Source organism: Dipodomys merriami, unplaced genomic scaffold (assembly GCF_024711535.1).
Source record: "Dipodomys merriami isolate MVZ:Mamm:240054 unplaced genomic scaffold, mDipMer1.0.p SCAF_160, whole genome shotgun sequence".
In the NCBI taxonomy this organism is placed as follows: Eukaryota; Metazoa; Chordata; class Mammalia; order Rodentia; family Heteromyidae; genus Dipodomys; species Dipodomys merriami.
The window spans coordinates 2,103,475-2,247,653 of record NW_027202938.1 but is presented as its reverse complement, the minus strand read 5'-3'; the positions used below and the strand labels follow the sequence as shown (position 1 = coordinate 2,247,653).

General features: G+C 37.9%; 2 protein-coding genes and 1 long non-coding RNA gene across 4 annotated transcripts; 2 read left to right on the top strand and 1 right to left on the bottom strand.

Moving 5' to 3' along the window:
- Positions 1–44,106: 44,106 nt before the first annotated feature.
- Positions 44,107–99,926, bottom strand: LOC138828678 (uncharacterized). The gene is made up of 6 exons (XR_011372301.1): positions 99,759–99,926; positions 99,387–99,590; positions 53,098–53,282; positions 46,879–46,914; positions 44,738–45,815; positions 44,107–44,392 (listed from the first exon to the last, which is right to left on the bottom strand). It is a non-coding gene; the product is annotated as an uncharacterized lncRNA (long non-coding RNA).
- Hs3st5 (heparan sulfate-glucosamine 3-sulfotransferase 5) lies at positions 44,912–51,180 on the top strand. The gene is made up of 2 exons (XM_070024777.1): positions 44,912–45,018; positions 49,470–51,180. The coding sequence occupies exons 1-2, from the start codon at positions 44,912–44,914 to the stop codon at positions 50,401–50,403; spliced, it is 1,041 nt and encodes a 346-aa protein (XP_069880878.1). The 3' UTR covers positions 50,404–51,180.
- A 550-nt stretch (positions 99,927–100,476) lies between the features above and the next one.
- Hdac2 (histone deacetylase 2) lies at positions 100,477–131,026 on the top strand. 2 transcript variants are annotated; one of them, XM_070024775.1, is made up of 14 exons: positions 100,477–100,639; positions 112,184–112,296; positions 112,675–112,792; positions 115,114–115,188; positions 116,925–117,063; positions 119,203–119,344; positions 122,433–122,525; positions 122,603–122,711; positions 124,852–124,992; positions 125,162–125,270; positions 125,920–126,050; positions 127,084–127,239; positions 130,221–130,278; positions 130,653–131,026. In XM_070024775.1, the coding sequence occupies exons 1-14, from the start codon at positions 100,588–100,590 to the stop codon at positions 130,681–130,683; spliced, it is 1,467 nt and encodes a 488-aa protein (XP_069880876.1). In that variant the 5' UTR covers positions 100,477–100,587; the 3' UTR covers positions 130,684–131,026. The 2 variants fall into 2 exon arrangements, with proteins under 2 accessions (XP_069880876.1, XP_069880877.1); XM_070024776.1 differs by lacking the exon at positions 100,477–100,639 and adding an exon at positions 108,411–108,474.
- Positions 131,027–144,179: the final 13,153 nt, after the last annotated feature.

The window sequence follows — 144,179 nt, the reverse complement described above, 5'->3', positions numbered from 1 at the left end:
AAGTTAGAGCCTGGAAGACTTAGATGACCTAATACTCTCTTTTTGGTTTGTCATGGGGCTTGAACATGGGGCTTAAGCACTGTTCCTGAGCTCTATTGCTCAAGGCTAGTGTTCTACCACTTTAGCCAAAATGCCACTACTGGTTTGTGAGGAGTTAATTGGAGATAATAATCTCACAGGACTTTTCTGCCCAGTCTGGCTTCTTCAAACCCTAATCTTCAGATCTCAACCTCCTGAGTAGCTAGGATTACAGGCGTGAGCCACCAGCACCCAGCTAGAACTTTACTCTTAATGCTGCTAGATCAGCTGATATAGCTGACCAAATTCCAAAGATCTATGGAGTAGATGGGCATGTGAATCTGGTAGGCCTTTTGGCTGTCTCTAGACATTTCAGAAAGTTATTAATGAAATACAAAGAAGAAAAGAGCAGGTAAGGGAAACTTGTGGTCTTTTCTGTTCACCATTTAGCTTATACCTCAGTGAGTTGGAGCTCAGCTCTCCTAGATCCTATGCTTCTGTTGTACTTCCATCCCTCAGTGTCTTCCCATATCTTTGGACTTCTCTTTCTTTTATGAGTTCTGTTTCTTTTGAAATGATTTCTGAGACACCAAAACATTTTCAGAGATAACCTCATTGTCTACCAGAACCAAATATTTATCATGATGTTGCTAGCACTTGGACACATCTCCTCTGTATTCCCAGCCCTGTGATCTCATCTGGTTTTCTTCTAGAAAATACAGAAGCTCCTTTTCTTCTCTGGATTAAAAATAAAGATGCTGTAATTTTTCCAGCTAAATACTTTGAACTTTTATAAAGTTTGACTTTCCTTTTCATTGCAGTTTGGAGAAATAAAGCAAAAAAAAGTTATTTTATTTTATATTTTAGTATCAAAACATAGCAGCTCGTTGATAATGAGAATTATAGACCCAGTTCAAGTGCAGTGGTAAATGTGGAGCATTAAAGATCATATATCAACATGACCTCACAAACCTTCCCTGTACTAAATGACAGACTGCTAGAAATAGCCTTTGGATCAGGTCACAGAGACACTAAAATACTGCCCCTTCACCACAGACCTCTATTGAACCCTATCTATCATTTCCCACCTTCAATCACAGAAGCCTGCTTCAATGCATAACAGAATTTCAAGCCAAAAAGCAATGGAGAGAGAACTTCCTTTGAAGAGTTCAACTTCTGGTTTGATTTAGCTTTTCTTTTGAAATAAGGTGGGGTAAGATCACAGCACATTACAGCAGGATTTTTTGCATATGTAGAGGGACTGTGTGCTAAGGGAAAGTGCAGGGCCAGTGCATTCTAGTCTGTCACTGTACAATGCCTTACTTCCTGTCCGAAAGAGGTGAATATCATACCATTACTATAATGATAGGGTAGACATTACCCTTTTATTTATAACAAAACTAGACCAAGCTAATAGAAATTTGCTTAGCTTTAATAAGAGGAATAGTGTGATTCAACCAAGGTCTGCAAAAATTTCCCAAACTTCAGCTAAGTAATCATTATTTCTGGTTTGTAATGTGTATATAAGAAACATTTTTCTAGTCTACTTAGAAGATCTAGTTTAAAAAAATAGTTTAGCAGGGTGCTAATGGCTCATACCTATATAAGCTACTAAGGAAGCTAAGATCTGAGAATCAAAGTTTAGAGATAGTTCTGGCACACAAATCTGTGAGACTTGTCACCAAACAACACCCACAAAGTGCCAAAAGTAGAGGCTCAAAGAGTAGAGCTCCAACCAAGAAAGGAAAAGCCAAATGAGAGCATGAAGTCTTGAGTTCAAACTCTGTACTGTCAAGAAAAGAGAAATAGCTTTAAGGAAATGAATATCCCCTTCAACAGCCACAAACTATACTAACACTGGTAGATTATTTTATGCCCTTTTCAAATGAGATTAAAATATTTGGGAAGGCAAAAGCATAAAATACATCCTTGTTGTCGAACTTTTTTGTGTACGAACTGATAAACACTAAGATTTGATACTGTATAGAGTATTGATGCATTGGTCTTTGGGCTAGGCATGGTGCCTCACTGGTTTAACAGGAAAGAAACCCTTCTTGGATTTTTAATTTGCAAGATTATTCAGTAAAACAATGGCCTGTGCCTTTACATACTCTTCTGAACACAGAAGGTGTATATTTTCCTATGGCTGATCAGTATGATCTTTTCATAAATATTTGCATTCTTTCTTTTTTTAATTTTATTTTATTGTAAAGATAATATAGAGAGGGGTTATAGTTACATGAATAAGGCAATTAATACATTTCTTGTCAAACATTGCTGCCCACTCCTTTGTTTTTCTCCCACTATACCTTCCATTCCCCACTCCTCTCCCCAAACCCTCCCCCTGTCCCCAAGATTGTAAAGTTCATTTCCAACATAGTGTCTTGTGAGTTTCATTGTTGCATTGGGTCATCCTTTGTCCTTGTTTCAGCATTTTATTATTCACCTTTCCTTCCCCACATAAGACAAATGTATATACAAGACACACAGTATCATAATCAAAGACAGTGATTGCAAGGGACAGACCTATGGCAAAAGCAAAATGAAATAAAATAAAAAGAAAGAACTAGAAGGTTAGAACAAAGAACACAAGGTCAACCCCCCCCCAAAAAAGACCTGTTGTTTCCATGTCTTGGACTTCAATTAGCATCACTCTGTATGGTCATATGTACATAGCTATTGAGCTAATGCAATACTTTGCTAGGACTATCCTAGACATATACTAATTTTTACAAATGAGGGAAATCATGGAGCCTATGTTTCTTTGGGTCTGGCTTACTTTAGTTAATATGATTTTTTCCCAAGTCTTTCCATTGCCTTACAAAAGGGGCAATATCATTCTTTCTGATAGAAGTATAGAATTCCATTGTGTATATATACCACATTTTCTTGATCCATTCATCTATTGAGGTGCATCTGGGTTGGTTCTATATCTTAACTATGATAAATAATGCTGCAGTGAGCATAGTTGTGTTGGTAGCTTTAGTGTGGCTTTGCTTGTGATCATTTGGATAAATACCCAGGAGTGGGATTACTGTATCATAGGAGAGTTTACTCTTCCCCACCCCACATGGCGCTTGGCTTCTGGGCCTGGGTGCTGTCCCTGTCCCTGAGCTCTTCAGCTCAAGGCAAGCACTCTACCACTTGAGCCACAGTGTCACTTATGGTTTTCTGGTAGGTAATTAGAGAGAAGAGTCTCAGGGACTTTCCTTCCCAGGCTGGCTTTGAACCGTGATCCTCAGATCTCAGCCTCCTGAGTAGCTAGGATTATAGGCGTGAGCCACCAGCACCAGCTTTATATTTAGTCTTTTGAGGAACCTCCATACTGCTTTCCAGAGTGGGTGAAAAGCTTATATTCCTAACAACAGTGTAGTAGTGTTCCATTTTGACTACATACCACCAGCATCTGTCGTTATTTGTTTTCTTGATAATGGCCATTCTAACTGTAGTAAAGGAGAATTCATTGTGGCTTGGATTTGCATTTCTTTTTTTTTTTTTGGGTCCGGTCGTGGGGCCTGAACTCTGGGCCTGGGCGCTGTCCCTCAGCTCTTCAGCTCAAGGCTAGCGCTCTACCACTTGAACCACAGCGCCACTTCCGGCTTTTTTCTTTTTGCTTATGTGGTGCTGAGGAATCGAACCCAGGGCCTTGAGCATGCAAGGCAAGCGCTCTACCACTGAGCCACCTTCCCAGCCCGGATTTGCATTTCTTTTATGGCCAACGATGTTGAACATTTTTTATCTGTTGGCCGTTCTTATATCCTCTCCAGAGCAGTCTCTTTTTAATTCTTTAGCCCACTTATTAATGGGGTAGTTGTTTCTTTGGGGATTTGTTGTTGGGGGTTTAATTTTTTGAACTCTAGGTATTTTTTATATATTTTTATTGTAAAGATACTATACAGAGAGGTTACAGTTACATGAGCAAAGTAATGATATGAGGCCCTTGTCTGTTGTATAGCTAATGAAAATCTTCCCCCGGTCTGTGAGCTTTCTATTGATCTCTCTAGCTATGTCCTTTGCCATGGAGAAACTCTGCAACTTAACTGCATTCCTTCTTATAGCCCTACGTCAGTCTGTTTCAGCCCTTCCGTCTTTGAGAGCTCATTTCTTCTCTTGTTGCTCTCTTTGACCCTTAAAGCTAGCAATAGTGGCCATGTGTCAGCTTATCCCTGAAACTTCTGCCTCCTGAGACTATACTGGGCCTTTTTTCATTATGCAAGATAGTTTCTCCTTCTCAAGGCCAGCTTATTGACCAAAGTAAATTTCATCTTCAACTTGAGTCATAACCTAACATATTCATCCAGGGATTAGGCAGTAGACATCTCTGGAGAGCCATAATTCTGTCTGCTACACCTTGGCTGGAGTTTTGATAAATAAAATAGTGAAGAGAATGAGAAGAATTGGGGGATTTAAGAATGTTTTCAAGGAATTATCCCTACACTCCAAGATGTGAGGAGACAGGAGAGCATGAAAAGGATGCTTAGTGGAGGACAAACTAGCCACCAATGAGTTAAGGTTTCAGTGGACATATTTTGGGTAGTGATTATTGGAACATGTCACCTAGAAGAAAAGGAGGTGATGGTAGAAGGGCAAAAATTTAACAATGCAATTTCAAGTCGGGAATAGTGATTCATACTGATAATCCCAGCTATTTGAGAAGCAGAGGCAAGAAGATGATTGAAGTTAAAGAGACCCTTTCTCAAAGCAAAACAAAAACAAATAGCTGGGGTATAATTTAAGTGGCCCTGGCCTCATCTGCCCATGTACCCACAGACACAGAGAGACAGAGAGACAAACAGACACAGAGAGAGAGAGAGAGAGAGAGAGAGAGAGAGAGAGAGAGAGAGAGAGAGAGAGAGAGAGAGAGAGAGAGAGAGAGCTGGGAAGCTGAAAGATCCAAAAAAGTGAATAATAAGTCATTTTATAGCATAATTAAGGGGCACAGAAATGGAAGAACAAAGGGTGAACAAATGCAGCAGTAATACTTCTTAGACACAATGTTGAAAATATAATTTTCCAGTGTGATGGGAGGGAAAACCTGGAAAAGAGCAAGGGAAGAGCTGCCATTGTCCAAAAAGAAATGTACTCTTTACCTGGCTTCTGTAACTGTACATCACCTTTATAATAACAATTTTAAAAATGAAAAAATAAGTCATTTTATTCTAAAAAGTGTCCAGAGGCTGGAAACTGGCCCTGTGGGCATAGTACATTTCCAGGGTACTTATTTTTTAAGAGAGTTATTGCAGGTTGTCAGTTTGGGAAAGGACTCTCCTTTTAGTTTCTGCCCCTCACTGGGTAGAAAGCATAGGCTGGTGAGGGCTTGGCAGATCAGTGCTTGGGAGCCATCTTTGTCATTCACACAGAGAGGCCAGAGGAGATATACAGGGGACTAGTGCTTGGGGCCAGGAGGATGCACCATTTTTGTTTGGGGACTAATAAATTACTTAGAAATGTATGCATAACTGCTTCCACTAAGGTGTGGCAAAACTACCTGGAATATCTTTGTAGTGCCTAGGGAACTTTGCACATCTAATTGGCTAAGGATGCTTCTATTTTGAACTTTAAACCATTTCACACTTTATTTCCCAAATCAAATATGAGTCATCTCATTTGTAGTGTTCATTGAAATTTTTTCTGTAGTATACTCTGTCCAGAAAGCATAGAATCTGGTGTCTCTAAGCCAGTACAAAATTGAGAAGTGCATAGTTTTTGTGCCACGTTATTGAACCATCATTATTTTCTTCCACGTCTTGTGTATATAGTTTTTTTCCCCAAGGTATTACAAAATGACAGCTTACTAAAAACAAGAAACCAGGTTTGCATGCTCTCTACAATTTGGGGGTGAATAAGGGCTAGATGATGAATCTATTGGGTTAAATTAGAGAAGAAACAAAATGATACACTGTGTGTTCCAAGCTCAATAGTCCATAGCAATGATATTATTACAAAAACAGCCTGATGCCTTTTTAACAGGTCTGCCTTCTCCCTGTTGGAATTTTGAGGCCATCAATGATTTAAGCCATTGATTAAGTTAAACCCCTCATGATCTCATTATTGCTGGAAATGCAAATGCCTTCACGGGCACACCTAGAGGTATGCTTTATTACTGGCTGTCAATCACATCAAGCTGACAATTAAGACCATCACACACACGTGATCAAGTTATATCACTCCATTTATTTGGGCATCTTGTTTGGTTACTCGGCAATATTTTACTACTTTGGTGTATGGTGAATATTTTGTCAAATTCTTTTCCTAGATAGTCTATACTCATGATATTTTTCATGGCTTTGAATTTCATACTGATCATTACTAGAAATTTATAGAAAAGTACAGGGAGTTTGTTGTTCTGAATGTGTATTTAGAAACTTCACCAAAGACTGATTCTAGAGCATTTGTGTAGGTCCCATAATCATGTCAGCCAAAACAAAGATAATTTTACTTCCGCTTTTCCAATTTGGCTTTTCTTTTTCTTGCCTCCCTATTGGCTAGAACTTCCAATACAGTGTTCAGCAGACATGATAAACCAGACATCCTTGTTTTGTTCTTGATTTTAGAAGAAAAGCATTACCTTTATTAGCATTGTGTATGATGGTTAGCTATTGGTTTCTGTAGATGAAGCACATCAGATCAAGAAAATTTCCTTCAGTTCTTCATTTGCATATAGTTTTCATCAGGAGAAGATGGATTTTATCAGATGTATTTTAGTATCTATTTAAGGTGATCATGTCACTTTAACCTGTAAACTGGTCAGTTACATTATTTGATTTTAAATTATTTAAAAGACATTCTTGGGATAAACCTTACTTGCTCATGGCATATTATCATTTTTCTTCCTATTTTTCCTTATTTAAAGACTCAATTTGAAACTCACAAGGGAGAAAATACTAGGAAAATGTGGTGGTACTTTCCTAACTTGTTATTTCATTTTAGTAAGCAATTTGGGCTTTTAGGGAGTAATCGAGCCTATGTTTACTTCCCATTTCTTTCACTATCATTTCCACATCAAGTTTTTTGTGCAGTTTCTGAGATGGGCTTAATAAAATTAGTTTAATTCCATTATTTGAATATACCATCAACTGGGCTTCTAATTTTAGCAATAACAAAGGCTGAAATTTGGTAGGATGCGTAATAAACTATAGCCTGATGACTTTTCTCTAACCAAGACAGTGTTCAAGTACTTTGTCCTCATGAATTATTTTATAGGAACAGATTTTTGTAAACTTTCTCGGAAACTTATCTTGATTTTCAAATTTTACATTATACTTGACTCTCTGTAATTGCCATAAACAAGAAATTTAAGTAATAATATAAGTTATGCTTGTACACCAGAGGGGAATTTTTTTTCCAAAATGCAAGTTTCAAGTCCATTTTAAATACTATCTCATATTCTTGAGCTACTCACTTCTGGCCAGTCCTTTTACTGTAGTTTACACAATTCCATGCATAATTTTGATGTGCTGCATAAAAGAGATAAACATAGATTTATGTAGAACATATGGACATATATGACCATCATATATACTTATTACTCATTGTCAAGTGTAGAAAAGTACAAATAAAGCATATTGTGACTGGAGATGGGAGAGTGTCTTTTATGTAGGTCTTTCTATTCTTTTAAATTCAAATAACATTTATGGAAAGCCACATGGTTCTTTCACAAATAGTGTTTCCTAATTTGTTGTCCCTCTCCTCAACCATGGTATTTTATCAGTTCATTTGATAGGTCCCTATTTTAACAGAGATAGCCACTCATAGATTAGTCATATGATAGATGATAATATAATTTATTTCATTCAAGTAGGGTTAGTTCTTGTATTTCAGGGAACCCCATTATCTTGAAAACTTCACCCAATTCTCTTCTCTCTTTCATGAAATTACTACCTTAGTTTAATTACAAGTGTAGTGTTTTCCCACAGGCAATATAATATCTACTTCCCCTAAACTCCTCAAAGTCGAGAAAACTTAGAGTGTTAAGTAAAATTGATTAGTTCAGACCAGATCGAAAACAACATTACAGCTTACTGGTTAATCAATGTAAATTTTACTAATGCCATAAGCAGTTAGGTCCATTTGTGAAAGAATACCTATTTCATGAGTCTTCTAGTTTCCTGTCACTAAATTAGTTTTGGAATATAAGCAATATTTTTCAACATCTTTTAATTCTACAGCATGACTTACATTTTAAAGAACAATGAACGTATATAGAATTTCATGTAAGTGTTCATATAGAAAATGATTGGGACTATTTATAAATTTAAAACAGATTAGTTAATTTCAATACATTCATCCTAAAGAAAGCCTATTAGGTAGTAGCCAAGGATAAGTCCCCATTTTTCCTGATTTACTTCTTTAAGATTATTTTTAAATGACAGACATATCCCTCTATAGGGAGAACACATATTTACTTTTCTCTTTCCTGATCAAAAAACTTAACAAAAACATTCATATACTCAGTATTATATCACAATGGCAAAGATACAAAAAAAAAAACCTCATGAGATGAATTAAGTAGTAGAATCATGCTGTTAGACATATAACATACCATAGCCTAATTACACACTATACCTATCTTCTGTTATGTGGTAACTTAAAAGAGTGTATTAGCTAAAACATGTTTCCATTACAGTCTTATTGACCCTTCTTTGCCTGAAATATTAGGAGGACTTTTATCTGGCTATGTTATTTTCCAGCATTCTTGAAGTTGTCCATAAATATTTGAGTTGCTGTCTACTTTTCCCTGATGTGTTATTCCCCTCTAGCAAGCAAAATTTTCACTCATAATTATTCTGTTCACTTCAAAGTTGCCTCAAAATTGTCTAGCTACTGATGACTCAGGGCTGCTATCGACAGCCCTGGGAAGGCATAGAGAAACAAAGAATCATCATTAACATCAACATTTTTTTTTCTTCCATGGAGCTTTGGATGTGCCCTTGGGAATTATGAATGTGAGTCAAATCCCAGAATTGTTGATCTAAAATCTACTCCAGTTTTACACCAGTGGATGAAGGATGATAAAGATTGAGGTTTAGGTACAAAGGAAGCCTGAACTAAGGAAGGATTCTGTAGCTGTTATTTTTAGAAATGTGCCACTCAATGTGAATCAGATGGCGTCAGTTCAAATCCAAGCCTATCTCATGTGACTTTTTAAAAGTTTTTATTTACTTTATTGTTAATTTAAAGGGGATGTACAGGGGGGCTGCAACTACATGAGTCAGGTAATGAATATATCATATTATTTTCATAGTTCATAAAAATTGATATTGCTAAAATATGTTAAAGCATAAATCAATTATTCCCTTGCCTTTGGACATTAAATCAGAGATAATTTCAGAGATATTAATATCAGAGATAATATTAGAGCTATTAATATCAGAGATAATTAAATAACAAAGAATACTTTGGTAATCAGAGCAGTAGATAAAACAAGAAATTAATTGCTGGCTTAAGAGAATGGCACAGATTTGAGACTGAACAGATGGAATAAACCTTGGAAACAATCCAACGTTTGGTAAATGGCATCAAAAAAGATACTACCATTCTTCCAAAAAAATAGAGCATTTTAATTGTTAGTTTAAGATGAAGGGGGAAGGTTTTTTTTGAAAATCCTTTAGAATAACTAAACTCATTTTCTTTGTTGGTGGTGGTGGTGGTCGTGGGGCTTACTCTGGGCCTGGGCTCTGTCCCTGAGCTATTTAGCTCAAGGTATGTGCTCTCCCACTTGACCAAGTGCCACTTGCAGTTTTCTGGTAGTTAATTGGAGTCTCATGGATGTCCCTGCCCAGGCTGGCTTTGAACCTCAATCCTCAGCTCTCAGCCTCCTGAGTAGCTAGGATTACAGGCGTGAGCCACCATCGCCCAGCCTAAAATCATTTTTAAAGCAAAAGTCCCACGGAAATTTTTATTTTGGATTTTTTTAATCGATCTTGGTTTTGGGTTGGTTGGTTGTTCTGTTGTTTGTTTGTTGAGCCTGGGGCTTGAGTTCAAGGGCCTGCTATTACTGAACTTTTTTGCTCAAGGCTAGTGTTCTACCATTTTGAGCCACAGCTTTACTTCCAGTTAGGTGGTTAATTGGAGATAAGAGTCTCACAGACTTTCCTACTCAGACTGGCTTTGAACCATGATCCTCAGATCTCAGCCTTTACCAGCCTTGACCTGTTTGTTATATTGGTCGGGCAACTTGAACTCAGGCCCTGGACGATGTCCCAAGTATTTTTGCTCATAGCTAGTACTCTACCACTTTAGCCGTAGCTCCACTTCTGACTTTTTGGTGGTTAATTGGAAATAAGAATCTCATGGACTTTCCTGCCCAGGCTGGCTTTGAATCTCTATCCTCAGAACTCAGCCTCCTGAGTTGCTAGGATTAGAGGTGTGAGTCACTGGTTCCCAGCCAAAATCTATCTTAATGTACCAAGTATGGTGTCCTGTGCTTATAATCCTAGCACTTGGGAGGCTGAGGCAGAAGGATGTCATGTTGAGGGTCAACCTGTGCTAAACATAGGGAGATTGTATTTCAGGCAAAGGTTTTGTTTTGTTTTGTTTTTTGGGTCCAGTCGTGGGGCCTGAACTCTGGGCCTGGGTGCTGTCCCTCAGCTCTTCAGCTCAAGGCTAGCGCTCTACCACTTGAGCCACAGTGCCACTTCTGGCATTTTTTTCTGCTTATGTGGTGCTCAGGAATCGAACCCAGGGCCTCAAGCATGCAAGGCAAGCACTCTACCACTGAGCCACCTTCCCAGCCCCGGGAAGTTCTAACTCATTTCCTAGGATATACTTGCTGTGGTTAAGACTTCTTAATTTCAATACTTATCTGTGCCCTCCGTCATAGTGATAACATTCTTCTTAAGCATATAAGGCAGAGGGGTCCCCATCATAGTCACATGCAAATCCTTCTGTTCTGGTGTGGAGGGATATAAACAGCAGCAAACACCCCCATATATGCTCCATTTTGGTGTCCAAGGTCAGAGATTTGAGAACCAGCCTATACCTAAGGGTAGAATAAATTATAGGCAACTATTCCAAAGCAAGAAGTTCAATAACATATTCAGGAATGGGTAAGGAGGGGAGCTACAGTTACTGAAGGTATTTCTGGAGCTTTTGATGTACTTACTGGCCCATAAATCATCACTTCATGGGCATTGTTCTTCAAACTGTATGTTGTTGTTTGTTAATCACATAATGCTTCCTTGGGAGCCACCTGAGGAGAGCAGCATCCCAGGGGAACATTCTCTCTAGAAAGGAAATGTTACTGCTTGGGGATAATATAAACATAATGCAGTAAAATAGAAGAAGTTTCAGTTTCCTGTATTAACAAAATCTGTTGCCTTTTTCTACTTTGAAACTCCTAGATAAATATGCTGTAAATCTTTGCAACTCTCTGCTTATTCCACTTAATAACCCTGTTGTAGGTTTCTGAATAATGTGAACATTTGATTAATTGCTTATAAATATGAGTTGCTGCAATAATGAACTAGATATTACATTTAATCAAGACTGCCAATACTACCAAAGTGGCCAATCTTATGCGGCATCAGATTTTAAATGGAATTTCCATGCTAGCTTCGAAAAAATCAAAAGAAGAGGAAGAAAAACAAGTTCACTTTCAAAAATTAGAGAACACTTTAGTAGTCACTAGTGCCCTTGGATGTGACTTGTGGTTTTTATAGAAGGACACATATCAATTGCTTTCAACATGGAGCTATGACTCTTAGCTAACACTTTCATTTTAGCCATATCTCATTCTCCCACATCTTGTCTGGGAGAACCTACCTACAAAGTGATAAGATTTGTAATAACTATCACATAGGGTCAGCTTTAGGAGCTGTGTACTTTGTATGTTTGGGAACTAAATGTTTCTTTTCCCCATTGACTCTTGACCCCTTAGAACAACTGTCACCTTCTTCAAATGTTTTCACTAAGTAAAAAGTCAATTGGCTGTAAGTGGTGATGAGGAAAATGTCATGTGATTAATGCTATAGTTAAGGCTGTCGTGATTAGTCACAGGAAAAACAGTTAAACTTCCTCCCCAAGACACATGGTACGTTAACAGCAAATGGCCTGCCTGAAGCCCAATAGGAAGAAATAGTTGGGCAGTGTTAAAAGCAGCCTATTGATTTGTGCCCTGACTGAAAGCCATGTGCTGATGTAAATGAAAATGTGTCAAGAGTTGATATCGATTTTTTTTCAAATCAGACCATCTCTGGGGAAATACTGCTAGCCATACTCCTGCTCTTTTCTATGAGTGAAATAAGGTTCCTTTCCACAAGACTACACATGTCCAGACATCAAATTTTTCTCTGCAGCTGAGGGGTGGTAGGATGCCAGTCTATCATCTGCAATCTCTGCTTGGAGAAAATGACCCAGGATGCCTATTTTCAGGGACACAATAGGAAAGAGGATGAGGGATGCCCATTGGTAAGGGAAGATGAGTCTGTCCACCTCCTACAAATTGGCCAGTTTGTACATGGCTCATCATAGCCATGAAAGCCTAAGCTGGAAACTCTCTTCTCACGTGTCCCAAAATAATCACTTATAGAAGAATAAATGTATTTTTAGGAAGATGCACTGTGGCTCAAAGTAGTAGAGCACCAGCCTTAAGTGGAAAAGCTCAGGGAAAGTACCTAGGCCCTGAGTTCAAAAGAAACGATAAACATTTTTTAAGTAATTTATGTTTAGAAGACCCTATTCTCAGATAACCATGAAATAAGATACAAAGCAAAATACATTAAGAAACAAATCATAATGTGGGCGCTTTCTTCTCCTTCTGCCTATTTTTTTTTTCAGAGCTGGATCTTATTCCTAGAATGCAGTACTTGTAAATATTGACTAACAATATAAGAAAAGGCCAACAGTCATGATAATCAAGACACCTTGGGTCAAATCTGTGGGGATTCCTACTGCATAGGCAAGGCTGCAATTCATGACTCAGCTGTGATAAGTGGTGGCCTCTAATATTATGCAATTAGAATGGAGAATTAGTGCGGGGGAGAGAGGTTATCGCCTGCCAATACATGAGGATTATATGGCATCAACTACTGGGATTAGAGAAAACCCTAATAAACTGATAAAGGAACCGATCATTCCCTCCATGGTAGCTTAGAGACCTAAATCCACTTAGCTTGATTCATTGGCCTTAGGCACAGACACAAGATGAAATTTCCCTTTGCAAATTGATTTGGTTTTTTGTTGTTGTTGATAATTATGCAACACCACTGTGGTCCTTAGAATTTATGATCTGAATGTGTTAGGCTTGGATTTAAAGGAGAACTAGTGATCTGAAATAGAATTTAGAGCAAGGACTATAATGATGAGATAATTCTACACTGAATGTCTTGTCTTTAAATTCAGGAATGTGTAACAAAAGCTTTCAGGAGTTGGTTCTGAAGACAAATGAAGCAACAAATGGTATAAGTAACTGAAACTTCTAGACCAGCTCTTGATGGCTGTTTTTTTCTATATTTTTATATTGAGGGTGCGTGTGCCTGTGCAGGCACTTTTGGTTGTTTTGTTTTGTTTTGTTTTTGCTGGTACTGATGCTTGAACTCTGGGTCTGAGCACTGTCCCTGAGATTTTTCTGTTCAAAGCTAACATCTACTACTTGAGCCACAGCTCCACTTTCAGCTTTTATGTGTGTGTGTGTGTGTGTGTGTGTGTGTGTGTGTGTGTTTGTGTGCGTGTGTGTGTGTGTGTGTGTGTGTGTGTGTGTGTGTGTGTGTTTAATTGTAGATAAGAGTCTCATGGACTTTCCTACCCAGGCTGGCTTTAAATCACAATCCTCAGATTGCAATTTCTTGAGTAGCTAGGATAATAAGTGGGAGCCACCAGCACACGACTGTATTGCAGTTTAATATTGGTGTGTATGTGAGAGGGAGAGACAGAGACAGAAAGACAGAGACAGAGAGACAGACGGAGAGAGAGAGAAAGAGAGAGACTAGCCCCAGCTGGTCTTGAACTCACTAACACAACTATCCTGTATCAGCCTCTTGAATGTTAAGATTATAAGTGTTTACCACCACATCAAAAATAAATATAGATTTATTAAGTATCACCAGCAGAACAGTAAACAGTATGCTTCATTGTATTGCCAGAAGTGCACAATTTTGTAAATATTAAATAAAATACAAATATATGCACATTTATGTGTTTATATGTATACAGATATATGAATTTATGTGAGTATACTTATGTAAATGATCTAACTTCTCCATGATATTAAATTATTTATTCACTTATAATGTCCTTATGGTTACTCATTCTTGGGTAAGATCAAACTACTTCAGAAAATATTATTCAAGAGTAACAATAAATATTTTTCATTTCTTAAGATTTATATAGCTACTAAATAGTCCTATTAACCAAGTAATTCTTAGTTGCTTTTTTCTCATGCTCTGACCTATAAGTATCCTTTTTCAATATATATACATAATCTGCACATACCTGGGACAATAAATGTAGTAAATTCATTATACTAACTACCTACCTTAAATATTTTAATATGGTTCCTTACTTGCTTTATTAGAAAGTCTAGTTTTAAAGCACATATTTAACACTTAATCTTTCCTTCCAGAGGGTTTACTTTCTGAAGCAAATGTTTGTACATTTCCCTCCTTGTAGGGAAGTGCAAAATATGTCCCATGTTTTAACCTTAAAAACAAGGATAAGCTATTTTCCAGCCCACAAAATTTGTGAGTACTCTTTTTCATTCACAAGGAGTAAAGACTCCATTTTAAATTTTTTATTTGGGAATTAACAATCTCATAACGAACAAGAATGCATAGTATACCCTGATAAGAAAGAAAATGGAAAAAGTAAGGAAGAAAATCTAAAGGAAATTTCTTTCCCTTTATCATCTCTCATGCCTTCTGCCCCAAAAGTAATTCTGTTACCTTCAATTCAAAAGATGTATATTTTTCAGAGTGAAAAATAAACTTCAAATATAGTTCTTTATGCAATTTTAACATATTTATGCTACAGTGTTTAATAAGAATAAGAATTTATGCTGGACAGAATTGTTATAATTTGAACATATCTAAAATTCTGTGGAAAAAAACGTCAATCACAATATTGTATACAAAGGATACTGAATACTCCTAACTTTCTTCCCTAATAATCAAGTTTTTGTTATACAAGATCCCATTACAGGATCAAAAGTGTACAGGAAAATTTATTTACACCATTTAAAATAACAAATGAAAACTATCTTAATAATATGTTACTTTTTTTCTTAATTTTATCTTCATGGAACCAAACTTTACATGCCTTTAACTGATAATATGTTAGTGTTCACTAATTAAATTTATCTTCTATATATTCTGTGAGATAGAGTTTAATAATCTAATATCCAATTATAATGTATAAAGATCCATTGATTTGATAAAATTTTAAACATTTTTGCTTTGTATTACCCAGAATGTAATGTAATCATGAAATTTAATAAAGTTCTCTTTTCCCTCTTCTATTACACCAAAGAAATTGAATGCCATGAAGCACATTTTGCCTTTCTCTATCAGGTACATATTTACATTTGCATTGCTAAATTATTTACCATAGATACCTTTTAACGCTAGTGAACCTTACTATAATAAAGTTATATTTTCACCCAAATGCTAATGCAACAAAGGCATATACTTTAAATTACACAGTTTTAATTCATTGGTCTATTACTCCTGCTGTTAGTCTGGCTTCTCAACAATGTGAAATATTAGGGAGCCCCCTAGTGGTAAATATGGTTCTACTAAATGTCCAAACTAGAAAAAAGTTGGTTCTAATTGCTTAGACCGAGTCTGGTAACATTTTACTGTTTATTTTCTAGTTATTCATCCCAAGTTAATTTCCATTGATAATCCATAGATATTGTCAGAGTTGGGGCATCAAAAATGTAATGATGGTCAGGTGGTGCCTCACACCTGAAATCCTACCCACTCAGGAGACTGAAATCTTAGGATGCCCTTTCAAAGCCAACCCAGCAAGAAAATCCACAAGACTACCTCCAAAAAACCAGCAAAAGCCAGAAGTGGAGCTGTGACTCAAGTGGTAGAGTACCAGCCTTGAGCAAAAAAGCTACAAGACAGCACCTAGATCCTGAGTTTTAAGAATAAGTAATAATGATCATCACCATTTATCCAACTGCTGAAACTTCTTTTTTATGTTATCGCATCTTGCAACATTCCCAGTCATTTCAGAAACAATTAGAATTTTTGTCTAAAAAAAATACATTTCAGGGCTGGGAAGGTGGCTCAGTGGTAGAGTGCTTGCCTTGCATGTGTGAGGTTCTGGGTTCGATTCCTTAGCACCACATAAGCAGAAAAAGCCAGAAGTGGTGCTGTGGCTCAAGTGGTAGAGTGCTAGCCTTAAGCTGAAGAGCTGAGGGACAGCGCCCAGGCCCAGAGTTCAGGCCCCACAACCGGGAAAAAAAATACATTTCATGGAAATAAAATTCCCATATTAATTGTAAAATCACACATTTATTTATATAGATATTTGTTTTACTATTATTGTAGTAAAGAGCAATATTTTTATTATACTTTTATCTAGCCAAAAAGAGATACATAACATGACAGCTAAAGCAGATCATCGCTGAGGTAGTCAGGTGGCATAGGTAGAGCTTTCTGACAGTACTGTTGGTTGTGGACAAAAGCTGATGAGATAGGGAAGAATTATGCTCCCTTTGATCACAAAGGGGTGATTTTGGTAGCACTGAGACCTTCCCAACTAGATCCCCACAAAGCCTACAAGCTGCTTCTGAAACAGGTGAGTGGGATTTACAGTACACCTGGAATCTTGAAGACGGAGGTGAAATTAATTTTAAAAAAATAGTGGAGAAAGGCATTCCTCAAGGGACCACAGAGAGAAAATGGCATTTTGCCCTGGAAACAATGCAATAAACTCTCAGCCTTCCTGAAGCTCATGTGGATAAGTGGGGTGTGTATGGTGAGAGAGAAATGCAGCCATTAGTGTAACGAGAGCCAGCCAGTCTCAGAAAGGCTTCCGCTGCTACACTGTGGAGTTTTAATTAATCCTGAACCCCAGTGAAAAAAATATTGTGAGATCAATCAGATTTGGGAGCTCGGAAATCACTCTGAGAATGAGGTAGAGGATAAATTTGAAAGGAAATAATACCCAGGCCAGAGCGAGCATTCAGTTGGCGCTGGAAATGATGAGAGCTGGTAGGAAAGTCAGAAAATTGCCTCTGCTCCACCGTGAGGTCATTCCTGGGCCACAGATGCCCTGCGCTGCTGCAGCAGGATTAACTGGGGTCTGAGCACAGGGGCACTGCCCTGCCTCGGCTTGGCAGTTGTGCTTTTTTGTTATTTTCCCTTGGCCCTTCTCCACATTACTGTCTCCCAGCTCCTCCCCTCCCCCCAGCATGAGCTCCTGTGAGCTTGCCTTAGCCTTCAACCCCATGAAAGGTGTATGTTAAGGTGTCTGAATGCACTTCTCTGGAGGGCCACAAGACCTGGAAATGAAGAGTTGGAACAAGGTAGGATCTGGGAGCATGAAGCACGTTCAGGTGCTACACATAGGTCATAGGGGAAGGAGAATCCCAGGATGACTACCAGGCCTGTGGCCTGAGGACTAGGAAGATGGATGCGAGCAGTAATTGTTCTTTATCTAGCCAATAAAAGAGAAGGAACAAAACTGAACAGAGCTAGCTTCGGATTCCCACAGATTTACCCCCTTAGAACAATGCTCAGTGAGTATCTCCCCGTTTTCTAGGGGTGGCAAGTCTCCACCTGGCTGAGCTGGGTGCCCTGATTCACAAGGTCAAAAGGCAGCCAGCCAGCAGGCAGCCACAGGGCTTGGTTCTTATCCTGAGGTTCAGCAAAAGGCAAGAGGCACTTCCTACCCACCCCACCCCCACCCCCAAGGCTGTTGACAGCATGCAGCTTGTAGCAACTGAGGGCTGCTTGAAGCTTTCTTCTTCAAAACCTACTAGAAAGGAAATTTATATACCGTCATCAAAATCACAGAGTAACATCTCATCACCTTCACTATTTTTAAATTTATCAGCATACACCTACTGCACTAAATATGGGGTGTAATTGAGACATTTTCAGGCATGTATGGAAGGCACTTGAATCATATCCAACACCACCATTACCCTTCCTGTTCATCTTTCCTACCTCTTTCTGGTCTCCTTCCTCTTCCCAAATAGTTCCATTCTGCTTTCATATATAGATATAGATAGAGATATAAATATCTAAAGTCTAGATAACACATATGAAAGAAAACATGGAATATGTGTCTTTTTGAGTCTGATTTATTTCAGTGCACATAATGATCTGCAGTTCTGTTCATTTACTTGCAACAATATTATTTTACTCTATGGCTGAATAACATTCTGATGTTCTAATATATATTCTATATAATGAAATATATAATATACATAACACAATTTATATTATACATTATTTTATTATATGTAATACTATCTATATGTATTATATAATGTATTTATATTATAGATTCTATTTATATTCTATTATATAATATCTATATGATAAGTATTTTTATATATTTATATATGCATTATCTTATATACAACATATTATATGTAATATATTATTTTTATATATGATATATTCAAATATAAAGTAATACATATTAGAATAATATCATTTCCTTTGTCCATTCATCATCTGATGGGCAGATTTCATAACTTGCCTATTGTGAATAGTACCACAGTAAGCATGATTGTGAAAATACATATATTGTTTGCTGATATGTAATCTCGATGAATGGTACAGCTGGATCAAATGGTAGCTCTACTTTTAGGTTTTTGAGGAACTTCCATATTAAGTTCAATAGTGGTTGTAGTAATTTATATTCCCACCAATACTGTGTAAATTCCTCCTTACTTGCAACCTCACCAACGTTTGTTTTCTTATTCATAACATTCTCACTAAGGTGAAATGGAGTGTCAAAGTAGACCTGGTTTGTATTTCTGTGCTGAGTAAATATGTTGAATATTTTTTGTATGTTTATTGGCCATTTATACTTCTTTTGAAGACTGTGTTCAGTGTATGTACCTATTTATTGATTGAATTATTGTTCTTTTGATGCCTATTGTTTTAAGCTCTTTCTATATTTTGGTATAAGCCCCCCTTTAACTAACAAATGTTTAACAAATATTTCATTGGTTATCTCTTCACTTAGGTAGTTTCTCCCTTTGCTGGGAAGATACTTTCTAATTTGATGTATTTCATTTTGCAATTGTTTCTATTACTTCCTGAGTCATTAGGGTCCCATTCAGAAGGTTATTATTTGTGTGTGCATATATATATATATATATATGCAAAATATATAGATACAGATATTGAAGTGTTCCCCCTATGTTTCTCTAGTTATTTCAGTGTTTCAGGTCTTACATAAAGATTGAATTCACTTTTGTACAGGGGGAGAGATAAGGATGTTGTTTCAGTCTTATACATGTGAGTATTCTATTTTCCCAGCATCACTGTTAAGAGTCTGTGTTTTCTCCAATGTATATTTTGGCACTATTGTTGAGAGTTACAAAAAAAATTAGTTATTTGTAGACCTTTTATTCTATGAGTAGTATGTATTTCTGCACCAGTGCCATGTTGTTTTCTTAGGGCTCTGTAGAATAAATTATAACCAGGTACCTCCTACATTATTCTTTTTGTTCAAGCTTGTTTTGGTTATTCAAAGACTTTGGGGCTTCCATATAAGTTTCATGTAAGGTTGTTTTGCGAGTTCTGTGAAGACTAACAGGAATTTTTTCAGGGGTGGGGAGAGGTGTGTTCAATCTGTAGGTTGCTTTTGGTAGTATAGTCATTTTCATAGTATTCATTTTCTCAATCCATGAACACGAGACATCTTTCTGTTCTCCAGAATCTCCTTGAATTTCTTTCTTCAGTGTTTAATAATTTCTATTACAAGGTCTTTCCTTTCTTCAATCTAGTCTATTCTTATTGCCTTTTGTTGTTATTCTATTGTGATAAGATTGTTTTCTAGGTTTTTTTTCCTCAGCATATGTGTTGTTGCATAATAAAGATGCTGGGATTTTTTGTATGTTAATTTTGTATCCTGCTACTGTGATAAAAGGGTCTGTAAGATTTAAGAGTTTTATAGCAGAGTCCTTAGGAAGTTTTAAGTATGGGATCATAAAAGGAATACTTTGACTTCTTCCTTTCTTGATTGTATTTATTCTTTCCTTTGCCTTGATGCTAAGATTTCAAGCACAATATTGAATAAAAATAGAATGGATGCCCTTGTTTCATTCCTAAATTTAGAGAACACGCTACCAGTTTTTTCCTATCAGGCAAAGTTGTAATGCCTTTATTATGCTGAGGAACATTTCTTCTGTTCCCAATTTTCTCAGGGCCTTTATCATGAAATACTATTGGATTTTGTCAAAAGCTTTTTCTTCATCTGTTTAGATGATTGCTACATCTGTCCTTAGTTCTATGTATATGGTATATTAAGCTCATTTATTTGTGTGTGCTGAGCCACTCTTGCCATTCTCAACATGAAACCAATTTGATCATACTGTACAGTCTTTTACATGTGTTCTTTGTAAGCTATGTCTCTGTCAATTAAGGAAATGGGTCTGTAATTTTTATTTTTTGTTGAATCCCTATCCAGTTTTGGTATTAGAGTAATGTTAGCTTTATAATTTTAATTATTTTTAAATATATATTTTATTGTAAAGATACTGTACAGTTATATGAGTAAGATAATGAGTACATTTCCTATCAAGCATTGTTACCCCCTCCTGTTTTTCCCCTACCACCCCTTCCCTCCCCACTTCCCCCATTTCTCCCTCCCTCCCCGCCCCCAAATTGTAAAGTTCATTTTCAACATAGTGTCTTGTACATCTCATTGCTACAATGGGTCAACCTGTATCTTATTTCAGCATTTCATTATTTCCCTTCCCCTCCCCAAATTAGAAAAATGTATATACAAGATGCAGGGTGTGGGAATCAAATACTGTGAAAACAGGTTATACCATAGGGGAAGAATATACAAAAGAAGCAAAAAAAATCACATAGTACATTATAAATACATTTAAAACAACAGCAAGAAAGATAAAACCTCTTGTGTCCCTATCTTGAGGTTCATTTCACTTAGCATCATCTTATGTGGTCATGTGTACATAGCTTTTGACCTTTTCCACTTGTCCAAGACATATACTAAGGGAAACCATGGGACCTATGTTTCTTTGGGCCTGGCTTACTTCACTTAATATAATTTTTTCCAAGTCTTTCCATTTCCTAACAAATGGGGCGATATCATTCTTTCTGATAGAGGCATAGAATTTCATTGTACACACATACACACACACACACACACACACACACACACACACACACACACACACACACACATATCATATTTTCCTGATCCATTCATCTACTGAGGGGCATCTCGTTGGTTCCATATCTTAGCTATGGTGAAAATGCTGCAATAAACATAGTTGTACTGGTAGCTTTAGTATAAATACTAGTTTTACTGACTGGTTTTCTCCTCTCTTTCAATTTTCTGGAAGAGTTGGGAGAGTGATAGTGTTAGTTTTTCTGTAAAGATCTTCTAGAACTCAGCAGTGAAATACTACATATATATAGAGAGAGAGATACTATATATAAATATAACTATAAAGATGATATAGATATATCAGAAAATTACTCTATACATTTTTGTTAGAATATATTAGCATATTATCGTTACAAAGAGTGAAATAATATCATTGTGAGAAAATGGGAAGAACCTCACATTATTTTGTCAAGTGAAATAAGCCAAACTCAGAGAAACATTCCCTGTTTTGTCCATATATGGAATCCAGATTTTAGATATATAAAAAATTCATGAAAATAGGAGCTATTGGGGAAGGAGGAGGAGGCCAGGGAGAGGTGGGAAAGATTATTTAAAAACTAGTAATGGTGGTGTTGATTATGATTCAAGTACCTTATGTCCATGCCTGACAATGTCAACAGTGAATTCATCAATCCCTGAGGGTGTGGGGGTGAGTTGGGAGATTTTATTATTACTGTTGACATCTTTTTTTTTGATCAGTTACAGCCTTGAACTTGAGGCCTGGATGTTGCCCTAAAGCTCCTTTTGCTATCAGTCTACCACTTTGAGCCACAGAACCACTTCCAGTTTTCTGGTGGTTAATTGGAGTTAAGAGCCTCAGGGACTTTCCTATGAGGGCTGCCTTTAAACCACCGTCCTCAGATCTCAGCCTTCTGAGTAGCTAGGATTACACGCATGAGCCACAAGCTCCTGGCTTATTGTTGAAATCTTCTTGCTTATTCATGGTCTGCTTTGGTTATTTGTATGCATGTGTGTGTGTGTGTGTGTGTGTGTGTGTGTGTGTGTGTGTGTGTATGTGTGTGTATGTGCGCGTGCGCGGGTGCACACGCACGCCCCAGTCCATCTTTAAACTCAGGACCTGGGCTCTGTCCTTGAGCTTTTATGATCTACCACTCAAGCCACAGCCCCACTTCTGGCTTTTTTGGGTACTTAATTAGAAATCAAAGTCTTACCAACTTTCCTGCTCAGGATGGCTTTGAACCATGATCCTCAGATCTTAGCTTCCTTAGTAGCCACAACTATAGGAATGAGCCACAGGTGTCCATCCACTCTCATTTTTTTTAACTATTATTGTCAAGGTGATGTACAGAGGGGTTACAGTTATGTAAGTAAAGTAGTAAGTACATCTCTTGTCAAACTTATTTCCCCTTCCCTCATTTTTCTCCTACTTTCCCTTCCCCCATTTCCCTCCCACACAAGTTGTACAGATCATGTCCAACATATTGTCTTATGTATATTGCTGTTGCATTGGTTCACATTATTTTTATCCTCTGTAAATTTTGGTAGGTTTTTTTTTCTTATGTGGTGCTGAGGAATCGAACCCAGGGCCTCTGGCATGCAAGGCAAGCGCTCTACCACTGAGCCACCTTCCCAGCCCCAATTTTGGTAGGTTTTATGCAGCTAGAAATATGTTCTTTTTTTTTCCCTTTTTCCTTTTTGTTGCAATCCTGACTTAGTGTCATGAATTGACTTGATTTATGCATAATATGGAAGATTTTTAATTCTTCCATTTTAAGGAATAGCTTTGCTAGGTATGGACATCTTGACTGGTAGTTTTTTTCAGATCAAAATATATATTAGTTCATGTACTTCTGGCCTTTTGAGCTTTGGCTCAGAAAGCTGCTGTGATTCTGACAGGTTTGCTTGCCTGTTCAATCACGATTTTTCTTCAATATAAACAGCTTTTAACGGGCAGCTTCTTTTGTCAGTCACTTGTGCTTAAGCTCCATTTCCTACCCTGTCATCTTCATATCCCTGTCTGCCTTGTCAGAAAGTCTATTATCTGATTTGCTTGCTCATTCAATCTTATTTCCAAACTTTACTACACCAAGCCATCTTTTCTCCTTCTACATAATCATCTCATAGTGAGACAAATTTATTTGTTTCCTTCTCTTAACTCAAGATTGTAGCTCCTGCTTGGGTCATCACACATGGCTGAAGTCACAATGAATAAATATTGCTGAATGGAAAGCCCAAGTGAAGTGTGAGGCAAAAGCAAATGTAAAAAAAGAGAAAGAGAGGGCTGGGATGTAGCTCAGTGGCAACGCGCTTGCCTAGCAAGTGCAACGTCCTGGGTTCGATCTCCAGTACCAAAAAAGAAAAGACAAAAAATAAATACAGTTTAAAAAAAACCCAAGCAAAAAGAGAGAGAGAGAGAGAGAGAGAGAGAGAGAGAGAGAGAGAGAGAGAGAGAGAGAGAGAGAGAGAGAGAGAGAGAGAGATGGAATAAACACATAGAACTCAGAAAGTAGACATCAAGGAAGAAATTGAAGTTTGGAAGAATATCAGCATTTTGCTCGTTTTACTCAATAAGTATCACATTCTAGAACCCCTAACCAATCTATGCCAGGTAGATGAGTTGGGATAATTATAAGTATGAAAGGCCTCATAAAGCACAGAATCAGATGGATAGCATGCACATAAATAAAGCTCCAGAGGATAAAGGAGGCCCCAGGCGAGAGGTGAGGATGTTTTACAGACTCTATAAGGATGCACAAAGAGGACAAATGCGTGCGTATTTACCAGGAGCAGATTGATCAGAAGGGCAACATTCTACATAAAGCCCAGGCTCTCCAATGATGCAGTATATTTTCTATTCAGACAGTATGATACATGTGGAGGATCACGTTTTTTGACACCAATCAGATGAGAGTTCAATTTCTTCTGTTGTGTGAGCTTAGACTTACTACTGCGCTTCCTCAGGCCCCAATTCTCTTAATTGTAAAATGAGGATACTCATGTCAATAATAGGTTAATAAGAATGTTACATATTTTATACAAAATGCCTGGCAAGTGTACAATAGATAGCCCTCTTTGATGAGGTCCATATTACCTGCTTTACGTATTTATGGCCTTCAAGGAAATATGCCTATATTTTGTGCATTTACCATGGAATGTTGTATAGGCATGCCACGTCTGGAATATTTGTGTTAGTTTCCCCAATGATGTTATGAGCTCCTGGAGGAGAAGATTCTCATTGCTCAGCTCATCACAAAGACTCAGCTGGAATTGCAATTTCAAAGCATTTCAGGACCTCCTTCATTCTTTTATCCAACAAGGACTTAATGAGCACCCACCATGTGCAATGCTTGTGGATGTAACAACTGAGCTTGGCCTCTTGGGGTGAGGCGTGAATTATCTCACTAAAGTAAGAACGTGAATTATTAGAAAAATAAATGAAAGGAAGGAAGGAACCCAAGATTATATGGCCCAGTTTTACAAGGACGTGATTGAGGATCAAAGAAATAACACTAGCTTTTGGGTTCTTCATTGCCTAATTTTGGGCCTTTTAAATAAGTGTCATTTTGAAACGCAAAGGGAGAAAAAGTCTCAGATGTTTGCAGCTGAATAAAAGTTTGGCGGTAAACTGTTTTTGGCTTCTGTCATGTGACTGTGGGTCCACTTCTTTCAGAGAAGTTTCCAGAAAATGTGCATGGCACAGATTCCTGCTAGGCTCCATCATAAAACTAACAAGACTTTCTGTATAGCAGCAGTCCTGTGGCTATTTTGCATGTTCCCCAGTGTGAGGAAGGAAACCCATCACAAGAAGAAACACAGGTCATTTCAAAAAGAATGCAAGGATGCCCCCTGCTGTCTTTGGGAATGCAAGAAGTGGGCTTCCTCTTATGGCCATTACAGACCAGTGCTTAATACATTTTTAAAAAAACACATGTAAGCGTGGATGGATAGAAATGTATTTGAATCAATAATATGAGGCTGAATCAAATTGTTTATTTAACACCCTTCAATACCTGTTTCCAGATTAGCCTGCCAACAGGAAGATTAATTCCTCTAGTTCAGTGGGGCTAATGAGACTTGACTTATTAATCCTACAAGAAAATCCTAATTAGACACAGGAACACTGCTTGTTTCATTGTTAAATACTATCCAATCCCTGAAGCATTTGAAAATAAAGAGGGACTAAAATAGAAAGTGGTATTATAATTAGGACCCCTGAAATGAGAGCACTATTTTCCCCTTTGTGGAAAGTATTTGTCACTTTATTTTCCCTAAATAACCAAGTATTAGCATTTGTAATAACAGTTAGGTACAAACATTCTCAAAATAGTTGGTCATGTGGACAGTGGAGAAGTAGGAGAAGTCGGAGAGTGTGATTCACGGAACCACTGCTAAGAAAGCAGGTTTATCCCAGGTACCAGCTGTGGCAATGTTAGTCCTGGTCCAGTTTAATAGAATAATGACATTGTTGTTTACATGTTGTTTATTGGATAGGTGCTTCTTATGAAGATATATTTTCAACCTTTACTCATTTCATAATGAAAGTCTAAATGTTTCAAATTCTATTTTCTTATTTCCTTGGCACTTTTGTCTGTCTGCCCATCCTTTCCAAAGGAAAAAGAATAGGAAGATAACTACATCACAAGGAGATGGAGACTAACAGGGTAGAATATAGCATAATCACAGAAATATGCATTATCAATAGATATTCCCACAGTATTTGATGTTCCAAATTTTGTTTTCATGAGTAGGTTAATGGTAAGTAGAGAGAGAACGGAATAAGGAAATCATTTGTATGATATTCATTTACTATTTGGCAATAAGTCCCTTTGCTAAATCACAGCTTGGAAAAATATAAAAAGTATATTAATTGAAAACATTGTCAAATTATCTCAATCTCATCCAGCTAACAAGAATTTTGCTTTATCCATATGGGAAATATGTACAATGCATAGATCTCCTATATAAGCAACTTGGACTGAGATTGATTTATGTATTCTGTTTAACATCATAGACTGCATTTTTTGCAACTTTCTCTTTTTATAAGCAGAAAGTCATTAAGGTCTAATTAAGCCTCACATTTCAAAACTACCAAGCTTTTGAATTCTCTTAATCTATGATGAAGGAGGAATTTCACATCGTCCAGGGTTCACAAAGCCTATGAGTTCTTGGCCTATCCTTTGATTTTTATCAATGCATCAAGAGTATCTCAATATAAAGTTTAGCGGAGCTACTTTAACAATCTTCTGGTTATTCTAGATTGGAAAAAATTATTACTAAACTCTAAAAATTTGGTAATCATTCCATAGAATAAGAAGTTTGTGACATTAATATCATACCATTGACCAATGACTCCCCATCATTTAGTGGCCACATTTTAAAGTCATTGCCTCTGCTATAATAAAAAAGTCTTCTTACAAGTAATAATGGACAATCAATCATAATATTTGAAAATAATACAGAAGACCACAACAGCTCCAGTACTTCACCATATTATATTAGATCCATTTATGCTTACTTCTTAAAGTTTCTGTTTATCTCAAAGCAATAATAAAACTGATAAAACTGAAGAACATTTCATTGAGAATTTTATATATGTAGCAATAGTGCTGTATAAAATCTCAAGCAACAAATAAATACACAAGAGGACCAACCCATGGAAGAATGAGGGAATCCAAGCAATGAAATGAGAGTGTTTTTTTTAGTGTATTGTTTGCAGTTATTATTTTTCCTTTCTATTTTTTCCTTTGGTTTATTCCCTATTGACACTGTTTTTGATTTCTGTATCCTTTGTCTTCTTTTTTTTTTTAATTTTATTTTATTTTATTTGAGTGTATCCTTTGTCTTCTATGTAAGTTTATCTAATGGTGGGGGAGGGCAGTGTGTGAAAGGGAACACAAAAACCATGGGACAAAGGGTAAACCAATGCAGCTGTGATACTCACTAGATATTATGTTGGAAATAATATATACAACTTGCAGGGGGCGGTGGACAGGAGGAATAAACTGGGAGAAGGAGAAGGTGACATTGTTCAAAAGAAATGTACTCATTACCTGACTTAGGTAACTGTAACCCCTCTGTACATCACCTTTACAATAAAATTTAAACTATAAAAAAAATGAATGAGGGAATTGGTAAAAACCCATAATTCCTATGAGGAAAGCTACTGAAAGCACATTTTTCACAAAGAGGCACAAAGACATCAAAGATAGATAGGAAGCCACTTGCAGAGGGCCATCTGAACAGGGAGGAAAGGTGTGATGCAGTCTTTTATTTTGTAAAAAATTATTATATTTCAGTAGTTATACAAAGGAAGTACCATTTAACAAAGCAGAATATGACTACAATGTATCTTGATCAGTGTTACCCCCTTCAACATTGTTTTTTATTTGGGGGGGGGGTCCGGTCGTGGGGTTTGAACTCTGGGCCTGGGTGCTGTCCCTCAGCTCTTCAGCTCAACACTAGCGCACTACCACTTGAGCCACAGCGCCACTTCCAGCTTTTTTCTTTTTGCTTATGTGGTGCTGAGGAATCAAACCCAGGGCCTCATGCATGCAAGGCAAACACTCTACCTCCTTCCCAGCCCTCAACATTCTTTTATAAAGCCACAAGTGCCTAGATATCGCTTCTGGAAAAATGGTTAAATGGATAATATGATGATAATATGATAATATGATGCTTGTCTAGTTGTTCTAAATATAGCTCCAAACTGCTTCCCAGAGGAATTAGGAAGTAGCAGGAAAATTAGGCTTATCTGGAAAATAATTTGCCACATTGAGGGTATGTGAGGACATAGCATAAGAAATGAAGATTGAAAGGCAATTAAGGGAAATTAAAGGTGAGGAGAGATCCTTGTCTATCTAGTACACTCTGGCTCCACTCAGCTCGGAGTCGTGGAGCATCACCAAGCAGAGAAGACACAGGTGAGCTCTGGCTACTGGCTTTGGCTTAAGACAAGACACAAAGGAGTTAGCCTCAGAGAGAATAACAATGAAAACAATGGCTTGCAGATGATAACTCAGAAATCTGACCTGGTGTCAGATATAACGATTTGCCTTTACACTGAAAAGTATTTGACATTTCACTGAATCAACCTTTGCTAGCCAATAGCACTCTCGAGTGCATTATCCTCTCTGTTCAAAGTTTAAGCATATTATGATGGGTACAATGTATCCCTTGAAGGTGAGCTTTTGCTCTTTGACACTTAGTGTTCTGAGAGAGTGAAAAAAGAAAGCTTCACAGAAAAAATCACTATTTTTCTATAGGTGATGGAGAAATGTGCCTGTATTCATTTTAACCACAAGTAAAGCAATCTAAAGCGGTACCCACACTTCTGTGGGTCAGAAATTCAGGCAAGCTCAACTGAATTCTCAGCTGAGAGTTTTAGACAGCTTAAGACAAGCTCCAGACAGAGTAAGCTCTTTTCTGGAGACACAAGGGAAGAATCTGATTCTAAGTTCATTCTTCTTAGTGACAGAATTTAGTTCCTGTAGCTATAGAAGTGTGGCCCTGGGTTGCTTGCTGCCTGGTGGACAGTAGTGCTCTCAGCTCCTCAAGGCTACTTCCAGCTCCTTGCATCTTTAAGCTAACAGCAAGAATATCCATCATTTACTTGATTCAAATCTCTCTAACCAGCCCAGCTATCAGCTAGAGGAAATACCCCATGGTTAAAGGCTCGCCTGATTAGACTAGTACCACCTGGATGATCTCATCATTATAAGGTCAAATGATTGATAACCTAATTGCAATGTATAAAATCCTTTTGCCTTGTGATATAATCATAGTAGTTACCGAAAGGGTAAAGATGGTAGAAAGCATAGAATTCTTCAATTGCCCATGAAACCCTTTATTTTCATGTCAGAGTACATTTGATTTTTCCTTATAAATTGAAAAAAAGCAGATGCCACTCTATGAGATGAAACGATATGAGACAAAGACACAAAATGTCTTTGATATCTATAAAAGGAGGAATTTTCTCCCAGCCAACTGGCTAGTTAAATAGGGCATCAAGAAATTTTTTATGAGTTTAAGGGGAAAAGGAATAAGTAAAAGAGATTCTTTTTTGCCAGTGTAGTAGAATGGTTACCCAGTGTTACCCCCTCTGCTGAAATAACTAAAATATTTGGAAAAAATAATTAGAATATACCACAGAACTAGATCTACAAAGCTGCTTAAAAATAAGGAACCAAGCTGGGCACTGTTGGCTCATGTCTGTAATCCAACTACTGAGGAGGCTGAGATCTAAGGATCCTGGTTTGAAGCCAGCCCAGGCAGGAAAGTCCATGAAACTCTTCCAAACTCGCCACTTAAAAACCAGAAGTGGAGTTATGGCTGAAAGTGGTAAGAGTGCTAACCTTGAGCACAAAAGCTCAGTGACAGTGACCAGGCTCTGAGTTCAAGCCCCCCAACTGACAAAATAAATAAATAAATATAGAACTAGCAAAGTCTCAAATGAAATCAAATCAGGAAACGCAGCTAATAAGCAGATTCCAAAGTGACTTACTGTTCTGAGAAGTTTTTTCAAACCCTAAAATGTGATATAAACCTTAAAATCCTCTTGATGGTTAGCTGAGGCTATGCTAACAAATAAAGCCTGAGACCTGATCAGAGCCATAAATCTAATAGAAGGGAACTCATAGACCAATACTAGAGAGCTATATTGTCAGGGCAAGAATGAATTAGAAGTAGGCCCTGATATTTCACAACAACGTCAATTTTGGCCAGAATGAGTAGACAAAAAATCCCCAGAGGATTAGTAACCACAAATTGGCCCTTACTTCAGTTTGAGGTTCTAATTCATGCTACACGTGTTGTCCCAACAACCTGAAGCATGATCTCAGACATGCCCTAAGGCAACTATCAGAAGAAAGCTTTCACTCAACTTATAACTCAGTTTTAGACTGGGCTTCCCAGAATGCCAACAAAAAAAATTCCTTACAAAATGACTCAGCCAGACTGGCAGATCACGAAACAAACAAGAGAGCATGAGTAAAATAACAGGCCACAAAACAAAAAAACTCTCAAACCTCAAAGTTTTCAAATACAGAAACTTGTTTCCTGTATAATTAGGTTTATTTTTTGTCAATTGTTTTATATGTTTAACCAATAGTTGTTTTGTGTATTGATTGTATTACCTTTTCAGGCTGTCATGCAAACTACTACCGATGGCTTATTTGAATTTATACTCAATGCTCATTGTTCACATGCTCTACCATTGCACAGACGTTCTACCACTTGGGTCATAATGCTAAAACTTTTTGTTTCTTCTTTTCTGTTTTCTTTTCAATTTTTTTTCTTTTGGTCCATAACTGGGACTCAAATCCAGTACTTGACACTTTTGCTCATTGGCTAGTGCTCTACCAACTGAGCTATAGCTCCAGCCCCTGTTTGTGAGGGGCTTGTAAGGGTTTAGTGAGTCACAAGCTCACTAAATATTTTTTCTCAGACTCCTCCCTCTTCCTTCTAAGTAGTATACCACATACTTGTCTCAGAATAGCTATTTTAAGCAACTGAAACTTATTTACTCAAAGGTATGACTGTTATAAGCCCAGAGTCGAGCTGATCATGGTATTGGTTTCTTCTGAGCCAGTGTCTCTGTGGCGTGTAAATAGCTCTCTTCCTCCAGTGTCTTCACACTGTTTTCCTTCATTGTATTCTTATCATAAACCAATAGTTTCAGATCGTTGTTGTTTAGCCCGAGAAGCTTGGGCCAAACATCCTGGTGGTGAAAGTGTGTGGCAAAGGAGGGTCCTTCATGTCACCATAGACCAAATATAGAATAAAGCCAATATATGGAAAGCCTTTTGGGGGCCAGTACTTGAGAGTAAATTCAGAGCCTCATTCTTCCTAGGCCAGTGCTTTACCACTTGAGCCATGCTCCCCGAAGCTCTTGTTTTCATTTGATTTTCGGATAGGGTGTGCTTTTCTCCAGATTGGGTTCAGACAATAATCCTGTCCACTTACACTTCCCACATAGCTGGGATTACAGGCATTTGCCTTCTCACTCAGCTAATAATTTTAAATTATGAACAAGAAGGAAATCTGAGACCATAAACAATAACCAAGTATATCAGTACCATATTAGATACTGAAATAACATAATTATTGGAAATTAAAGTGCAATGATAATACTATTCAGCATATTAGATATGATAGATAGGGAGTGAAAAATTAAACCTAGAAACATACTAGGATTCAGTCCAGATAGACAACATAAGACATGGGCTGGAAATGTGGCTAAGTAGTAGAGTGCTGGCCTAGCATGCATGAAACCCTGGGTTTGATTCCTTGGTACCACATAAGCAGAAAAAGTCAGAAGTGGTGCTGTGGCTCAAGCAGTTGTCCCTTGAGCAAAAGAATTTCAAGGACAGTACCCAGGCCCTGAGTTCAAGTCCCAGGACTGGCAAAACAAAAATAAACATAAGACATAATTAAGAGTCATAGGGAATATATAAGGCCATAGAGACCTGAGAAATCATTTGGTACTTTATGAAATAGTACATGCTTCTGTCAGAACTGGCTCCTGACAGTCTGCCAGTATTGTTCATTTGTATGGCCCAAGAATGCGGTTACAAATATCCATGTCCACTCACAGAGAAAAGATATACTACCAATGATAAAGTTTTAGCTTCAGTCTAACCAGTGTCAAAAAGAAATAGTGAAAGACCCAATGAGATGGTAATTTCCACAAATTGTTAGAAGTTTCTGATCTTAGGATCAAGAAAACTAATAAATCATAAGCTACCTGAAGAGATACACAGCAAAACCAATTATAGAAAAGCTACAGAAAACCAAGGTAAAGGAAAGGATTTTAAAAGCAAAAAGATGAAAAGCAATTTTTTCTTTCAAAGTTTAATAGTTAGTTTGAGTGTCAACTTCTATTCAGCAAAATTAGAAGCCCAAAGACAAAAGTGAAATATGGCTAATACAACATGGTGAAAAAAATCATTTTTTCTGAATTCCAATCCCAAATTATCAAATAAGAAGAAAAGAGATTCTTGTTTAAATGCACATTACCTCATTCTATACCCAAAGACTTTAGTGAAGTTTATTCTGTGCTTAAGTAAATGATAAAGGATCCAAATATTAATTATGCCAAATAACCTCAGTAATGTCTAATCAGTTTTCCTACTAGTTTGGGAAGATCTCACTGAATACTAAGCTTCTTAAATCTAATCTGTGTTTAAGACACACAGAGTAAGACTAAATCTCTGAGGAGAATGGTTTAGCCACCTTTTCTTTTAAACCAAGTTTCAATTCACTAAGAATCTCAGCAACTAACCAATCCTTCAGCAGTTGAATCACCTATTGAAGAAAACAGCTCAAAGAAGGCCTACAGATGTTTCCCTTTAGGAAAAGAAATTAAGTTAGAAAAAATTTTCTGCACTTGGTTTGAAATGGCAAAAATTTGGTGTGCTGAATTAGAGCAGAAGGTCTGAGACAGAAACTAATGGCAGAATGACTGAGATGCAAGGAGGACTAATAAGATAGACAGTAGATTAATTAGAGGTTTTTCCAGGGCTGGGAGGGAGCAATAGAGAGGTGAGGTAGACCTCTAGAGGGTTCAGTGTTTCTTTGGGGATGAAAAAAATGTTCTGAAATAGATGGTGATGGCTGCTCCACTCTGTGACTATATTAAAAATCGATTGAATTATACATTTTAAATGGGTGAGTTCCTTATAGTTTATATCTCAATAAAGCTAAAACCATAAAATAAAAAGCAACAGTAGAATAGTTGGCAATACTGACATGTGTAAAATTCTGAACTGATAATATCATAAATAATAAAAACAATAACAATAATGTCTAGTTTATGAGAGTTCAGAAAATCAGTCTAGAATGAAAGTCCATACCAAAAAATGTACAAATTAGTTGAGAAAGGATATTAGAAATGTTATTCAAACTTTACAGCTTTCATCATGATTCTTATTCTCATAAATTGTTCAGTTAAATGTTATTTTTCCTCCCTTGACCTCACTGTTTAGTCTAATATAAACTTTATCATGCTACCAGGGTATTTTCAGAGAAGTGATGATCCAGTCAGAGAGATAAACATACTAACACTTGTTAATTCCAAATTAATTTTATAAATTATTTTTATACCTCTTTTATCTCTTCCAAGTCCTATAGTTGAACATTTATTACTTTAATATTCTTCCAAAAATTAGCTCTGCACTAATGACTACTTACGATTCCTAGCAGTAAAAATAATGCAAAATCTTTAAACAAAAAGGATACATTTTCCCAGAACAAACACTGAGGGTAAAACCAGCCAGATTCTTTTCTGAACTCTACCCATCATTAGCTGGGTGGATGTGGGCACCACCCCCAAATATACCTTAGCAGCCTCCCCTACTGAAGAAAGAATAAACTGTATCTTGCATTTTCATATGTGTGTTATGAAAGTTGAGTACAATGTTTAAACAAGCTTGAAACCGGCAAAGTGCCACACAAATGGAGATGGTGTCGTGGAAGTTGTGTGTTATGATTATTAGGTAGGAATGAAATACCTTTCTTCAGAGTTTTCAGGAGGTTGTACCTAAACCGATTTGCCTGAATTTTATATTGTACATACTGACTTTGGAGGGCGGGGTTCTACCATGGAATTTTGAACATGATTCATCTACCTTTCCATGAAGGCAGTCTACTAGTGATTTATTGATTCACTTAAAGTGTTTAATATTTAAATCAGCACTGATTTTAATGCTTAAATCAGCCTCATCATCAGTCACTATAAAGGAAATAGATGACTTAGTGTCGACTATATTAAAATGGAGAAAGGATAATGAGAACAGCAATCAAATAAAGTTTAATGATAAAAGTGCCTCTATTTTTTCATCTTATTTGTGGTGCTAATAAACATTTTACACATATCTTTTTCTTCCAGCCCCACCAAAAAAAATCTATTATAAGATAGAAAATAAGGTGAAAAAGTTAACTTTCTTGCTGAGAGTGAATGTGGGAGGTGATTTTAAAGTACATACAGACACTGGTACTGGATGTGACAGATAGAATCCATACTACTATACCATTGATTTTTAACTGTGCAGAAAAACAGGCAGAGCTTCTGCATTTCACTTGATCTCTTTCACTACAGGAGCCGAAATTGCTGCAGTGATCTGCTGGATCACATTCATTGGCTTACTTAGATGTATAATTGCTATGGTTCCTACTACTTTCTATGTAGACACAAGTTTAGGGGAAGAAAAATTCTGCTTCTGAACTCACCAGCAAAGATGAATTTACTGAACTCCAACAACTATCTAATGAAATGAAAAGAAATACTGAATAGAGCTGAGAAGATCACCCTGTTATAAACAGTTATGTATAGCAATGAGGTATTAAGATGAAGAATAATTGGGATACCAGGCCAAGACAGAATTCAGTTCCCATCTCTTCCTTAAGACATTATTCTACTAAATGAGAGTCCTGAACAGAAACAGAATTAACTGGCTCCTTTTAAACTTGCTAATTGCCAATGCAAAATGAGTACCTTCCTGCAGACAGAGCCAGCGGACTGCTCAAGCTAAAGCAATAATGGGCGCTGTGATAAATAATGGATGTACAATATCAAAAGCTGAATGGAGGGGAAAAAATAGAGAACCATTTGAAAATTTGGAAATGGCTCCAAGCTGTTCCTTCAATAACTCCCAGGCGGATCAAGCACAGAGCAAGCCTAAGCAGTTCTGGATAACAGACCAGCCTTTTGCTTTTTCATTTCTAACATTGATCCTTCATGGTTAACTGAAGAAACAAGGCACTAAATAGCTTCTTCAGTTGCTTGATGGATCAATTATGAGCATCCTGCTTGACATGTTTTCTGCTAAAACCCACTAACAAACAGCCACCATTTTGCTTTTAATCTTCACCAATCTACACATGGCCTTGATGCACACAGAACCCCACCTTCCTGCCTGCTCTTATGCTACTTAGCACTTATTTCTTCCTTGTCCCAGCTCTCTCCTGCAATCATTATAACAGAAGAAAAGCAAATTCTTTATGACAATGTTCTTTTCTTTATAAAAAAATTTCCCCAGATGCCCTTGTTAATTTTTTTTGAATGTGCTTCCAATGGGTTCCCTGACAGCAGGGCAAATTGAAAGCTAATCAGCAGAATCTTTCTCGAGTGTCCATATCTTTTCAAAGAAATTTCCTGTCTTAGGAAGACAGGGTTGTTTTTCACAGTAATAGGCACTATAATGTGCTACAGCCATCTTTACAAGAGACCAGAATTGTTTAAAACTGAGGGATAATAAGATATTAAAATTTAAATTGACTTCAGGCACTAATTTTCTCACTAGTACAGTTGTCCTTTCTTCCTTATGCATCAGTCTCTCATTATAAGAGCATTCTGTTAGTGCTAATCTGGTAGAATCGCTGAAAATGAGAGAATTTTAGATGCAGAAGGACCTGTTGGTTGCCTTTCCAATGCCTTTGATTCTCAGGCGAAAAACTAGAAGATCAGAAGGGTTAAGTGACTAGCACAAAATCACACATCAGGTAAATAATAGAGTCTGAGCTGCCTCTTTTTTTTTTCTTGAAAGAAACAAAGTATGAGGAAGAGAATTTCTACTCCAGAGTATGAACAGATAGATACCCTATTGTCTTCAGATCTTTTTGTTTTTATTTGCCTATTAGAAATATGTCCCTCTTCACCTCACAGGAGCACCTGCATACACACACGCGCGTGCGCGCGCGCACGCGCGCGCACACACACACACACACACAAATCTATGGTAATGAAATTTATTCTGCAGTTCTGTTTGCTGCCACCCTTAATACCACGTGGCACATACTTCTACTCTGGATATTGTGCTTAGGAATCTGAAGGCTTTGTGGATAACTACTGGATGGATTCCTGAGGGGAGACACCACTACCCAAGTTGAGTACCCAAGGAAGAAATGCGCCTCTGAAGACCACAGAGCTGAGAGAGAATTCAAAGAGGCATGAAATTGCCTTCTCTGTGAAAGGACATTATGGGTATTTTGCGATGTGATAGAGATAAGACAGTATGTGTTTCTTAAAGCCACATGTCTGGAAAAAGCATTAGTTACCACTGTGAGGAGCCACAGCCCACACCCAAGTATCCTGTTCTCTCTCAAAGCCAAAATGTCTAGCCACAGGAATGTGTACATCATTTGTGTATGGGAGGAAACATTGAAAATGTACAGGCCCTTGTTCTGGAATAATTCAGAGTTTCAAGATCTTGTTCATAAAGCATGAAATCAAAAGCAAGGACTCCCTGTGAATGTACAGATTCCAGATCAGGTTTGGCCATTGTGGTGACTTCTTTCAACATGTTCAGCATGGGCTTCACTTTGCAGAGGCTTTTGAAGAAAAGAGTAGCATATTCTGGTGAGTAGTTTGTGGCTACTTCCATTGGAGGCCAGGACTCTTGGGAAATGAAATGGATCTCAGAGTCACAAAGTAAAGTGAGCAGATCTTGCTCCTGTAGAGCATCTTCCTTCACTGCCCATCTACCAGGGCCTGAATCTATGCTCCACAGAGCTTGCTGCTTCTCCACACTTCTACCGAGAGTCAGCCGTGAAAAATAGAAGATCCATGTGTCATGGAAAAGAATCTGTGTCTGTTGCTCTTCATACTCTTTCTGGAATCTACAGTGCCTGATACATGGAGGTACTTAGTCAATATTTGCTGAGGACTGGTAACACAGGAGGGAAGCACAGTGCTGGAATTTGGTGCAGCCATTCTGCCCAAAAAGAAGATCTAAACTTCTGACACAGCTATCCCTGGTAATAAGGAGAGAAAAGTTTTGAAGTATCTTAATAATACTAACTTTAATACTATCAGAAAATGTTAGCATACCCTGGGAGGAATGAGAGAGTTGCATACCAACTAAGTACAAGATTATTTTGTAGATTTATTAAATATTGACATTTTCTAAGCCATCAATACGATTTAAGAATAATAATTCTCCTTTCTTCCTTTTAAGTCAATGACCAGAGTATAGGAAGAAACTATAGGTGGGCAGAATGTACTCTTTTCCATTTTCTTTTGTTTAAATAAGTTTTTTATTGTGAAAATACTGTACAGAGGGTTACAGTTACACGAGCAAGGTACTGAGTACATTTCTTATCCAGCATTGTTGTCTCCTCCTTTGTTTTTCCCCTACCATCTCTCCTATCTCCACAACTACACTCTCCCCGGCTCCCCCACCCCCTCACCCCCACCTAAATTGTAAAGTTCGTTTTTTTCAACATAGCGTCTTGTACATCTCATTGTTGTAATGGGTCAACCTGTATCCCTGTTTAAACAATATGTTTTTTCCCTTCCCTTCCACAAATTATACCAACATCAAATACAGTTAAAACAGGGGTTATACCATGGGGAAGGGACATACAAAGCAACAAAGAAATCCAGATTTAGTAGTGTGAAGCTTTGAATAGGACATCTCATCTCCCTAGATCTCCAGGGCAAGAATGAAATGCCTACTGACCCCTCTTCCACTACAGAGTTGTGTAGGCAACAGCTGCGGCCTTCTAACATGTTGCAATGTTGAAGTCTGCCTCTTGTTTTCGAATGGTTCAGTGAAAATAATGCATGCTTATGCTTACCTGGAGATAAAGAGAGATAAATATGGCAAAACATAATTGGTGAATGTATGTGAAGGATATATGGAAGTATTCAACTTTTTAAAGATCAGTAGATGGACAAAATGAGATCCATTATAGACATATTCCTATCAATCTGTCTGTCCCTGGGCAAACCTACCAATGTACTACTGTGCAAAGATAAAGCACCGGTATTCAGTTAAAGAGGTGTGGTGTTCAGGTGCAATGGCTATTGAGATATTCATAGATCATCCTGGTAACTAATTTTATTATTCAGAAATGAGCACTGAGCATTTGTGCCCCTAAGAGCTAGTGATAATTCAAACATGAAATGACAAGTTCTTTAATCTCAGGGAACTTCCACTCTAGTTAGAAAGGCCCACAAGTTCACAGGCAATCACATTTTGCTTTAAGTAGAATTAAATAGAGGATGTTGGAGGAACAGAGAGGAAGGACATATAAGCCAGCCCTTGGTGATCAAGAGAAAGTCTTAAGGAATCTAAGATGACAACCTGAAACCTATCAGATTTGAATTAAATTAAGGCCTGGCAGGAGGAGGAGGAGGAGGCAGGAGGCAGAGGGTGTGGGTAGCATTTATTCAGTATTTTATGCCTAGCAGTACATGATCATTCATTTCTCCTAAGAGTGTTATGGAGCAGGCTATCTGTCTCATTTTACAGACCTAATAAGACACCTGGTGTTTCCAGGCTGTAGGAATTTTATGAAGAAAAGGGTTTTTTTAAAGGTAAAATGACCATGGCCGATTCAAATTGTTCTGAGTACTGAAGTTATATGTCTAGATATTGGAAGAGAGACAATATTTCAAGTTGCAATACAAAAGGGGTAAAAGGTCTTTTGAATCCATACGACTGATGGGAATCTACTAGAGGGTACTGAGATTGGGAGCAGTGTGATCAATGTGGAAAGATCAGTCTAGCATCAACACAGAGGTAAACAAAACTTAACAGTGGAGCCCATTGTAGTTCATCTAAAAGAATCATGGAACTGAATCATGGCAGTCACACATGACACGGCAGAACAGCAGGTAGATCTTCTTGGACTTGGAAGAGAGACTCTACCAGCAGATTAGGCATAAAACTCAAGATGATGAAGTCCAAAGTTGGTGGATAACAAAAGCTCTTGTCCAGGTGGGGAGCCGCTTACTGGGATACTGAGCAGAAGAGCTATGGAGTCGGGGAAGGATGGTGGTGATAGAATGGTCATGGAAATGCAACAAAATTAACCAAGGTCTTAAAGAGATCAGCACGTAAGAATCTGTGTCAGTGATGGATGGCAGTCAAAACCAGTGTCGTTTTGATCATCTACTATAAAACTTTTCCACAAGAAAGCCAGTTCTTGCTCTGTGGAGAGAATATATGGGGTTCTGATTATTCTGGACAGTGTTAATTCTAAATGGTATGGTGAATATGAAAATCACCTGGCCAACTATAAAAATCTTACTCTTTACTCTGTTATTACTACTATTTATTAGTATCTTCTTTCTGCTTTGTGCAGGTTGAAATCACCCAAATAGCCCCTTTTTCCTACCCATACATGAAAATTTTTCCCTCACCTCTCCATGTTCTACCTCAAAGTTCAACAGCAGATGAGTTGGGCAGAGTGAAGTAGGCTTTGCCTGCTCTCCTCCACTAGGGAACAAGTGTTCATTAAGAATCTTGCAGGTGAAAATCCATAGCTCTTTGAATGTCATTGCAATCAACAGGCCATGTTCTCTGAGGTCAGATCATTCTGAATTTAAATCCTCCTTCTACATCCGCCTGTCACATGCCTTTGAGTAAAAAGTCTACTCATCTCTCCGCTCTTCAGTTTCCATCAGAAAAAAAAATAGAATAGATCATACTTTATGAGTCTGTTCAATTACAACAGAAAAATAAACATGAAAGAAACAGAGACTAGTGCCCAGGAAATATAGTTCTTTTCCTCCTCATAAAGCTGGTGCCTGGGAGCAAGGAGCTAATACTCAAAAGAGAGTTACGATTGCCTCAGAATAATTCTGCCACATCCATTCAGTCATTTTTTAATGAGCTGTGTTGCTGCTATTGTGTTATTCTTTTTGCTGGTATCAGGGGCTTATAGTAACCATGTCCACAAGTCTTTGAGCAGTACTTGGACATATCTTTATTATTAATCATTGTTCAGGAGTTCCCTATTTCTTTGTTGCAGTTTGGGAATCATTTCTTTCTTTGCTTAGTGTTGTTTTACAAAAGCAGCCAGATGTTTCTACAGTTCACCATTTCTGGCCACATACTCTATCATTTAGGTACTCAGCTTTGTTCGGCTAAGATACCACATCTGCTGGAACTTTCCTAGTCTAGATAAACTCTAATTGTGCTGTTGTTGGCACAGAAAATGAAAGACACTGAGAGATTGAACGCTGGAGAGAGGGGGCCTTAAATGTCACAGTAGGTCTTTCACCTCTTTATATAAAAGAATAAATTATGAACTTTAAAAAATAACTTCAACCAACCCAGATGCCCCTCAGTAGATGAATGGATCAAGAAAATGTGATATATATACACAATGGAATTCTATGCCTCCATCAGAAAGAATGACATTGCCCCCATTTGTTAGGAAATGGAAAGGCTTGGAAAAAATTATATTAAGTGAAATAAGCCAAGCCCAAAGAAACATAGGTCTCATGGTTTCCTTATTTGCAATATCTAGTATATGTATGAGTTAAGCAGAAAAGGTCAGATAAGGTGATGTTAGGAAAATGAACCCTTAGATATGTATTTAAATGTTTTTTTTCTTTCATGCATTTGTTTCTAAAGCATTTATAAGATTATTTCTTTGTTGCTTTGTATGTCCCTCCCCCACAGTATAACCCCTGCTTTCACTATATTTGATGTCGGTATAATTTGTGGAGGAGAAGGGGAAAAACAAGTCGTTTAAGGATACAGGTGGACCCGTTGCAACAATGAGAAGTACAAGTTGTCAAAAACGGACTTTACAACTTTGGTGCGGGGGGGGGGGGGGGGGGGGGGCTTGGGGGGGAGCTTGGGGGGGGGCGGGGGGGGAGGCTGGGAAGGGATGTGAAGGGTAAACAAAGGAGGAGGCTGCAATGCTTGATAAGAAATGTACTCATTATCTTGCCCATGTAATTGTAACCCCTCTGTACAGTATGTTCACAAAAATTAAAATTAAAAAAAATAAAAAATAACTTCATATAAATTTCTTACTATCAGTACGTCTTTTCTGATGGAAAAGTTATTAAAATACCCATGGAAAGTAGGCTCAGTTAAAGGGAAAGGCTGGAGACCAGTTCACCAATTTAAAGGCATTGCCCACAAAGATTGAATTGTTTGTCTTCTCCTAGACCAAGAGTAACAGCTTCCAATTTTTAAGTCTCCATTCTGAGATATGGTAGAAAAACCAATTTCCAATTAGCCAGTTTCTTTGATTTGCTCTAAGGAATGTTAAAAACTCAGGGACTGCTCTGATATTGTCTCTTGCTACCTAGTTTGAGATGAGTTAAAAACAGAATTAAATTTTACTTTCAGTCTCCTAAAGAAACTCAGAAGAAACTTTGGGAATGGGCTTATTTTTGATGAGATTTTCCTTTGATGAGATTTCCTCTCATCAAGGAACAAAGGAGGAGGCAACAGTGTTCAATAGGAAATGTACTCACTACCTTGCTCGTGTAACTGTAACCCCTCTGTACAGCGTTTTTACAGTAAAAATGTACAAAAAAGAAAAAAGGAAGTACTGTGTATGCAGTTTTTGTTTTGTGTGTATGTGTATGTGTGTGTGTATGTATGTGTGTGTGTGTGTATATGGGGGGTTGTCTACATGAGTGCCTGCCATCTTGTTTTAAACTGAAACTGTAGTATTTCATTTGATTATTTAACAAGATCTTTTTATTGAAAGATATTTATACTTAAAATGGACTTATTTTATTAAATTGATTTTATTTACAATGATACTGCTCATAAGAACCACATTTATTTTATTTTTTCCTTTAAAAACCATTGCAAGAATCGGGCACTAGTGACACATACCTATAATCCTAGCTACTCATGAGGCTGATAGCTGAGAATTGTGGTTCAAAGCCAACTTGACCAGGAAAGTCTGTGAAGCTCTTATATCCAATTAATGACCAAAAAGCTAGAGGTGGAGCTGTGGCTCAAGTGGTAGAGTGCCACCTTGAGCAGTTAAGCTAAGGGATAGTGCACAGGCCCTGAGTTCAAGCCCTAATCCTGGCACACACAAAAGAAAGAATGCATCATAAGTATTATTTCAATAACTATACTTCTCTGGTATAGAGTCTGAATCAGATGTTCACAGAACTATACCCTATAGATACCTACTCAGTGTTTATGCCCTGACAAGCTGTTACAGCTCCCACTGTCTGCATAATTCAGAAGAGTTCCATGACAAAATTAACCCACAAGGAGACAGCTTGTGATGCTGGATATTGTGGTCTTTTCACTTCCCTAACAGCAACTCATTCAAAGTAGTTGCGATTTCATACATAAAGATTAGGTCTCCTCAATGCCACAGCAGACATGGATGCACTTTGAAAGGTATAATGGACCAGATACAATGTAAGGGCGAGCATTGCAAGGATGTAGGCTAGCATGATAAAAGGCTGGAGAAATTAGATTTTCCAGAGAGAAAGCACCAATGGGTACATTTAAGGCCCCTCAGGCACAGGTAACTTGGCCTAGAAGTAGTAGTTTATCCCACAGAACAAAGCCTTCATAGGCACAACTGGGCTTGTCCAAAAAGAGAATCTATAGGTGGAGTATTGGATTCCTGGAGTGTTTGGTGTTGGATGCTCCCTTCTGTGTGTCTTATAACCATCTGCTCGCAATGAGCTAAACCTACAGACTAACTCAGAAGTACTAGAAAGCTAACAACAGGTCCTGAGCATGAATCAGTCCACCTTGCTATGGACACCAGTGGTACTCTATGGCAAACTTGTAGAGCCTGTAGAAAATACACACTTGCCACCATCCTCAGAAATTCCAACTTGATGAGTATGCACTAATCTTAACCTTACAATTTCAGAAGAAAGTCAGAAAACAGAGTATCTTTTTTTCTCTTTGGTCATCAGTGCTAGTAAATTATTTCCCTGTAATATGCCTTGTTCTGCCCAGGAACTTAGTATCTCACTCTCATTTCTTAACACTGGGGTTTATTCTGTGTTCTTTTCCTATGAGACTATACATTCTGATTTATCTTCCTAATTGATACTGTCTCTCATGTATTTTCGCTGTTCACTGGACCAAATCCAATCTCTTCTCCTTGAAAGGCCAAGATGTCCCAGAGTGAGTAGTCAGCCTTTTTTATCCTTATGAATCATCCATTCTGGCTCTGTATCTACCAAGTTTGCCTCTTTACTGCTCCCCACCCCACCTTCAGATACTTTCAGTTTTCTCAGTGGGCTAGAATGTTGTTCCTCTGTCTCTTTCTTGAACACCCCAGTTTCTACTGATCTTCCTGGGAGGGAAGATCCTTACAGAAAAACCCCAACACCGTTCCCATTGGCAGAGAGAAATGAATCAGGTCCACACATAGATAATTAAAAACCAAAAGGTAATAGCAAAGTGTTGGAAGGAAACTTGGAAGACATTTACATGTAGAAGGCGAATGAAGTTTTAAAGTGACTTCATGGTTGAACCCTGTTTCTGGTTAGCAGGTTAAAAAAAGTAGAAAATAGCATCAAGAAATAGCAGGACTGCTGAGAAGTGAGTCTATGATTTGAAGGACTGTCACAATCAGTCTATCAGCTTTCTGGCAAATGCTCCTGTCGTATGGGAAGCAAACACTGGGCAGTGTGCCTGAGTGAAGATGAGATCATTATTTTCTGCCCCCACTGAGGAAGTTCCAGTCTTAAAAGGTAGGGAGACCAGGGGCTGTGCCATCCCACTGAATCTTTTTAGGAATCACCCTAGACCTTATGCGAGTGGTTGAAAATGTTCCCAGTGCTCAGCAGTTTCTTGATGAACAAACAATAGATTAGTCAGTGAATCCTCTTACACAGAGCAGATCTGCACATAGTAAACACAGAGATTGGATTGCACCAACAAAAAAGAGAGAGAAAGAAAAGAAAAGAAAACAATTTCCTAACCACAATTCAGCTTTTTCCTTCCTGGGTTATGATTTTGAGTTTCAATAAGAAGCAAACCATCTTATCTTGGAAGGGAGATTGGATTTAGTTTTAATAATAAAAATATGAATTGGGAGCTCGCATTTTTCCCTAAAATTTAATAACAGCACTAGTAAAGACCTCTACTTCTCCACTGGCATTATTTCAGATAGAAGAGAATGGAGCTTCGGGTAAAGCTTTTCTGTAATGCAAGAACAAGCCTGGTAGCACAAAATTCACTGAGAGGCAGGGGAGGGAGATGACACAGAAGGAGCACCAAGGGTAAGCATGTTCCAGAGTCCAGGGTTGAACGAGGGACATGAAAGTTCCTTAGAGATAGTTCACAGTGGAAATTTCAGCAATGATGCCATCACTTGTGATATTGCTCCCTTCTTCCATCCACAACTAAACAAAATGAAACAAAAAGGTGTATGTAAAATAACTCATCGTTATGCCCAAAATGGTTATTTACTGAACAGAAATTTCAACATTTGCCATTATTTTTTAAGGAAAACTTGCTTTGCTGCTCAGCTTCAAGTAGCTTTTTCTCTGTGTTCTTTGATTTACAAAAGCATACATATGAATGTGCACACACACATAATTATTAAATGTATGCATCTTAATTTACCTTAACAGTTGCCCAGAAGTTCCTCTCTGGTTGATATTCTCCATCTAGATTTAGTAGTTGACCATACAGCATAAGATGGAAAAAGAAAGGGCGGGGGGGGGGGGGTAAGTCTTGCTAAATACCTGTTAAACCATGAAAATTGTGAAGGTTCCTATAGAGGTCTGTTCTTCATGCAGAGTCACTTAATCCCTGTTTATGCCTTCTGGTTGGCTTTGTTTCGGTCAGCAGATTCTATTGATGAGTGTCTTGTCTCCCGTCTCTCAGGCTTCGGCAGTCCTGAAGGTTGATGGAGGGCCATGCTATTCAAACAGCAGGCGTGGCTGAGACAGAAGCTTCTGGTCCTGGGAAGCCTCGCCATTGGGAGTCTCCTGTATCTTGTTGCCAGAGTTGGGAGCTTGGATAGGTGGGTGATTAGACACTTGCTATGCCTGTAGGACTTTAAGTGTTATGTGATGTAAACATCCTTAGGATGTTGAAAGCTCTCTCCATTTGTTTTTATCTCTCGAAATCCCCAAGAAACATGCTTTTCTGCAGTATTGATTTTGATTTATTGAGACTTTAAAAGAAAGAGATTCACGCCGCTCAAGGTATTCCATAAAGATCCATTTGTATTCTGTGTACGTTGACACTTGTTTTTAGAGAAGGGATAAAGCTGTGTACAATAAAAGATGTCATTTGCTCGAGCAGAGTGTGGTCTGCATACATCTGGTGCTGACCTCTAGTCATAACAAAACACTGGTGATAGGACTGCGAATCTTCCTTTTGAAATCTGTGAGTGGACAATTAATGTGCTCTTGGGAGCATTAAAATTATGTATGCTCCTGTAAAGATGCTCATCAACTTTGCAATCCATTGCCCTGGAAAGAGGGCTGCAGGCATGGATTTTTAACTATGTTAATTAGGTCTGGTTTTTCAGGAGCTGAACATACCAGAGAAGGAGGCTGTCACAGGGACTAATTGCCCAGAAGGCAATGGAAAATCCACAGAGAGGAAATTGAAGAGCGAGGGTCTGAGTCTAAATAGGCAGACTGTTGAGAGATGCTGGACCTGCAAAAGTCTCAGCAATAATCAGCTGAATCTCCGCTAAATGTTCCTGACTGTTCCACATCCAGTATGATTGGAGTGAACTTCCTTTAAAATTAGTTCTTGTCCTGGGAGGACTGAAATATGCACTCTCCCCGACTTCAATTCCCATTGACACTGAAAATGAAAACACACTTTCATGAAATTAACTTCTTTTCAGTTTTCTTTCCAAAATTTAATTTGCTGATCTTATTGTTCAGATTTAGAAATAGTATGGTAGTGCTTGTTTTCCTGTAGTCATTGTTGACTTTAACTGATAAAATGAACACCCTTCAAGATTTTTTAGCATGAGTAAACCTCCTTCTCTCTTGTGGTTACTTGTGGGCAAACTATAACTGAGTGCTTATCACTTGAGGTCAACACTTGGAGTAATTCCCTAAATTAGCATTTAGTGAAAAGCCTCAGGTGAGACCATTGTCCTATGTCTGTGAGGGAACCTTTGATATCAAGTTCTTCCCAATACTTACACTTAGTTTCCACTTTTTACTTTTTATTGAGTCATTGATCTAGTGATTCATTCGTTATTTGATGTTTCTTTTTTATTTTGGTATCTTAATTATAGCACCTTAATAATACATTGTCTTAAAGATGAAAAAAGTTGAAATAAGAGAAATCAGGCTCAGAGAAATAAATATTTTCAGGATAGTTGCTAATAAAAGCTAATAAAAAACTAATAAGTGGTATGAAAACTTCATCTCTGTACTTTTTCAGGTCACTTCATGAAAAGAATAAATTCATCTTGTAATTTAAAAAACAAATATAATAATTACTCAAAGGCACTAATGTTATCAGTGTAACAACAGATCACATCAAATTGTTAAAAAATACTTCTGCGTAGAGTTGCAAGGACATGTTTCCTTTTACCATTTGAGTTACTGTACACCTGAATATGGTTGATTTGGTCATTTGGGGAATTATTTATTATCTCAATCACATAATAAGTACATGTGATCATATCCCTGAATATTCAATGATTAACTCTCTATTTTGCCCATATAGAAAGTTTTGATTCAGTAACTCAATTGTTTCTTTACTTTTCAACTTCTTCTCTAGCCTCTAATGGGATGACTTTTACAAGGAATTGAACTGCTTGGGGAGGGTAGGGGGTCCTTCTCAAAATTCATCTTGGAAACTATTATGTCTGAAATGGTATGTGAAATTCTGTTTGATTCATACTTACTTGAGCTTATCTGTTAGGAAGTAGAGACTCTGCTGTCTGGGGAAAAAAAAAAAGGTATGGTTACTCTTACTGTGACTTCCAACCTTAAAACCTCTGTGTTTTTCTTGGTCCGGGATTCATGATCAGAAATACTCTTCAAGAAGTGAGGTGGGAGGGGGGTGTGAATAGTTCTCCTCTTTACATTCTTTCTTTGCATTGGAAAGTTCAACCACAATTGTTCTGGAAGGTATTATCTCCCAGGGTTGAAAGTTTAAAACAAAAACAAAAAGAAAGTAAAGGCAGAAGTAGAAATATCACCATCCCATCTCAGTTAGGATGGAGATATCTATGTCAGACTCTTCAGTCAAGATTCTGTGAAAGAACTGGATCCTATAAAAAAATGGATTTGAGTGTCTATTTCCTCTATTCTCCCAAGAGCAGAACTAACATTGTTCTAGAGGCTTAGGAGAAAAGTCTTATCAATGGATGTCTTAGTGAATTTAAGCTTAATTAGAAACTAGAAATTAGAAGAGCTAAAAGACAATCTTACGATAGGCCCAATCAATGTCACAATTAAAAGTGTTTTCCTGCCGGGCGCTGGTGGCTCACACCTGTAATCCTAGCTACTCAGGAGGCTGAGATCTGAGGATCGCCATTCAAAGCCAGCCCGGGCAGGAGAGACTGTGAGACTCCTTTCTCTAATAAACCACCAGAAAACCGGAAGTAGCGCTGTAGCTCAAGTGGTAGAGCGCTCGCCTTGAGCTGAAGAGCTGAGGGACAACGCCCAGGCCCAGAGTTCAAGCCCCACTACCGACAAAAAGAAAAGTATTTTCCTATGTATAGTCTTTGACTATGTAGAGTTTTTGATTATGTAACTTTTCTATATTCCATATAGAGCCCTAGTATATTAATCCCATTAAATATATAAAAAGCTAAATTCATGTTTCTCTATTGACTGTAGTAAACCCCATGCCTCTAACTTCCATAATGAGCATCAATTGCGTTAAAATTATTTTCCAAATACTATTAAAAATATTGCATTTACGTTCTTCCTTAAGCATTATCCTAAAGGATGATTTATATAGAGCACAAACCAGGAACATTCCACAAGTTCAGCAGAATAGGCAGAGTGTGGCTTACAGATGCAGTAGCTTCTCTTGGGAAAGAGAGGTGCCTGACTCATTGCTGCAGAGGTACAGACTAAGACTTCAAATGACTGGGGTAACTAGAAGCCTGAACATGGATAAACTGGTTTCACTGACACTATGACTAATATTGCCTTACTTTCTCAAAAAGGCTAAAATGCTTTCCCAGGTCAACTTAGAAAAAATACAATTAATTTCAGTTGAGCTTCACACTGTGTAAAAATAAGCTCAATTTGCTAATCATGTATTAACGTTCCAAATAAACCTGTCACACTAGGAATGTATTGTGACTATAACCACACCATTCTCTGTGAGAAAAGCAAAGATGTTGAATTATTACCCCAGGTCATAGTGAAGTGGAAATCCTCTTTTCTACTTCTATCCATTGCATTCTTTTTCTTATGAACTCTCTCTCTGACTTAAATATTGTTGCCATGAGGAGCCAAGGTCTCTGGCCCCATGGAGGTCTTGTTGCTTTGTGGTCTCAGGTCTAGTAGGTTATATACAATACTTGCTGACAGTAATTGGGTTTGTTCCTACATACAACAAAATGAAAATATAATCTTGACCTCTTTAGAAAGAGGAGAGACAGAAGAAATATAATGCTCTTCTAGCTTTCCCTAAGGTTAAGGACAGAAAGTCTCATAGGATCAAAAGCTCAGCTAGTGCCAAAATTGGAATTTTACAGACTGATGATGCAAATAGTCAAGGGAAGATATCGGACCTGTTTTAAGATTACATATCAAAAGATGTTTTAAGGGCCAGGTGAGTGCTACTGAGCTACAAGGAAATAGTACCACATGAAACCCAAAACGAATGGCCTTTCTCTGCCCTTCTGCCTCTCAGCTGAAGATTATAATCTTGTGCCTCTCATGTTTTCTAAATGATCTTAACTGGTGAAAGGCTAAAAAGCTATTCGTTTGCCAGGTACTGGCACAGGCTCACACCTGTAATCCTAGCTACTCAGGAGGCTGAGATCTGAGGATCATGGTTGGAAGCCAGCCAGGGCAGGAAAGTCCATGAGACTCTTATCTCCAATAAACTACTCAGAAAAAGCTGGAAGTGGTACTGTGGTTCAAGTGGTAGAGCGCTAGCCTTGAGCACAAAGAGGCCCAGGAACAGTGTCCAGGCCAAGTTCAAGCCCCAGAACCTGGGGGGGAAAAAAGCTATTAGTTTGGTTGGTGTCACTTGTCTATCCTGTGCTGGAGCATAAGTACATGTCATAGTCAATTAACTACTAGGCAAATAAAAAAATTTTTAAGTACTGATGTAAAAAATTCCACAAATTATATGTTCCCCATTGAAAACACAGTGGTTTAAAATAAAATTTCCCAAACATGTTCATTAGGGATTGTAGCATGTTGGGAACTAATCCCTTTTTTATGCATTTAAAGTCAGTCTAGGAAGCAGAACAATGAGAAGTTAATGGCAATGAGCTTGTTACAGTGGTCTCTCTGTTGTTTGCAGGTTACAGCCCATTTGTCCCATTGAAGGCCGATTTGGAGGAGCCCGCAGTCAGGCTGAATTCCCACTCCGTGCCCTACAGTTTAAGCGTGGCCTCCTGCACGAGTTCCGGAAAGGCAACTCTTCCAAGGAGCAGATTCACCTCCATGACCTGGTCCAGCAGCTCCCTAAGGCCATCATTATTGGAGTGAGGAAAGGGGGCACAAGGGCCCTGCTAGAGATGCTGAACCTCCACCCAGCAGTGGTCAAAGCATCTCAAGAAATCCACTTCTTCGACAATGATGAGAATTATGCCAAGGGCATTGAGTGGTATAGGAAAAAGATGCCTTTTTCCTACCCCCAACAAATTACAATTGAAAAGAGCCCTGCATATTTTATCACGGAGGAGGTTCCGGAAAGGATTTACAAGATGAACTCATCCATCAAGTTGTTGATCATTGTCAGGGAACCAACCACAAGAGCTATTTCTGATTACACTCAGGTGCTAGAAGGGAAGGAGAGGAAGAATAAAACGTATTACAAGTTTGAGAAGCTGGCCATAGACCCTAATACCTGTGAAGTAAACACAAAATACAAGGCAGTAAGAACCAGCATCTACACCAAACATCTGGAAAGGTGGTTGAAATATTTTCCAATTGAACAATTTCACATTGTCGATGGAGACCGCCTCATCACAGAACCTCTGCCAGAACTTCAGCTCGTGGAGAAGTTCCTAAATCTTCCTCCAAGGATAAGTCAATACAATTTATATTTCAATGCTACCAGAGGGTTTTACTGCTTGCGTTTTAACATTATCTTTAATAAGTGCCTGGCGGGCAGCAAGGGGCGCATTCATCCAGAGGTGGACCCCTCTGTCATTACCAAATTACGCAAATTCTTTCACCCTTTTAATCAAAAATTTTACCAGATCACTGGGAGGACATTAAACTGGCCCTAAAGAAAAATATAGATATGTCATACAACACTATGTGTTGTGCCTGGAGACACTTAATATCTCCTCTAGATTAAGATATGCACTTTCCCTAGATACACCTATCCACATCATTTTTTCCATGCATACTTGTACATGTGACCAAATATAAGATCAGTTCTTTTTTCTACTGAAAATTTACAAAAAAAGAAAAAGAAGATACTAAATCGCTGTCTGCATAGTCGCATCTTTTATGCTATTTATGAAAATGAAGAGGTGGTGGTATTGGGGAAATGTGACTTCAGCTATTCTCAAAGAGTTAGTCTTCCTTTGATTCAAAATTTGTCACCAGCCATTCATATAGATTTAAGCCAAAAGATGAGTGTGTGAAAATGTACCAATGGCTGTAAGGCTTCAGGAAATAGAGGGTTCAGTTATGCATTTTGTTTTTCCTAAGGGAAAACTGGCTCTTTAATTCAGATGATGCATTGGTGCCATGAAGGGGGGGGAAAGGAAAGAAAATACTATTTTCTTATTATTTAAAAGAATGTCTTATCTCATAAAATTTGACATTGTTCCAAAGTTTCTGTGGTGATTTTGCACTATTGTTTTCTTGTAAGAATCATAGTGTCACTTGTAGCATGTCAATCACATGTTGGAAAGTCAAGTCCTTTTACTTCCATGTTGAATGTCAACAGAGAAATGTCATGTATATAGTGTATATTGTTGTAAATACTTGTTTCACACCAAGTAATTCTATTTTGTAAACTGAATATGGCTATTTAATTTATTGTGAAAATTAAATTTATTGTGGTATTTAAAAATGGAATGGATTAAAGTTACTCTATGTGCAACTACTTTTTAAACTCATTTTGTTTTGTGAGCCTCCCAACTGGCTTCCAGTATAGAAGATGTTTATGTGTATCTGAGAGCATTTGGGAAGATTCATTTCTCCATTTGATTCCTGTGTCCTGGTAGAAGTATATTTACAAAAGGAATTTTATTAATATATATGCATATATATGTGTATATATATACAATTTTGTGACTATTATTTTACTTGCAGTTACTGCTGCTTCAGGGGGAGATGAGGAATACACTAATAGAATCAAGGCATAGCTGCATCATAATTTTATGTGAACCTCTAATCAGTCAGGCCAGCAGGAAAATAAATAAATCAGATTTGGAAATTCGTGTGGCCTCTGTACAGATAGCTTCTAATGCTTCAAAAATGAAAACAAGTGCTCAGAGTTTTCTCTTTTAGATGAAAATATATCTGCTCAGAAATGATCCAATTGCCTAGTGTTACTATGACTAGCAAAAAACATATGGCTCATTTTTCCACCCAGAGAAATGAATGCTACATTGAGTGCCTCACTAACATCAAATACTCTATTATGCTTAAATAAAATTCTGGAGGAAAAATTGTGGCAAGGAGTTAATATCCACAACCAAAACTATGGGGTTTTTCAACATCATAGTTGCTTCTCCAGGGAGAAATATTTGAGACGATTTTGTTGAGTGCCTAGAGTAAAATCAGCAAATAAAACCAGATTCCCCCTTACTGTAGGAAGTGTTCTTTTTTTTCTGTGAGTTGTTTATCCTGTTCAGTGATTCCATGGTGAATTGTACTAAACAAATAGCACTTTCGTCCTACCCCAGGGTTGGGATATATTGCTTCTCAAGCCACAGCCTTGGCCATCATCATCTCTTCAATTTAGAGGTATGCTGTGTGCTCTCAGCATTACATGTCCAGGACACCAGCACATTCTGCAGGCTGATCCTCGCTCACTGTGCCACAGCTCTGGAGGGAGAGTCTCAGGTCTAAATGCCATTCACTTCTCCCCTGGACAAGGAAAAAAGTCAATATACAGAGCCTGGTTCCTATGATCCTGTGCCTCATCTCTCAGCTAACAGAATAAACACTGTATTCCAGCACATGATAACTGGATCTGCCTTAATCTTAAAAAGTATTCCAAGAGCATAGCAGATAGCTAACAGTTTTGTACCAATGACTGACAAATGATGCCCAACTGGAACACTGGGGTTTCAAAACTTCACCCTCTATTAATGAATTGTAATTGTTCAGTAATTGTTTGTATTACACGCTTTTCTTTTTAACCATAGCTCCTGATATATCGACAAATTATAGTTGATCATATTCATGGAGCACAAAGTGACATGCTAACTTTGTAATACAATGTTGAGTAAATTAAGCTAATTAACATATCCATCACCTCCCACACTTAACATTTTCACAATGAGAAAAGAAATTAACCTTCAATAATACTGACATGCATAGCCCTGAACACTGAACTGTGTTCAGCATGATGTGCTTGATCGAAAAAAAAGGAAAAGGAAAAACCAGACATACTTATTTTATCTAATGGAGGCTCTGTACTGCTTACAGGTAGTACATATCACATTTTATTCTAAGGTTCTATTTAACTTATGCCAACTTATCTAATTTTTATTTCTAGGTCAATATGTCAATCATATTCAGAGAAACAGAAAGCACCATAGTTGTCCCATTTTCTAAATGAGTTGGAGAATGTCCTAAATTTTGAAGGCTTCACCCACCCCCACTTCCCAAAGACCCAGAGCAAGAGGCCTAGCATGACAGAAAATCTTGGGTGGTACACTTCATGTCACTGAAAAGTACAACCACTGATGATTAAGTCAGGTAGAGAGAAATAAAAATCTTAGGACTTAATAACATACCACCACTGGAGATGTGAAAGTTCCTGTTGTCTTCAGACAGGCAACAGGCCTCCAGAGAAATCCTCAGCTCATTACCGAAACTCCACGAGGGCTCTCTGTAATGAGTTCCTCCCTTCACATTATGAACACCTTGCATTTCTTCCTGAGGCTTGGTGGCTCCATACAGCTTTGTCAAATAGCTCCAACTGCAACAAGAAAAACTGTTTAAGCAATGGTGAAATTCCTGATGAATCACGTAGCTGAAACAACACCATTTTGGAACTCAAGGAGTTCCAGTTATAAAAAACTGCCCATGATGAGGAGAGAAACTAGGAAGCCGAGATTTAAGGGATATTCCAACTTATTGAATGGGCAACCTCAAGTTCCAAACCATCACCTTACTTATCTGAAACCACCATACACAATTCCTGAGGGACTTCTACTAATTGAGGTATAGTATAAGAAATATAAGACATTTTGGTCTTTTGTGAACATATGGAGAAGCGGACTTGGAAATCTCTCACAAGTGCTTTTAATTTTAGATTTGGTAGTTTTTATGTTGATGGACCAGCAAAAATAGTTGTCGGGCCAAGGGCTGTTCACAAGGCTAGTGAGGCCTGGATGGAGCTTTTTCCAAATATTGGTGCAATAGCCCCCTAGAGGGCAAGCTGATGGACAAACTGGAGAAGATCATCTGGGACACTGAAGACATGCTCTAAGGGAGCCCAGTAGAAGTACAATCCAAATTCCAGGATACTAGATAAGCATTTATTTTGTCCAGTTAGCTGGGGTTTTTTTTTGGGGGGAAGGTTGTTTTTTTTATTTTGATAAGTTTATTCTTTTTTTCTTTTTTAAAATTTGAAAATACCATACAGAGGGGTTACAATTACATGGGCAAGATAATGAGAACATTTCTTATTAAGCATTATTGCTTCCTCCTTTGTTTCCCCTTCCTATCCCTTCCCATATCCTGCCCCCCTACCCATATCCCCTTCTTCCCCCCCCCAAGGTTGAAAAGTTTGTTTTTAGACATAACAACGTGTACATCTCATTGTTGTAATGGGTCCATCTGTATCCTTATTTAAACGATTTGTTTTTTCCCTTCCCCTCCCCCATGATATAACTCCTGCTTTCAATTAGCTGTTTTTTAAAATCGTATTGACTTCATGAACTTTATTGGAAGATTTAACAGGGATGGAGAATTCCACTTCCTTGCTGAAATTTCTGGTGTCTTTTTGTACCTCAGTCCCCTCAAAAATGACTACATTCAAAATCTTACAAATTCGAACCAAAAGGGTACAAATTATACTATTTAAAATAAATTCATTGCAACCAGAGCCAAAAAGACAATATGTCAAACAAAAGTATAATTTCATTGAAAAACAAATACCCAATTTTACCTGCTTTGCTAAATAAATACCTCTTAATTGTCATTTTAAGATTTTGTCCCCAATTGTTATTATTTCTGAATAGTATGTCATCTTAAATAGGTTATTCAGATCACTTAGTGAGGCTGGGAAGGTGGCTCAGTGGTAGAATGCTTGCCTTGCATACATGAGGCCCTGGGTTCGATTCCTCAGCACCACATAAGCAAAAAGAATAAAAGCCAGAAGTGGCACTGTGGCTCAAGTGGTAGAATGCTGAAGAGCTGAGGGACAGCGCCCAGGCCCAGAGTTCAGGCCCCACAACCGGACCCCCCCCCAAAAAAAAAGATCACTTAGTATCTTTTATCAATAGTAAGTAAGCCATTCTTCTATGGAAATTTTAAGAGTGGAATTTAGGCCCAAATATGATTATGTAGGTACCTTACCTATATATCTTAGAGAAATCATTTTTTTTATGTTTTGAGCTTTTAAAGATTTCTCTCAAGTTACATTTGATTTCACCTGCTATGCATATGAGTAAGAGTACTAATTTTGTAATAATGAAGAAATGGATTGGGGAGTTGAAAAGGCAAAATGAAAATGATAGCAACATGCACTTCCATAAAAAAGCAACTAAGCAGTATTACAAGGACAAGTGTCATCTGTTGTTTAAAGGCACAGCTCTTCCGATCATGCCAAGTAGAAAGTAGCATGCTGAGTACCTCATCAGGCTAGTTCTATCATGAATTTGTGGAATCATATTGTCTACTAGATATTGATAGCTGCTGGTGAAAGGTTTATTGTTTCTAAATGTATGTGCCCACCATCTTCAAAATGGCCTACCAAAAAATAAAAATGAATTGCTCTCAATAGATAGGTAACACCATTTCAAAGAAATGGCCTGTCTTGCTCATTTCTAAATGCATATGCCTTTCCATTAATGATACCAGAGTACCACTTTATAGTCAGCTACAAAACTATTTGTTTCTTTGGTAAAGTCACACTAAAAGTCGCCCACAGGTTTAAACATAAATATAAAGGCCAGCAGCACATGGCCTGAAATCCTAGCTATTCAGGAGGCTGTGAGTTAGAAGCCAATTTGGGCAGGATTCGTTCGTAAGACACTTAACCTCCAATTAGACATTACTAATATTTTAAAAAGTAGAAGTAAAGCTGTTGCTCAAGTGGTAAAACACTAGCCTTGAGCACAAAAGCTCAGAGACAGCATCCAGGCCCTGAGTTCAAGCTTTAGGAACAGCACCACAAAAAAAAGGGGGAAAAAAGGCTTTCTGGTAATGCCAGATGACTTTGGCCACTCCAAGCAGAATTATTAGTGTGAACAGGTAAGTCAAAATTCAGAAGCTACAGGATAAAACAAGTCATTTGAGAAGTGATGGAAAGCCTCCCTGCATCAGGCAGTCAAGCAGGAAAACTGCACTGCAAGCTGCTTGAATGGCTAAGCAAACACATAAGGTGTGAAAGAAAATGCCTAAGCAAGCCTAAGAAAGCTGGAAAGTAGGTCATACACAAGAAGTGGATATTAAGGAAGGAAATCCGATCAGAGCTCCATAGGCCCTACACAAATGCAGTCACTATACCACTGAGAGGCCCTGCCACATCCTCAGACCCTTTGGGTCTCCAACTATCTGATACTTACAGATGAAGGGCTTAAAATGGAAAAGAAATGAGAAAATAAGTATCTCAAAGAAGAATATCGCCAAAAATCAGTGCCCCACAGCTTCATCACTTCCCTTCACAAATCTTACTTTGTTTCTCTTTTTATATATTTTTTCTCCTCCTCTGTACTCCTCCTTCTCCTCCTTCTTTTGTTCATGCCCAGTAGCTTTATTGAAGCTGATGAGGTGCATCTCCATAAATCAAAGGAAAAGGTCTTTGAAAGCTATCCTGCCCATGGAAGGGTCATATCATCTCTTTGCCACCAAGCTTCTTGCTATGGTTTCATTCATATTAATCTGAGCAACACATGGTATCTTGTAAGTCAAAAAGAACCTTGAATATATGATGCAGTTAAGGACTTAGGAATGGAGAGAGTCTCCCGATTATATGAGCATTTTTTATATAATCACAGAGTCCTTAAAAGTAGAAAAAAGAAAGCAGGAAAAGATGGTAGAAAGGGTAGTGACAATGGAAGAAAAATGCAATACTGCTAGCATTAAAGATGGAGTAAAGAATACATTAGTCAAGGAATGTATGTGGCCTTTAGAAGCAGGAAAGGATAGAAAATGAATTTCCCTAGAGTCTCCATAAGACAGTTTTGCCAACAACCTGATTTTAGCCTAGCAACATCTGTATCTAACTTAAAAACCTACAGAAATGTAAAATAACAAGTCCTTGTTATTCCAAGTCACTTAATTATAGTACTTTGATACAATTGCCATAGAAATAAAAATCTGATACAAGACATGGAAGAAATGGAGCAATCACAAAGTCCTGCCATGTTCAATTAGCTTGTGCTCCTTCAGCATGAATAAATGAGGAGGAAACAGACATCAGTCACAAAGCGCATTTCCCCAGGGTAGGGGCACACTGCAGTCCTGAAGGGGGAGGAACATGCACATTCTCAAAGATGGAAGAGGCCAACTATACTCAGAGCATTATTCTCCAAGATAAATAGCCTAATGGTATGGGCATGGGATGCCTGGGCATCCATGGAGGCTCAAAGCTCCAATAAAAAGTTGTGCTATGTTTGGGGATTGTAGGAACTGGCTTGGTTTGGGGAATATTGTTTATTGTTTGGGGTCTTTTTGTTTGTTTTACTTGTTGGTTTTTTTTTTTTGAAGAGAGGGTCTCACTATGTAGCCCAGGCTGCCTTGAGCTCATGATCCTCCCGTTTCAGTCTGTGTGAAGTAATGCAGAATAGTATAGATTACATGATTTTTTGCATATCACTATCATTATTTTTTATACTGAAAAGACAACCAAAACTTGTTTTCTTACAATTCCATAGACTCTACCCTTGATCTAGAAAAATCTGAAATCCTCAAAAACCAGTAGCCTAAACTTGTCCCAGGATTTCCTACAAAGGCTTCAAAACAGTCCTGTAGGGAATCAAAGACCACAAATTTCTTTTCCTAAGCTTAATGGAATTCAAAAGATCTCACTGAGCATTTAATATGTTCCTAGTTGCTACAGAATCTATAAAACGATTTCTAAAGGTCACTAGAAAGGTCAGGGTTGAGAGTGTGACCAGAATATAGTCTTCCAGGTTTCTAGCCCAGGACTCCTTGTCAAGAAAAACTTCTAAGTATGTCTAAATGTTATTTATATCTGCCTGCTTCTCTGAAAATATTTTAACGTGGCAATTTTCTAATTAAAATTTGTTCTTAATCTTGTATCAGATGCATTTCAACCCTAGTACTTAGTAAAGTTTGAATCATAATGTATATTGCATCTTTACAAAACTGAATTAATAGTGAAATTGAGAATATACATACATTGAATACATGTGCAATATGCATTAACAGGTACTTGTGTTTATAAGCCTATGAAAAATAAGTAGAGACAAATTCATTATGAGATAATCTAAATCATTCTTCCACTAGTGATGACCTGTCAAACTAGTACTGCTGCCTCACAAAAATTACATTTAACACCTGTCACAGTCCAGCCAAACAAGGTAAGTATATACAAAAGAAAAACTTCAATAAATTAGTATTTTTAAATCACATCATCTATTCTGAAAGTGAATATTTGAGAAAAGAAGACAGCTTACCTTGTTTCATTCCATATAGTATAGGAAATTTCAGTGACACATAGACAAGTGTCTTCTAACTCAAGGGTATTGAAGCCACTTGTACAAAAACAACCACTTGTGCAGGTACACGTGGACATGTGATCTCATGTGTGTGAGACTGTCAGAAATCTCTAATAGCCATTTTTTCCTGGTGATTTCTATACTACCTGCATTTTGACTATTGCCACAAATCCCCCACAATGAATTGCATGTGTATAAATGTATATCTCAAATTATAATTCAATTTAAAGATAAACTGAGAAAACAAAGTTATCTATGTGACATTACCTGATTCTAGTGTGTCTGAGACCTTCTTCATTGATGTTAAAACAGTGCTAAATTGGCAAGTATTTAAACCCAAATCTAAAATCCTGACATCTTGGAATTGAAAATGCTCTTAAAACCTGAAATGACCTTGGAAATTCTAACTCAACCCCAACACAGATACCCACTGACCATTACATATCTACAAACTGGCCAGCCAATTCAGTCATGTGGCCATTATTTTGGGAGTGTAGAGTTTGTTGAAGTTGGTCAAATGATTGTTTATTAGCTGATCAACCTCAAAGAAATTACTGTATTTTGTTTCCAATTTCTTCCTGAAATAACAACTTTAAGCAACAGCTGGAGAAATGATTTAGAATTTTTTATTTTTTTAATTTTTAAATTTTTTATTGTGAAAATACTGTACAGAGGGGTTAGAGTTACATGAGCAAGGTAATGAGTACATTTCTTTTTTTTTTTTTTTTTTGGTGGGGTCTGGTAGTGGGGCCTGAACTCTGGGCCTGGGCGCTGTCCCTCAGCTCTTCAGCTCAAGGCTAGCAGTCTATCACTTGAGCCACAGTGCCACTTCCGGCTTTTTTCTTTTTGCTTATGTGGTGCTGTGGAATCGAACCCAGGGTCTCATGCTTGCAAGGCAAGCGCTCTACCACTGAGCCACCTTCCCAACCCATGAGTACATTTCTTATCAAGCATTGTTGCCTCCTTCTTTGTTTTTCCCCTACCATCCCTTCCCTCCCACCTCCTCAACTACATTCTCCCCACCTCCTAAATTGTAAAGTTCATTTTTCCACATTGTGTCTTGTACATCTCATTGTTGCAATGGGTCAACCTGTATCCCTGTTTAAACAATTTGTTTTTTCCCTTCCCCTCCACAAATTATACGAACATCAAATACAGTGAAAACGGGTTAAACCGTGGGGGAGGGACATACAAAGCAACAAAAAATCACATGGTACCTTATAAGTATGTTAGAAACAATAGCAAGAAAGAAAAAACCACTTGTGTCCCTATCTTGGGGTTCATTTCGTTTAACATGATCTTAGCTCACATTTTCTGCTTGTCCCAGACATATACTAGTTATTGCAAATAAGGGAAGCCAGGGGACCTATGTTTCTTTGGGCCTGGCTTACTTCACTTAATATAATTTTTTCCAAGTCTTTCCATTTCCTACCAAATGGGGGGATGTCATTCTTTCTGATGGAGGTATAGACTGGAATTTTTTATTTGAAATTCTTTTTCAATCTTTTTGTCTGACTCATGCTCATATTTGTCCAACCCCTGTAATATATTCCTATATCAGATCCTGAGGACCTCCTTAGCTCTGCTGACACTGAAATCGCCATGTCCCCACAAAACTATGATGACATGGAGTAGAAGAAGGGGGGGCACACACTGGAGGAAGAGAGCTAGTGACACTTCTCTCCTCCCTAGAAAGTACCAACTCCGTCCAAAGCTGCTCTTTCCATTCTTATATTCAGAATACACCCTCTCCATAGACTCAGGCTAGAGCAGATGAATCAGAGTAATATACACCATGCTAAACTTAGAGACTTGTCATAGATGTTCAACAAATGTTTATTGATTGATGAATGAATTATACATTTATCATGATGATTAAGGTTTTTCTGCCGGGTTAAACTTCCTGTCTCTTCTCCTGTAATGTGTTATTTCCAGGAGATCTAAGATTACTTCCCAAATACACCTTTGGTGGTCAACTCACCAGACAGACAGACATGTCCTAAAGCTGAAGACACAGGGTAAAATTCTTCTGGGCTCTTAAATATTCCTCATCTTTTAATGCAATGTAAAATGCTAATTTTAAAAACCAAGAGGAAAACATGCAATTTTTATTGTCAAGGTAATGTACAGAGGGGTTACAGGTACATAAGGGAGTAAGTACATTTCTTGCCGAACATTGTTATCCTTTCCCTTATTTTCTCCCACTTTCCCTCTCCCCGACTCCCCCAAGTTGTAAAGTTTATTTCCAACCTAGTATCTTGTGAGTCTTACTTTTGCATTAGTTCACCCTTTGTCCTTTTCCCACCATTTCTGTGAATCCCTTTCCATCCCCAAATCAGATAAACATATATAAGACAAAGGGTACAGAAATCAAAAACAGTAAGAACAAGGGACAAACCAAAAGGAGGGGGGAAAGCAAAAGAAAAAAAGAAATAACTGCATACAATCCATCCTTGTCCTCTTGTTTCTATGTCTTATCACTCATTTTGATTACCATTGTTTTATAATTTTATAAGGTCATATGTACATGTACATATGTGTGAGCTATGGTGCTCCCCTACTGGAACCATCCTAGACATATATTAGTTATTACAAATGAGGGAAACCATGGAGCCTATGTTGCTTTGGGTCGGGTTTACTTATTATGATTTTCTCCAAGTCTTTCCATTTCCTTACAAATGGGACTGTGTCATTCTCTCTGATAGAAGCATAGAATTTCATTGTGCATATATACCACATTTTCTTGATCCATTCATCTACTGAGGGGCATCTGGGTTGGTTCCATATCTTGGCTATGGTAAATAACATAGTTGTGCTGGTAACTTTAATGTAGCTTTGTTTGTGATTATTTGGATAAATGCATAGGAGTGGGATTAGTGGGTCATAGGGGAGCTTTTTGTTTAGCCTTTTGAGGAACCTCCATACTGCTTTCCAGAGTGGTTGAACAAGTTTACACTCCCAACAACAGTGTAGTAGAGTTCCCTATTGGCCACATCCCCACCAGCATCTGTTATTATTTGTTTTCTTGACATTGGCCATTCTAACTGGGGTGAGGTAGAATCTTAATGTTGTTCTGATTTGCATTTCCTTTATGGCTAGACATGTTGAACATTTCTTCACATGTCTTATTGGCTGGTCTTATTTCCTCTTCAGAGAAGCTTCTAAGTCTTTAGCCCACTTATTAATGGGGCATTGTTTCTCTGAGGATTCTGTCTTCTGGGAAGGTTAATTTTCTAGCTCAAAGTATGTTTTAGATATGAGGCCCTTGTCTCTTGTGTAAGTAGTGGAGATCTTCCAATCCGTGGGTTTCTATTTATCTTGCTAGCTATGTCCTTTGCCTAAAGCTCAGCAGTTTCATGCAATCTCATTTATCCAACCTTCCTTTGATTTCTTGTGTTTCTGGGTCTTTTTAAGAAAAGTGCAGCCTGTGCCAAGGAGCACTGGAGTTTCTCCTATTCCTTCCTATAATGTTTTCAGGGTGTCTGTTTTTACTTCGAGGTCTTTGATCCATTTGGAGTTGATTCTGGTGCAGGGTGATATATAAGTATCTAACTTTAGTTTTCTGCAGATGTTTAACCAATTTTGCCAGCACCATTTACTGAAGAGGCTGTCTTTTTCCATCCTATTTTTTGACTCCCATATCGAAGATTAGGTGGCTATAGATCTGCGAGTTCATTTCTGAGTCTTCAGTTCTATTCCATTGGTCCTCAGGTCTGTTCTTGTGCCAGTACCAAGCTGCTTTGATTACCATGGCTTTGTGATAGAGTTTGAAGTTCAGTATTGATATTCTGTTCATTCTGCTAAGGATCATTTTTGCTGTTCTGGGTCTTCTATTATTCCATACAATTTTGAATTGTTTCTTCTATTTCATTAAAGAATGCTGTTGGGATATTGATGTGCATTGCATTGAATTTGTAGATAGCTTCTGGCAGTATTGCCAGAATCCTATGCTTCCAATCAAGGAGCATAGGGTATTTTTTTCCATTTCCTTAATCTACCTTAATTTCCTTAATTTAAAAACCTATCAGGTTTTTAAAGTGCTCATTATAGAGGTACTTCACATCTTTGGTTAAGTTAACTCCTCGTGGTTTTTTTATTCTTTTGAGGTTGTTACAAATGGAGTTGCTTTCCTGATTTCAGCCTCGCTCTTCTCATTGTTGGTATACAGAAATGCTATTGATTTTTGTGGGTTAATTTTGTACCCTGCTACTTTGCCAAAAGACCGTGCAATTTTTGTCCTTCTGAAACTGACTTACTTCACTTTATATGATGATGTCTGGTTCCATCAATTTACCGGCAAATGCTGTAACTTACCTACACACACCATAATTTATTTCTTATTTATGGCTGAATAATATTCACTGTGTTTGTATACCACATTTTCTTTATGTACCAGTTAAAATGCTAATGAGCATCCAGCTTAAAAATATAATAAGCCAGGTGCCGGTGGCTCACACCTGTAATCCTAGCTACTCAGAAAGCTGAGATCTGAGGATCACAGTTCAAAGCCAGCCCAGGCAAGAAAGTCCATGAGACTCTTACCTCCAATAAAGCACAAGAAAACCAGAAGTGGTGCTGTGGCTCAAGCAGTAGAGCGCTTGCCTTGAGCTGAAGAGCACAGGGACAGCGCCCAGGCCCAAAGTTCAAGAACCATGACCAACAACAACAACAAAAAAATGCAATTAACAGCCAACCCTGTACATGTTGGTTAAGATATAAATTAGTATAGCTACTATAGAAAGCAGCATGGAAACTCGTCAGAAAGCAGGACTACCATGTGATCCAACAATCCCTCTCAAGCATATAGCCCAAGGAATACAATTTAGAGCATATCCAAAACTATTGCACACCCATGTTTGTTGTTGTTGTTGTTAATTATACTTAAATTTATCTCTTTTGTATTTTAATGCATTTCAGATTGTAAAAGTAAGAGACACAAAAATGAGAGACTCCCAAAGAAGCAAATAAAGAAAATAAAGAAAATCTAAATATATGCAATTCTCCATCACAGAGTAGGAGAAATATTTTATTTGCTTTGACACATTCAGGAAATAATTACTAGATATTAATGAAAGAATGATTAAAGCTAATTATTTGGGTAGGTCTCTAAATGAACAGATGAAACAAGCAGAATAAGGATGATCCATTTGTTTTTGCTCTCTAGTGGTGGAAAGAGCTGCAAATTGGAATTGCCATTGTATGAACTGATTGTTCGATTGTTGGGTCTCAGATGATTTATCTTGACATAACTCTGACTTATTCACAAATCCACAAGCTTTTTGGCCCATAGATTGGAAGCTCTACCATATTATAAATATCCTTTTTGTCTTTTCCTTTTCTTTTGTGGGCACTGAGCCTCATACTTTTGAGATAAGCACTCTGCCACTTGAGATATATCTCAAGTCTTTTTGCTTTGGTTTGTTTTTCAGAAAGGGCCTTGGGATTTGCCTAGGTTTAACTTGGACCCCACCCACCTACCCCCTATTGTGTAGCTGAGACCACAGGCGTATACCACCAAGCTCAGCTTATTTTTTTAAGATAAGGGTCTCAAAAAAGGTCAGCTGGGCTGACCTTAAACCACAATATGACCCCTATACATAGACCATAAATACCTTTGGATCATTAGAAGTAAATGTGAAAATGAAAGTATTATGATTTTTTTTAACTTTTGTTCTTCTTTACTAAAGAGGATATCAAGAAGGAAAATGCAAATATTGAAAAGATATAAAAAACTAAGAAATAAGAGCTTTAAGTTATTTGATTAAGGGTATTTTTTCTTTCAACCCTTGCTGATTAAAATAGTGCTTAAACTGTGGCTCTCAATCATGGCCAGAGACAAGAATCACCTGTGCAGTGTTGAAAATTGATGTCTTGATCCTAATACAATGGATATGGGAGTAGTCTACACATTTGCTGTTTATTTTCTTAAAGTTCCCAAAGTTGTTCTGATTTGCAGCATAGATTAGGAACTGATATTTTAAAATATAGATGTTGACTTTATTTCTTTTGTAAGCATGGCACAATTTAGGGAGTAGGGAGTAATCTCCTTGCCATGTCTTCTGTATTACAAGCAACTTTAAGTTGAACAGGTCATCTGTGTCTCCCTATCCCTTCTAGACAATAGGAAATGAATTTAAAACTACAAATGATGCAATAATTAATATATGTCTAGGATAATCATAGCAGATAAGCAGAATAGCTCAATAGCTAAGTACATATGACCATGTAAGAACTACAAGACACAAAAGGTTTTTCTTTGTCGTTGTTAATTTTAATTTACAATGTAATTTTTTTTGTTTCCTTTGTATGTTCTTCCTCCTATGGTATATTTCCTCTTGTCCCTGTATTTGATTCTGGTGCCCTGGTATTGTATTTAAGTTTATTTGAATTAGGGAAGGGGAACAACAGAATGGTGAGACAAAGGACAAGGGTGAACCACAGCAACAGCGATACACACAAGACAATATGTTGGAAACGATCTTACAGCTTGCAGGGGAGAGGGGGGAGGAAAAGTATGAGAAAACTGAGGAAAGGTGTAACAAGATTGAGAAGAAATGTACTCATTACCTTACTTATGTAACTGTAACCCCTCTGTACATCACCTTGACAATAATAATAATAATAATAATAATAATAATAATAATAATAATAATAATAATAATAATAAATCTACAAATGAAAAATCTTTACTTATTGAACCATATCAGGAATCTCTAATGTTCGTTATTTGTTTAAAAATCACTTCTAATGCATAATAATATTCAAAGGCCATCAAAGGCCATTATTAGATATATGCATTTAGTAAACAGGTCCATCATAGGGATATAAGAAGTATTTGCTCCAAACCACAAATATGAAAGGGCCATAGTAGATAACTGACCTTACCTCCAAGTGAGGTAAGATTGCTATTCATAAACATATTTTGACAAGTATCATATATTTTTGCAACACTTCTTTAAAACTAAAATAGAACACATGGGGGTGAGCCCCTTTGACCTCTGAGAACCAACAAGCTCACATTGAGATCTAAACTCACTCACGACAGGATTTCCAACATGGTGGTGTTGCCCTTTTGATGTATTCATTTTGCTCATCCTTGTCAGTTGTATTGAGAAGAAAAAACTGGGAAATCAGAGATTTGAAAGAGAAATGTGGTTTTGAAGGAAGCAAATGCAAAAGAGAAAATACAAGACTATAATCCACATTCCTATGGAGATGCTCTGGTTGCAATATTCCCTCTTTAAAAAAATAAAATTGAAGCTTCTCTAGTAAGTTGGTCACACTCCAAGAGGAATTAAGCTTGAAAGATAATAAAACTTCAAAAGCTAAATTGAAGAGAGTAGACCTGAGGCTGTGAAGGGCATTCAGAAGAGAGAAGAGTTTTTAACTTGGCTTTCAAGGCATGTTCTCCTTCCTCTTTGAAAGTTTCTAACATTTTTGGAGGTGCTGAAGATTCCCCCATCCGTGACATCTTTCATCAAAAAACCATGAAATAACAAAAAATTTCTCTTCAGGTAGAACAGGGGAAAAATGTGAAAGTCAATGTAAGTTGATTACACATACTGCTGCCTGTTGAGCCTAACAAGTCATCTCCTCTGAAAGTTCCCTGAGTTTTTTCTAAAGGCACATTAGCAAGATGTACATCCTACTGTGAGCAGAACAGAGCTCCTGCTATAATTTAGATACAGTTTGTCCCTCAAGGGTGTTGATTTGAGGTTAGAGCCTATGAAATACTTCCAAGTGTTACGCCCTTAAAAGGTGGGGCCTAGTACGATGTCTTTAGATCATTGAGTAGCTGCCCTAAGGAGGAATTAAGGTAGTTCTAGTGGGACCCTGTAATTTTGCAAGAGCCAGTTGGTTCTTCTCTGTCAATGTGATCTCTCCCTCCCACATGCTCTCCTACTACTGTGATATCACCAGAATTGAGCTGATATTTCAGTGCCTTGAACCTACAGGACTGTGGATTAATAAATCTCTTTTCTTTATAAAGTACTTAGGCTGTTCATTATATAACAAAATCCAATATGCCTCCTAAGCAACTGACCCCCCAAAAGGAAACAGAACCCTCACTAGTAGCAATGTATTTTCATGACCCATTTGCCAGGAATGGCCAAAAAGCCATAAAGGAAAACTGAGAGATAAGAACAAAAAGTATAAGCCAAAAGCCAGTGGCTCATGCCTATAATCCTACCTATTCTGGAAACTGAGATCTGAGGGTCACAGATTGAAGCCAGCCCAAGGAGGAAAACTCTAAGGCATTCATCTTCAATTAATCATCAAAAAGGAGGAAGTAGAGCTATGACTCAAGTGGTAGGACACTAACTAACCTGGAGCACAAAAGCTCAAGGATAATACCTAGGCCTTGAGTTCAAGCCCCAGGACTGGCACAAAAACAAAAACAAAAAAACATCCACCCCTTTTTCAAGATACTTCCTTTACCTATAATCCCTCATCCTGGATTTACCCAGATAAAAATAAACCTGATTACCCTTCAGGAGGCAACTGACATTCATTACACTTAATACTGTGTGCCTAGCCCAGTTCTGAGGATACGGAGCATGAAGTTCATAATGTATGTCACCCATCTTCGAGGAGTTGTTAAGACTCAATGCTGCTGAGGTAGGGAACAAGATGGCTACTTCCAAGTGGCTGAGAATAGGTTTACTGGCAGTGACAGTTCACAATACAACATTCCTACTCATAAGTGGATAAGTGGATTTGTATCAGGTAAAATGATGCATCATGAAAGAGACTCATCCTCAATGAGCTTCTTGGCTTAACATTTGCTTCCAGAATCCCTATTGGTACCCTGATACACACCACTTAGGTGCTGGGCTATTTTCAATGTCTCCTTCTCCATTGGTTATATGCATTTTGGCATATAACCAATGTGTTGTTTTGTAGTTGTATCTCTCACCACAAGTGACTTCAAAACATCAAACCTACTGCCACTGATATTAACAAAGATGTCTGTGGCACTGAAACAAATATTAAGTTCCTGTTCAAAACCATGTCAGTGAAGTTTTAGGGAAACCTTTTTTTTGTTAGCATCCTATATAATGCATTTGTATCAATATTCATGAATGATTCTGGCCTGAGATTTTCTCTTGTTTTGGCTCTTACATCAGTGTTACACTTGTTTCATAAAAGGACCTATGAAGTTTTCCTTTCTTTCCCTTGCTCCAAAGCAGATATCACATTTTTCTTTCCTGTAGTGGATCAGATGGCAAATATTTTAGACATCATAGTCCACATGGACTGTGTTGCTACTACTCCGTCTGAAAGCAGTCACAGTTGTTGAAGAGGCAAGTGGGCAGGGCTGTGATTCAACTTGGCATTATGCAAGAAAAAAAAACAGGTGTCTGGAGCTGATCTTGGCCTTTAGGCTTTGGTTTGCTACCACCTGCTCTGGCATAACTTATAGAGCATGTAAATCGTGAAGAGCTGATAAAGCTATACAGTCAATTTATAAGTTCACCTGAAATTCATCTGTCAAAACCTCATCCCTAATGTGGTTGTGTTACAAGGTATGTCACAAGGAGTTAGTGCATATATGCATGCATACACACACACACACACACACACACACACACACACACACACACACACACACACACACACACACATGCTCTAGAGAGTTCCCTTGTCTGCATCTATGTGAGGACCCGACACGGAGCCACCTTATATGAGTGGTGAGATGGGTGGTCTTAGAGTTAGCCTACATAACTAGAAATTTTCGTTGCTTGTAAACCACTGCCCAGGGTGGACTAAATTAGAATAATTCCTCTATGGCCAATCTTAATAGACAACTGATATTTCCCCACTCACTAAGACTTCAAGGTAAAGCAGGTTGATTTTTGTATTTCCCTTGCCCTAGTTCTAAAGGGAATCATGTCTCCAGGGGCCCTTAACCACTACCACACTGTCTTAGTTATAAGGCATTTATGGCATGTTTTAACATTTGGTAGATACAGCTCCTTTTGTAATCTAATTTTTTTCATATCTTGTGACAAAATGTTACTTGGCCAAGCACCAAAAGAGAGAAAAGAACAAGACTATGTGACCCAGAGTCAGACTTGCTCAGAAAGATGGAGCTAGAAGGAAGAAGATGAATTCATCAAGGCCAAATACGGAAAGCTAACAGCTTGTGTGTAACACATGGATGCTCATTTTGGTGGGAGAAGCTGAGTCTAACAACAGTAATACATTATCACTCAGCAGCGGTAGTCCAGGTGCAGGGTGTAGAAGTCCTGAGATCTACTCATCCTAATTGATAACTGATAGCAAGGATGCTCATAGGAGATGGTTGGCATGGTGAGATCAAGGCAAATCCCAAATTGTAACCAGTAACCAGTGACAGTAACCAGTAACCCCAGGGGAAAAAATCAAGGGAGAACCCTTTGATATAACTGCGAAATATCTAAAGAGGAGATAAGGATGCCAGAATAAGGCCCAAGATGAGTAACCAGACCTGGAATGCAGGACAGAGCTGGACATGGATTAATGAGGCTACAGATTTATATCCAGATGTTACACTGCTACTCATAAATCTATCCTGACTAATGGCCCAATTAGTCTTAGAACCTCTAAGTGAAGACGACTATTGTTGTTTCAAAGAAGAGGTGAGATTCCTTCAAAATCTCAAGGTCAGATACTGGGCTCTAAGTCTTTGAGGTTATCACTCATCAGTCAAAATGACATTGAGCAGGTTGCTTATCTCTTTGGACCACAAAGTGAACTGAATCTGAGGCTTATTCTACTCATGTCTGTTGACCCCATTTAAGACCAAAGGGGACTTACATATGTCACCAGGACATTCTGTGTGCCATGCACTTTAACACTGAAGGGAAGGAATCTAATGTTTTATTTTATCAGTGACATTAGGGTAAATGTTTAACGACCAGATCTCTCAAACTGGTGAAAGGATTTGATTTGCTGAGATCTGCCATGAAATACTACCTCCATCGTTTCCAGCTTAGCACCATATAACCATCGAAGGCAGAAGGTAGAAGTGGGACAAGTTTGCAGGGGTATATCATTATACAGTATTTTTGTCACCCAGAACTACAGATATAAATAACCTTCAAGAGTATGTACAGCAGAATGCAATAAAACTATTCTAGTACTTACTAAATATTTAATATACATTTCTAACAGCATGTCAGTATAATTTCATTTTTAGTAATGCCTATATTTAACAACTGGGTCTCAAATTTTCCAATTTTATCAGCTAGTTCTTAAGAGCTTGTGTGGGCCAGCTATAATACACCACTGATTGTCACCTATTGTCTGGCCAGGTGCCACTATTGAGAGTCATTATTTTACTGATGAATAAAAGGATCTCAAAAAGGTTAAATAACTTAGTTGGAATCACATAGCTAAGCTATGTCTATGTGACTTCCATTCTTTAAATTTCTATATTCTATTATACCACACAGAAATTTGGTTTTAAATTGCTTTATTCTTTATCTGAAGGAATAGATTGTGTTTCATGCAGACTGGAGCCCTCTGAACTCATTGAGTCTGTGACCATCAGTGTGTGATTGAGTTCACTGACACTGAGATAATTTGGCTGCTGAAAGTACTGCTAAGCTGGATAAGATGCCAGTGCTGGGCAGGACATAGGCTATGTGGGCATGTAGAAGACCAAAAAGGACTGATTACCCCACATTGAGCCTTCCACTCACAAGCAGGAGGAATCACATTAGTCTCCCCTCTCAGTGTGCTTTCTTTTCCTTAAACTAATTCCAACTCAAAACAACTGTTTTAGTAAGCAATTCCATTTTTTTGAACAATGAATCTAAAAGCATTCACTTAATAACATTTCAGCCACTGTTTTCAATGAATTCATAATACTTACTATGGTTCAGTTGTCATTTTTTCTTATATCATAACATGGTGGTGGGTTTTTTTCTTTCTAATAAGGGATATCACTAAAAGGAAGAATAGAAGCTACTAAGAAAATAACCTTACAAATTAATAACACCGTATGCACAAAATAGAAAGAGCATAGAAAATGAATATATTTTGTAATTCAAGTGTTTAGTACATATTTATTAGGTAATATTTCATCCTTTACATATTTGTCCAAAGGTTCAAAGGCAATTGTTTGCAATCATGAGTGACCAGTGTTACCAGAGGATACTAAAATTAACTACTGTCATCTCTTTTCACCAATAGTACATTTTGTGTGTGTGTGTGTGAATTGTTGTGAAAACTCATTTTCTCTATCACTGGTTAAATTATTTTCATATGCATTTTGTATAGTGATCATAGGGTTTGGAAAAATGTGTACATAACTTTTAGTTATGTCACCAATTTATAGTATTATTTTTCCCCTTTTTGCCTTGGGGACTTTACAAGAAGGTATAAAGAACCTTGTGCGGCCTGGAAGCCTGATCTGATATTGGATGTGGTTTTTCTGCTTATCTTCACGATTCTGCTTCTCTGTCTCCTGCCCTCAGTTATTCTCTTGTTTTCTTGTGGATTCTCTCATTTCCTCCTTGTCTTCGCCTTTTCACTCCTGACATTCAGTAATGAAGCATGCGGGAAGGCAGAGAGGAAATTGGCTATGTGTCTTTAATTTCAGTGTAACCGAAGCCTGGCAACTGTACCTAACACATCTTTGGAGCCTAGAAGAAAAATGAGTAAAGGGTTAGAAAGAGTACATGAAGCAGAGGTCCCTTATTCTATATTTACATCTTTTGTGCTAATCTTTTATATATGAGAGTTTTATTTTGCATTGAAATACAGAACATACTGAAAAGATAGAGTGAGGAAAGAAATGAAATATAAATAATCAAAAAGTTTGGGGCAAGAATAGCTAAACAACTAAATACACTTTTTTCTTCTGTTTTTGTTCTCAGCACGAAGCCAAATGTTTCTACCATTTTGATGTGATGAGGCAAAGCTATTCTATACTGACACTATTTAGAAGCAGGGGAGATTTACTAACTAAACTCACAGGACAAAAGGGGATGATTCATGGATGATGAATGATAAAATGAAACATTCCATTGTAGTTAATATACTTGTTTTCTTGAAAAAGTCCACCAAAAAAAAGTATTTGGCAACTTAAAATGTACCTGCTGGATACTCTGCTCAGAGCAATGGTTGCCTTTCAGCATCTTTGTAATATTCCTTCTTCAGTAACTATAGTAGTAATAATTATTTTTTAGATACTAATCACTAATATTGATCAAGTGCTCTGTGACAAACACAGTTCTAGTTAATTAATGTTTCACAATAACACTATGTAATTGGAACTATTATTATTCTAACAATAGTAAATTGAAATACAAAAAGATGATTCTGCTTCTTAACTGCATATTATTCTAAAGATAAATTCCAGATTCATTAAGATTTTAAGCAAGACCTTCCATGATCTAATTCCAAAAGACTTTTCAAAGTTAGGTACTGTTCTTAGGCTGAGAGGTGTGACTGTCATTCTCTCCACTGTCCCTTCCAACCAGCCCTCTTCCTTGTTTTCTGTCTACTTGGATCTGCTTTATCACTCAAAACTGGTAGCACCAACTCATAGTGTCAACTCTTTGACCACAGTCCCACAATGACTTCATACTCCTCTGAACTCACAACCGACACTTGCTAATACGGCCTAGTAACTTTACCGGACTTGTCTCATATTATTTAAATCACCATTTTGAAATCATGTTCTTCCAACTAGGATGCTAACGTGGTATAAATCATGTCCCCATAATATATCTACAATGCTTGGCACAGTTCTGCATAAAGTTATGTTCAATGCCTTTTTTATTAAGTTAATGTATTCTATAGTTTATGTAGATATTATTCATGTCATCAGAATGCACATTAGTCTTCTTGGAGCCACACTGCACCAGTGTTCAGTATGAAAAATACTCCACGGGCCAAAGGCTACACTTATTCTGGTAAAAACAATTAATGAGATTTATCTATTAATCAGAATACTTCTTACTCCATACCCAAATTCTTTAGTGCATTTTCATATTCCAAAAAATTAGAACATTAAAGATAAATCTAGTTGAAATAACATTGGGAAATATATATACTTGTAATCCCAGCACTCAGGAGGCAGAATTAGGAGAATCACCAGGTTCAGGTGAGCTGTGATGCATAGTGAGGAATAATCAATCTATCTATCTATCTATCTATCTATTTATCTATCTGATATAATTATATAATGTATAGTATAATATGAATATTATATATTATGTATTATAATATTATATATTATGTAGTATGTATGTATTATATATTAGTTATATATACATTTATATATGTCTATATATATCATTGAGAAAAGTCATAACAGAAGCAAGAAATAAGAAGTTAAATAACTTTTCGTGGACTAGTGTAGAAAATCAAAAGTCAGATAGCTTTCAGGGAGGCAGAGTTACTTTTAAGAACTTCAAAGATCTTTGAAGATGGAAAAGTTACAAGTATTTAGATAAGGAAGAAAAAATGTTAATGTTAGGTGAATTAGAAACTTTGGAAACATTTCAGGTTCCTAGTTTACAGCTTTCTACCTCATTTTAAATGAGGTAGAAACTGACAGTATTGACTTGTTTGGGAGAATAAACAAGCCCAGCACTGACGAGGAGTAGATGTGGGGGGATTGTACCAGGGAGGAAACACATTGAATGCTGCTTACCTCAGGTTGGGGATGGATCATTAGGCTAAAGATGAGAAAGAAAACGAGAACGGAAAATAGCACTTCACTTAAAATGGAAGTAATAAACACCCTAGCTGCTTTGAATCTTCTTTGCCTGGTATGATGCTCCTTTGGCATCAGCTATCCATCATCTCCTTCAAGAGGGCAGCAGGAACTGTATTTGTGTCCCCTAGTGATCCCTGTTTGCTCAGGAAACGAGAATGAACGAGAGTGCAGGGTCAGCATTTACTGACCACACCATCAAAACTAGTCAAATGTATTTTTAAAAGTCTTGAAGGGATAAATCTTCAGCCCAACATTTAATTATCTGGGTGATTTCACTGGAGTAACATCAGCCAAGGATTCCTGAGAAATTCGTGAGATATTGAAATTAGATAACCATAAGAGCCCAGTAATGTGCTAGATTCAGACATTTGTAGGTTTAAATTCTGTCCTCAAGAAAGTCTTAGACTTTGTACTTAGAAGCAAGTAGGGTTTCTAATAGACAAACCTTCCCTTCATTACAAGGATCTAGCCCACATACATGCAGGATAATATGCTTGATCTCACTAACAGAGGTAATAGCAATTGTCATATGAAGATGATTAGAGCTGAGGCACCTAAAAAGGAAAAGTCAATATCATGATTAGATTTCCACAAAGGACATGAGAGCATTTCATATTCGGGCTCTGAGGTATAGAGAACAGGGTGAGGGAGGGGCTGGTAATGCCCTTCCAAAGGCTCACTGTTAACACTCACATGCCAGAAACAAGCTGTAACCTTGGAATGTTAGAAGGTCTCAGGGGTAGTGCCCTAAGTATGAAATTGTTATGTACCGAGGAGCTGCTTTTATTAAATATAAATAATAGATTACAGATTGTCTAAATATATGTCTCAATATGGGGGACAATATGATATTAAGAACCATTACTGAGTAAGAAAAATTCAATCCAACACAAAACTTGATCAATCAAAGCTATACTTCTCACCTGTTCTGATTTCTGGGGAGCGGGGGAAGGTACAAGTAGACAAAAGAACTTATCTAGAAGTTTCTAGACAAAAGTATATGTCTCATATTTCTTATCACAAACTTTCACTCTAAAAATATACATTTGGCATTGGTCAGAACAGCTGGCTGATTCAGTCCAGTTCCACCAATCATAGGAAGGCTCTCAGGCAGCTGTTACTGACAAACTTTCTTAGGTATTGACTCTCCATTTTGGTGACGTAAGATTATTCAAAGACGTAAGTGATTTCTTAAGAAACAAGATTTTCCCCCATGGGTGTGCTAACTTGTTCAGTGCCTAGACATTTAAGCAGTAAATGCTACCCATCACCATCACCAAAAATGTATTGAGACAAAACTGGTGGCTAAGCAGAGGCCCAGAGATTGGAGTTCATCTGCTTTATCTAATTTCAATGTAATTCAAGATTACTATTGCAAATGTAATGGAAAATAAACGTAGAAAGGTAATTAAGATGCCCATAAACTGATGTTATTTCTTGAATATCAGATTTAGAGATTCTGCTGATATCTAGAAAGGTAATGAGATGCTATGAACAGAATGGGCTTAAAGAGTGAAGATGGAGAAACCATCAAGAAAACTATCTCAATTATCCAAACCAATCCAATCAAACTCATGTACTAGTGGGCCAAAGTACAAATCAGGCCCACAGCTGATTTAAGTTGGCCTACCTATTTCTGACAAACTCAAAACAAAGCACCAACATTTTAAATGGAAGATTTTATACTACACCCTAAATTTCCTACTTTTTTTGTCTATGTTGGGACCTGGGAGCTGTCCCTCAGCTCTTCAACTCAAGCTTAGTGCTCTACCACTTGAGCTACAGCTCCACTTCTGGTTTTCTAGTGGTTAACTGGAGATCAGAGTCTCACGGACTTTCCTTGCCTGGGCTGACTGAATGGCAATCCTCAGATCTCAGCCTCCTAAGTAACTAGGATTACAGGCTTGAGCAACCAGCACCCGGCCAAATTACCTACTTTCTCAGCAAGATTGTTTCTTTACCATCATAGTCCCAGTCCTTAGTATTCCTATGAAGAGTCTGGAAACCCTACCCTATAAAACACCAACATGAATACAAAACCTACATTAAGCATGATCACTACACAACTTTTAGAAGTTGCTTTGTATGCAATGAGTTTTGGATGTTACTGAGACTAAAAGATTTATTAAAAATAAAATAAATGATTTATTTTAACTTGCAGTTTGTTTTGAAGGCCAAAACATTTTTTTTCATTCTAAGTTAGGTATATTTTATCAGCTCTTAAAAAGCTCTAGACTAGGATATGCTTTTGTGTAGTACATAAGACTAAATTAGAAGATCTGGGAATAGGAGCCAGCAATCTATTTGTAGAAACCTTTCAGATGAAAGTCCTCCAGTCTGAAAACCAATATACTTTAATTATTTCCTAAATCTGCTAAATTTGACGATTTGACGGTCATCATTGCCAGTTGAGAATGAAGGTTTTGAGACAGTTTGGAGGAAAGAATGAACTGCTGAGGGCAAAGGAAAGAGAATTAGTAAGAAAACATGTATGTGAGAAAGTATGAACAATTCCACTTCGTTGGCTTTTAGTAGAGTCCTGATTTGAGCTCCAGAAAAATAACCCTTATAAGTGTAACTATAGCTGATTTTTTCCCTAACTTTCTTTACTATTGTTTTAGAGGTGATATATATACCACAGGGTTACCTTTACACACATCAGGTAATAAGTACATTTCCTTTCACATAGTGTGATTTCTTGGTTATGGTTATGAAAATAACAAACTTTAACAAGGCCTGCTTTTATTTGGTGCAAACTAATGTTCACCTAGAACAGAGCCTAGAACATATTCATTCTCTTGGTCCAGCTCTCAGAGATATATAGTCCAGAAATAAAGCAATTTAAATAAAGCAATCTATAGTATTCCACCTCTCCACCACCATGATGTTGTAACCCAGTCAGGGTCACAATATTCGTAGAATGTTTAACAAACAAAGCCTCTTCAGAGAAGTTCCGTTCACACTAACATTTAATATACAGATTATTCCAAGACTGTCTCCTTGTATGCTATTTGTCCCAATGGGTATGTGGAGAAAGTTCTATGAGGTAGAACAATCATAATGGCACTTCTCATCTCATACGCTTAGGAGTGTGTATTTCAGCAAGACATACTCAGTTAAGTGAATTTATGATCTATATTATGTATGATAAACTAGCCTACATACAATGAATACATGATTTCTGAAAGTTTCCTGCTGGGACATTAAGTTGTAGATAATATGAATAATTCAAGGAGCTGGCAGAGCTGAAGCTTCTCCTTCTCTCTACACGGTATGTTCTTCAAGTATGCTATGAGTTAGAAGCAATGACCATATCAACTATACAAAAAGGTGGCCAAACAGTCTAAGACTTCTAGACACCTATTGAAATACTGCCTTACATCCATAAAGGTGAGTTTTATCCAATTTGTATGTTTGAGATATTTTCTATTGTTAGTATAAGATTATCAACATTAATAAAATATTCAGGCAATGAACAAATGTACACATACATATATAAACATACATGCATGCATATATAAATATGTGTGTACATATGCATATATTTATTCACAACAAGAATGAATATCAAAAATTTCACACTGAACAAAAGAAATGTAAGGAGGATTTGGTTATTTGGATGAATTTATGTAAAGCTTATACCAAGTAAAATTCATCCATAGTGTCAGAGGTCAGGCTAGTAATTATCCCTGTGTGGTGAGATAATTATTGGGAACAGGCACAATGATGCTTCTGGGTACTGGTAATCTTCTCTTTCCTGGTCCTAAAATAAACCACATGGTTGTAGAGCTTTGTTCAATTTGTGACTTTGAATTTAGAAATCATAATTTGGGGAATGAGAGCTAATCAATTTGCTGAAGAGAATATGCTAAAAAAAAAAAAAAAGAAGAAGAAGAAGAAGAAAGAAAGAAAAGAAAAGAAAAAAGAAATCCCACCAGTCTGGGCAAGAGTTGATGAGTCAATAGAAGTAGGGATGGAAGAGGGTATGAAGGAAAGAGAGGATAGGATGAAAGAGTCTACTGGTCCTGACAATGAGCTAAGCAATAAAGAAGAATCTCTGGAGTCCCCAGTGGCTCCCTATTTCCACGTGTCCTCTGAGAGGCAAGTAATTCCCTTCATCAGGACATGAAACCTGAGGACACGATGGGTTTGGGAAATTGTAGATATTGGGAACTTAGAAGTCACTCATCTTTTGTCCTTTCCTTTCCTTTCTTCCTTTTTTTTTGAGACAGGTCTTTCCATGTTGCCAAAATGAACTCACAATCTTCCAGCCTCAGCCTTCCATACTAGGATTACAGGTGTGTAAGATGCCACCCAACTACACATCCTTATTTCAGTCTGTAACAACAGCCATGTCATATGATTATTGTTATTTCCTAAAGCCACAGAAAGTGGCTTTAGAAAAACTCTAACAATCACTGTGTGCTGATATTGTGTACTTCACTAGAAGGATAAGGCAGAACTGGTGATGAGCCACACTTGGTTCTGAAGGAAGGTCTAGGAAAATTTATTCTAAAATCAAGTGCTGGGTTATTTTTATAAGTATAGAAAAATGTCGTGTAGTGCAATTAATCATCAATTATATTCTTAAAATGTAAAAGTCAGAGAAATGCAGTTATTTTTAATTGAGGCTCTAAGAAAATGTTTTGAAATCAGCATCACGAACATGTTATTAGGACAAAAAACATTTGCATCTCCCACAAAAGACCCCATTTTCAGTAATGTGCATTGAGTGTATCGACTTTAATAAGACTTTCTCCTTGCTTGGCTATTTTTTTAATCTAAAAAGCTTTAATTTCTTGACAAATATTTATCTACCTTCCATATGTCTCATGAGGATAATTGTCTGGTAAATTAAACCACAAAATGATGCCTGCCTATCCATTCAAGCCCACAGTGGCTGCTTGAACTCAGACAGGAATTCTGTGCACTCCATCCAGCTCTCTTTACTACAATAAAAATCACACTAGAAAGCTGGCAATTCAGATGGGATCCCCCCAGACGTGACAGAGGACAAGAAGCACCACAGGAAGGAAAGAGACACACAGGAGGAAGAAAACAGATTCCGCTGCTGCCATCTCTTACTCTCCTCTGAAGTGTTGCTTTTCTGGCACTTTATATTCATTTTCTGCAAGAGAAAGAAGTTTCCTTTTCTTTCCTTTTTCTTCTTTTGTCCTTCTTCTTCCTTTCCTCCATAGTTGTGGATTGCTGCACAAAGGCCTTTAGTGTCTTAGGAATCAGAGATGTCAATGGAATTGGCATACAAGTCCCCACATTCAAGGATTTAGAGGACATATATATGTATATATGTATACATATATATGTCTATATGAGTATATATATAAACATTTATATGTATGCATGTGTGTATATATGGATATAAGTATACACACATATAAATACATGTATATGTTTTATATGCACATATATACATGCATGTATTTGTGTATATATTTATGTATGTGTGTATACATATATTCTGAAAATAGTGATAGGTTTACACCTTAAAATTAAATGTTTCCCTAGACTGGTCTTTTCTTAAATAAATCCTGGTTACAAAGGACTAAAAGGAAAGTCTACTTTGCCTGTGGCTAATGCTTGTGTGTCTTCTGAATGTAGAGATTTCTGAATGAAGATTCCTGGCTTCTTGGTGATGCTGATACAGTGTATATTGAGTATACAGTGTATATAGAGTCCCTAATACACTATATTGATGATGTTGGTATAATGTAAACACCTCTTAGAACTATCCTAATCACATTATAAGATTATACTTTCAAAAAGTCTGGTTATGACTAAGTATAGTGGCTCACACCTATAATCCTAGCAACTTAAAAGGTGTAGACTTGGGGGTACTGTGATTTGAGGTCAATCAAAGCGAAAATTTTATAATATTCCATCTCAATCAATAAGCTGAGCCTTGTTCACCCCTGTCATCCCAGCTCCATGACAGAGATAGGTTAAGAAAATCAAGGCCTAAGGCTGGCCCTGGACAAAAACATCTGAGGCCCTTTCTGAATAAGCTTAAAAAAAAAGCAGGGGTGAGAGGGAAGGTGGGGTAAGAGGTGTGGCCCAAGTGGTAGAGTACTTGCTTAATAAGTGCAAAGCTGTAAGTTCAAATCCAAGTACAACACACAAACAAAGAAAAACAGAAAGAATGTGTTAGTTGTTTTTCTCCCTGATCACACATTATGGGGTTCATTCTAAGATTATTTCATATAATAACTCACAGACCCAGTGAAATGGTCCTGAGCTATAATTTACTTTCTTATTCCTCTACTAGGTATGGAAGTTTGAAGACGGAGGATTTTCCCACAGGAAAAAGAGGTTTCCTAGAGATTTCTTCTCCTAGACAGAAGCCTTTCCCTATCCCCACCCCATTATTTGCAGATCTGTGGCTGCTAGTGTCTGATACAGTGAAATGGATAAGTAAACAAGAGCCAATTACCTGAGTGTCCCCCTGGGACTCTGTGGTAGATAAAGTATGAAGTGTAAAATATAAAGTTCCTGGTGTGGTTGGGAAAGTGAAGCACCAAATGGGCTGCTCCCAGCTCAAGGTCTTCTTCCACTGACACAGTCCAATATAAAGGAACCACAGTCATTGCGCTATAGTGCAGATTCTTGCCTAGTGATCTGCTGTAAAAAGCAATCAAAGCCTTTCCTTTAATGGACTGAAAAAAAATCCAAACCAGCTAGAAAACTGTCTGACCTAAACAGTGGTTCAGTTGAGACTAGGAAAGAAGCTATTGTCTTTAGTATACTTCACCTCTTCCCCAAAACAAGCCTTGATGCTTTCAAAAAGGTTAAAACTACATCCATGCAGCAAAACTTAAAAATGGCCTGCCTTAAAGGAGCTTACCCTTGGGAGCAAAGGTTGGAAAAGCATGGCTGCTCTTTTTCAGTGGAAGATCTGGAGAAGTGGGGGGAATGAAACTTGGTGATACCAGTGTTTATCAAACCCATGAGAGGAGGTTTAGGACTGTGCATTGTCCTATTCAAAAGATAGTACAAGAGCTATGTGCTGGTGGAGCAAACCTATAAACCTAGCTACTTGGGAGGTTGAGACCTGAGGATCACAGTTCCAAGCCAGCTCAGCCAGGAAAGTCAGTGAGACCTTTATCTTAATTAGCCACCTGAAAAAAGCAGAAGGGGGAGCTGTGGTTCAAAGTGGTAAAGTGCTAGCATTGAGCAAAACCGCTCAAGGATAGTGCCCAGGCCCTGAGTTCAAGCCCCATTACCTACAAAAAAAAAAAAAAAAAAGATGGTACAAATCTTGGTATGACCACGTGCAGAGATGAGGAGTCCATTTCTCCACTGGAGACACCTGGATATAACGAGGACTTCAACAAATTACAACTGAGTCAGGCTAAAATATATCAAACACCAGGTCACTGTGCAAGATCAGGGCCCCTATAGAATGCAGTGGTCCTTTCGTATATGTGATAAGACTCAGAAGCAATGAGCTTTAACAAAAAGAGCAATAAACCAAAGGAACCAAACTATATCTTCAGCTAACCCACTTGCCACCTCATCTGGTTCCAGGAAAGTCTTCAGTAGCTAGCCAGAAAAACTAATACTGAAGCCTTTGGGAACAATTCTGCTCCAAGAGTTTGTGGACTGGTACAGCTAGAACAGAATGAGTAAGGGCAAGAATTCTAGGAAATGAGATCACAGGAAGGTACCAGGGAGCTGGAAACTTGGAATACACAGCCCACTGCCTGAGACATGACCCCAGAATATTGACAGTAGTTTCTGCCTTTAGGCCTCTTTACACCTACTAGAGAAGCCCACTGACCAGGAATCAGCCTATCTATGTTTGTACTTTTAGCCCCTCTTATAGTGTCAGCACAAAGAAAGTGCTGAATGAATGATGAACAAATTATTTACCCTAATTACACTCATGAGACTGGTATGTGAGGTCAGATCGTGAATTTATTAATTTACAACATGTAATACACCTCTCTAATGCATTAATTATATCAGTCAGCTATGCAGGGCACTTCCTACCCGAACGAGGTAGTTAGGTAGCCTAATTAATCAATAGAAATCTGCTTAATGTGCATGGAGTAAAGTCAGAGAGAGCTGGATAGTCTTCAGGGATGTTTTTCCACAATCCTGTCTTCTTTACTGTAGCACTTTTGCAGGTCAGAAAATGTGAACTGTAAAGTGGGTCAAAGTAGGCCATAGAACACTCTGGAAGAGCTAGTTAGTTGCCTATCCAAGACTCATTCTCCACATCCTGTAATGGCTGACAAGCAGATTGCAGGGGCTACCTTCAGGGTACAAGGACTTTCTAAAAATAAAGAAAATATTCCATAAGAATTCCCCCATCAGTCTCATCATCAGTGAAAACTGGTCAAAGTTTGTCACTTGCCATATTGGTTTAAATCGTCATACTTTCCTTCATTTTTGTTGCTAGAGCTCAGTAACATACCCATGAAAATAATCAAAGGCAAAGAAAAGGAAAGGCATAAATCCAATGATAGGTCATCCTTTAGGGTTGAGAAGGGGTTCATGTTTCCTGAAATGGATGCCTTCTTGACTTGACTAAATCTAGATTCTGTTAGCCATGAAGCATGCTGGGATACAGGTAAAACAAGTGCATTATCAGAACCCCCTGAATCACCGCTGGAAATGCAAATGAGCATCTGATAGCAACATTACTTTGGGAAACGTTGGAAGACCACAGAGATGATAGGTAAAGTGTTTATAACACTAGTATCCCCTAAAAATATCAGAGAGACTAATGGAATTAATGAGATAGTCTCAACAATACACCAGGGGAAAAAAGGGTATACAAACTAACTGATAAATGGTTTTGACTTCAACTGAAATTGTATAAAGACAGTATGCTAAGAAATATTTTGGACAGGTACTGGTGGCTCACACCTGTAATTGTAGCTACTCAGGAGGCTGAGATCTGAGGATTGAAGTTCAAAGCCAGTCTGGGGAGGAAAGTCTGTGAGCCTCTTATCTCCAATTAACCATCAGAAAACTGATGATTAAAACCAGGTCCCAAGTTCAAGCCCCATGGTGATAAACAAAAAAAATTCTGTCATGCTTATCAGGAGTGCATATTGGCTATTAAATACATATAGAATAAACTGCTTCAATAAATAGATGGTTAGATTTGAAAGTCATACTTCAAATATCAAAGACTTAAAATATTAAAAACATAACAGAAAAATGTTTGAAGGATCATTGATGGCAAAAAATACAAATTATTAATATAATAAAAAATCTGAAAGACTTTATCTCCCCAAGATCCAGGAATGCCATTTTCTTAAGGAGAAGAGCATTGACCATTCCCATATGTTAAACAACTTGATCTCAGTCTATTCTGTCCCTATTCAGTGTTTTCACTCTGGCCCTATCATTATTGTTCTATATTGTTAACTTATGATGCCATCAGGACTTCTTAATTAAGTGCATTGATTAATCTAAGTGGGATATTTCTTTCATTCTATAGGAAAAGGGCCAATCAACAACAAGCATTTAAATTTCATCTAAAAATACATTTATTTTACATCATAGACATTTGCATTTTATACCCTGTAATTACCACCTACTAATAGTAATTTATTCAATAAATAATATCAAAGAGTAAACATTATTAAAAATTAAGAACATTTTCATAAATCCTATATTTTCAATAGAAACAAATATAATAGCAATTTTAACAAGACCATTAATTAAAGCCGTAGAATGATAATAAGAGATGATTGCATAACTACTGAGTATTATATGGTCAAAAAAAAACCCCAGCTAATTTCTAGAAGTAACGGTGGGGAGGAGAATAAAGTGTAGGATAAATTCTCATGTGTTTTGAGTATTTCTTATGACACTACTGAGAATAGTAACATAATTGGGTAGGACAAAACAATTGGCTAGAAAGACAATGACACTGATATTTCATGAATATCCCCTTCCTCCATGCTTTTCTTTTTTAATTAACACCTAATCTTGTTCTACAGCCAAAAGACATAATTAGCCTGCTAAGGATCTGCAGAGCAGATAGACCTTGATCTCAAAGTTTACTGGGAGATGTTCTAGGAAGAATTATTTTATTGTTGTTTTCTTGGGTTGTATTTTGTTTTTGTTTTTCTTTGTGCCAGTTCTGGGGCTTGAACTCAGATCCTGAGGAGCTGTCCCTGAGCTTCTTTTGCTCAAGGCTGTGCTCTACCACTTGAGTCACAACTCCACTTCCAGTTTTTTGTTTGTTTATGGTGCTTAATTTAAGGTAAGAGTCTCATGAACTTACCTGCCTGGGATGGCATCAAACACAACCCTCAGATCCAAGTCTCCTGAGTAGCTAGGATTACAGGTATGAGTCCCTGGTGCTCAGATGGAGTGATTAGCTTCTTAAGTCAAAACAATTCCACTAGACAGAATCTTCACCAACTTCTATGAATTAAAATCTATTTACTTGTTGGTTGGTTGGTTAGTTGGTTAGTTAGTTTGGAGTTTGGAGGACTTTTGTCTACTTATTTAATTTGGTTTGCACTGTCTAGACCAATTTGACCTCAAACTTGGCTCATGCATGTAATCCTAGCTACTCAGGAGGTTGAGATCTGAGGATCACAGTTCACAGTCAGCACAGGCAGGAAAGTCTGTGAGACTCTTATCTCCAGTTAACCACCAGAAAACCAGAAGTGGAGCTGGGGCTCAAAGTGTTAAAGCATTAGCGTTGAGCAAAAAGAGCTCAACGACAGCGTGTAGACCCTAAGTTTAAGCTCCACAACCACCACCACCAACAAATGCCTACTTTAGGTGAGAAGGAGACAATGTAAGGTAGTGAGATTTTAAGAGGATAGATCATCTATAATTTTCAGTAGCCAATGAAGAGTGACACAGGGAATGCAAGCCAAAAAGTAAATATCAGGGAGTCTGAAGCCAGGAACAAGGAATGTTGAACTCTCAGATTCATGCAAAGGCTCCCTGTGATCAATTCTTCATGACTTTGAGCCTGATTCACACATTTCACAAATGACAACACACAATCAAGTAAATGCCATCGGTTGAAACTGTGCTAGGCTGGTCTCTCCAGGGAACCTTATCAATTCCTTATCATTTTTTTTTGGTGGGGGGGATGGGGAGTATTACAATTCTCTAGTGTTTTTTTGTAATTTCCACTTTTCAGAAATTTCAGGCTGCCTCAGATGTAGCAGCTTAGAAACTTTCTCCCTCTAGAAAACCTCACCTTGTCATTCTGCCATTTCTAAATCCAATTTAGAATTGCTTTTCTGGTTTTTACAACTCTACATGGGTTTGCTCCGCCTTCCCTTTCCAAATTCATTTCTCCTTATCTTCATCAATCTGTCAGCTTCAACTCCACCCCCTCACTCCACTTCCTGGCTCTTCCTGCAGTTACTGTGTGAATGTGAAAAGTGAAAATCTCATTTATCACTGTGAGAAGTCTGGCAGGAACCTATCAGCAAGCCTCCCTCCCACCCAGCCTCCAAAGGAGAAGAGAGAGCCATAGCATGACACCTAAAAATGGATCCCTGAAGAGGAAGTATCCCTAAAATACTATGCAATAATAAACTAATGCTGCTGCGCTTTCTTTTAAAGCAAAGCAGGAACCTGGAATTGAGCTTTCCCTTTTTGAATGGGCTATTATCAAAGCACTCTGCCTTGTAGAAAATCCCATAAATGACTAAAATTTTCTTTGAAAAAATAAAATCCATGATGTTCAAAGACACAGTAGACAAGGTTGCAAAGGCAAAGCCCCATTTTTCACTTGGTACCAGTACTGCCCTGGTACATATTACACCTCCCAAAGAGTTGGCAATTGGAATACCTGTTGTAAGGCACATATCATCAAAACTGGTGCCTGAAGTCAGACTGTGTCCTGCCACAGGCTTGACAGATGGATGAGTTCCTAATGGCCTAAGGAGACAGAGACAATCGCCACTACCATTTTAGCCCTGGAGAACTTTGCTTTGCGCTTTGGGCAACGAAACCAAGAGGGTGTCCAACTATATAAATTAGGGATCTAGGCTCAAAATGCAACATTTTACCTATTGGCAGGAATGACCCACAGTGATGTCTTCATCCTGTGGCACACATATTCCATGAATGACAGCAGACAAGGAGACACAATGGAGGAGAAAACAATTTGCCTACTGCATCCCTCCTGAATGGAGGGTAGCCAAGAGTTTCGACTGAACTATATTGTCACTTGCTGGAAATGAAACTGTAAGTCCATAGAAAACTACCTGCCCCCATGGCAGCATCCTTACTGATTATCACCAAGGGTGTTTTGTCTTCACCATGCAGTAAAAAATAACTTTCAAAAAGGAAGGTAGCATGCGCTTGAAAATGCAGGAATTATGCCAAGAATTGTATGCATAGATGTGTCCGTTAGTTAAGATTCCATTTTACTCTGTAACATAATAAAGACATGAAACTCCTAGTAAAAAGAAATGGCAGCTGCTTCTAGTTTTCTACCACCAAGATCTTTCTACTCCTGTGAGGCCTTGAGTTCAAACTCCTAGTACTAAGAAAAAAAGAAAAGGAAAGAAGGAAAAAGGAAGGGAAAGGAAAGATGGAGGCTGAGAGGGAGGGAGGGACGAAAGAAGAAAGGCAGGGAAAGAGGAAGGAAGGAAGGAAGGAAGGAAGGAAGGAAGGAAGGAAGGAAGGAAAGAAGGAAGGAAGGAAGGAAGGTTTTCTACCACTGAGTCACACAGGCTTCTCTCTCCACTTTCAGATTGTGATTAAAAATAGACTAAGGATTAACTGTATTTGCAGAGAAACATCAGAAATTGTTAAGCCTTTATTTGGTCTTCTTTCCTTGTGGAATTTTTTTCTTATACTATGATTTTTCCATATTTGCTTTTTGCTCAAAGTTGGCCTGAAATTCAGATTTCTAAAAGTGTCAGGCTGTGCTTATAGAAATGGATTTTATTCCAATTTATTTTTACCTACAAAGTGTCATGTAGGGTAAAATATGTGTCTCATTTGGGGATGAGGCTGTGACAAAGATTTTACTTCCTAGAGTGTTGTGGTCATAGCTAGGGAAAGAGACAGGGACCTATTGTTGTTGTCATTTAAATCTGTGGATTCTTACTGTTTGTGTGACCCCCTTGCGCAGAGTGTAGTGTACCAATTAACATCTGTTTCTTATGAGGATGCATTACCTCCCACCCATGGGTTTTCTAGTGATCAGTTGTCTTCTTCTCTACATTTTCTCCTCTTGCCAATTGCTCTTCGGATTCACATTTGCCTTTTCATTCCACTTTCTCAATTCTAACATTTCCATTAGCTTTCTTACCAGTCTCATTTTTCTGATAATTCTCTAGTGACAGTGAGTTTCTATTGCTAGGGTTATTATTTTCCCTTCTAAAGACTGGGAGAATGGATACAAAATATTTGAAAATAACAAGCTTTATAATCAAGAGAGGGGTAATAAGTGAAAGCTGGCACAGAAATCCTGGATACCAGAATGTTTTTAATCAACCACATAAAACATAGGTGGAGATCCAAAATCAAAGTGGTTAGTGTTTTTAAAAAATTTATTTTTAGAGGAGTTTTTCTTTCTACTGAACTAAACACAATTGGTGGGGGGGAGTCATGGGGACTGAACTCTGGGCCTGGGAGCTGTCCCTCAGCTCTTTAGCTCAAGGTTAGCACTCTATCACTTGAACCACAGCGCCACTTCCGGCTTTTTCTGCTTATGTGGTGCTGAGGAATCGAACCCAGGGACTCATGCATGCAAGGCAAGCACTCTACCACTGAGCCACCTTCCCAGCCCAAAACACAAATTCTTTTTCTCAGTAAGACATGTGTTACCAAGTAACTTCATCCACAAAGACAATGAACTGATGAGACAATGATATTAATTTATTTTTACAATTGAGTAAGAAGTTCTTAGGAATTCCATCAGTGCTACAAAAGTAAAATTCCAGGAACAGAAACAGTTGGATTTTTAAAAAATAAAATAGAGCTCTCATCTTTTTAAACTAAAACAACATCATAAAGGTAAAATTGACATTTTTAGCTAAGTGATATTTCTCTTAAGTGTAGAAGCTTTGTTGGCCATGGGCCCCACCTGCTGTTGACCTTTTCATTGTTTGAAATCCTGGATAAAAGGACTACAGACCTCATCTGCTATATAGTTTAGTGGTGGTGATTTCTTCTTTTTTAATTGGCTTAAAGCTGAGAATTATAGTGGTTGCCTCCCCTTAAATATAATGTAAAATATAAATGCAGACAGACCAAGGCCTGTACCCTGAGGGAGAGAAGAGGAGGTTGGGAAAGCACAGTGCTCTCTGCAGTATTACCGGAGAGCCAAGAGCAAGCTGGCAAAGGCAGGCAGGCAGCCCAGAGCTAGAAGAAGCAGGCTGAGAGTGACCTCGGCTGGGAGAAATGAGAAGAGCCTCTGAGTGGTGAACTGAATGGGATTGTTCAGGGGAAAAAAAAATACCCTTGCCTTTACTGAAAGAGCAAAGGGCAAGACTCCTTGGGCAGCAATGGGCAGACAAATCGAGTGAGCTGCTAAAAACCAATGTCTATCTCCTCTCCCACCGCCACGGCCTTGAGACCTAGGGATCTTTGTTTTAACCCATCAACACAGGTGATTGGATGAAGCTCTTCCAAAATGGTGCTTTAAAATATCCCTGGACAGAGGTCCTGCGTGTCTGACTATAAACATTATATTATATGCTAGTAAGAAGGAAAATGTGTTTCTACTTGGCTCTGCTTCAACTCTTAATTTTTTATTTATTTATTTATTTATTTATTGCTTAAAGACAGATGTGGATAGTTCATGCCTGGAATCCTAGCTGCTCAGAAGGCTGAGATGTGTGGATAGCAGTGACAGGTAACTGACCCAGATAGAATGAAGCTACCAGAAGGGAGAAGAATCACACACTCTGTTCTCAAGACAAAGATGTCTCCAGTCAAGTGGATTATCAGACCCCTGGCTGTATCTGGACCAAGCAGCACCTTGCTTTTATTATCTGTCTTGTAAGAATATTGACAGGATAAACTGCTTGGACATTAAAAATATTATTTTTCAATTTCCCATGATAGTAAGTTACTTAGCACTATTTAAGAGACATGTCTGCATTCTGGTATTTACACTTCGTGTCAGGTGATGTGACTCTATTGGGATGTTCTAAATATGAGCCTCCTTTTACAGGAAAACAAGAGGTTTATTGCTACAGTTGTTATCTGTATGTGTTGCTTTTATTCTTCAAAAGGTCCTAATTTCAAATCCCATTACCACCAAAACATTTACATAGAAAAATATAGACAGACAGACAGACAGACAGACAGACAGACAAATAAAAGGCCAAGTTTGCTTACTGCTATTTTCCCTCATGTTTTCTGCCCCAAGGAAATGCTACATTCTGGTACTTCTTTACTGGGGCCTTTTTCCTCAGTTTCTTTGCTATGGAACTCAGAATGTCTCACAAACAGTTCTACCACTGCTAAAATGTATTATCTTGAGATATACATTTTTGTGATCAGATAGAGGACTTCAGAGGTAGAGCATTTGGTATCTGATAGAGACAAGTGCATTAAACCTGGGGTGAAAATCAAAAGAAAGATAGGGAAGAGAGAAAAGGAGGAAGGGAAGATAGGGAGGGAGTGAGGGAGGGAAGGAGAAAGAAGGTAGAAAGGAATAAAGGCGGAAAGGAAGGACTTGTGAAATTATTTTAGCCATATACATTTTTTTGGCAATGTCTTAGAGTTGGTCATGAAATGGAAACTTTGCCTAAGAAAGCATACTACTGCCTTCCAAAAATTCACATTCTGCTGTTGTACTGAGGGAAGGTTACAGTCAGTTTTGAAAGAGTCAGCTGTAAATTTAATAAGTGGCAAAAAAAAACTTTGAAGGCTTTATGGAAAAGGAAGTTCTTTTTTAGATAGCCTGCAAACATGTACTGACTTTAAATAACCAATTACATAATGATATTTGAGATACAAAAAAACCATTAAAAATTGTAGGAAAGCTTTCAGGAATATAGAAGGGCTTTCTTTTTCAAAGCTCTAAAGTGAATCATCAGTAAATTGTCACATGATTTTTAAAAATGGTTTAACAAACTGGAAACATTGTACCTGGGATAAATGTGAGTATTAGAGATTCTGGGATGGGTTCTCTTTGGGGCCTGAGGCTTTTTGCCAGATCTCCCTCAGCTACCACACATCCCAGGGAATGGGATAAATGAACCATGTGTTACATAGGGAAAGGACAAGGGAGGGGGGATTAGTGTTTCGGCTGGGAGATGGGGGTACAAGACTTCATACATTTCCTATGGCTGCCATAGATACAAAATCCATGCTGACATTCCCTTTCATTTTCATATTCTTTTGGGGGGGGGAGGTCCGGTCGTGGGGCCTGAACTCTGGGCCTGGGCGCTGTCCCTCAGCTCTTCAGCTCAAGGCTAGCGCCCTACCACTTGAGCCACAGCGCCACTTCCGGGTCTTTTCTTTTTGCTTATGTGGTGCTGAGGAATCAAACCCAGGGCCTCAGGCATGCAAGGCAAATGCTCTACCACTGAGCCACCTTTCCAGCCCCCATTCTCATATTCTATCCTTAAGCACAGCAAACTAAATAATGATGTCAGTGGCCAGCCTTGTGTGTTGAGTACTTGGCTAGGAAAGGTTGAATGGATGGCATTACTACAAAGGTGAGGTAAGAAATGCCAGTCTACCGCCTAGCACCAAAGTGTTTATGCTGCATTGAAAGAAGTCACAGAGACCCTTCCAGAGGTAACTGGGGAAACAGCAGGAGACAGAATTTAAGGCAAGAGTGTGAAGGAAGTAAAAGTCAATTAAGTATCACTCAGGATACTGCTAGCTAGACGTTGTTACTCTAAGACTTAAGTGGCTTTGCTCCCACCCAAGTTAACAGTCCTTGAAAATGTTCTGCCTGGAAAAATCCAAACCTTTTTCTCTTTCTGGTGACACTTGGGTCTTTCTTGCACTTGCTAGGCTGATGTTCTACCACTTTAGCCACACTTGCAGTCCTGCCTAATTTTTAGCTGATAATTGTGGAGACAGAGTCTAGTGGACTTTTCTGCCTCAGCTGCCTTGGACCATCATTCACCGGATCTCAAGCCTCCTGAGAATCTATGATTAAAGGTATGAGTGACCGGTATTCAGCCCTAAACATCTTTTTTATATATTTTTAAATTTTTTTATAAAATTGTATTGTCAAGTTGTGTACAGAGGGGTGACAGTTACATAAGTAAGGCAGTAATTACATTTCTTGTCCAACTTGTTATATCATTTTTCTCCCTCTTTCCCTACCCCCAGTCCTAAACATCTTTAACTTCTAGTTCTATCATCCTCTAAACCTACAGAAGCCTCTCCATATAGACAGAAGGGAGAAGGGAAAACACAGATGCCTTTTAAAAAGTCCAATCTGGAAGGTAACATAAATCTCATCTTCATTTTGCTGATGAGAACTAGTCACAAAGCTGCGTCTAGATGCAGGAAGGGCTGGATGATACAGGCTTTGGGTGGACAGCTATTCCATAGTGATATCTCCACCCTACGAAATGGTGACTTAATTTGAGGGGCAGTTGACCAGACAAATTTGTGAAGGCATAATGGATAGGACAAAGAAGGAAGCCAGAAATCAAAAAAGCAGAAGCTATGGAAGCTGAACAAAGTAGTTTACGAAAGAGAATTGTCTGTTCCTAGTAGCCTTGCATGACAAAGACTCATGATTGAGTTCATTATTCTGAAGTTTTGAGGTAAAACAGACCAAGAACTGAGGCATGCTTAGGTTAAATAGCCCTACCCAGTATTCAAATGAGAGACATTCATAGATTGACATATGGTTCATAAAAGGAAAATAGCCAAGTCCACCATAATACTTTACCTGAAACTTAATGCCATTTTGACAGGCTGCATGTTCTAGTGTTCTGTCTTGACTTGCAATAGCCATTTTATATCTTTTTCAACCAATTCTTTTGACAAGTTTCTATATAGCTAATAAAGGATGATCTGCTGTTTATACTGATGTTTATATCATATCTGTGGTCAATGCTCATGTTTCCTATTCATCCCCTTCTTCCTTCCCACCTTTGCCATTAGTGAGAGATACATTTCTGCCTCATATAGAGCCATGCTTCTAACAAAAGACTGAATCTGTCTCCTGGAAGGGGAGTAATTTAACCCTCACTAACTTCTTTTTGTAATGGGACAAATACAGAAAACAATAGTGCTTGTGTAACTCTGTGGGATAAAGGGAAGAGGCCACTCTGGTTCAACATGACTGGCCAGATCCATTGTTGGCTTCTGCATGAGAACAAATGGCAGCTAAGGCCTAAAGGGTTCAATATCTCTACACACATTACCCATTCTTAGCATAAAGAAGAGTGTTACAGGCTCCCAACCAAAGTCTGTGTGACTTTCTTATGGTCAGAGTTACTAGGTAAGGATAGACTTGGGGCCCAGTTGGCCAAGTAAGCTCATTAAAAAGACATGCACCCTACTCATCTTTTTCTCTCCTACTAAATGAGCAAAAGAAGTTTATTGTCTAAGTCAATACCAGCCTTAGGATGGGGCTTTCAGTAGTAATATGAAAAGTGAACTTGGTCTCTATCAAAATTGGTGAGCTGCTGAGCCAGCTAGACCGGAGGCCTACCTAACCTTTTCCAGATTCCCTGTGAGGGAGATACTACTAAAGCCTTTATTAAGCCTTTATTTGAGCTGTAATTTCAGTTTCATTCAGACCAAAGTATCCTAACTAGTATCTTGTTCTAATCAAAGCTGCTTTGGTCATAAGTAACAGAAATCCAAAGGAACTTATTTAAGCAAAACTGGTAAGTATTGGTCCTTATAACTGGGGAATGTAGAGGTTTTACAAACTTTCAGGTTGGCTAGATTCAGAGTCTCAAATGTTATCTACCTACCTACCTACCTACCTACCTACCTACTTACCATCTGCCATTTCTGTACTCAATTCTGCATTTCTCTCCATTGCTATTTGTGTAGACAGGCTTCTCCTTAAGGTCGAGGAAGAGAGCCAAGAGCAAATAGAATAAGTCTCTCCAATTTGCTCTGTCAGCAATGTCTTAGGGGAATACTCTGGTGCAATTTGGATCACAAGCACATGCCTGCAATGTAGGATGAACACCATATGATTTACAACACTACCAGGACCCTGGCCTTACACAGGGGCAGAACAGGGTGCTAGGAATCAGAAGAAGAGAGAAGCAAAAGGTGCTAAGCAGACAAAAACTTTATGCTTTTATGCTGCGTCCTTTAAGCTTTAAACTTCATGATTTGTCCTTTATGCTTCAGTTTTATCTTCTAATGAATCCAACATAGGTAACTATCTATCAAAAGCTTTTAAAAGTAAATATTGGACAAATGAATAAGGATACATGATATTTAATTTAAAGGAAGCACTCTTTATAAATGTCCATTTTTCTTTTACTTTAGCAGAGGTTAAATAATCAATGTTATTAACTATAACCTAAATTGGATCTGATATTGATCATTGATTTTCCTTTATTTTATCAAGAAGTGGTTCATTTTCTAATTAAAAATTTTATAATGGAAGTTAAAGTTTTCAGGTAAAGAAACATGATCCTTCTCAGTATAGTAACTATTGATGATGATGATGATGATGATGATGATGATGATAATAATAATAATAATAAATAAGCTGGATGGTTTTAGTTGCTGAGCATTTTGACGCCCCCCACCCCTTCTGTTTGGGCAGTTTGCCTAAGGTGTATTATGACAACTACCAAAGTTCCATCTCCCATCAAAAAGGCCAGGAACTTTCTCTGGGTGATTCCTCACAGTTGGACAAATGACCTGGCAAGTGTTTGTTGGATGCGCCCACCAGGGCTTTTATCCTGAAATGCATTATGCAGAGAAGGAAATTGTTCAGAATCTGCCTTGGCAATAACAGGGTCAAGTGCTTACAGATTCTGGGGTGATGGTTCTAACAATAAAATTTCCCAGCGTGCACATGGTAACCAGACTCCTCATATGAAAATATTCAGTTGTGGTTCAGTCTCACATCTGTCACTTCCTGTCAATTTCCTAAGCCTGTTCCTCTGGCTTCCTATTCAATTCTGTGAGCTAGGTATAGTCTTTTAAAGAAATTTCTGAAATGCCATTCGTAACCAGAATTGGCCTCCAGGAATCGGATAGTAATATACTCTTGCCTAAGAAGTCTTAAGGAAAGGTATTGTGATACATTTTTTTGGGAGGGGGTCCGGTCATGGGGCCTGAACTCTGAGCCTGAGCGCTGTCCCTCAGCTCTTTAGCTCAAGGCTGCGCTCTACCACTTGAGCCACAGCGCCACTTCCCGCTTTTTTCTTTTTTCTTATGTGGTGTGAGGACTTGAACCCAGGGACTCATGCATACAAGGCAAGCGCTCTACCACTGAGCCACCTTCCCAGCCCTTGTGATACATTTTATAAAGTAATTACTATATATTTGTGGTATGTTACAAAGCCTAGATTAATCTGTGGACATTTATTAGCAATCATCTCAAATCCAAAGACAAATGTTATACATTCACTGTTTGGGGTTGAATTTTGCCCCCTCACAAAATTCATAGGTTGAATTCCTAACATTCCAGTATATTAAAACGTGATCACATTTGGTGATAGGTCTTTTTAGCAATGAAGCTAAAATGGAGTTGTGAAGGTGGGCTCTAATGAAATATGACTGGGGTCCATTCAAGTAGAGGATACAGACAACTGAGAGGGATAATCATATGAGGACAGAGGACAGAGTGAGAATAGTAATCACCTGCAAGCTAAAAGAAACCAACCACCAAACACTTTAATCTTGAACTTCTAACTTGCAGAATTGTGAGAAGAAAAATTCCTGTTAAGTCACTCAATTACGTGGGTATTTCAATTTTGCTGCCCCATGCTTGCCTTATAATTTTATATAGGGAGAGATCTAAATGTGAATAAATGAGTAAAACTTTAGGCATCAGGCTACAAAATAATTCAAAAGTCAGTCGAGGATAACTATTAAGAGCGGGGGAGAGAGAGAGAGAGGGGGGGGTTAGGAAATGCTATGTAAATTTAGATAATTTTATGTCAGATTTTTAAGCAACTAGTTGAACTGGTTGTTCAAGTTTAAGAAGGAATGAATATGTGTTTGGCTAATTAAGCTACTATGATAAATGGAAAGATGGCTGTTGCTATAAAGCAACCCATGTGAGGGTAAGCCGCAACACCCTGTTTGGATTTTATTTTAACATTTTTGTTTAAAAAAAACATGCTAACAAATCTGAATACATATTAGGCCAAAAGAGATCATATAAAACTAAGTTCAGACAAGATAGCTTTATGATGACCAGGTCATCACACTGAACAGATGTGAGGAAAGAAGAAAGATCAGTACTGCCACCACTAAGTCAATAGTGAAGAGTTTAGTGCCCTAGAAAATGTGGAAATTTTACTTCAGAAAAAGAGTTAGCAGCACTAAAGAACATTCTCAGTGATCGTGAGACCCAGGTAGAAGTTACAATACTTAGGAAGGGGCACAGTACTAGAACATTAGGAAAATAAAGAAAAGTTCAATTAGAAAAGAAAGGCAGGGGGCAAGGCTGGAAGTGAAGGTGTGGTTTGAGCAAAATGGCTAGAGAGAAAGAGAGAGAGAGAGAGAGAGAGTGAGAGAGAGAGAGAGAGAGAGAGAGAGAGAGCCCCATGAGCAGAAGAGTTGGACAAAAGCATATCAATTTCTCCCTGTTAACTACTAACCCAATAGAGTTTTCCAACTAAACTTTTCCAATTCTTATGTTCCTAGGAATACTCTCATTTTTCCATGTATGGTCAGAAAGAAAATGATAGGTTTTATTGTGAGTTAGACATTAAAAAATCTTTGGGGGGGTAACATTTTAAGAAAAATTTCTCTTTGCTAAGAATGACTTTTTATTACATTGTAATGAACTGGAAAGCATTGGAGATGTTATTTTTTTTGGGGGGGGGGGTCCGGTCGTGGGGCCTGAACTCTGGGCCTGGGCACTGTCCCTCAGCTCTTCAGCTCAAGGCTAGCACTCTACCATGAGCCACAACGCCACTTCTGGCTTTTTTTTCTTATGTGGTGCTGAGGAATCAAACCCAGGGCCTCGAGCATGCAAGGCAAGTGCTCAACCACTGAGCCACCTTCCCAGCCCTGGAGATGTTATTTTTCTTGCAAGCTAGTAAGTGAATGTTTTACAGATTCATGAATGCTGGTCAGGTCACAAGATTTCTGGGTCAGAGACTATTTATTGTTCACAGCACAGCACAGCAAGCAGCAAAAGTATCCCACACATTTATGCTAGTTTTCTCTTGCCTCTAAAACCCATGGGAAATAAGTAATAAACACAAATGATGCTTGCTTGCTTAGTGGATTGCATTGCAAGAGAGAAACCCAAGATTGAGGGACAAAACTTCTCGAGCAAGCAGCAAACAAGCCAGTCCTCTTTCCCCTGACAGCGAGAAGTTACATGATAGGCATGGTATGGTCCCCTTGACCTACTTAGTTGTCTCTGTGCCTAGCAACAGACACTGCTCATTCTCAGGAAAGAGATAAGACGTGCAATCTGGCACACTTAGCAAAAATATGTAGGAACAGTCAAAAACAATGCAGGTCTGCCTCTTGTAACAATCTAACTTTACTCTCTCACCAGAACTCAAATTTTCACATGAATATGTAGTCTCAATGACCATTTTTGACACAGGCTTTATTGCTCCCAGCCTGTGTTACACTATATTTAGTGAAGGCCATCAACATCCAAATAGCAGGATGAGGTCAATCTATAGTATTGACATGGATCATCACCTCTAAACTTCTATCATCCCATAAACAGGTAGAATTTTAGAAAACCACTGGCTTTCTCCATAAGCCTTCCATTTGACCTTTCTACTTGATCTGAGGCATTAATCCAGGTACAACTGGATGCATTAGGGATGGATAGGAATCTGCCACCCGGGAATTCTATGGTCTATTTAAGGAACTGATCCGTGAGCCTCAGTTCTCCGCCCTCTCACACCTTCTCTCTACTTTCACATTCCTTGTCTCTGAAACTTATGCCCTGGATCTTTTTTTACCTTAGTTACCTTCCCTGCTACCACAGGGTAGCAAGCATGGTGGCCTGTTCAGTCACACTGTTGTCTCTTATGCTTTCTTGTTAGCAACAGAGGACTGTACTGCTTAAAGTTTTTGGAGGAAGATTACAAAAATCATGAGTCTTAAAATTAACTTCCTCATTGCTGGGTACTGATGGCTCAGGCCTGTAATTCTAACTGCTCTACTCAGGAGACTGAGATCTGAGGCTTGCAGTTCAAAGCCAGCCTGGAGAGAAAAAGTCTGTGAGACTATTATCTCTAACCACCAGAAAGTGCACCATGCCTCAAAGTGGTAGAGTGCTAGCCTTGAGCCAAAAGTGCTCTGAGTTCAAGCCCTATGACCAAAAAGAATAAAAAATGAAAATAAAAAATAAACTTCCTCATACACAGTTTCAAACCCCTCCACTGATTTCTTAATAAGAGTCAATAAAGAGGAGTAACATTTGTTTTCCAGTTAACCATATAACCTGGTCATCATGTTTATTACTAGTCTGGTGGCTTTGCCTCACATTCTGTTAGTTGGTTGACAAAGCCCTCATCTTTCTTTCTCTAGATAGCCATGCTCTGTTGTGATCTTATCTCTATAATGCCAAACTGCCAAGAAATACAGTGTCTCTGGTGCTAGCATACAGAGAAACAGCTATCAAATTCGCAAGTTTAAAATGTTGAGATAGGAAAGAAGAGCTAAGGTACACATACAAAGTGATTAGCCACTATCAAAAAACTTATTAGAACATTTAGGCAAGGAGGTGAATTAGGTCAAAGTCATACTGTGTTTTTAAGGTCAAGGACAAACACATGAATTATACAACAGGAATGACTTAAAATGTTTAGCTCAACTGAATCATATAGATGAGCTATATTTAAAAATAAAATTTTAATAAACAAGGACAACTTGAATTTTTGCACAAATGAACAGTTTTAAATATCCTTTACTTTGGTGTTACTGTTCAGATTTGGGAGTTACAGTTTGTAGAATTGTGTAAAAATAGGCACCATACTTACTCAGAGATTAGAATTTAGCTTGAGGTTGTCTCTGTTCTCAACACCCTAATGTGTCACTTTATTTCTCTACCGTCTATACAACTTTATGGAAAACAAATTGACTATATGTACAATTTAGCAATAAGAAGTCTAAATTTTCTAAGAGTGGAAACTTTTTTTTGGTACTAGTGTTTGTGAAGGCCTAGTACTTGTTAGGAAAATATTCTTCCACTTGAGCTCTACCTCTCACTAATAATTCCTGTTTTATGTTGCTTGGTTGCTTGAACCAAGATCCATACATGATCTACCTATCATAACTGATAGAGAATGTGTTCTCTAAGATTTATTTTCCTTTCTTGATTCTTTGAGACCAGGTCTCTCCATGTAGCCCAAACTGACTACAGTATCTTTATCTATTGGTCTCAGCTTCTGGAGTGCTGGGCATGTGTCAGCACATCCAGCTAATAATTCCTTTGAAAAAACTGAAAAGTATGGTGGGTGCTGGTGACTCATGCCTATAATCCTAACTATTCAGAAAGCTGAGATCTGAGGATCTTGGTTCAAGGCCAGTCTGTGTAGAAAAGTCCCTAAGACTCTCATCTCCAATTAATCACTAAAAAGCCAGAAGTAGAACCAGGGTTCAAGTGGCAGAGTGCTAGCCTTGAGGAAAAAGCAGTTTAGGGACAGGGACAGTGCCCAAGCCCTGAATTCAAACCCTAAGACACACACACACACACACACACACACACACACACACACACACACACACACACACACACACACAGAGGTAAACTATTTGTTGTACTTTTCAACGGGGCTTAATTTTTAGCATATGCTTAGGTGGTTGCTTTATAACTAGTCCCATATCCCCATATCTATATAGTGTGTTTATATTTAACACATCATTTGTGTGTGTTTGTGTGTGTGTGTGTTTGTGTGTGTGTGTATTGCTCCTGGGGCTTAAACTCACAGACTGAACACTGTCTCTGAGCTTTTCTGCCCAAAAATATCCCTCTAATACTAAGCTATAGCTCCACTTCCAGTTGTTTTGAGGTTAGTTGGAGAGAAGAGTCTCATGAGTTTCCTGCCTACGCTAGCTTTGAACTGTGATCCTGGATCTCCACCTCTTGAGAAGCTAGGATTACAGGTGTGAACTACCATCACCCAGCCAACATATCATTTTATTGAAATAATCTCAGAGCAGTAAGCATTTTAAAACTGAAAATGAAAGTTACCATGGACAGAAGAGCAACTAAATGCTCTGAGCTTGTTTCCTTCTATTGTATATTGCCTAAAACTCCATATGTTAAAAGGCTTGAAAGAGAAGAGCTTGACTATGATAAATGATGTAAAGCTTGTCAGTCTCAGTGACTGATTCCTTATTCACCTCTGATAGCTTCAAGTTCATTATACATGGTTAAAGACATAATTCTCATGGCTAGCTCCTTATGACTATATAAAACTCCTTCAATGCTGATTTTTAAGAGTAACATGTTCTATTCACTTAAAAATCATTAAATAATATCTACGTTCTACAACAAATTGAAAGTTATATCCAGGCTCTTCTTACAAATTTAAAGCTTGATCTTAACTGATACAATAGTTATTGTTACAATTATTAAAACTAATCATAATAGTACCTTACATTCCTATAGTTGTTTAAAACTATTTTCTTAATGAGCTTATGCATTCATATGAGGAATCAATCTCCAAATTTTACTGACAGATAAACACCTTAGACACAACGTTTGTGACTTGTGGGAAGGTATAACATATATGTTCCCTCTTCTTATGAAATTCTATCCCAGTGGGCCATTCAGACAAGCCAGTAACTGTTACATGGTAAGTGTTGAGCTAGAGGGGCACAAAGTATTACTGCCACATGGAGAACACAAAAAATCCACTTGAGAGAGGAGTAAGGGAAGAAGTTTTCCTGAAAGATGTCTCATTTCAGACTTTATTGTCTTAGGAAAAACATTAGTCTTAGGATCTTCCAGATTGCCTTTGGAATTGATAAGAAAACTTAGAAAGTCAATACTATGTAATTAACGTGTATCTCTAAGCTAGTGTTTCTCCTACTGTGATTTCTGTACCTTCTAATTCAGTCACCTGGAGTCTTGTTAAAAATACACTCGGGGCAGGGAGGGGATATAACAAGGGATACCTCCAGACTTATTGTGAATCTCTTGGGGTGAAATCTAGGAAATTGTGCTTTATGTATGAGTGCTCCTAAGATTTTTGGGAGTCAAGTAGAAAAATAAAGACTATTTTTGTTAATGGCTCTAAATGGTTTGTGCTTCTATATGGCCTCACTGGGAGAGAACGGGATAGGAGGTGCACAGAGTGCTCACATGAGGGGATTTGTCTGTCTGTCTACAGGTAAGAGTGCAGCATGCAGACTGTCAGCCTCCACCCCTCACCTGCAAGGTTGCTAGCCGCCTTTAGGGTAGATGCTCGATAAATGCTGAAATCCTGGATATAGGGATTCTGGAATTCTAACTTCCAAGCTTTTTTTAGCTTTCGACTCCAATTTTTCAGCAATTTGATGGAACAGGTATAGGATCCGGAGTCTGGAGAGACTGAGGTCAACACCCATGTAGGCCCCACCCCTTTGGACATTAGCCCTTGACAATTAGAGAAAAAACAAATTCTTTCATCTGTCCCCACAGAAAAAAGAAGGGATGGAAACAGCACTGACTTTCCACAATTGCGGGGAACGTACAATAAGCGCTTCTTATTCACAGGTTACGGGTTAAAGGCATGATAGATCCAGAGGCTGGAATCTCTCTTACAAATGAATGGATCCCACCATCGCGAATTCAGATCCAGATGGCGTGCTCTTCCCTTAACAACTGCACTGGGCCAGGAACTCAATTAAAAGAAAAAAAGAACATAAAAACACGAAAATCAGCCCCCCCCCCGCGGACTGTGGCCAACGGCAATAACCGGGAGGTGGGGGTCCCCACGGGGATCCCGGAGCGGTCTCTCCCCGCCCCGCCCAGGGCACGTGGCGGACTCCGGTGGGAGCTTCGCGACAGTGGGGGAGGGGAGCAGCATGAGGGTCCAGACCGCCAAGACGCCGGTGGAGGCGCCTACTGCGCAAGCGCGGGATAGGCGCAACCACTGTGCGAAGATACAAGGGGGGAGAGGTTCAGCCGGTTCCAAGCTTGCTTTCTCTTACGAGCGGAGGCAATGCTTGCTTTTCTACCCCATTTAAAGACTTGCTTATAAAATCATCCTCTGCGAGTTACTCATCATTATCAGGACTCTCTCCCCAAGCCAGGAGCGGCCTCTTTCTCTTCCACCCCCGTGGGGGCCAGAGTGGACGCGTCCCGCCTGCACCCGGTCTCCGGAGGTGGCTGGGCGGCCCCCTCCCCCTCCCCAGTGTCGCGCGTTGGCGCCGCTGCCGCCCCCCGCTCCGCGCTCCCAGCGCCTCAGCCGGGCGGTTCCGAGTCCAGCCGGGCCCCTCCCGCCCTCCGGCCGAGCTGCACTCCCCTGCAGGACTGGTCCCCCAGCCGGCCCTTCGGTCCTGTCCTCTCTCCGCCGAGCCGCGGCGGCAGCCCTAGCAGCGGGAGGAGGAGCCGGAGCCGGGAGGCGGCGGCGGCGGCGGCCGGCGAGCCCATGGCGTACAGTCAGGGAGGCGGCAAGAAGAAAGTCTGCTACTATTACGATGGTGAGCGCCCGGGGCCGGGGCCGGGGCCGCGCAGGGTGCGGAGGGGCCGGCGCGGGCGCCCGGCCGCATCCTCGTCCGTTCCGGGCGGACGCGGTGGGTGGAGGCCCGCGGCCCGCTCAGCCGGGGCCCCCACGCTCGCCCCCCAGCCTCGGCGTGCGGCCCGCCGCCCCGGGGGCCCGCGGCCGGCCTGCCCCGGGCTGGCCCGCCCTGCACGGCGCGCCTCTCTCGCCTGCATCCCGAGGACAGAAGGAGGGGGGGGGTGTTGAGGCAGGTTGTGGGGGGCGTCCCATCGGGCACCCGACCCTCCTCTGCAGAACCAGAATTGCCAGCCCGGCCCCGGCGACACAAAGCCCCGCGGCCGCTGGAGCTCCGCCCCTCCGGGCCTCCCCCTCCCCCGGCCCCGCCGGCTCCCCTCCTCCCCGCACCCCGGCGTCGGGTCTCGGCCCCTCTTCCCCCGGGTCCAGCCTCCGTCCATCCCCCGGGTCGAATCCGGGTCGGTGTTGGGGAGTCGTCGCGAGGGCGGGGGACCCAAGTCGGGCGAGGCCCGGCCCTCGCGCGGGTCCTGAGCGTGGGCTCCATCCCTCCTCTTTGTTCCCCGGGTTCTCCGAGCGCCACTTTCCCCGGGATTCCCGTGGGAAGGCTCTCGCGTCCCCAGTAGCAGGGAGGATGTTGGGGTTGAAAGTGGGTAGCAGTGGTGGAGGGAAGGGAGAGGAGGAGAAAGATGGAGCCAGCTCGTGCAAGGCTGCCGAGCAGATTCGATGGGTGCTGGCTTGCTTCCGTGGGAGGTGGTTGCCACCCACTTCTTTTGTTGCTCTTTATTGGGAAATCGATCCATCATCGGTGGGGGTTTAGGAGAACCTGGGCATCTTATTAGTCAGGACAGATTGTTCTGAAGTGGTGGGAATCTTGGTGTGGGCAAACTTGTGAAGGTGTAGTACACAACACTGTCCTCACTGCCCAGTGAAATGAATAAAGGTGATTTCATTCCAGTGGTTCCCTACTTTGGAGTACGAATGGGAATCTCCAAAGCCTGTTTCCCGTGCCAGTCTGAGTTATACTAGATGGAATAGTAGTAGCCTGTTTCACAGATTTCAGATTACCCTTGAGAGGTGGAATAAGAGAATTTAACGACAAAATCTACCAGTGTACTGAAAATCCTGTCTGATTCTTACTACAAAATTTCCTACATAATGGTTCTAGGAAATACCGTCCCTTAAAGAGATAGATAAGAAGACCCGAGAGGATTAGATCAGAGTAGACTTGACCTTAACTACCATCTCTTCATCAGGCAAAGATTAATCTTCTAATGCTTGTTTTAAATAAAATAGCCATCTGTATCACTTGCTAGAAAATCTAAAATCTTACAGAAAGTTAGGTCAGAATGAAAATAGTGCAATGCTTTTTGAGAGGACCACATGTGTGTTGTATAAAATGATTTGAAATTATACCATCACAGAGGAAATAAAGTTATGAGCACTTGAATTTTAACATAAATTACATTGTATATTTTATGTTAGTGGCATATCGTTACCACTAACATGTGAAATTGAGTTGAAAGGAAATAGCGTAGTTTGTACAAAATTATTTTGTTTGTAAAATAATTCATTCCTCTTACAGTTTGGTGTTGAAGGGAAGAGTATTTTGGGAACACTGATGCTTGAGCTTTTGTGGCTATCAATTGCTGTTGGCAGTGTTGGGTTCTGGTGGGGTAGTAAGCTGCTAATAACTTCTTGTCACAAGGTTTGCACTGTAGAACCAGGTTCACTTGAGAAGCAGTTTTCTGAGCAGTTATTTGTTCTTGGGCCCTGTGTGATGAGACTTGGTTGACTTAGAGGACAGACAGTGATCCCAGAGATAGAATGATGCAAGTTTAACAGAGTGAAAGTCTTTGTGACTAAAGTACTTGCATGGTTTAAAGCAAGCACTTTCTTCCTTTTTTGGGGGGGTCTGGTCGTGGGCCTGAACTCTGTGCCTGGGCACTGTCTCTCAGCTCTTCAGCTCAAGGCTAGCACTCTAGCACCTGAGCCACAGCGCCACTTCCGGCTTTTTTTTTCTGCTTATGTGGTGCTGAGGAATCAAACCCAGGGCCTCATGCATACAAGGCAAGCGCTCTACCACTGAGCCACCTTCCCAGCCCACAACCACTTTCTGTACCTGATGGTTATTTACGACTTTATTTATTTAATGGTGCTGGTACTGGGGCTTGAACTCAGGATCTTTAGCTCTCCCTTGGCTTTTTTTATTGCTTAAATGACACCTTTAAAGTGAACTTACACTGAATATTTTTGGGGTTATTCTTTGGATGAGGCTAACAAAATCGCAAAGATTCTTGAAATTGGATAGTTAGAATTATGTTAACGTGTAGTAACATTTTAGACTTTGGACAAATTAATTCCCAAAATTTTTATCTTCATTACCAAAAGTCCTGCTTTCCCAGGAGTAGTGGTACATGCTTGTAATTCCAGCACCTGATAAGTTGAGGCATGAATATCTCCAGTTGTAGCCAGCCTAGGCTACAACTTGGGCTGCATAGCCAAACTTTGTCCTCAAACAAAGCAAGAACAATCTACTTTGGCAGCTCTTATGAATAACAACAATTTTTCCCTTTTTTAATTGTGAAAAAAGGGTGTAAGTAAAATAGTTTCTGTAACAACTGTGTGGCATTCAGGTGTACTTGAAGATTCATTTGGGAGTATCAGTAGTATTGGTCCTGAATAATTTACTAGCCTAAATTAGTTGGTTTTAACTCGGTAAGAGCTAGAAGAAACAAAAAGGAAACGAATAAAGTAGCAAGTTCCTAACCCTAGATGATATTTAGGCAGAATGAGGTCAATCAACACATTTGACTTAGGCAAGTCAAAGAGAATGTTGTATACTTCTATTTGTAACCTTTAAATTACTGTAATGCTGGTCCCAAGTGAAACTTCAGGTGTTGATGCACAAGGTATCCCTTCTTACTCGTCTGAGTGTGGCTATTTATTTATGCCTCCAAAGTTTCCAAAAACAGACTTCAGTCTTGTTCATTCTTTGATATACAGGACTACCACTAATTTGTAGAATTATATATTGCTAACTAGGTAGTCAGTAAGATCCTTTCTGACCCTGAAAAGATACGATTTTTCTCTAGTTAAATGTCATTAGCAAACCAAGCCAGTGTAGTACTCATATTTTTATACTTTATAAATGTCAACTACAGTTGGTTTTGAATTGAGGTTGGGGGCCAATTGCATTCAGTAAAATTGAATATGTATATAACTTATATAATAAAGTACAAAATGTTCTGTGTTCTTCCCCTGCCTTCTCTGATTGGGATGTGTAATCAAAATGTTTCAGAAAACAAGTAGTTCAGAAAATAACACTCAACTCTATAGAGGTAGAGGTAGAAAACAAAAGATAGGTAAATTAGCAATATATGGGAAAGTATGATTTTGCTAACAGATAGTAGAGATTGTATTCAGCAATCAACTCATCAGGTTTTTCTTATATTTAAGACTGTATCAGCGGGGTTGGCTTTTTAATTTTTATTTTTTTTTTGCTAGATATCTCATATTACAGTTGTATGTGTTCTTATCAGTCATGTACTTTTTTGTTTGTTTTTTGTTGTTTTGTTTTGTTTTTTTTGGTCTTGGGGCTAAAACTCTGGGCCTGGGCGCTGTCCCTGAGCTCTTCAGCTCAAGGCCAGCACTCTACCACAAGCCACATTGCCACATCCAGTTTTCTTGTGGTTAATTGGCCATGAATCTCAGGGACTTTTCTGCCCAGGCTGGCTTTTAAGCATGATCCTCATATCTCAGCCTCCTGAGTATCTAAGTTTACAGGTATGAGCCACCAGTGCCTGGCTATTCATGTAAATTTTTGCTTTCCATAAAATGGGTAGTTAATTCTTTGAGGCAAACCATTGCTGAATGAGTTAGTAGTCGTTTGTGAATATTAATGATATCACTTACACATAGTTATTTAAACATATATTTCCTATGCTTGAGTCTTCCTTTAGAATTCCTTTTCACTTTAAATTTTACTTTGTGACCTTGAGCCTTACTTTATTTTTTTTTTCCTATCACTTTGGTGATTTAATTTTTCTCTTTCTATTAGAACAAAAGTTTCATAAGGGCAAGAAGTATATACAACACAGGGTACCAAAATCAAAAACTGACAACAAGAGATAAACCAAAGGGGGGGGGAACAAAAGAAAAAGAAATAACTTCACACAGTACATTAAAAATAACAATAACAGATGCTGGGGGGATGTGGACAGAAGGGAACCTTACTGCATTGTTGGCGGGAGTGTAAACTTGTTCAACCACTTTGGAAAGTAGTATGGAGGTTCCTCAGAAGACTTCACATAGAGCTCCCGTATGACCTAGCAATCCCACTTTGGGGCATTTACCCAAATGTTCACAAACAAGAACACACTAAAGCTACCAGCACAACTGTGTTTATGGCAGCATTATTCACCATAGCTAAGATATAGAACCAACCCAGATGCCCCTCAGTAGATGAATGAATCAAGAAAATGTGGTATATATACACAATGGAATTCTATGCCTCCATCAGAAAGAACGACATTGCCCCATTTGTTAGGAAATGGAAAGACTTGGAAAAAATTATATTAAGTGAAGTAAGCCAGGCCCAAAGAAACATAGGTCCCATGGTTTCCCTTATTTACAACAACTAGTATATGTCTGAGTCAAGCAGAAAAGGTCAGATAAGTTGATGTTAGGGAAATGAACCCTAAGATATGTATTCAAATGTTTTTTTTTTCTTTCATGCGATTGTTTCTAACGTATTTATAAGATGATTTCTTTGTTGCTTTGTATGTCCCTCCCCCACGGTATAATCCCTGCTTTCATTGTATTTGATGTTGGTATAATTTGTGGAGGGGAAGGGAAAAAACAAATTGTTTAAACAGGGATACAAGTGGACTCATTGCCACAATGAGATCTACAAGTTATTATGTCAAAAAACGAACTTTACAACTTTGTCGGGTGGGGGGTGGGTGGGTGGTAGGGGGGACAGTGGGGGGGATTGGGGGGCGGGAGGGGGGAGATGGGAAGGGGAAACAAAGGAGGAGGCAACAATGCTTGATAAGAAATGTACTCATTATCTTGCCCATGTAATTGTAACCCCTCTGTAAGATATTTTCACAATTAAAAAAAAAAGTAACAACAAAAACCTTCTTTCCAGATTTTGGAGTTCATTTCGATTAGCATCATTTTATAAGGTCATATGTACATAGCTATTGTGATCCTCTGCTAGGTCTATCCTAGACATATACTAATGATTACAAATGAGGCAAACCATGGAGCCTATGTTTCTTTGTGTCTTTCTGTTTTCTTATGAATGGGACAATGTCATTTCTTTCTGATGAGCATAGAATTCCATTGTGCCTGTATAGCACATTTTCTTGATCCACTCATCTATTGGGGGCATTTGGGTTGGTTCTATATCTTAGTTATGGTAAATAATGTTTTAGTGAACATAGTTACATAGGTAGCTTTAGTATGACCTTGTTTGTTTGAGTGGGATTGCTGGATCATAGGGGATCTCTATGTTTAGTCTTTTGAGGAACTTCCATACTGCTTTCTAGAATGGTTGAATCAATTTACATTACCACCAACAGTGTAGTAGTGTTCCCTTTTGGCCACATTTCTGCCAGCATCTACTATTAACTTGTTTTCTTGATAATGGTCATTCTAACTGGGGTGAGGGGGAATCTCAATGTGGTTTTGATTTGCATTTCTTTTATGGCCAGTGATGTTGAACATTTCTTCTTGTGTCTTGGCCATTCTTATTTCCTCCCCAGAGAAATCTCTTTAATTCTTTAGCCCACTTATTAATGGGTGGTTGTCTCTTTAAGGATTTTTTGTTGGGGGGCTTAATTTTTTGAGCTCTTAAGTATATTTTTAATATGAGGCCCTTGTCTGCCTACAACCATTCTTAAATTACAGACAGGATGTATGCGAGTTTTGTCCATGTTGTAGATGAAAGTGCTCCCTTAGCATACCACTTTCATTTTCCACATTGGCTCTAGTTGGAATGTCCAAGGAGACATTACAACTACTTGTGATTTTTTTTTTTTTTTTTTGCGGGGCGGGTATGGCGGGGGAGATGAACTCAAGACCTGTGCTTGGTAGGTAGGGTTACCTTTTTGTGTTAGTTATATGTGAAATTTAAGTCTCATCTTTTGCCCAGGCTGGCCTGGATCTTGATTCTCCCATATACTTCCTACCATAGTTTGGATGACAGATATGAACTGCTCTGCCTGTCCTTTTCTGTTGAGTTGGAGTTTCACTAATTTTTTTCTCAGGCTGGCTTGGAAATCTCAGTGCTCAGGATCACTGTCTCCTTAGATGCCACCACACCTGGCTTATTTAAGTCTTCACAAGAAAATGAAAAACTGTTCCTTAAGAGAAGAAGAGAGGGCTGCAGGGGATAGAGCTCACTGGTATCGAACTTGCCTACCATGTACAAGGACCTGTGCTCAATCCCTATTACTGGGAAGGAAAAACTGAGAAGAGTAAGGGGACTTGGTAGAGACCATTCTCTTAAAATAACTGGTTTAATGGTGAGATGTAAACTGGATGTAAGAATTGAATATATATTGATTCACATAAAATGAAATGGATGTGGTTTAGATAGGTATGGACACACTTAAGTAATTAGGTAGGTCTTAGTACCACTACTCACTAAGTGGCCCTGTTTTCAATGTTTTGTATTTGAGATCTTAAGTTCAAATGAAAATACAGAGACTGGTTATCTCTGTGACCCAGAGAAGAAAGCTACTATAGCAGGGAAAGTGAGACTTCAGATTAGCCTGTATAAACAGATATAAGGACCTAGGAACCATTTCTTCTTGCCCCCTGCCCCCACCTTTTTTTTTTTTTTTTTTTTGGTGTGGGTCCTGGGACTTGAACTAAAGGTCTGGGAGCTGTCCCTGAGCATTTTTGCTCAAGGCTAACTAGTACTCCTTGAGCCACCACTCCACCTCTAGCCTTTTTTAGTGGTTAATTGGAAAGAGGGGTCTCATGGCCTTTTCTGCCTGGGCAGTCTTTGAACTGCAGTCCTCAGATTTTAGCTTCCTGAGTAGCTAGGATTATAGGCATGAGCCATTGATACCAGATCTCCAGTATCGTTCGCGCGTGCGCGTGCACGCGGGCACGCGCACGCGCATGTGTGTGTGCGTGCGTGTGTGCGCGCGTGTGTGCGTGTGTGCGCGTGTGTGTGTGCGTGAGAGTGCACCTGGTCCTGGGGCTTGAACTCAGCCTGGACACTATCCCTGAGCAAAAACTCAACGGTAGTGCCATACTGCTTGAGCCATAGCTCCACAGCCTTTTGGTAGTTAGTTGGAAATAAAAGTTTCATGGGCTTTTCTGCCTGGGCTGGCTTTTAATTGAGATCCTCAGATCTTAGCCTGCTGAGTAGCTAGGATTACAGGCTTATGTCACTGCTTCTGGCTATTCTTAAAATAAGACTTAGGGTAGAACTCTTATTCACTGATGCCTATAAAGTGATGAGCTCTTGATATGTTAAATAATAAATGAACTTGAAGAAACCCTGATGTTTAAATTCATTGGAGGAGTGGGCGTGGTGTTAATAAAATCCAGGAAAATAGCATTATGGAAACCCAGACTCGGGGTATATCAAGGAGGAGGGACCAGTTGTGTTAAAACCTGCAAGTGGACTAAGTATTCTGTGGCAGACAAAGAGAATATAGTTATAGTTGCCTTTTCATACCTTTTTTCTTGTTTTTTTTCCTAAATCTTTTTTGCAGTCAGCTAATCTTCAGGGGTAAAAGTACATTTCACAGTCCTGAAATCCAAAATGATCTGAAAATCGTAAGTTTTTTTGTGACTCATTTGGAATCAAAAACTTAACCTGAATTATTAATGTGATGTTATTATATCTTCCCACTTGTGAATATTTTCACCTTTTGTTTCATTTATAGAATTCTGCCCAACCTTTAGCATATTATTTATGACCTTTAACAAAAGCAGAAAAAGTTTAAGATTTGAAATATATCTGGTACCAAAGATTATAGATAAGTGACTGGACCTCAGTAGCCACTCCCTTGATGATCTCTTGAACAGTGAACAATTTCCTGAGATTCTTCTTATTGTCAAAGAAAGGTTGTTGTGGTTAGGAAATCACCTTTTTTTTTTCCCCCTTGGTCAGTCTTGGGGCTTGAACTCTGGACCTCAGCTCTTCTGCTCAAGGCGACTGCTCTGCCACTTGAGCCACTTCTGGTTTTCTGAATGGCTTATTGAAGATAAGAGTCTCACTGACTTTACTGCCTGGGCTGACTTTGAACCATGATCCTTAGATCTTAGCCTCCTGAGTAGCTAGGATTACAGGCATGAGCCACTGGTGCACAGCTAGCACTAATATTTGAATGCTTGCTATACAGGTACAATACCTCCATGCCTCCAGACCAAGAAATCAGTTAAAGTAGTCTAGCATAGCTGATCATTTAAATGAGATAAATGAAAACTATAGCTAATGAAACTAAAACAAAAAGAAGAAAGCATTTTATTCTTGTTAGGAATGAAAAAAGGGTTGGAGACATAGTTCGGTTGGCAGAGTGCTAGACCATGAGAGAAAATATCAGGTACCCAGTTAAAGTCCCTAACAAAATAAAAAAAAGAAAATATCTACAGAACAGCCATCTAATGAATTGAAGAAAAGTTAGAAATGGTTCTTTAATAAAAAAATTCTGCCTTCTTTGTTTCTTTCTTTCTTTCTTTCTTTCTTTCTTTCTTTCTTTCTTTCTTTCTTCCTTCCTTTCTTCCTTTCTTCCTTTCTTCCTTTCTTCCTTTCTTCTTTTGCCAGTCCTGGGGCTTGAACTCAGGGCCTAGGCACTGACCCTGAGCTTCTTTTGCTCTAGGCTAGCACTCTACCACTTGAGACACAGTGCCACTTCTAGCTTTTTCTGTGTATGTGGTACTTAGGAGTAGAACCCGGGGCTTCATACGTACTAGGCAAGCATTCTACCACTAAGCCACATTCCCAGCCCAAAAAGAATTCTTCTTTTCTTTTCTTCTTTTTTTTTTTTTTTTTTTTTTTTGGTTCTAGAACTGGGGCTTGAACTTAGGGCCTGGGCACTGTCACCTAGCTTTATTGCTCAAGGCTAGTGCTTAAAACCACTTGAGCCACAACTCCACTTCCACCTTTTTAGTTGTTAAAATTAAGATATCTGAGTCTTGTAGACTTTCTTGCCTGTTGTGGCTTTGGATCTCAGCCTTCTTTTTTTTATTTTTTTGGTCCAGTCATGGGGCCTGAACTCGGGGCCTGGGTGCTGTCCCTCAGCTCTTCAGCTCAAGGCTAGCGCTCTACCACTTGAGCCACAGCGCCACTCCTGGCTTTTTTCTTTTTGCTTATGTGGTGCTGAGGAATCGAACCCAGGGCCTCAGGCATGCAAGGCAAGCACTCTACCACTGAGCCACCTTCCCAGCCCTGGATCTCAGCCTTCTGAGACACTAGAGGATTACAAGAATGAGCCATTAGTGTTGGGAGGAACTCATTAATCTGTAAATTGGCTTCCTTTAAGGACATGTCTTATAGGCTGTACACATTCTTTGTGGACAGTCTCAAAATGTGTCCAAGAAATTCTTTGAATGCCTTATAAATTAATATAAAAGGTGAGGACCCTGTTAGCAATGGTCTAAATTGCTTTTCTAAATTAAAGTAGGTAGTTCTTTTGTTCATTTTTTTTTAATGAACAAAAATTTTTTGTTTTAATTAAAAATACTTATACTCAGTACTTTCCCTTTTTTGTTTGCCTTGCTTCTACCATTTTTTTTTGTGACTGAAAGTGCCATTATTCTGGTGGTGACTACTACTTACATGAGTGTTGTGAACTGGCCTTTCTGATGTAATGTAGCTCCTCTGCTTGCTAGTTGAATGACTTTGGTCTTGTTACTTAACTTATCCATAGCTCATGATTTTACACAATTACAAAATAGAGTTGTTTTAAGATATAGTAGGTAATATATGTGAAGTGCTTTGAAAAGCACTTGCTCTTGTATAAGTATTAAATGTTAATTACCAGTGTTGTCTTTTTCAAACATACTTGCTGAGAAATTGTCACTATCATTTTCATTTTATAGGTTACTGGAGTCTGACTTTCCATTGGAGTTTTAATGTCTATTGACTAAAATATTTTAATGTATAAATGTGAAAGATATTTCTTCTTAGTAATCCTAACACAGAAGCAGATAGAACTTATATGAAGACTGAATTTTCTTTATTCTTACTGTATTGTTCTCCTTTGTAATGATTACTTTAAAATATCTTCTTTGCATTAAGTGTACATGATGCTTACTTGTCCATATCTAATAATTCAATGAGACTAAACTGCTTTCAAAGACCTTTTTCTGCTGCCTCTGTATAGGGCAGAACTTTGTATTACATCCTTCCTTGATAGTTTGTGCTTTATATTCATAGCTTCTCAGTCGTGATATAAGAAATGGTACATAGCACCATAGCCCTGCTTTGTGACTTGTTTGCATTGTTCCTTAGCTTTGTTGTTAGCACTTGCGCTTAAAAAGATGGCCTTTCTTGTAAGCAGGCCCTCGTGTGGATTGTTTTCAAAGAGGGCTTGTGTTGAAAATGAGGTTAAACAAATCAGAGGTGCCATGCTAACAATATCCCTTAGTCATATTATTAGAAGCATAGGTTTTATAAAAATTGAATGTTCAGCCAGGGTAGAGGTGGAGGCAAAGAAGAGCTTGAGTTTCCGGTGAGCTTAGACTACACAGTAATACTCAAGAAGAAAAATAAAGTGAATTCATCCTGGACAGTGGTTGAATAGATAGAGTACAAAAGTTAGGTTTTTTTTTAAATTTCCATTAATCAGACAAGGATTTAAGAACACATATATCTTAAAGATGAGTAAATGGTGTTTTTTATCCCAACAAAATTTTATAATTGAGTTTTTTAATAAACAGTGCTAAAAGTAATTTCTAGTTTAATAAAAATATTGTAAAAAAAAGTACTTATTGCATTAGAAAAATAATATTTAAGAAAAGACATTGTGATAAGTTACTTTAGAAAACAGAATAGGAATTACAACTTCTTGGTTATGAGAAATGGCAAAATATCCTTATTATCATGAGGAATGTCAAGAATATGTTTTAACATAGCAGAACTTTGTTAGGACTGTGGATGTGCCAGCAAATCATCTAAGAAGCAGTATTTGTAAAAAGAAATCTTAAATTATAGTTTTAAAAAATAGGGAATGCACTGTAAGCATCTGAATTTGCCACCAATATACTAAAAGCAGATAACATTTTAGGGAACAAAAACTAAAAGTATACTTAGGAATAGCCAGTAAAACTTTGCTTAATATATACGAATAAAGATGAATATTCATCAGCATGTGTAATAATACCTTTCTCTTTAATGTGGTTTTAAACTTTCTAAATCCATTCTGAAAGAATTAAAAATTTTAGTAAATATTTAGGTGATAAATGCCGTCTACTGTTGGAATACATAAATCGATATAGTTCATAAAGATTCTGTTCTTAGTTGTTGTCTTGTCTATTTTAGGTGATATTGGAAATTATTATTATGGACAGGGTCATCCCATGAAACCACACAGAATTCGGATGACTCATAACTTGCTGTTAAATTATGGTTTATACAGAAAAATGGAAATATATGTGAGTATACCTTTTCATAAATATGTAGCACTCTTTTAAAAGCTAGCTCTTTGAAACATTATTATTCCTCTTTTGGGGAGGGCATTTAGTCAGATAAAAAGGTCTTGTTTTACTCTTCAGAGAAAGCCATTCTCTAAAGAATTGGGAGTAGTAGCCTTCTTTTGCCCCTCCTTTTTCTTATTTATTTTACAAACAATTTCTCATACCTTAGGCTTAGTATGTTTCTAGAGAATAACTGGTTCAATATATGGAGTTTGAGTTAGTTAACTTTGGAATTTACTCTGGTAGACTTAGTTCTTTTGAAGGGATTTAGGGTAGCTTAGATATTTTCTTTGGTAATTCTGATATAATCTATACTATATTTTTTTTTTTTAACAGAGGCCGCATAAAGCCACTGCTGAAGAAATGACAAAGTATCACAGTGATGAGTATATCAAATTTCTGCGGTCAATAAGACCAGATAATATGTCTGAGTATAGTAAGCAGATGCAGAGATGTACGTTATAAAACATATATTTTAGTATTGATTAATATAAATGAGTATTTTAGATTATAGGTGAAATTGTCCAAATTGATAAATTTCCTGTTGGTCTTATGTTAATTTAATTGACTAAAAAAGCTAGTCTTATAATATTAAAGCTACTTTAAAAAAAATGTCTGAAAGGTGGTGTACTTTTATTTTGCTCCCATGATAACTTTGAGAATAAAGAATGTTTATAGAAATCTCACTCTGTTGCTTTATTTAGGTAGTCTTAGTCCTGATATGTACCTTTTTGTATTCTATTTGGGTACTCCAGTTGAACTGTATTGTGATACAAATGTTTTCCCCTTTGTTGAGATAATAAAGATTTCCATTTAATATTAGAATTCTCCTTCTTGTAGACATTATAAAGTATTTTGTCTTGATATTGGAGTTCAATCTCATTACTGAGAGACATACTTCTTTGATGCTATAATGTTAAAGTTAGTGAGGTTACTATATGCCTCAGAAACTCATAGAATTTCTTAGACATTTCCACATAGATGACCTCATTTCATGTAATGCCATAATTAAACCAGGTATGACAATGGTGATGATTTTGCCACTACTTGTTTGAACGCAGGGCTTTGAGCTCTCACTTTACTTTCTTGCTCATGGTTGGTGCTCTACACCTGAGCCAGGCCTCTAGTCCAGCTATCCCTGATGCATACATTTTTAGTGGGCATTCAGACAGTTATGATATACCTTGGGCAAACAAATTAACAGGACTGATTTATAAACTGTTATGAAGGAGATTAAGTACATAAACTGAAGTCTTTTTCCTAGTCCCAGGAAAAGCCACACAAGACCCTATTTGAAAAATAAGGCAAAAAGGGCTTGGGAGTTTGACTCAAATGCTAGAACATCGGCCTAGCAAGCAAAGGCCACCCCCAAAAAACCTGCATAATACTGAACTATATTAAGTATCATATCTGAACAACAAGAAAGTAAAACTTAATAGTGCTATAAATTGTAGGTCTATAAAGCGGTGAGGTAATAATTTGAAGCATGGAGAGTAACTGAAAATGTCCTTGTCCTTTTGTCTCAATCCTAAGAAACTTTCTTAGTATGTTTCTTTCTTAGTATGTTTCTCAGTAGGTAGAATATGATGTATCTGTATGTAATATTTTCTTGAGTACCTTTTGTTTCTATACCTTTGTTCCATGAACGTGGTTAATTCTTACCATCCTTTAAGATTGAGGTTAGCCATGGGTTAGTTTAATCAATGCTTTGTTTATCAAAAACGTGTTAAGTCGTAAAGCAGTTGTAAAGTTTTTATTATTTATAGGAAATGTCCAGAGAACTTAAGGCATACTCCCAGCCCTTTGCTTTTGGGGCTAGTTTTCAGATAGGATGTCTACTTTTGCCTATTGTAACCTTAAATCAAGGTTCTCCTACCTCCACCTCCCATGTAGCTAGGATCACAGGTGTGTACTTCCATGCTGGCTTGTTTTTATTTACTTACTTAGTTTTATAGACAATGTCTATGTAGGACAGGCAGTCTGGAACTCTATATGGTCTAGGCTGGCCACAAACCCAGTTAATCCTGCCTCAGTCAGTTGATTCTCAGCATCAGTGACCATGTCAACTAAAAAAAAAAAAAAATTTAATTAAAGCAAAGATCTTTCATGCATTTAGCATTTTCTTCAGATCATACACATTTTATTAGTTGCTGTTACTTTCTTGAAGATTTAAGGTTTAGAAATAGTTTTTGGAGAGTTAAAATTACTTTAGAAAAAATATTTCATAAGAATCCTTAGCTGTAGGCATAATAAAATGTATACTTTGAAAATTGATCAGAAATTCATCCAGTTTTGTCACAACCATGAATTACCACAAACAAATTTACAATTCTTTATAAAGTAGTGAAAGAGTAGTCTTGAGGTCAAAAATTGGTATTAACATTATTTGTGATAGTTCATTTGGAAAGAACATGTTGGAAAGCTTTTTTTCTTTTTCTGGTCACTGAGTATTGAACCTAGGACTTTGCATTTGCTAAATAAGTACTCTTCTGCTTGAGCTCTGCCCCAAGCTGTGAAAGCTGTTGATTTTTTTTTGTTAATAGAACAAAAGTATTTCACAAATAATCCTGGTGAGATGTAGTGATATTTCAAAAGAAGCATTTTAATTACCTTCAGTAAAATATCAATTGAAATTTGCACATTTGGGATTACTACCAAGAAGTGTATGCTTTATGATTATATCAGACAAATGTGATTGTTAAAATAGTTTTTTTAAGCAAAAGCTTTCAATAATGTGTATGATGGATTGAAATTAATGAATTTATTCTTCCACAGTTAATGTTGGAGAAGATTGTCCAGTGTTTGATGGGCTCTTTGAGTTTTGTCAACTCTCCACTGGTGGTTCAGTTGGTAAGTGACCTAACTCAATCAGGTTTAAAAGTTAATCTGAATGATGATTTCACTTAGCATTAAGTAAAATGAACCCCAAGATAGGGACACAGGGGTTTTATCTTTGTCACTGTTGTTTTTAATGAATTGTGATTTTTTTTGTTTTCTTTTTGTATGTTCTCCTATGGTATAACCCCTGTTTTCACTGTATTTGCATCTTGTATATACATTTTTCTAATTTGGGGAGGGAAAGGGAAATAACAAAATGCTGAAACAACAAAATGCCGAAACAAGGATACTGGTTGACCCATTATAACAATGAAATGTACAAGACACTGTGTTGAAAATGAACTTTACAACTTTGTGCAGAGGGGGAGGAGTTAGGGAGGTCGGGAGGGAAGGGTTGGTAGGGGAAAACAAAGGAGGGGGTAACAATGCTTGATAGGAAATGTACTATTACCTTATTCATGTAACTGTAACCCCTCTGTACAATATCTTTACAATACAATTTTCTTTAATGAATCTGAATATAGGTATGTATCCTTTGGGCTGTTCATGTAAAACAGACATTTTAATAGTCTGGCCTCAAAACAGTCCTCTTTCTGCAACTACCTCCAAGTCTCAGAATACAGGAAGTGCCACCGTGTCCTTGCTTTATTGTAGTGGATTTTTGATAGCAAGAGAAGAATCGCCATGGTTGTAAAATTGCTTTAGTCAGCTTTATATTACTCTAACAAAGTACCTAATATAATCAACTTATAAAGAAGAACAGTTTATTCAACTTCTTGGTTGTGGTGGTTTCATTCCATGAGCAATTGGCCCTGTTGCTTTGGGCCTATGATGGTGTATCAGGTTGGGAGCACATAGTAGAAAGAAAGCTTATTTGTATCCTGGCTGGTTAAGAGAGGGAAAGAACCTGTAATGTAGAATATCTCACTAGGCCTTGATTCTTAGAGATTTCATCATCTGTTATTGTCATACCAGAGAGTAACTCTGGTTTGTTTTAGAGTGGGGTTTTTTTCCCCAATTTTTATTAGCATATATTGTGCAAGGAAGATTTCATTGTGTTACTTCCACAAATGTAAACGATACCATGATCAGCCTCACCTTTTATCAGAGACCAAGTCTTTAATTCTTGAGACTTCTGGGGACATTCCAGATCTAAACTTGCAAAGATAATTGTACTTAATCCCCCATGTTTATGATAAAAATGACTTGAACTTTTATTAGTTTGTATTATTATACAGAAGGAGATTTCTTTGTTACAGTTTTATACATTAGAGCTTTTAAAATTTTGTTGTTTTCTCTTGGCAGGGTGGGGGTGGTCCTGGGGCTTGTGCACTGGACTTAGGCACTGTCTCTGAGCTTCTTTTGCTCAAGGCTAGCACTCTACCACTTGAGCCACAGCACCACTTCTGGCATTTCTGTTTATGTGGTACTAAGGAATCAAACCCAAGGCTTCATTCATGCAAGGCAAGCACTCTACCAATGAGCCAGTTGCCAGCCCACTTCTTAAATTGTAAAGCTTGTATTTTCTCATTCTATCTATCAATGTTTTTATAACTTCCTGGGTATACATTTAAAATACAAGTCACAACTATATAGGGAAGTGCTTGTCCAAGGAAAATTTTCTAGCTGTATGTGTTCTAGACAATAATCCTTACCATTAATAACTTTAAACTCTTACAAGGTATACTGGGCACTTTCTAGTATACTAGTTTTTCAGTCATATATGTCTTACTATTTCTACTCCTCAGCTGGGGCTGTGAAGTTGAACCGACAACAAACTGATATGGCTGTCAACTGGGCTGGAGGATTACATCATGCCAAGAAATCAGAAGCATCAGGATTCTGTTATGTGAATGATATTGTGCTTGCTATCCTTGAATTACTCAAGTAAGCTAATTTACATTGATAGATTTCTTGTGACAAAATGCTTTAAAGTGCAAATAAAAATCTGGCTGAGATTTAAGTTGTAGTTTTAGCTAATGATTGATATGACTTCGGAAATTTATATTTTGGCACTTCATCTATTTTTAACTTGAAGACAAAATTTTGAAACCTGTGTGAAAGATAACTTGATTACATATTGGATGAGTAGATAACTGCCTGGTTTCTACATCTGAATGGTACCTTACTCTACTAATGGACATAAAATTATGTAATAAGTTGCTTAAGTAGTTGTTTACAGATTTGCTTTCTAAGCTTTGAAAATATTCTTGCTCACAGTTATCTTTGTATATTCTATTTAGAGTTTTTATTTTTCACTGAAACGATGTTAACTTTTTTTTTTTTTTTGGTTGGTTATGGGGCTTGAACTCTGGGCTAGAGCACTGCCCCGTGCTCTTCAGCTCAAGGCGAGTGCTCTACCGCTTGAGCCACAGAACCACTTCCGATTTTCTAGTAGCTTATTGGAGATAAGAGTCTTATCATTGAATTTCCTGCCCAGGTTGGCTTTGAACCTGGATCCTCAGATCTCAGCCTCCCAAGTAGCTAGAATTACAGGCATGAGCCACTGACAACTAGCTGATGTTGCCTTCTTAAATAAATAACAATAGTGGTCTCAGTGTAACATCTTATTGAGTCATCAAGGGTCAAGGAAGACCTTTTGAAATCATTTGCCTTGTCTTTTGATTGACTTGATTATTCCAGTGTTTTCAAAACTGAGCAAGTTCTTGCCAACTGGGCTAATAGTCTTTCTTTATGTGGATACACTTCTTCAGCTAGTAAAGTGTAAATTCACTTGCATGAACCATTCAGTAACTTAACATTGTCACAGCTTCATTTTTGTAGTGTTTAATTTTGTGAAGAAATTCTGCTGTGAGAAGATAATGCTGTTTCCAATTTTTTTTGTTTTCTAAATGTTGGTTTCCTATAAGTTAAGAGAATTACAAGTACCTAGTCTGATAATAACTTACATTGTATTCTTTTAGCACAACTTTGGTATCATTGCTTATTAATTACATTGTTTGGCCACATGCCCACACATATATATTTCCCATTTTAACTGTACTTTAAAGCATAACATATAAATACATTTTTTCCCTTTGTTATTTCAACATGGGTATAAACTGGTAATGAAATGTGATATGGTGAAATGAATGACTCTTAAAATGCTCTTGTAATTTTTCTGCAATTTACAGTGTTCCTAGCATCAGTATGAAATGGTAAGAGTACCATGAGCAACTCTTTTCACTTGTAGAAAAAAGAAACCAGGAACAATATATAAACGTTTGAATAAAACTTTTATGAGCCTGAAAATTTGAATCTATATAATTCTCATGTGCCACAAAATAGTCTTGTTTCAACTTTCTCACCTACTTGAATACTTATATGTATGTGGTAATGGGGTTTGAACTCAGTTGTTAGATAAGCACTTTACCATTGAGACTCCCCTAGGCCCCGTTTATTGCTGGTTGTGTTTTTAGATGAAGTCTAAAAACCTATTCATACCTGATCACATGTCTGTACCACAATCCGCCTATTTAAGCTTCACATCTTCAGTTAATACATGAAAATAAAAATTTTGGCAGAATTTTTTTAGTGCAATATTTTTAAAGCATGTAGAATTGGGGGGCTCGGAAGGTGGCTCAGTGGTAGAGCGCTTGCCTTGCATACATGAGGCCCTGGGTTCGATTCCTCAGCACCACATAAGCAAAAAGAAAAAAGCCGGAAGTGGCACTGTGGCTCAAGTGGTAGAGCGCTAGCCTTGATCTGAAGAGCTGAGGGACAGCGCCCAGGCCCAGAGTTCAGGCCCCACGACTGGACCCCCCCCCCAAAAAAAAAAAAAAAAAAAAAAGCATGTAGAATTGGATAAATTTTAACAGAGAGTAAATGTATTCTCTCACATTGGGTCCAGATTTAAGTCTAAGGTTCAAATTGTAATTTCAAATATTTGAATATTTTCTTAGATGAGAAGTAGAAAAGGGGCTTAAATCTGGAATTGATGTGCTCAACAGTAGACTTCCTAAATTTGCCATCCATCTTAGAACCATTGAAAACAAAACAAAACATTTTCTTATGGCTTTGTTTTAGGTATCATCAAAGGGTCTTGTATATTGATATAGATATCCACCATGGTGATGGTGTTGAAGAAGCATTTTATACAACAGATCGTGTGATGACTGTTTCCTTCCACAAGTATGGGGAATACTTTCCTGGCACAGGAGACTTGAGGGTAAGACCAAATTTTGTCAGGATAAATATAAAGTTGATGTAGATTAGTAGTCCTGTACTTGAATTAATGTTTTTCCTGAGTCACTATTTTGAAATTTATATACAAGATTAAATAACTTTATATTCTATATCATCTGTTAGATTTCACTTTGTCAACTATTAGCAGAAACTTAGAACTAAAGGACTATTTTTTATGTTTTCATTTTTATTGACTCAATATTTGTGAACCTCCAAGGAACATGAGGAGCACTTTTCTTGATGCTCAGTTTCAGTCTTTGAAGCTACATATTTGAAATCCACATTACTAATTGGCTGTAATTTGAGTGGGATAAAACAAGGTCCTTGTATGATCTTCAATCATCCTTTTATATGATTGCTCTTGGCTCTTTTTTTGTTAGGTTTCTAACTGCTGTAGCAGTATCATCTAGAAAGAAAGCATACATACTATACCTTAGTTCAACCAGGTTAATATGTTGCTTATGTTTCCATTTGGTGCTTTTGATTTTTAAAGCACACTACATGCATATTGAAATTTGTTCAGTAATTTAACAGTGGTTTTTAATTTATACTAGAATAACTTAATTATATGGGAGATTTGATTTAATATGGCTTTTGAATATTTTAAACTTTTGTTAAGGTTATTTTTCTAGACTGATGTGTCATTATGGGTTAGTAGGCAAAGTTTAAAGAACAGTATGAAAGTATTCTTTTATTTAACAATGTAGTGGTCTCTTTTACCATACTGAAAGTTAGTCCTAAATTCTTTTACTAAAGTAAAAGTAAAAGAGCAATCACAACTGAAAGAGTAGCACTATTTTCTTCAGATAAATGCATTTTCTTTATTTGACCACAAGGTGGTATTCTTTCTATACATTCAAGAGTTATGATGGTAAAACCTTGAGTTTTTGGTTTTAAAATTGGAGATACATAATTTCAGTTTCTTGCAAATAATGTTCCCAAAATAAGCAAGATCAGTGATGCCTGGAAATCCATCAGATGTACACATGCTTAGTTCCTAGAAACTCTGGGTGATTCTGAACAGTTTGAATGTTCCTGCTATAAACAAATAGAATATATTTGTGTACAACCCTTATGTTTCAATAGAAATCCAGCCAAAAGGTTTCTTGACTTTTAAAGGACAGAATGGTATCTTATTAACATATAAGTAGCAAACAGGGATCTCTTTTAACTTCCAAAAGTAGATTGGTGTCACTGTGGTCTCGATTTTTTTTTTTCTTACTAGCATACATAAGCTACACAAAAGAAGATTTCATTGTGACATTTCCACACTGTGTATACAGGGTACTGCAATCAAAGCTCCCATCATTCTCCTTTACCTTCCTCCTCACTTCCTACTATTTTAAGAGATTTCATTGTTCTGTTTTCATACTTTCAGGTAATCTATTTGGATAATATTTATCCTCTTTTAACCCAACTTCCTGTCACTGTTTGTTATTTGTAATGCTTATAATTGTTCGAAATTTTGGGAAATACTTAGCAAAACATGTTTTAGAAAAATTTGAGAAATGCCTACAACATGTATTTTTCTCGTTTAATTTTTACAGTGACTTATGAATAGAAATTCTAAGAATAGTGGTAGAACATATCCATAAATTTTGTAAAATCATTACATATGTAGCTGTGTTTGCACTTTCTGCAAAATTTGTGTATATCAAGTTATCATTTTAAGTGGGTATTTATTTTTCTGTCTGATAATCCATTCTAAAACAGAAAAGACTACTTACCCTTGCTAATCGTAAAAACTTGTCTTTGGTTAGAATATTTTAGGTTAGAAGAAAGAGAAGTGTGATAAAATACAAGGTGTAGAATAAGAAAAGGGATAAAGCTTAGTTTAAAACGGATAGCAACAGAAGTCTAGGGGTTCTTGGTTCTTCCATTTATCTACATCCTTTAGGAAAAATTCTTGAAGGAGGACATATAGTTCTGCTTGCTTTCTTTTCGTTAGAATTTGGGTGATATGACTAAAATCTTCCTTTTGTAAAAATAGGTCTGTGCTAAGATCAATTCCATACAGATTTTGGGAGAACTTGCACAACTTGATAGTGATTTTTAGGATTTATATTCTTAAGATAGAATTTAAAAGCATGTAAGGATTATCAGTCCTTTGGAGTTGAGGCTAAAATATTGCTTTCTAAAAATATCTGTATGTATCCCGGTGCTGGTGGCTCATGCCTGTAATCCTAACTACTCAGGAGGCTGAGATCTGAGGATCACAGTTCAAAGCCAGCCCGGGCTGTGAGACTCTTAATCTCCAATTTACCACCAGAAAACAAAGTGGTGCTGTGACTCAAGTGGTACAGTACTAGCCTTGAGCTGAAGAGCTGAGGGACAGCACCCAGGCCCAGAGTCAAATACCATAACCGACAAAAATAAATATAAATAAAAATTTTTAAAAGTCTTTATACACAAAAGTCTTGTTACACAAGAACTTAGATATGTTTCCACTTAGCTATGTATACAGAATTACACGTGCTGATATCGATACTTCAGTTAACATCCCCAAATATTTAAATATGTTCATGCTAGAATCCACGTTTTGCTTTCTCCTTTAAATCTTTGGTAAAGGACAAATCTGATGCTTTAGTCCATATCTATTAAAACTTAAAATTCAAGCTTAAAGCTCATAGTAAATTATGAGTCTCCAAAAGGATCCTGCACTAGAGATTGTTCTGTTTTCCACATGTTTAAATTTGTTTTTCATCTTACATATTCTGCTTAAAATGAATTTCTTGGGTAAACATTAAAAGTGTAATTTAATGTTTCATTTATGTTTATTTTTTCTCAAATGCCAGTTACTGTTATAACCTGTTATTTTGTACAATTAATATAGACTCATAAAACTAAAAAATGCCATCAGATTAATTGGAAGGATTAGCCTTCACAAGCAATGTATACATTTTGGAACATGCACTTTTTAAATTTCCTTTTTCAAGTTGCATTCTTCCTATAGTAACTAAATTGAATTCAAAATTGGGTTTAGTACTTGGCCTTTTAATCTTTTAAAACTACTGTCAACAATATATCATGTTTTTATTTGAAAATATTAAGATCTGTATTATGTATTTTAGGATATTGGTGCTGGAAAAGGCAAATATTATGCTGTCAATTTTCCTATGAGAGATGGTATAGATGATGAGTCGTATGGGCAGATATTTAAGCCTGTAAGTATTATTTTCAAAATAAAAATTGAATTTTAAAGTGTTAGTAGATACATTAACATTTGTTACTTTGTGTATAGATCATCTCAAAAGTGATGGAGATGTATCAACCCAGTGCTGTGGTATTGCAGTGTGGTGCAGATTCATTATCTGGTGATAGACTTGGTTGCTTCAACCTAACAGTCAAAGGTAAGCAATTCAAAGGTAATATTCCTGGGGAAAAAAGTGTTTTTTCTTCTTGTAATGACTTCCCACATTGTAGTTTTTGCCTGTCATTTTAACACAAGACTTTTTGTGCATAGGTTTGTGTATGCATGCAGTTATACTTAATATATACATTTATGGGTGAATAGTTTCATAAAGCTTGTTGCCATTCCAACTGAAGCAGCTGTTTTTTACCTATTTGAGTATAAAGGAAAAATAATAAATGTCTTGGGGTTTTTTGTTTTGGGGGTGGGGTCAGGTACCTTTACAGGTTTGGAAATTAACTTTTTGTATGCTTTTGTTTTTCAATCCAGTGGGTTTGGGTTTTGTCGGGGGGAGGGGAAGGTGTCAGTCATAGGACTTGAATCAAGCCTGGGCACTGTCCCTGAGCTTTTCCTTTCAAGGCTAGCATTCTACTACTTTGAACCACAGTTTTCAGGTTAATTGAGGTGGACTTTCCTGGCTGGGCTGGCTTTGAACTGTAGTCCTCAGATTTTAGCCTCCTAAGTAGCTAGGCTTACAGGTGTCAGTCGCCAGTAGCTGGCCAGAGGGTTTTTATCTATTATAAGAAACACATGGCTGGGAAGGTGGCTCAGAGGTAGAGCGCTTGCCTTGCATGCCTGAGGCCCTGGGTTCCATTCCTCAGCACCACATAAGCAAAACGAAAAAAGCCGGAAGTGGCGCTGTGGCTCAAGTGGTAGAGCGCTAGCCTTGAGCTGAAGAGCTGAGGGACAGTGCCCAGGCCCAGAGTTCAGACCCCACGACCGGACTCAAAAAAAAAAAAAAAAAAAAAAAAACACATGTTTTCCTAGTAGCAGTAGCAAAAAGTAGGTTGTCTAAGAATATATAATGGTCAATCTTCAGTTATGGCGAGAACAGTAATTAAACTTTATAAGTAAATAGTCCTTAAGTGATTAGAACTTTAGAGCACTTGAGGATTTTTTTTCTTTGTAACTTTTTATTTCTCTAAAAACTCTTGCAACACGAGCTTGGTGCCCATAGCTCACATCTATAATCCTAGTTACTCAGGAGCTGAGATCTAAGGGATCACAGTTAAAAGCCAATCTGGGCAAGAAAGTTCATGAGACTCTTATCTCTAAATTAACTACCAAAAAGCAAGAATTGGAGGTACAGCTCAAGTATTAGAGTGCTAGCCTTGAGCAGGCACTCAAGGCTGGCACTCTAAAACTTGAGCACAAAACCTCAGGGACAGACAGTACCCAGGCCCTGAGTTCATGCTACAGAACTAGAATTTAAAAGAAGAAAAAAAAAAATATGCATGAATTTTTTTTATGTATCTGAGGGATTTTCTTTAATGATGGCTCCTGAATGATAATAAACCCAAAATTTTCTAGATTTTATGTTAAGGATTCAGTTTAAAAATATACCCATAATACTATTACCTAAAGATAGTCAGTCATTAAAATTTGAACAATCATTCTTCATATATTAGAATGGGAAATGGAAAGGATTTTATACTTAATACAAAGAAACAGTTCAGTTACACACTGATTATACACAGTTTAGATTCTAATATTTCATTGTATGCAATCTGACATTTTTTTCTCTCATGTGACTTTGCAAGAATATCCTTTCTTTAAAAAAGTGGGTATGTCCTTTCCTTGGGTGGGAGGAGGGGGTAGTGATTATGAGGCTTGAACTCTGGGGCTGGGCGTTGTCCCCTGAACCTCTGTGCTCAAAGCTATCACTTTACCACTTGAGCCACAACACCACTTCCAGTCTTTTCTGAGTAGTTTATTAGAGATAAGAGTCTCACAAACTTTCCTGCCCAGGCTGGCTTCAAACCTTGATCCTCAGATTTTAGCCCCCTGAGCAGCTAGGATTATAGGCATGAGCTACTGGTGCCTGGTGGTATCCATTTTCAATCAATAGTTATCATACCTTACTTACCTATAAGACATTTACTAGAAATATTGAGTTATGTCATCTTTATTATTGGGTGAAAAGTGACTAATAAGGAGTTTTAAACTAGCAATTTCTTGTTTTTATTCTTTCCAAATATTTAGAAAATATTTTTCAGCAAGCAAGAACTTTTGCTTTTTGTTTGCATTTATTATCTTAAAATTCGTTTCTTGACCTGTTACTCAAATCTTCTTTGTTTTAGGTCATGCTAAATGTGTAGAAGTTGTGAAAACTTTCAACTTACCATTGTTAATGCTTGGGGGAGGTGGATACACAATCCGTAACGTTGCACGATGCTGGACATATGAGACGGCGGTTGCCCTTGATTGTGAGATTCCCAATGGTAAGTGTTTGTGTTATAGTGCCTATCTGTAAGAATATGTAGAAATGGATAAACAAGCAAAGCTTACTTAGTTCATGAGAGCATGAAATAATTTGGAAATAATTCTGGATTCTGTGCATGGTTTTTATGCAAACTGAGCTTTTACATGGTACTTCATTGTTTTTAATAGAGTTGCCATATAATGATTACTTTGAGTATTTTGGACCGGACTTCAAACTGCATATTAGTCCTTCAAACATGACAAACCAGAACACTCCGGAATATATGGAGAAGATAAAGTAAGAAATCATTGAATTGTTCATCTTGACAAAGCTTGTCTTTATCTGTTTAAGAAGGATTTAAAAACTTAGGTAACTGATTTCTTGTATTTATTAAGAGACAGGTATGAGCTTTTGTTCATCAAAAATATTTTTTATTATTTGAAATACATTTTTAAATTACAGAGGGTACAATAAGTTTTACCCTTACTGGCTTTGCATAGTGAGTGATTTATTTGCATTATCTGAAGCCTTTGTTAAAGCTTTATTTCTTCTATGATGTTTGGAGAGAAATTACATTATAGAGGTTTTGATTTGTGTCCTTTCTGTTTTACAATGTTAGCTACTAGGTGAGTTCACTTACCTTTGTGCTTTTATTTTCTCACTGAAATGAGTATTAAATAGTACAGATTTACAATTTGTAGTTAAAGTATATAAAGTATCAGTGCTTAATAAATATTATTTTAATTCATAGACTAAGCTATGCAAAAGATGAACTTATGTGTTTACATTCGCATATTAGAGGAACTTTAAGGACTGGAGGGTAGCTCAGTTGTAGACACTTGCCTAGCATATACAGGGTCTCTGGGTTCAGTCTTCAACCTGGGAAAAGAGGTGGGAGTATCAAGGCACTTGAGCTTTATCTAATGACTTTGCATATGTAATTTAGACAGCGTTTATTTGAAAATTTGCGCATGTTACCTCACGCACCTGGTGTCCAAATGCAAGCTATCCCAGAAGATGCTGTTCATGAAGACAGTGGAGATGAAGATGGAGAAGATCCTGATAAGAGAATTTCAAGTAAGAAATTAAGTTAAAAGTTTTGGTGGTTCCAGAATAGCACTATAGGATATGTCACATGAGCACATAACATCCTTTGTCCATTTTTTTTTTTTTGTAGAATTAGCTTCTTGGTGTCTCAGCCTAATGAAGTTAATTTATCATAGATACATACATACATATATAATACTACATATGTATAAATGAAAATTTCTACATTAGACATTTTGATTTGGGAATGAATTGAAAAATAAAGTAGAATGAGTTAAGTACAGCGTGCTGTTTGATATTGCAGCTTCTCCTATAATAAGAGTTAGTTAGATTTTTATTATAATGATATGCCACATACAGAGTGAAATCTTTGTATTAATGGTACTTTTGCCTTGTTCCTTTTATAGCTGTGACATAAACAAAGCACTTTTAGATAAGGATACTGTTCCTCTTTCTTATTGGCAAACACAATTTTGTCCTATAAAGTTTTGCCTTTAAAAAATGACATGTCCAACCAAGGTGGGCATCAGTGGCTCACTCCTGTAGTTCTAGCTACTCAGGAAACTGACATGGACCTGGGCCTAAGTGGTAGAGCACCAGCCTTGAGCACAAAAGTTCAGGGAGGGTGTCCAGGCCTTGAGTTCAACCTCCCCATGACCAGCGTATTTTTGGTATGCTTTTTTTTAAAAAAGGACATCTTTAGGGCTGGGAAGGTGGCTCAGTGGTAGAGCGCTTGCCTTGCATGCCTGAGGCCTTGGGTTCAATTCCTCAGCACCACATAAGCAAAAAGAAAAAAGCCGGAAGTAGCACCATGGCTCAAGTAGCCTTGAGCTGAAGAGCTGAGGAACAGCTCCCAGGCCCAGACTGGACCCCCCTCCCCCCCCCAAAAAAAAAAGAAAAAGGAAAAAACAAATAAAAAAGGACATCTTTAAATGTTCTCATGTCTCCTTGAACTGTTTCTTTGTAAACTAAATTTTGGCATTAAGCAAACCATTCATTTAACTTAAATCTTAAAATGACTATATTGTATTCAGTTGATGTTGATTCATCTTTTATGTATTAGTTCGAGCATCTGACAAACGGATAGCTTGTGATGAAGAATTCTCAGATTCTGAGGATGAAGGAGAAGGAGGACGTAGAAATGTAGCTGATCATAAGAAAGGAGCAAAGAAAGCTAGAATTGAAGAAGACAAGAAAGAAGCAGAAGACAAAAAAGCAGGTCAGTTACTTTTCTCTAGATGCTTTAATTTTGTTGAAAATTAAGAGCTACACTGCAGCTTTTATGAGATCCTTATGTCAACTACTCAGGTATCAAAAGTAGGTGGGGGGTAGGTGTGTGGTGGATGACTTTTTCTTTCTACATAGACCAACTGTAGACTGCTTAGAAACTGAAGGAAGCAAAAACTCCGAGGAAAGATTTTTGGGGTGAGCTGTGGAGAAGCTACTACTTCCTAATGCTTCCCCATACTTCAGAGTGCTGTCAGTAACTTTAGGCAATTGAATTTACAACTGGAATGTGGTATCTTTTAGCACATTATATTGTAGCACTTTCTTAAGGAATTTTATACTTGCATCGAGCTTCCAACGGGGAGCAGGTAGGATATAGTATTCTAACTAAATGTATTGTCAGTGCTTGATGTATTTCCTCATGCAAATAATGGTGATGAGTGTTAGTTTTCATTGATCTGCTAATTTTGTTATTGTAACATGTAAAACGACTGGGCCAACATCCTTTTCCTATCCAGTTGTAGTAGAGTAAGCTGGAATGTTTGTTTTGTTTTCTTTTTAGCATACTTGCTATACAGGAGGGGTTTTGCTGTGACATGTCTACCATGTATACAATATATTAGAATCAACCTCACCTCAGTCACTGTCTCTATCTTACTCATTACTTTTAAAATAATTTCAACAGGTTTCACTGTTCTGGTTTCACATATGCAAAACATCTGCTTTCATTACATTCATCCTCATTCACCTTCGTTAGCCTTCCCTGCCGATCCACTGGTGCCTACCTCCTTATCTAAAACTGTTTTTACTTTCCTAGTGCTTTTTTCTTTTTTTGCTGTTTCTTCTCATTTGAAATCTTTATCTTTTTGGTGATTTTTTTTCTTCCCATTGAGATGTTTTTCTTTTATTCTTGTTTTAACTAAAAATGTGAGTACTAATAAGTATCTTAATGGTCCAGTGGTGGATTGAGCTTATAATTTTCAACTCCTTAGCATTTAGAACATTTTCTAAAACTCTTGTTTGATGTTATTTGGTGCTATAACTCTTCTGATAGGCCTTGTAATTGTTAAAGTCTCTGACCAATAGAAAAGATAAATAATACTATGAATGTTGAATGGTGATTAGTAGAAGAATGGGGACTGTGACAGGATAAAAGGAGGTTGTATTTGTTCAGTGTGTGCTGTGCGTTTGTATGGAACTATCACACTAAGCCCCATTAATGAGTACAATTGATACGTGTTAATAAAACCTAATAGGTCAAAACTTAGAATAGGGATCGTTTCTTCTCCTCTACCTGCTTTTAGCACTTTGAGTTAAATTCTCCATAGCCAAAATAAACTCCAAATGAACACATTTGTAATAATTACCTTTGATGATCTGGAATTTGTAGTGTTAGTGTAGTTACTATAGTTAGATGTTAATTTTGAGTATTTATTTAGTGGTAGTTACAAACTAAAGGTCTTTGGGGGCTTTGTCTTGTCCAGGCCTCTTCCACCATTCCTTTGTTGGCTTCCTGGCCATCATGGCTTGAACTGCTCTGCTCTGCCATTTCCTGCTGTTGATGGACTGCACTTTTGAAAGTGTAAATCAAAATATATTAAGGAAAAAACTGTACAGATGTGTAATAGGATTTAGCTCCTGCCATGTCTCTAGGCTTGTGTTATCTGATTCCCTTGCTTACATCTCATCTGTGTTGGTTATTTGATGCCTTTCAATCTTACCAATATCTTCTTCCTCAAAGTTCTTCTAAGTTTTTTTTTTTTTCCACTTGAAGGTAATCCTTCTCCATAGAAAATCCTTTAATTCTTCAGCATAGTTTTTTAAAAACCAGTATGGGATTTGAATTCAGGGCTTCGTTGGTACTTGGTTAGCTTTCTTGCTAACTTTGCCACCTTGAGTCAAGCCTTCAGCCCAGCTCCAGCTTTTCTTTGCTATTTTGGAGATGTTGTGTCTCAGACTTTTCTGTCCCTGCTTGCCTCAAACCTTGATCTTCAGTGTATATCAGCCTCTTGAGACTAGAATTACAGCTGTGAGAGACCAACTCCATGTTAAAACACCTTTTAAATATTACTTCATAATCACCTCCCATAATAGTACTCAAGACTGCTCTGAACTTTTCACAGTACCTATCCCATCAGTAATGCCACGATCCTACTGAGTCACAAGTTCAAAAGGAGCAAAACCACACTGCTATGTGGATATTCTTGAACCTGTATCATTCAGCACAGCACCTAACAAGCTTATCTGTTGCTAAATTCATGGATCATAAGATTATATATGGCTCTTGCTGCTCTGTTCTTACCTCTCTCACTGCTCTATTCTAGCTCTCTCTGCTACCTATCTCTCTCGGTCTCCGCCTTTTTCTAGCTCTCTCTGCTCTCTCTCTGTTCTATTCTAGCTCTCTCTCTGCCTTTTTCTAGCTCTCTCTGTTCTTACCTCTTTCTCTGTTCTTTTCTTGCTCTCTCTGCTCTTTTCTAGCTCTTTTCTCTCTCTTTCCTCTCTCTTTCCCTTCTCTCTCTTTCCCAGGCCTTTCCCAGCTACGTGGAGTGCCAACCTTGCCTGGTCCCAGCAGGTCTACTGAATAAACCTACCCCTTACCAGAGTAAAAAAAAAAAAAAAAAAAATTATATATATATAACAGTTTTTAAACTGTATTTTAAAATACAATATAAAAATTCATAGTTTTGCCAGGCGCAGATGGCTCATGTCTGTAATCCTAGCTACTCAGAGGCTGAGGTCTGAGGATCATGGTTCATAGCCAGTTTGGGCAGGAAAGTCCATAAGACTCTTACCTCCAAAAAACCACCAGAAAACTGGAAGTGCTGCTATGGCTCAAGTAGTAGAGCACTAGCCTTGGATTGAAGAGCTCAGAGTCAGCACCCAGGCCCAGAGTCCAAAACCCACAACCCACAAAAAAAAAATCATACTTTTTTCAAAATACATGTTAACCTTTTCCTACTTTTTATTTTTCAGATGTTAAAGAAGAAGATAAATCCAAGGAAGGTAGTGGTGAAAAGACAGATACCAAAGGGTAAATAATATTAATTTATATACTATAAAATATTATCTAGTAGTTATTTTGTACTCAAATTTCTGTACACAGTTTTTTTTAAGTGTTGTAAAAAGAAAATTTAAGAAAGATTAGGATAACACAATTTGAAAGTAAAAATATAGCTGATGCTTTTCTTGTCATGATTAAAGCATCGGTACCATTTTGTGCTAGCTTTGAAAGGATTACTTAGATTGTAAAGCCACTAGAAAGATTAAGGCACTCACTACTACAAAAACATGTAAATCTTTATCAACTGTTGCCATGAACCTATAGAAACCTGAGCAGTAGAATTAGATAAGTATGTTGAAACTCAGACTGCCATTTTTAATATTTCACATTGCCTCTTTCAACAGAGCCAAGTCAGAACAACTCAGCAACCCTTGAATTTGAGAGTCTCCTCAATTTTAGGAAGCCATCTAAAAAATGAGAAAATATTGGGACAAACTTTTCTTTTTGAAGACTTCAGGCTTCGTTTTATACTATTTTGGCATGGACTATTTATTTTCAAAATGGCTTTTTTTGTTTTTGTTTTCTTGGCAAGTTTTCTTGTGAGTTTTTCTAATTATGAGGCAAATTTTTTTTTCTCCACCATGCTTTATGTGATAGTATTTAAAATTGATGTGAGTTATTATGTCAAAAAAACTGATCTATTAAAGAAATAATTGGCCTTTCTGAGCTGATTTTTTCCATCTTTTGTAATTATCTTTATTAAAAAATTGTACTTGGATTGTGTTGTGTGTTTATTATAATATGAAGACTTGTTTCCGAGGCTAGTGACATTTCTGAATAGAATTAGTATATTCTGAAAGTGAAAAATTGATTATGCCTTGAAAAATAGAAAAAATTCTCACAGTAACAGTTGTTTCCTATTGCAGTAGAAGTTCTGCCCCTTTACCCTCCTAGCCACCAATGTGAGTAGAGATCGGATCTCTGAAATTCATAGCAACTATGCAGTTGAGACAGTGATCGCTTTTGGGTTGTGCTGAACTAAATACTGGAAGTGGGATTTTTTCCCCCAATATTTGGGTTTAAGTTTCCGCCCTCACATTCCTGAGTGTTCTCCTGCTGGGCCACACCTCCAGCCTACAAATTCTAACTTGCCAAGAAGAACCCATAATCAGAAAGGAAACTGAATGTCTGTGTTGAATTACACATCGTTTCATTGGTTCTCCTCACACTGTGCCACATGGATATAACGTAGTATGGCTGAGTTCAGTTGAGATGTACCTATGTTTTATGGCCAGTTTAAAGGAAATATGCTAGTTAGGCAGAATGTCTTTTGAGTTCTGGATTTTGAGCTTTGGACCTCACAATTTTTAGGCAAGATAATGGTGTTTTTACAACAAATATTTATGTGAATCCTGGGTTCTAATATGCCACTTAGGTTTCTAAATCAAGTAATTTAAGTGTTTTATCATTGGACAACTATTGATTATATAGTTTATGATTTGGGGAGTTGTTTATAAATGAACCTAACTATAGAAAAACGCTTTCATTTGTAGCTTACATGGTAGTGGAAGGAAGCAGACAAGTGGTAGTTTCTGTTACCAAGATTTGCAAATAATTTTTTGTGCTGGTACTGAGGCTTGAACTCAGGGCCTGGGCACTCTCTCTACGCTTTTTTTCCCTCCAGGCAAATACTGTACCACTTGAGCCACAGATACATTTCCAGCTTTTTGATGGTTAAATGGAGAGTCTCTGTCTTTGAAATCCTCAGATCTCAACCTCCTGAGTAAGCTAGAATTGATTACAGGCATGGGCTAAACTATAAAGTTGTTCTAGGAACTTGTCAAAATGGATGAACTCTTCTTTCTGCTAGATCCAAATTGATTGTTTAAAAAAATTACAAAATGTTAGAAGACAGTTGAGACAAAGATGTTTCTCTGTTAGTCCTTACCAAAGCAATTTGTAATGAACAGCTTCGTACCATCCAGAGTTTTACTTTGCCATGCTTGCTACAGATGACTTCTTAAATGAACAGAAATTGGAGCCTTTTCACACTTTAGCCATTTATATTTCCTCTTCTTCCCATTTTTCAGAAGTAACTACTGAAGTTTAGCTAGCTTATCTCTGTGAACAACTTATAAAACTATAGCATTAGAAACTAAGGAATTAAGTCCATGCGTTGTGGAAACTAAACATTTAGTGTTGAGATACATAAATTTTATCTCTTGTATATGGCTATAACTTGCTTTTTTCATGCAGTATTATCTGCCCTCTGACAAGTTGGAAGTATAGTTTAATTGCCATGTGTTACATTGTGTTAAGTGAACACTAAAATATATAAATGAATCTCCCTGGGTGCAATTATGCTTTCATATTTATATATAGACACATAAACTAATACCAATGGTTACCTGAAATAAGCCAGGTGTTTAGGACATCAGTGTACAGATGCCAGTAATTTATACAAACCATCACATCTTTTGAAACAAATGAAGATGCCATTTAGAATAGCAGTAACCAAACTTTGATACAAGCTACTGATGCAATAGATAATGAGTAAAGTCTGTAAAATAGGATAGATGCCAAATTACACTTAGAAGTGAGTGTAGAGTAAAAATACTTAAAAATTATAAAGATCCGCCAAGTGGTGTTGGAACAGTAGGAAGCCAAGCAGCAAAATTGGCTATCTATGGAAAGAGTGGGAATGAATTGATAAAATGGACTTGATTTTTTTTCTTGTGCCATGTCCTGGGTCTTTAGCTCTGGGCTAGGGTGCTGTCCCTTAGCTTTTTCACTCAAAAGCTGGTGTTCTACTTGAGCCACTGCATCATTCCAGCTTTCTGACGGTTAACTGAAGCTAAAGCTCATGGACTGGCTTTAACCTTGGCCCTCAGACCTCAGCTGCATCACTATCAAGGACGACAGGCATGGGGCACCAACACCCAGCTTTTGCACTTAATTTGAGGTCAAAATTATAAATAAAAATTCCATTCTGAGAGATCAATGTGCAAGTGATACCAGACTTTTTCTGCACTATTCAGATTAAAACAAGGTAAATGTTTTATATGTGATTAATTAGATGATGTCAAAGAATACTGTGCAGCCATAAGGAGTAGGAGGAGATAGTGGAAAGATTGTCAGAATCCACAATGATAATGATCTTGTCAACTGATAAAACTGGGACAGAGGATGTACTTTTGTGCAAACTACACAAAAATACTAATAGAGCTGTCTAGGAAGGTAATCATTAAATGAGAACATTTGGACCATTGGTTACCTCCATGGAGAGGAATTTGCTAAGCCATTTGGAAAGTAGAGTTTTAATAAGGAAATACGAAAGCAGGTAATTAGTCCAAAGGATAAATACGTTCTATGCCCTGATACCTTAATTGAAATGACTGACCAATTTATCCAGTTCGTAGGTTTCAGAACTAAGTGGCAGAGTTTTATTTCTTCCCTGGAAAAGAGCTTTGTATATTGCTGAAAGTTCCACTGCCAAAGATAAGACTGGAAGAACCATGCCAAACCTGGGGAAAATATCAACTCATTTTGACTTAAGACTTCGAGCAAAAGTCCCTTTATTTAATGAAGGTGTTACTTGCTGTGTTGTCCTTATGTTTCTTTCTCCAAGGTATGTTGTACTAAGTTAGTATGGATACTATATGGTGATGATACAATAACTGACCTTTGCCTTTCTATCAAAGCTGATAGCATTTTGTCAACTAGTCTTTGAAATTCAATTTTTGTTGTTGTTGGTCATGGGGCCTGAATTCTGGGCCTGGGCAGTCCCTGAGTTCTTCAGTTCAAGGCGAGCACTCAACCACTTGAGTCACAGCGCCACTTCGGGTTTTATGGTAGTTAATTGGAGACAAGAGTCTCACGGACTTTTCTGCTCAGGCTGGCTTTGAACCACAATCCTCAGATCTCAACCCCCTGAGTAGCTAGGATTACAGGTGTGAACCACCAGAGCCTGGCTTGTAAGTCTTTGAAATTCTTAGGTTGAAGTTACTCACCTAATCTTGTGTTTCCTATGGCTTTAGTACAGAAACACTGCTGAAATTTTCTCTCATATCTACTATTCAAAGTATGTATTATTTATATTGTGATACAAATGATAGAGGTTTCTTGAGGCTAATTTGTGTACTACTAACTAATAATTCTCAATGGCTTAAGGCTTCTTTTTTCTCTACTGGGGATTGAACCCAGGCCCTTAAGCTTATAAAGCAGGTGCTCTTATCAGGCCATGCCTGAGCCTCCTGCTTGTGCTTCTCAGAGTTCTTGATGACAGATGCATGCCCAACCATTGTGTGTCTGTATTGCTGGGATTACAGGTGCATGCACTGTGCTAGCCATTGAGAACTAGTCTTGAGAACTTTTATGCACAGGCTGGCCTTGAACTATGATATGATTACCTCCTCCCCACTCCCCCCACACCTCCTTTCCTTCCTTTTCTAGAATGACAGGCTTGAGCCACTGTGCCTAAGATCCTTTTTGTCTTTACTAAGTGTGAGCTGCAATTACTGTTGTAAAAGATAAGAAGCAAGCAAGGGCTGGGAAGATGGCTCAGTGGTAGAGCACTTGCCTTGCATGCATGAGGCCCTGGGTTCGATTCCTCAGCACCACATAAGCAAAAAGAAAAAAGCTGTAAGTGGCGCTGTGGCTCAAGTGATAGAGCACTAGCCTTGAGCTGAAGAGCTGAGTGACAGTGCCCAGGCCCAGAGTTCAGGCCCCACAACCGACCCCCCCCCCAAAAAAGAAGCAAGCAGAGGGAGCCAAAATGGCACAGGGGTAAAGTCTCAAGTCCTAAAATGTTCTTGTAGTCACAGGACGGGTTGCATTTGAACCTTTTATTGCTGCTTGATGCCTACAGCTTTCAAATGAATAGGTCACGGTAGATACAAAAGCAATTTTGAGGCCTGATTTCATCAAGGAAGCTAATAAAATTTGACAAATTTAAGGAATCTTAATGTTCTAGTAATTTAGAGGACAATTGCAAGCAAAATGGTTTTAAGTGAATTGTAGAGATGGTAGGACTGCTATCACTGGTCATCCACAGGATGATTAATACTGAAAGCAATGTTTCAACATTAAGCTGTCCGATGGCTGCATTTCCCCACCAGACCACAAGGTGGCAGATTCTCCTTGTTTTTCCTTCTACTTGTTATTTGCACATTTTTTCCTGTAATTCAGTTGGTCCATTGAACAAGCAGAGTGAAAGTGCTAATGTGTTCCTTTGAATGAAATGTTGGGTATAAGCTTGGAATTAAACTAAAATTTGGTATCTGGATTTAGATTTTTTTAATAAATAGAACAATTACTACAAAAATTCCCAAACTTTACATTTCTAAAACACTATAGAGTATATCTGGTAATAATTGATTACTTGTGTTTTTTCCTAATCAAAATTGGAATGGAACTGAATCTTAATATCCTAAAGGAATGTTAGCAGTTTATTAAAATACTAAAAATAAGACCTATTTGCAACATTATTTTGGCTGTAAGTGAGCCATTTAATAAATACAATGGGAGAGAAAGAGTTCTTAAGTAAAGTTAACGCTGGGCATTATTCCATAACTTCTGACCCTAAACTAGATAATCTCTGAGTATTTTACAGAGTTATGTTGGGGTTTTTTTTTTGGTAAGTGATAAGGTTGCTCAGATATCTTGGTTAGATTTTGTTATTTGCTCTAAGAATGCTTTATATTAAAAATGGAAGGTAAGTGTATTTCTACAAAAAAAATGATTTCTGAATAAATAAAATTCTTCTATGTTTGCCACCAGTGTTTGTTTAGGACAGAATGGGTAGAGGTATGATCAGAAATTGGACACTAGTTTCTTACAGCTGTGAAGTTTTCATTTTATTGATTAATCAGAAGCTTCTAGCATCACATACTTTTTGTTCAGAAGTAATTTTAAGAGCCACTTCCAGTCATATGGCATTTACATAAAAAAATGAGGTAGAGGTCCAGCTTTCCAGGAAACAGACAAGTCCGGAGAGGTCTCACTGTGCGCATGTGTAGGGTCCTATTAAATTTATCATGTCCAAGTGTACATTTTTGTCTTTTACTCTCCATTGGGTTGACCTGTAGATTTATAGGCATATTCTAATTATATACAAGTGAGGGAAAACATGCAACCTAACTTACTTGTACACTTAATATTTTTCTAGCCAAATCTGTTTCTTGACAGAGACCAACCAAAAGTCATCATTTCTGGTCACCAGAAAGCTGGTTGATTGAAGAAAAAACATCTGATTTTTGCTTACTTTGTTTCTTTTACTTTGTTTTGAGGACTTGATGCTACATTGCTGGCCTCAAACCCATTATCCTCTTGACCAGACCACGTGAATACTGTGATTATACCGGTGAACCACTTTGCTGGAAAACTTCCTTTTGTTTTTTAAATTATGCTTCTGCTTCAGTGAGAAAGGTGCTTCAAAACTTGTCTTCTTAAACCCAGCAGGTGGGATTGAGTGCTGAGTGTGTGGGGAGGTGATGGGGCGGGGAGGAGGGGAGGGATGGAGAGTTAATGGGATATACTCAGTAGTAAATAACCCATGTTATTGTGATGCTAAGAAACAAATACCTCACCAATATTTCAGGGGCCACATTCTTAAGGCTGCATTTTAAACTCCCATAGGCTTTTCTACTCAGCATCAAAGTAAGAAAGTTGTGCAAGTAGATCAGCATACCTACTCTCAGTATCTACCAGACAATGTTTCCAGGAAAAATCCTCTTCAACCCCAAATCCAAACCATTACTAGCTATCCTACCCACCAGTCATCTGTAAAGATAAAACATTTTTGGTGAGTTAGAAGAAGTTATTTTTTAACCTTTGTGTAGTTTAATATTTTCATGTAATAGCTTAAGGAATAGTGTGCTGTTTTATTTTGGTGATAAATACCCTGTAAATCTATTAAAGAACAAAATCAACATGATATATCTTTAAATATGAAAACATTCCAAAGTTATTGACTTTCTACCCTGCTCTTTTAGAGTTCATAGAAAACTATTTCAGGTCTGTATGTAGTTAAGGAAGACAAAATACCTGATTTCCCAGGTGTGTACTCCTGGGCCCTAATGGTCATGCAAGGGACTCAGCCTTATCTCAGAGTTATCTGGGCTCCTCAACTGATATCCAAATGCCATCACCACCTACAGCAGAACAGAGAGGACAGTGCATGGAAATCAGAAATGCACACTATGGAGCTTTACTTAAAGTCACTTAAATTTCTGGGCCTCAGTTTACTAATCTGAGAAAGTGCTATCTTGGTCCATGTTGCATTGTATAACAATGCTATCAACTGGATCATTTATAAAGAAGAGTTTAGTTGACTCATTGTTCTGGAGTCTGGAAAGTTCAATATCAAGGTGCCAGCAACTAGTGAGAGCCTTAGGCTATATCCGTCCATAGCAGGCAGCAGAAGGGCAAGTGAGCACACACAGGGCCAAAGGCATTTGTATAATAATCTACTCTCAATAGCTAATCCACTCATAGTACCATTAATTCACTTACAAAGCAAAATTATAACCCAATGTACTCCTCTCTTATTAGACACCCCCCCCACACACACACACAGTGTGAACTTGGAAGGACAGTAACTTTAGGTCATAGCCAACAAATAACTTTGTTTTCATACCATCCCTTTTACCTGCATCTGGAATCTTGGGTGTTTCATCCCTCTGGCCTCCAAGCCCCTACAAATCCAGCAGCCACCATCAGAAGTAGCATTGAAGATAGAAGGCCTCTCCTCTTGCTGCAAGAACCACTAAGGTCTAAGTCAATAGTGTGCCTTTATTACATACATCTTTTTTCATAATAGGTAATAACATTTTGTCCTACCTTGCAAACTTACAATGGAATCCTGAATGCTGGGATTATAGGCATTACAGCTTGTGATAATCATGCTAAGTTGCTATGTAGAGTGCTTATGAAAGAGCCTTACTCCCCCACCCCCACCCCCATCCAGGACTGAGATGAAATTTCGACTCTAGAGAGGACTTATTAATGGCTCATTGGATGGCAGGCAAGTCCTGGGGTGTACATAGGTGGAACTTGCTGAAAATCAGCCTTTAGGAGTGCTAGGGAAAGTTATTCACAGAACCGTGGCTTGTGGGAGGAACTCTACTAAGACTGGTTGAGCTGCTTGAGGGAGTGAGTATGTGGGGAAGCCACTAGCCCTTGTGACATGCTACTGACCCTCAGACACTGCATGGGTAGATACTAGACAGCCGGCAGGCATTCAGACTCAGGAGGTGACACCGTGCATGCAAGCCCGAGAAGCGCTTTCCCTCATACCCACCAGACTTCCATCTCTATAACTCAAGCTAATTCCCTCTAGAAGGACTGCGGATGGGTGAAACATAAATGACTGAACCTATTGTAGTTGACATGCAAACATGAAGAGGATAGGTTTGTTGAGGTTTTGTCATAGACAACAAAGGGAGCTCTAATGCAAGACTGGATTCAGAACACTTAATAAAACCAGATGACAATGGAGCTAAGTCTGTGTATATAACAAGGCTATGTCAGGTATTGCACAGGCCACTGGAAATGAGTTCCATCATTTACTATTGCTTGTGATCTTGGGTGGGTCTCCAAAGCCTGTTTCCTTATCTTTAAAAAAAATGGGACTTTCAATTTCAGATAAAGATTAAATCAGATAGACATTTATCTCTAATACTTCCCAAAGCTCCATTAATATATGAAAAAGGAGTTTTTAAGTCCAGAGAGAACACAATAGGAATCATCTGTATAAAATATTTTTGAAAAGTTAATAGATGAGTAAGGACAGAAACCACCTTCAAGATAGATGAATACAGTATAGTCCATTCATATGCCAGAACCCCAGAGGACTTTAAAATAGAGCATGGGTGGCATCCCTGGAAGCTGCTATGTGAATGGCAGTTGAAACGGGAGATTGGTTGCTACCTCAGAAAAGAACAATTCCATCCCAAAACACTTACTCCCATGCTGTGAGAAGTTGCTAGTGATTCTGCTCTGGTAGAAAAGGTTTTCCGTCTGGAAAAAATGGATCCAGAAAATGGTAACCCCTCTGTAAAACACCATAAAGTTGTATTTTGGGGGGAGGGGGTCTGGTCGTGGGGCCTGAACTCTGGGCCTGGGCGCTGTCCCTCAGCTCTTCAGGTCAAGGCTAGCTCTCTACCACTTGAGCTACATCACCACTTCCAGCTTTTTTCTTTTTGCTTATGTGGTACTGAGGAATGGAATCCAGGGCCTCATGCATGCGAGGCAAGCGCTCTACCACTGAGCCACCTTCCTAGCCCCTAAAGTTGTATTTTAAATAATTTGATCCTGAACTAAAAGACATGAGAGACAAAGGAGGTAACACAGAAATAAATTGAGTCTTATTGAATCACAATGCACAACTCATATACGTGTTTATTACTCTTGAAATGTTCTGAGTTTCTTGGATTTGTCACTTCATGCATTACATTAGTTTTGAGAAGTTCTCTGAAAGGATATACAAAATTGGGTGACACTGTCCAAAAGAAATGTACTCTTTGTCTGACTTATATAAGTGTAATCACTGTTTTTCAAGTAATTGTTTTTTTAAACCCACAGAATTGGAAACCTTTGAGTAGATTGGCAAAGAAAAAGATACAACATAAATAAAACCAGAAACGAAGAGGAAAGAATTACTACTAGCATTGTTATAATACAAAGGATTATAAAGAATAACATGAAGAATTTACATGAACAATTGCATCACATAGAGGATATGGGCAAATTCTTAGAAATATGCAAATTTCCAGAACTGGTTAAAGAGATAGAAAGTTTCAATAGATATATCTATCAAGAAGTATCTTAGGTAAATTTTAGTGGTCAGAAAACATAATTTTAATTATCTACACCTGTCTGTAGATATCTATTTTATAGTATCACATTCTACTGGTAATATGGAGTTCTTTAACCTATAGTGTTAATTTAAATGTTATATCAATAAATAAAGATCTGTGATGTTAGTGACTACATAGTTTTCCTGTTCATGGATTGTATTCTAATTGTATTATAATTTGCAGAGCAAATCTCCCCTTTTGATGAGTATCTGTGTTTCCAATGTATTGGTAATATAATGGACAATATCAATTAATACTCTTTCTAATTTAAATTCTTTCTAGTTCTTTGAGGGGGCAGTACTGGGGTTTGAACTCAGGGCTTTACTTTTGCTAGGCTGGTGCTCTACCACTTAAACCACATCCCCAGTCCTTTTTGGCTTTAGCTTTTTTTTTTTTTTTTTTACAAATTCTTAAATTTTGCCTAAGCTTGCCTACACTATGAACCTGCAAACATTCGGAACCTTCATCTTAGACGTTTTAGACTCCAGTAATATGAGAAGAAAATATTTGTTTTTCTAAGCACCTAGCCAAAAGTATTCCAATACAAAGCCAGAATTCATTTTGATAGTAGGCACTTTAAGAACTTTGTAATTTGATCTTTGTGGTAATGGTATATGCTGGTCTCACTTTCATTTTGTAAGTGGAGAAGGTGAGGTTTGGAGAAGTTTGGGACCTTGGTTGGAGTCACATGGCTCATGAGTTAACAACTGAAATTCAAACCTGAGGCTTTCTGACTTGAAGTCTGATTTTCACAGTAGCATACGCTATTTTATTTCAATCCTGTTGCAGTTTTCCTGGTTTTCTTCCAATCTCTTTCTACCCAAAGTATACTCTGTGTGTGTGTCTGTGTCTGTGTCTCTGTCTCTGTCTCTCTCTCTCTGTCTCTGTCTCTCTCTGATGAATCTCTTCTGCCACATTAATTTTGCTGAAACACACCTACGCAACAATCTAGTTTTTACTGCGTCTGGCAGAAGAGGAAGATACAACATTCCAATGCTGTCTGTCTAAGGACTTCATCTGTGGGGAAATTCTCTGCTCCCATTAGATTTTCAAGGGAAAAACAAAGTTATAAACTATCAGAAGAGAATGTGGCAGTAAAAAATGGTAGTGTTCATAAGGAATACTCAAATGAGCCTTCAAGGCAGGTGACATATAAAGGAACAGGATGTGAAGGGGTAAGCCAATAGTCTGGATATTATCTTCTTTCCCCTGTTCCCTCCCACACACCAGAAAAGGTGGGTCCCTCCCTGAAGCACAGGAGACCGAGTCTGGGAAGCCTACCAACAATCCATGATGGAAACTGGGAAAGGAAGCTAATGTTTTGATTAAGCTAATGTTTTGATTAAGCGAATATTTGAAATTATTTCATCCCAAAGAAAAATATCCCAATTAAAGTGCCAAGCATTCAAAATTCATAAACAGAAAACAGATGCAACGTGGGTTCAGTCTGAAACTGGCTTGGGAATAACTCTCCTGAAACTGATGTAGAGCATGTTTAAACGATCTAATTCATAACAGAGCTCTGGAAAAGACAAAGGGGCATTCTACACACATTTAGTATCCCTGGAGTATATGCACGTACCAAGTGTAATAAATTCAAGTCTTGCTCTTTAGCTCTGTGATTTCCATGTGTTTTGTAAATGACTGAATTACTGATTACATAAGACACTAAAATCTTTTTTAGACATTTATATGCTGGTAATGTTTATAGAATGAAATTATAAAAAATAATTAACCAATGGAAAAAGTATTTCTTTTCTTCCCTAGTTCAATGTTTTCTTGGGGGGAAAAAAAATCTGCTTCTTGATTTGGAAAACCAAATTTGGAGCCAAGACTTACTTTTTCCTCAGAAAGGAAATTTCAGTATTTTTTTTATCCTTTGCTTCTCTCAGAAAAAAAAAAAATGTTTTGATGCTTCAAGAATCAAAATTCCCTGACAATTTCTCTGTCTTTTGTGTTAAAATGTTGAGGAGGGAGGATACAAAAATAAAATAATTGTTTAAAAAAAACCTGGTATCAGAATGGCTAAGTTTTAGCCAGTCTTCTATTCAAAGGCCCATAAAATGCTTCCAGGTGTGTCTAAGAGGAAAGCAGCTGGTGGAAACCAAACTGATATTTTACATTTAATACTGTCATCATTGTTTTGTATATACTGCTTTTATTGTTGCTTTTTGTTTCAATAAGTGGAATTTCCCATATTTTAACCTGTTGTTTTAACAATGATTTTCATGAATGACTCTCATATATGTATATATATATATGTCAAATAGATTCTCTGTGAATATATATATATATATATATATATGGAGAGAGAGGGAGGGGGGTTGCTATGTAGAAAACACCCATATTAAGTTGTTTTTGAATCAAACTTTTATATTGGCTAATTTATATGTTAATTTTATTGACATTTTTAGAGGGAAATTTGCAACATGATTTTCTTCATTCTATTTCCTTTCTATCCTTTTATACAAGTGACTGTGCACCTCCTCAAAGAGTGCATATCACATCCATAGCATGCAGCCAATAACATGTAAAGTTATGAATCTTATTGAAAATGTGAAATGGTATTAAGGGCTAATTAAAACTGGAACTATGCAGCTACAGTATGTAGTCTTGAGACTTGGCTGCAATGTGAACATGTATGTGAACATCTGAGATACTGGTTCCAGTTCCCCCACCCCCTTAGAAATACCTTTTACCAGAAATACCTTTACCACTCTGCCTGCCATGCTGTCCCACAGCAGCCTCTGCACCATGCTCTGCCTCACCTCATTGTGTGTTATTTAATTGACCAATGCAATGAGAAATAAATGATCGTGAGCTAGCTCTAAGGTTAGGCCTCATGAGGTTTGTCAAGTCTCTTCTTTCTACTTGGGAAAGTATAGATACTATGTACTATAGGTACAAGAAAGAAAGGAAGAAAGGAAGAAAGGAAGAAAGAAAGAAAGAAAGAAAGAAAGAAAGAAAGAAAGAAAGAAAGAAAGAAAGAAAGAGAAAGAAAGAAAGAAAGAAAGAAAGAAAGAAAGAAAGAAAGAAAGAAAGAAAGAAAGAAAGAAAGGAAGGAAGGAAGGAAGGAAGGAAGGAAGGAAGGAAGGAAGGTAAACATTGGAGGTGAGTTGCCCCAGCTCATGTATAAACAAAGCCAGTGTACAGCAGAGTGCCCAGACAGCCTATAGCTTGAGTCCTGCAGCCTCCAAAAACCAAATACCTCAGACTGGTTAAGTCAATCAACAAAAAGTTATTCTCTTTTTTGTTTCTATTTTCCAAATTTCTTTTCTTTCTTCCTTTCTTTCTTTCTTTTTTAAATTTTATTGTCGGGGCTTGGAAGATGGATCAGTGGTAGAGGGCATGAGGCCCTAGGTTTGATTCCTTAGCAGAAAAAGCTGGAAGTGGCGCTGTAGCTCAAGTGGTAGAGCTCTAGCCTTGAGCTGAAGAGCTGAGGGACAGTGCCCAGACCCAGAGTTCAGGCCCCATGACTGACAAAAAAACAACAACAACTATATATATACATATACATATACATATATATATATATATATATATATATATATATATAGTCAAGGTGATATACAGAGGGGTTACAGTTACATAAATAAGGTAGTAAGTGCATCTCTTGTTGAACTTGTTACCCCTCTCTCATTTTTCTCCCACATTCCTTCCACCAACCTCCCTCAAGTTGTACAGATCATTGTCTCACCATTTTGTTGCTCCCCTTCCCTTCCCTAATTCAGATAAATGTATATACAATACCCAGGGTACCAAAAACAATGTGACAACAGGGGATAAACCATAGGGGGGAAAAACACAAAACAAAAAGGAAATCACATAGTACATTAAAAACAATAACAATAAGCCATGTGCCAGTGGCTCCTGCCTGTAATCCTAGCTATTCAGAAGGCTGAGATTTGAGGATCGTGGTTCAAAGCCAGGCCAGGCAGAAAAGCCCATGAGACCTTATCTCCAATTAACCACCAGAAAACAGAAGTGGCGCTGTGGCTCAACGTGGAGAGCACTGGCATTGAGGTGAAAAGCTCAGGAACAGCACCCAGGCTCAGAGTTCAAGCCCCACAACCG

Bases quoted from the DNA above. Each gene is read 5' to 3' on its own strand.
- Hs3st5 (XM_070024777.1), top strand. From the start codon at position 44,912: ATGCTATTCAAACAGCAGGCGTGGCTGAGACAGAAGCTTCTGGTCCTG. The intron at 45,019-49,469 runs GTGGGTGATTAG...TGTTGTTTGCAG, and splicing joins AGAGTTGGGAGCTTGGATAG to GTTACAGCCCATTTGTCCCA.
- Hdac2 (XM_070024775.1), top strand. From the start codon at position 100,588: ATGGCGTACAGTCAGGGAGGCGGCAAGAAGAAAGTCTGCTACTATTAC. The intron at 122,712-124,851 runs GTAAGCAATTCA...TCTTTGTTTTAG, and splicing joins CTTCAACCTAACAGTCAAAG to GTCATGCTAAATGTGTAGAA. The intron at 130,279-130,652 runs GTAAATAATATT...CTCTTTCAACAG, and splicing joins GAAAAGACAGATACCAAAGG to AGCCAAGTCAGAACAACTCA.